The sequence below is a fragment of the Petaurus breviceps genome, unplaced genomic scaffold (genome assembly GCF_028583685.1).
Source record: "Petaurus breviceps papuanus isolate PSGF00001 unplaced genomic scaffold, PetGlider_PUasm1.0 227, whole genome shotgun sequence".
Taxonomy (NCBI): domain Eukaryota; kingdom Metazoa; phylum Chordata; class Mammalia; order Diprotodontia; family Petauridae; genus Petaurus; species Petaurus breviceps.
In genome coordinates this window covers 8,182,035-8,326,213 of record NW_027185896.1, presented here as the reverse complement: position 1 = coordinate 8,326,213, position 144,179 = coordinate 8,182,035, and the positions used below count along the sequence as shown (strand labels likewise).

General features: G+C 43.4%; 2 protein-coding genes and 1 pseudogene across 10 annotated transcripts; 2 read left to right on the top strand and 1 right to left on the bottom strand.

The window, feature by feature from the left end:
- The first annotated feature begins 42,392 nt into the window (after positions 1 to 42,392).
- LOC138166943 (BLOC-1-related complex subunit 5 pseudogene) lies at positions 42,393 to 43,478 on the top strand (annotated as a pseudogene).
- A 10,735-nt stretch (positions 43,479 to 54,213) lies between these two features.
- Positions 54,214 to 70,327, bottom strand: CUNH3orf18 (chromosome unknown C3orf18 homolog). 3 transcript variants are annotated; one of them, XM_069095636.1, is made up of 6 exons: positions 69,828 to 70,327; positions 69,008 to 69,145; positions 61,795 to 62,235; positions 57,564 to 57,589; positions 55,950 to 56,079; positions 54,214 to 54,741 (listed from the first exon to the last, which is right to left on the bottom strand). In XM_069095636.1, the coding sequence occupies exons 3-6, from the start codon at positions 62,026 to 62,028 to the stop codon at positions 54,661 to 54,663; spliced, it is 471 nt and encodes a 156-aa protein (XP_068951737.1). In that variant the 5' UTR covers positions 62,029 to 62,235; positions 69,008 to 69,145; positions 69,828 to 70,327; the 3' UTR covers positions 54,214 to 54,660. The 3 variants fall into 3 exon arrangements, with proteins under 3 accessions (XP_068951737.1, XP_068951736.1, XP_068951738.1); XM_069095635.1 differs by lacking the exon at positions 69,008 to 69,145; XM_069095637.1 differs by lacking the exons at positions 69,008 to 69,145; positions 69,828 to 70,327 and adding an exon at positions 65,354 to 65,664.
- A 2,440-nt stretch (positions 70,328 to 72,767) lies between these two features.
- HEMK1 (HemK methyltransferase family member 1) lies at positions 72,768 to 121,144 on the top strand. Of its 7 annotated transcripts, XM_069095629.1 has the most exons (12): positions 72,768 to 72,987; positions 74,373 to 74,411; positions 75,561 to 75,875; positions 88,699 to 88,790; positions 89,217 to 89,310; positions 107,670 to 107,828; positions 108,785 to 108,849; positions 116,218 to 116,267; positions 117,904 to 118,012; positions 118,349 to 118,444; positions 119,770 to 119,883; positions 120,432 to 121,144. In XM_069095629.1, exons 3-12 carry the CDS (start codon positions 75,639 to 75,641, stop codon positions 120,544 to 120,546), a joined length of 1,131 nt encoding a protein of 376 aa, XP_068951730.1. In that variant the 5' UTR covers positions 72,768 to 72,987; positions 74,373 to 74,411; positions 75,561 to 75,638; the 3' UTR covers positions 120,547 to 121,144. The 7 variants fall into 7 exon arrangements, with proteins under 7 accessions (XP_068951730.1, XP_068951733.1, XP_068951732.1 ...); XM_069095632.1 differs by lacking the exon at positions 74,373 to 74,411 and having other exon boundaries at positions 72,768 to 72,924; XM_069095631.1 differs by lacking the exon at positions 74,373 to 74,411 and having other exon boundaries at positions 75,567 to 75,875.
- The last annotated feature ends 23,035 nt before the right edge of the window (positions 121,145 to 144,179 follow it).

Sequence of the window (144,179 nt, the reverse complement as noted above, 5' to 3'; positions counted from 1 at the left end):
TCTGTGTGATCTTGGACAAGTCAACTCCCCTCTTTAGTCTCAGTTTCCCCTTCTGTAAAGTTAGGTGGAAGGGTTTAGACCAGATGACCCCCAAGGTCCCTTGTAGAATCGTATTATGGAGCATAGACTATCAGAGCTGAAAGGAACCTCAGAACATAAGTGGTCAGTCATGGGAGGAGCCTTAGAACATGGAATATCAGAGTCAAGGGGCTTTAGAATTGGACAGAATGTGGAATGACAAAACTAGAAAAGGCTTTAGAACATAGAACCTAAAATACCAATACTAGAAAGGACTTTAAAGCAGAGAATGTTAGAGAATATGGAAATAGCTTCATCCAATCCCCTCAGTTGACATATGAAGAAACTGAATGTTAGAAAGAAGGGACCTAGCCTGGTCACAAAGGGAGTTAGTGGTCAAGATGGCCCAAACTAGAATCCAGGAATCTGAGGCCAGAGCTCTTTCTACCACATGGCATCACCTTTCCTTGCAGCAGGAATTAGGACATGTTCAGCTTGGAAGTCACAAAGCCTCCTTCCAAGAGTATATTGGGATTGAGAGAGCCCTGCATGATCAAGGTCTTTATGGGGCATGAAGGCTGGGTAAGGGAGGCCAAGGGCCAGGCTGGATTTGGGTAAGTGAAGACTTAGGTCCTGCCCTTGGGGGAGCTTCCAGGAAGGGAGACAAGACACAAAGTGATAAGTGAGAATCCCAGATGTGACAAATATTTAGTGAGAACCACAGAAAACCAGAGGAAGAAAGGGCTGATGTGAGCTGGGAGAATTCAAGAAAAGTTTCTTGGAAGAAGTGGGATTTCAGCTAGGCTTTGACATATGGGCAAGATGTGATTGGCAAAAAGGAAAGGGAGAAAATTCCAAGATGGGAGGGCAAGATGAGCAAATAATGAATAATAACTGACATTTGTAGAACACAAGGTATACAAAATATTTTATATTTGTGTGTCTGGATGTATATATCTCTGTGTGTAGATGTAGATAGATATAGATGTAGATACAGATACAGATATAGATACATATATAGATATAGATAAGAGACACATACATTATCATCAGCCTCATTTTACAGATGGACCATCAGAAGCTCAGGAAGGTACCCTCACCCTTAGGGGTGACTCACCTACTAAATGTAAAGTCATGACTCACTTTGGGCCTAGCACAGTCTCCACTGTGATCTCTGCAGGTGCAGAAGAAGGGCAATGACAGACTTCTCTGGCTTGAGCTAGAGGAAGATGTTTGGGAGGAAGCTGGAGATCTAGACTGAGGCCAGGTTGCAGAGGGCCTTGAAGAGTCTGCACATTATTTGAAAAGAAAAGTACATGAAAAAACGTTTTGTAAATATTGCTGTTAGTCCTTCATTTTGAAGATCATTGACATCATCATGGAGTGATGTCATGACTTGCTCATGAATTGTATTTAAGTGAGGAAGAGTTGCATGAAGGCATCAGCCTCACCCTTTCTTCCAGAGTCATCCAAGTCTGGTGGCAGGACAAAAGTCAGGATGACTGACGATGGTGCAGGATGCAGTGGAGGACCCTGGCATCTTCAGTGTCTGACCAAGCCCTAAGTGCTCCACAGCACCTGCTTCAGTCACCTTCATTGCTATTGGGACAAATTGTTCCCTTCTGCCCATTCCACCCAGAGGAGTCAGCTTTATAAATATAACCACTAGGTGTGGGTGTGGGAAGGTACAGCCAGTTACCTGTTCCTGCTGTGAGCAGACCCTGGTGCGTGCTGGCTGTCAATCTTCCATGGGCTCTTCCCTCCACACTCCAGTCTCTCATGTAAGAATTCATAACCTTGTTTGTGCTGTAGGTCCCTTTTGCAGAATGGTGAAGGATCGTTTCTCTGTCCTTCTCTGAATATTGTTTTTAGATGCATAAAATATAGAGGATTACAAAGGAAACCAATGATCTTGAGATATAGTTATCAAAAAAAATTTTTAAGTTCATAAAATCCAGGTTAAGAACCTTTGCTCTAGGCCTGTTGGCAGTGCCCCCACCTACTGATTGTTGGACTTGCTTTCCTTCATTGGCACTTCACAGTTAGGTCAACAGCATTTAAGAACTTAGCGTATGCCAGGACTGTGCTAAAAACTAGAGAAATAAAGAAAGGTTTAAAAAAACAGCCCCTGCCCTCAAGTGGCTTGCATTCCAATGAGGGATATAATGTGTAATAACTAAATACATACTATACATAGTATTTGTCTATATATATCATATATAGTCTGTATATATGATATATATGTGTGTCTGTAGGAGGGGAAGGAGTGAGGGAAGGAGAGAGAGACAGAGAGACAGAGAGAGAGAGAGAGAGAGAGAGAGAGAGAGAGAGAGAGAGAGAGAGCTACCGAGAATGAAGATGCTGAGAGAGAGAATTGCCAGGGGCCAGAGTTGCTAAGAGAGAGAGAGAACTGCCAGCCAAAGCTGCTGAGAACTAGGAGGCATGACTGTGGTGCCAGTATTTTGTCTGTCTGTTTTGATGTTACTTGTCAGATATGTTTGTTGATAGAGGCCTCAGACTTTGTTGGGCCTAAGTTGATTTCACAGGCAGAAAGTGAATTGAAGAGGATGCTGGCAATGTGTATGAATGTTATGGTTTCTTTGTTAAGTTTTGTCTTCCCAGGAACAGAAACTGCCTTCGGTCAAGATGAAGAAAAGACCTCTCCTTGGGTATTGAATGCTGTAATGATATTGTAACCTAATAGTGACCTAGGGTTGGATGGCCTTTGTGCTTTGCAAATGACCAAATGAATGTGCTTTGTTTATGATTGGAAACTAATTTCCACTTGAGAAGAGAGACTGTGATTGACTAAATGAGTGTATTACCCAGGGGTGGAGACTTTGATTTTATACTTTTTGATTGAATTGAGGAGTTACTAAATAATTTAGTTACACATGGTGAATGCTGCATTTTTATTTTCTGTGAATGCTTTGTCTTAATCTGTCACTGAATAAATGGAGAGTTACTCATAATCCGAACCTTGGAAGTTGCTTGTGCTTGGCATTATAAAAAGGTGGAATTTATGCTAAGTCTTAAAGAAGTCAGGGAAATTAAGAGGGAAATGATGAAAAAGCAAAGTATTCTACGGTAGGAGACAGTCTCTGCAAAGACACAGAGATGTCTGGTGAACTACAATTAGCCCAACATTGCTGGAACATAGATTACATGGAGGAGAGTAAGGTATAAAAAGACCAGAAATATAGCTTTAAATTCCAAACAAAGGAGTTTATGTGTGATTCTGAAAAGTAATAGAGATCACTTAGAGTAAAATAGCTATGAGGTCATGACCTTCTTACATGTACCCTGTCCTGTTGCCAAGATCAATACTGAGATTTGCCTTATACCAAAGGGTGTGTTGAAGTCAGGTCAAACTGGTTCACCAGAGCTGATTATTAAATTTTCAGTGTGAGCATATACACCTTGGAAATTGGCGAATGTTATACAAGGCTTAATTTATTGCATTTCTAGACTTAAGAAAATGGAAATGGAGGATTGGGGAAAATATTAACAACACAAGTTTAAACTTAAAAATGTGCTTACCTCTTCCTTGTTGTTAGAAAGCAAAGCACCAGTGTTCTCTATGTCTGGGGCACTGTGCTAAGTTTTGGGAATAGAAGGACAATCAAAAAAGATAGAAAGTCCCTGCCTTCAAGAAAAGGGAGGTTGAAGAGTCATGGGATATGCCCCAGCAGGGACAAGGTACTGAAGGAGTCTAGGACATCATGGGTTGAATTGGGTTTGGAGTGTACATGGTTGGCATTCTGGATGAATTCATCAATAAGATAAGGAGACTGTAGAGATGTGGATGTTTCCAGTATGAAGGTGGCCTCGGGGCAGAGTTCCATTGTCATGATAATGTTAAGATGATAAACAGGATCTAATGAGATCACCAAATGAGATAGTATAGATTTAAGAAAAGAAGAGGATCCAATAAAGAACACTGGGGACACCCAAGGTTAATAAGTGTAACCGGCATTAACAAAGGAGACTCTTGAGTTTGGAGTTTAGAGAGGAAACCAGGAGAGAAAAATGTTATAAGAGCCTACTGAGGAGAGAGTATCTAGAAAGAAAAAGTGATTGATGGAACGAGGATCGAGCAAAGGCCATTCGATTTGGTAATGAAGAGGTGATTGGTGATTTTGGAGAAGGTAATTTCATTTGAATGATGGCATCAGAAGCCAAATTGCAGAGGGTTTAGAAGAGACTAAAGGGAGAGGAAATGGAAGAACTCAAATGTAAATGGTTTTCTCAAGGAGTTGAACCCCTAAGAGAAGGACAGCAACAAGTGGGGAGAGTAAGATCAAGTGAGAGGGTTTTTTAAGGATATGGGAGACATGGACATGGTTATAAGTAGGATGGAAGGAACCAGTATATGAAGGAAGAATGAAAATGAGAGAGAACTGAGATGATAGTTAGGACAATCTGGTGGAGAAGTTGGGAGGGGATGGGATCAAGGGCACATATAGAAGAATTGGTTTTTGGTAAATTTGATGTAGTCAACCTGAGGTCAACTAGCCACAGGCAGGGGGTTCACGTTGCCCAGTGAATGTAGATGCTACTTCTTCATCCAAGACCTAAGTGAAGGAGGAGATAGTGGGGGAAGATATCTGAATGAAGATGTCTGAATGAGATGACGAGTAAGGGGAAAAGGGTAGCTCTTGGCAAATGGTTTCAATTTTTTCATCAAAGTATGAGTCAAGGACCTTGGCTGACAGGATGAGGGGAAAGAGTACCATGGGAGGCTTGAGGAGAGAGTAGAAGGTATGGAATTGTTGCTTTAAAGAGTGGGATGTCAAGTCAATTAGAGAGAAATACAACATTTGCTTCCCTGCACTAAGGGTCTAGTTGAGACTAGGTAACCTCAGTTTCCCCTTTTGTAAAATGAAAGTGTTGGACTAGATTATCCTATAGTTCTATGACCTTAAGAATATGGTTTTAGATCAATCATGAGACTGTTACCATAGTCCAGGCTTCAGGAATGGAGTGGAAGGGAGGCTATGGGGAGAGGAAAGGAGTAAATGGGTGCCACATGCTGCTGGGCAATGGGACTGTAGTCTTGCAATTCTCCACTTCCTAGGAGTCCATGACCTTTCTACCTGTGACTCTTTTCAACCTGTTGGTCTGTGCATTCTTTTCAAGACAAGGAGTTACTGAAGAAGTTGCAGGCACCATATGTTGCCTCTTCTGAAGCCAGCATTAGGGCAGGCTCGGTCCCCTCCCTGCAAAGCTCCATCCCAAGCCTTCCACTTTCATGGAGCTGGTGGCCACCTCTCCATATGGCCCACAAGTGCCCAGTCGCCTCACCCCAAGCCCCAGTCCCATCATTTATCTCTTCTCCTGGTGCTAAAAAAACAGAGCTTAAGAAAATCGAGCATTATTCTTCCAGCGTCAGGCCTGCCTGCTCACACATGATCTCCAATAATCATCTCTGCAGTAGCAGCTTGTTCTCTGCTATCTGGCTTGTTGGAGATGATATATGAAGGAGAAAGGAGGCTGCTTGATGGTGTTTGTTCCCCGCTTTTCTTAAGCTGTGTTGGTCTTGTTGTGCTGACAGCAGCAAAGTTGCAAGTTGTCTTGATGAGGGAGCTGAGCATGGGATGCCGACACCATCACCGGAGCAGAGGAAAGATGGCCAAGTTTTCTCTGGGGGCCTGGGGGGAGCATCCTGACCAGGTGAGAGGGGAAAAGCCTGACAAGCCCCTCGTGGGAAGCCACAGAGATGAGCAGCTCCATGGCAGAGGCATCAGGTTATTGAATTCAAAGGGGGAGTGACCTTCAGGGTCAGGGGATCAGAGGACCTGAGGACCTGAGTTTTCACAAAGGAAGAAACTGTGGCCCAGAGAAGGGGAAAGGACTGGACCAATGTCAGTAGCCATCTAGTCCAATTCCTATGTGAATACCCTCTGTGATATTCCCAATTAGGGTCAGCTTAGGCAGAATTCTTCAAACAAGCAATTTCTAGTTCTCTGATCCTTCCCAGTATTAGAAATCACTGGCCCTAATCTTCCCTGACTCCCTACCAGGTTTAGTGACAGATAGTATAGTTAGCAAATGCACAATTCTTTCATGGGTTCTGAAAGGCAAAGGCTATAGATTAATAATAATATGTTATAATAATAAATAGTAATATTGATCATAGTAATCACAGCTAGCATTACAGTGTTTTAAACCTGGCAAAGCACTTTATATTTATCCCATTTGATCCTCTCAACAGCCTTGTGAGGTAGCACTCTCATTATTCCCATTTTACAGATAAAACTGAGACTGAGAGGGGTTAAATGGTCTAAGCACATAATAAATGTTTATCAAGTGGTTGAATGACTTGCCCTGGGATACACGAGATCTAGAAATGACTTTAAAGGTCATCTAGGCCAACTCCATCAGTTTACAGAGGAAGAAACTGAGGCCCAGAGAGGCAAAGGGGTTTTCCCCAGGTTGCACAGCCAGTAAGTATCAGAGAGTACAGGTTTGCTCTCTATGTAAATTCTCCTGCTAGCTTTGTACACAGGAAAATTATAGAAGGTCTCAGACTGATTCCTAACTGCAGCCAAGCTGATTGTTAAACCTCACTAGTCATCTCACATATGGTAGTTACTAGAGACTCTAAAAGAGAATGAAGGATGACTAGTCCTGGAGATATAGTTTAGAGTCTCATTGCCACAGGTGGATATCAACTCTGTACATACCTAAAAGAGTACCCTTCCACCCCCAAAGGACTCACTTTGTTTAATGAGGTTCAGGTAGAGTGTTCCCACTCCCCACCTTCTCTGAGGGTATATGACAAAGGACACAGCCCCACTGGGTGATGCTGAGAACTGAATTCCACTGTCACAAAAATCGTATGCTCTGTCTCCTCATCCAGGAGACCCCATCTGCCCTATTCAAGGCATGCAAGGGACATTTATTAAGCTGTGTGCAAAGCACTTTGCTAGAATCTGAGGATACATAGACAAAAAAGGAAACAAATCAGGCCCTTAAGAGCCTACATTTTATTGAGGGAATAAGTAAATACAAGGTCTAGAGTATCCCAAAAGTCTTAGTGTAGTTTTAAAGTTTAACTACATTAAGACTTTTGGGATATTCCGTATCTACAAGGTTTTCTCAAAAGAATGAAAGTCCTAACAACTGGAGTGATCAGAACCTGTCTAGGGTAGGAAGTGGCATATGAATGTGATATGTAGGAAATTAGAGATTCCTAGGCAGAGATGAACAGGAAGTGTGTGTCAGGCATGGGGCACAGCCTGGGCAAAGACAAAGAGATGGGAGATGAAATATCATGTACCAGGGAGAGGTAGCAGACCAGTTTGACTGCAACAGAATAGGTGAAGGGAAATAACATGAATTAAGACTGGACAAGTAGATGAGAGTCAGATTGTGGAGAACTTTAAATGACAGCCTGAAAAGTTTTGTATTTTTTTCTGAGGCAAAATAGAAAGTCACTGAAGATTTTTGCTTACTGAGATGACAGGAAAGGCTTTGACTTTTATCAGGATCAATGCTTTGGTTCAGAAGTGGGGATGGGCAAGGTTGAATCATTTATGCCCTCCTACAGGGTCCCAATGGCATAGCTAGTCAGAATTAGAGTTCAGTCTATCACCAGAGTTATGGCTAAGTATGGGGCAAGTCAGAGGCAAGGCTCAGTTTGGGGCTTCGGTGTGAACTTAGCCTAGAACCTTAGTCTGGGACTCTGAAAAGGGCTGGGGTCAGGGTTCAGTATGTGACAGAAATTAGTTTGTGACTCAGGTCAGGGCTCAATCTGGGACCAGGAAAAACACCAAAATCCATTGGGTTAATTGGAGGCATTTAATAACACACTTGGGAGACAGGACATCAAAATTAGACATCGTGCCTCAGTTTCCTTATCTGTAAGTAAGGGGTTTTGACTAGATGATTTCTAAGATCCCTTTTAGCTAGAAATCTATGGTCCTACTATCCCATAATCCTTTCTGTTGTGGTTCAAATCCTGGTTCTGCTACTTAATACCTGTGCAACCTTGGACAAAGTCCTCTCCTCCCCCACCCGGTTTCCTCACCCACAAAATGAGGGTGTTGGACTAGATGGCCCCTCAGGTCCCTTCCTGTAGCAATGGTTCTATGACCTTGGCCTCATTAGCTCTCTGATCTAACCAGTAACTCAAGAGACAGACTCACAGCTCCACTCTTATTAGAAGCCAGGCTGTGCTTATACTCAACCTCCCCTCTGGGAAATAGGACTGAAGCTGGCACTGACAAGATCCCCAGGGGAGGAAGGAGAAATGCTTGCAGATAGGAGCTCAAGAAAGAGGGGCACCCCATGTCTGAGGAGATGAAAATGCCCCTGGCCCTCCAGAGGGGAAAGATGAAACGTGCCCTCCTCCCTTAGAATGGGAGCTGGGGATCCTGGAGCCCTCTCCCTCCAAGAAAAACCTTCCTTCTTCTCTCTGAGCTGGAGGAAACTTAATGAAAAGGTGATGGAAATAAACACATACTGAATGCTCCAGTAGTTCTGAGTAAACACCTGGGAGCCCAGAGCCAAAGGAGAGATAGGACTTGGGGGAAGGGAGGGGAGGAAGGAAGTGAGGATGGGGAGGGGAGGGAAGGGATGGAGTGGGGGTGGGAAGGGGAAGGGAGAGAGAAGAAGTGAGGATGGGGAGGGGAAGTAAGGGATGAAATGAGGGCAGCGAGGGGAGAGAAGGGAAGAAGTGGGGGTGTGAAAGGGAAGGAAAGGATAAAGTAGAAGTGGGAAGGGATGGAAAAATGGAGAGCACAGGGAAGGGAAGAGAAAATAGGAAGAGAACAGAATGGAAGGAGAAAAGGACAGGATGGAAGAAGGAAAAGGGAACTGGGAAAGGGAAAAGAATCAAAAAAGAGAATAGAAGGAAAGCCATCGGGGAAGGAACTTGAAAGGAAGGAAAATTGGGAAGGAAGATGAAGCCTTCTCCCTTTGCTTCACCCTATTTTGAATTCCTCTGGGGAAAAGAAGTTGCCATTTTTGAGAACAGGCTGGAAACCCAGCTAGGCTGAGCACATGTTCCTCTGGACCCAGAAAGTTGCCTATTCTGGATGGAGAGGACTCTTTGGGAAGAACAGAGGAGGAGTAGAGAGAGAGATCGAAATGCCCTGGGAATTAAGCATACTTCCACTGCCACCCATTACCTCTGGGACCTTGGACACCCTCTCCTCCTGCATCTCTGTAAAAGAGAGAGAGTTGGACTCCACAGTATCTAAGCAACCTTCTGATTCCAGCTTCTATAACTCTGTGACCTTTGCTCTTGGTGCCTTAGGGGCCAGGCCAGTGGATGCACCAGGAGAGAGTAGATTCTTATTGGGCCTTCATGGATTTTGCCAGATCTAGCACCACCCTAGCACCATTCTGAATACCCTCTCTGCTAAGTATTGAGTCCTAGAGTCTTACGCAGGAGAAAACTGTCACAAAAAATGGTTTGCCCAAGGTTGTTCAGAAAGTTAGTGGCAAAGTACAAATTCAGGAGACAGTGTGGTATAGTGAAGAATATTGGTTGTGGAGAAAGAGGACCTGGGTTTAAACCCTACTTCTGATACTTATTACCTGCATGACTTTGGACGAGCCAGTTAAGTTCCCTGAGCCTCAGTTTCCTTATCTGGAAAATGAATGGATTTGATGAGGTAGCCTCTTAGGTCCTTCCAGTTTTAAATCTGTGATCCTAAAAACCAGTAATATTCATTCATTCATTCACTATCTTGGCAGGTTTGATACGCTCAAATAATAGAATAGACTCTGTGAGTGGCATTCCTCATCCCCAGGCAAATGCTGAGAGGGCAAGGGCTCCCCCCAGTGCATCCCCTTGTCTTTCACAATGACTGAGTACAAGAGCTGAAGGGAATAGGGTAAAGGGCAGGAAGTGGAAGATGCTTGGGTTTTTGCTTAAGCCGCTCCAAAGTCAAAGGTTTCCATTTTTATATCTCAAAGAATAACCACATTTCTTTTCTCCTTCCTCGCTGTGGGAGATAGGCCTTGAACCTAGAATCTTGTGAGGCCCAGGATTGTAATCAGAACAGTGGCCTGTTTTGGATGCAGAAGCCTGGATGGGCAATGTCTGAGAGGTCAAAGATTTTGTTTAGTGGTTCTCGATTGTGAAGACTCTTGACAGCGTTTGAATGTCTAAGATTGAAAACCTCAACCTCATCTGCCTGTGGAATCCACGGAAATGGAAAAAAAAAACCTAGTTATAAAATCCCAGTCATTCCCAGCCTCTGAGCTGGGAGGGACCAGAGGGCATCATTTGGTGCAGTGAATACCCACACAGAAATTCTCTTTATGTTATCCCCAGTCAGAGGTTATCCGGCCTTAGCTTAAAGAACTCTGCTGGTAGGGAGAGGAAGAGGAAGAGGAAGAAAGAAGAGGAAGAAGAAGAAGAAGAAGAAGAAGAAGAAGAAGAAGAAGAAGAAGAAGAAGAAGAAGAAGAAGAAGAAGAAGAAGAAGAAGAGAAGAAGACAGGCAGGAGAAAGCCAGAAATTGGAAGGTCTAGGAAGTCTGGTAGCAGGCAGGTTTACCTGGGCAAGTACTGATAGCATTCAACATGAATTTCTGATAGAAGTTACCATTGCAGTTCCTGGTTGGGGGGAACGCAGGGAGAAAGCCCCTCTCTTGCTTCATTCTTGAAATCTTAGGGAGAAGGGGGTGCAGAGTTACTTCACAGCTCACTCTGTCACTCCACAGTAGAGATGGTTTCTCCAAAAAGAATCTCTCTTCCTGGGGTTGACTCATATAGTATCAAAGGGCAGACCTAACCTTTAGACTAGGGCTCAGTCATAAGAGTTCCCTGTTTTCTCTCAGCAAGAGAAATTCTAATGTTCATGGAAAAAAGAAGTATTCCTTTCTAATAAAGATCCTTCTATCCTATCAAGTCAATGGAGGAAAGATTTAGATTGATGAGAGCCTCTCCTGATTACCCCCCACCACCACCACCATCACCATTTTGTGTACGAGGTATCCAATTCAGAGTGGGTAGCTTCCATACTTCCTAACTCATAGGACCATAAACTGTCAGATCTGGTAAAGATCTTGGAGATTATCTATGCCTGGTCCCTCATTTTATAGATGAAGAAACAGGCCAAGGGAGAGAAATTAAGGATCTTCCCATCTAAAGAGTGAAGGGACTTCAGAGTGCCATTAATCCAATCCCCTCATTTTACAGATGAAGAGACAGTTAAGAGACTTGTCCAAAATAACACAAGTATTAACAAAAAAGACTGAACTTGAACCTAGGTCTTCTGACTCCAGAAACAGCATTCTTTCCACTTGACCATGTCTCCACTCTCCTAAGACACTGAGAGATTAACTGGCTTGCCTAGGATCATACCTCCAAGTATATGTCAGAGTGGGGATTTAAACCCATTTCCCTGTTTCTGAGGGCAGTTTTCTATCCAGCACCTCGGCTTGTCTCTGGCCCAAAATCACATAAGTAATAAGAGGTAGAACCAAGATTTGAACCTAGGTCTTCCAATTTCTGATATATACCGTCTTGACTCTCTCCTTGACAAACTGGCTGCATGCTGTGTACAATAACTACATCTCAGGGAAAACTTCCACCATCGTGGCAAACTCCCTCCAACCTCCCTCCAGACTGGCCTCTTGATTTCATCTTTTCCTCTGTACCAACTCAGCTCCATCCAACTTTGGTTTTCCTAGGTTATTGGCAATGCACCAATTGGAGTTGCGGCAGTTCCCTCAACATAAGGCAGTGGTGACGTCCAAGAACAAGCATGTAGGATGCACTGAGCTTCTGTACTTATGGGTCAACTCAGGTCAGAGAGCTGGCTGGAGATGACTACATGGAGAAGTAAGAAGCATCCAGTGATGGACCAAGAGCTGTGACAAGACAATATAGATTGAAGAGTCCAGCTCACTTTAAGAAAGTGCCAGGCGGCACAAAGCTGATGTGCCAGTTCTGGTGCCTTGTGGAGAGAAGGAGCTGGGTAGATTCCAGATGGAAGGAGGTGCTGGATATATAGCTTCCCTGCAAACCCTGAGAGTGCCCTTCACAAACTTCAGTGCTGTGTGTTTGCTGGGACTGCTGAAACTCTTGGGGGTAAGGTGACCTGTGGTGGAAACAGGGCGTACAAGGAAGGGCTTTGGTAAGGGCTCAAATATGAGTCTTTCTTGCATTGGTTACTGCCTTCAGCAACCCTGCTGTACATTTTATGACACTGTTAGCACGAGTACTTGCAGGTGATCTGAGGACATGAATCAGATTCTGAGGTTCCCAGAGGAACTCTGCTTCTGGACACAAACCATAGAAATTATTGTAGAAAGTTTCTCAGTGTTATACCTGTGCCAGAGTTTAGGGAACCAGAGAGGTTGTACAGGGCTTATTCTACAGGAAAGTTTAATGTCTAAGTCAAACCCTCAGTAATTTCATGAGGAGCCTCAGTAACCGCCAAGTCCAGCCCATACCTGAAAAAGGGTCCCTGTTTACAACAATCTAACAAGTGATTGTCTGGCCTCAGCTTGAAGTCCTCCGAGGTAGAGGCCGGACCATTTACTCTGGCACAACTCTCATTGTTCCTTGATAAGAATAAACTGACCTCTGTGACCTCCACCATTGTTTGTCCTTCTGGGGTCAAATAAGATAATCCTAATCAGTCTCCTCTTATTTTGCTCCTTCAGATACTCAAATACAACTATTATGTTCCACCTGAGTCTTCTGTTCTCCAGTCTAAACATTTTTAGTTCTCTCAACTGCTCTTCATGGCATAGACTAGAGGCACATCACCCTTCTGGTTTCCCCTCCTCTGGTCACTCAAGCTCATCTATGGGGCCCAGAAGAGAACATAGTACTCCAGATGTGTTCTGAAAGGGGCAGAGGATGGCAGGACAAAACCTTCATTATTCCTGGAAGCTATGACTCTCCTAACAGTGCCCAAGACTGCAATACTTGCCACATGACAATATTAAAGAGATTGTCCTTATTTCAAACTGAAAGCTGTTCATAACTGAGTCATTGCCCTCCACCTTTTTCAACTAAGAAAAAAAATGGGAATACAATATCAAGAATCAATACAGATTCGCCAGCCCTGGAGTCAGGAGGACCTGATTTCAGTCCAGCCTCAGACACTTCACACACACACACACACACCCACACACACACACAAACTAGCCTTGTAACCTTGGGCAAGTTACTTAACCCCAATTGCCCTCCCAAAGGTAAAAAAAAAGAATCAATACAGATCATCCCCCAAACATCACCAAGTTTACAAAGAAGGTCAATCCATGAACTATGGTCCAGACACTGTCCCAGGGAGCTCTGTCTCAGATGTTCTGAACTGTGGAGGTCACCTTGTTGAAATAGGGACAGGATAATTGGGAAGGTATTATTCATCTACTGGGCCAACTGACCAGGTCTACACTCCTGCAGTCATTCCCTAAATCCAGCCCTCTCCCCCTCAACCTCCTCACTCCTCGGACCCTACCATGCATCAAGAACATTCTTAGTGAGATTCATCAACTCAGACTAATTCTGGGCTCATTGGAACATGCTTTTGAAGAGTTTCTGTTTTGTTAATAATATAATTACCCGTCTCCAGCTCTGATTACATGGGGGGTGATTAGAGTTCCTCCCAACCCTATAATAAAGACCAGTTAGGGGAGAATTTCTTAGCAATCTCCCTGCTTACTGCTGGGGGCTGGGTTCTCACAGGATCTAGGCCAAGGAGATGCTTGGCCTTGGGTAACTTTGAGCCAGGGAACCTTGGAGTTCAGGGATTTGCCCCTACTCCCTGAGGCATCTCCCTCAGTCCAGGAAACAAAGGTTGAACACTGGCAGTTTACCACTCTCTCCCAAGTCCTACCTCTATAGAACAAGGTGATAGCAAGCAATAATAAACTCTCTGGACCTCAGTTTCCCCTTCTTCAAAATCTTAATTGGGTTCTCCTACCTGCCTCAGTAATAGGGCTGGGAGGGGAGACAAGACACCCTGTGTGACATCATCCAGTAACTATAACTCCCTTGAAGTAAAGGACTTCATTCAGAGATGAAGAATTGATTCATCAATGTCTGCCTAATCTAGCTGGGGGACTTGCATGTCCCAGTTCCAAGGGGAGCCTTGGCAAGACTGGGACATTCAGGGACAGAGTTTCTCTCTGGACCCCTCTCTGGGAGGAGAGAGAGATTCCTGAGTGCTTAGCGGAGAGCCTGTCTGAGAAGAGGGGGTAGGGAAAGAAAGGTTCATAGGATCACAGATTCAAAAACAAAAGAGCTCTCCGAGGTCATGTAGTACAATGGTTCTCAAACTTTCTAATTTTCATACTCTTAAAAATTATTGAGGATTCTCCAAAGGGCTTGTTTTAACATGGGTTCTATCTATTGATGTTTACTATTTTAGAAAGGAAAACCTCTTAGTATTAATGTGAAGATAGTTTTGACCTCAGAGACTCCTTGAAAGAGTCATGGGGATCCCCCCAGGGTTCCAGAACACACTTGAGAACTGCTGATCTAGACTATTCCTTCCATTTTACAGATGAGGAAACTGAGGCCTACAGATGAAATACCCAAACTGTCACAGGTGACTTTGTAGAGCCAGAATTCACAGCCCAGTCTTCTGACTCCAAAACCTGCACCCTCCCCCCTGCACCAAATCATCATCTCTAAACAGCTGGGCTCAGGCTAAAATTTTCCCGACTCACAAAGAATCACTATCAAAGAGGGTTCAGGCCTTGCTCACTCTGCTGTACATGGTGTGCAGAATGAGTGATTGACAAATGTTTGCTGAGATATGTAAGGGCCCCAGTTTTCCCATCTGTAAAATGAAAGAGTCAGACTAGATGCTGTCTAAGGGGGCACAGTGGATAGAGTGTAAGGATGTAAATTCAAATATGACTTCAGACACTTACTAGCTGTGTGACCCTGGGCAAGTCATGTAACCCTGCCTCAGTTTCCTCAACTATAAAATGGAAATAATAGCATTTAGCCCAGTGCCTGACACGTAGTGAGTGCTATATAAATGTTAACTTTTTTTTTTTTAATTAAGGTTCCATTGCAGCTCTGAGAATTTAGTTTGAGGCTTATCTGGGACAATACTGTCCCCTGGTGGCTAAGTGAGAGATTACTCCACTTTCCCTCAGTTCCAGTGGTATATCTCATTCAATAAGCAATAAGCACAATTCTATGACAGGCATTGGGCATAAAATGGAAATATTGCATAGTCTCTGCCCTTAAGGAGTGGACAATTTAATGGGGAATGAACAAGTACAAAGACAAACATGATACAAAGGAGAATGAGATAAATTCAAAGAGGAGATCTGGGATAATAGGAGAACTTCGAGGAAGGAAAGTTTTCAGCTAATGGGTGGGGTGGTCAGACAGAGCTTCATGAAAGAGGCAGCATCAGTGTTGGTAACTCAGAGGGTATCTAAGCCCTCACGTGAATAAGAACCTTCAACATCATCCCTAACAAACAGTCTTTGAGTATTCATTTGATGATATCTGACAACAGGGAGCTCACCACCTTCTTAGCCCATTCCATTTTTGGAAAGTTCTAATGGCTAGTGTAATGGAGATATACTGTACATGGATGGAGAGTGTCATCCTTGAAGCATGTGAAGATTTTCTTGAGAGTTAGAGGGAATCTCGGTGACCATGGAGCCCAGCCTATATACAAAATGGCACGATCTTGAGTCCCTTCACCATTCTGGTTTCCTTCTTGGTGTCATCTCCAGCTTATTAGTAAAGCAGTCAAATAGGCATTTAATAAGGGTTTACTATGTGCCAGATACCAAGTGTTGGAAATAGAAAGACAAAAACAGTCCCTGCCTTCAAGAAACTCACATTCTAATGGAAGAAACAGCACATAAATAATGTGGACTGCTAGGTGGCACCATAGTGCACAGAGCAATGGACCTGGAGTCAGGAAGACTCATCCTCCTGAGTTCAAATCTAACATCAGACACTTACTACCTGTGTGATCCTGGGCAAGTCACTTAACCCTTTTTGCCTGAGTTTCCTCATCTGTAAAATTAGAAGGAAATGGCAAACCACTCCTATATCTTTGCCAAGAAAATCCCCAATAGGGTCATGAAGATTGAGACACAACTGAAACTTGTTGAACACACAAGTGAGCACACAAGATAAACAAAGAGGAGAAGGAGGAAAATCTGGAGGGGGCAAGGTGGACAGGAAGAAGGAGGCAAGGACCAGGAAAGGTCTCTTTTCTGCCTATCAATGTCTTTTCTTAAATGTGGTTCCCCCAAACTGAACATAATATTCCAAGTGTGTGCTGACCATTTGTACCCAGCATAGAGTCTAGTCCATAGCATGCTCAATAAATGCTTGTTGCATGCTTCCTTGATTGTTTGACCAAGGCTATTGATTATCGCCAACATAGCCCGTGTATATCTCATTTATATGTAGTTGCTTTCACTTCTTCTCCCCATTAGACAGTGAGCTACTTGAGAGCAGGAACCATCTTTTGCCTTTCTTTGCATTTCCAGAATGTGGCATGGCCCCTGATACATAGCAGGTGCCTAATAAATGCTTATTGGCTAACTCTCCATGAGATTGTCACCATATATTCCTGAAAGCTATGACTATTAACGCAGTCCCCAAGATCTCATTAGCATTTGTGGTTTCCATATCACACTGCCAATTCATATTGAGTTTATGGTCCACTAAAACCATTAGATGTTTTTTCATCCAAACTGCCATCTAACCATATCTCCATCTTGTCCTGGTGAAATTTATTTCTTAAGTGTCGGTGTAAAACTTTATAGTTATCTCTGTTAAATTGTCTCGTATCTTTTGGTCTAGGGTTTCTTTTAACCTTTTGACACCTGTTTGGATCCTGATTCTGATGTCCAGGATGTTGACTCTCTTTTTATGCCTTCATGTCATCTAAATGTTTGATAAAGATACATACCATCTCTGCTTTTATTTAGGGATTGGATAAGGACGAGGATAAGGACGGAGACAGAACCTGTGATTTCATTTTAGGATAGGGAAATCCGAGGTGAGGGAGCCCCCTCTACCAGTATAGGTACATTCTTTGCAACTCATTTAGACATGAAGAGCTGCCGGGAGCACAGGTACTAGACTTCCAAGTTATGTGATACTGTTCCAATCCCTCTTCTGCATGCCAACACTTTAAATATTTGAAACTAGCTATCATGTGATGCCTACGTCTTTCTTCTCCAGGAAAAATATCCCAGGGACCTTCATCACATGTCATAGTATTGACTCCATCCCTCATTCAGATCACCCTTCCCTGGATGTGCCAACATCTTTCCTAAATTGCGGTATCCAGGGTTGAACGAAATTCTCAGAGGAAGTGAGAATTTGTAAGTGACTTTTGCTTTACACAGTCATGTGAAGGAAATTTGGATGGAAATGGAATGCTTGTTCTTTGTGTCTGCAAACATGCTGTTTCAGCAATTCATTCTATTTATTTCTGATGGGCAAGGACTCCTAATTCTGGAGCTTGGTGGAGGTCCCCAGTCTCTCTGATAAATCTTGATTGCTGAGCAATTAAGTGTTGATCTAAAAAAAGAAGCTGTCCCAGTTATAGGAACCCTAGGGCGGGTGTTGTTGTGAAGCGAATGATCCTTTCCCAATTAATTTGTTTTGTAAGGCAGTCATTCATTAAGTAAGCACTCACTATGTAGCAGGTACTGTGTTTCCTTAGAAAAAGTTTTCTTGCTATGATGTTACCTCAAAGGAGAAATTGAAATTCATTCATTCGATACTCATTATGCACTCAACAAACATTTACTGAATACCTACTGTGGGCAAGGCACAGTAGAAGGTACAAAGATGAAGTTCCCTGCCCCTATAGTAGAGGCAGTAATAAGCCAGCTTCAGGTATATAGGTGGCATTTGGAAGAGTTTAGATGTATTCTGATGGTCCCAGGAGGCATGCCTAAATCATAGGGAAAAGTTACAGAGAGCCAACTTTTTTGAAGATATGAAGAGAAAAATCCCAAAAGTCAGAGCATCCCAGAAGTGGGATGGACTGCTTGGCAGGGGATCTGGCTGGAGATCATTAAGCCAAGACACTAGTCAGGAATGTTGTAGAGGGGATGCTTTACTAGGACAGATTAGACTCAATAACCATTGAGGTTCTCTATGACTCTGGAATTCTGTTAATGTGTGATTCTGCAACCAACTATATTAAAAAAAAAAAAAGACCAGGATGTCCCTATGTAAGAGAGCACTGAATTTTGGGTCAGGATCTGTGTGGGAATGCCAGTTTTACCACTTACTACCTGTGTGACCTTAGGTAAATCATTTCCTGTCTTTGGCTAAGTCTCCACATGGGCAAATTGAAAGGTGGAATTAGATAATGTCTTAGGTACCTTTTATCTCTAAGACCCATCTATAATTCTGCAGTAGGTACAAAGAAAGTGCTATAGAAATGGGTCAGATCAGAACAATTTACATAAGAACAACAGCATTGTAAAAATGAAAAACTTTGAAAGATCTAAGAACTCTAATCAACACAATGACAATCCATGATTCCAGGGTACCGATGATGCAATGTACTGCTCACTTCCTGGAAGAGAAATGATGGACTCAAGATAAAGAACGAGACATGAATTTCTGGACATGGCCAGTGTTGGAATTTGTTTTGTTTGGCTAGACATATTTGTTACAAGGATTTCCTCCCCAGTGGGAGTGGGGAGTGATGGTAGGGATAGAAAATAAATGCTTGTTAGTTGGAAAAAAATATTTTTTAAAATGTAGATGGATGCCTTTCCTTCCAAAAACAAGGAAATTGCTACATTAAGGGGGAGAATGGAAAGAACACTGCTAGGTTAGGGGAAAGACCAGGGAGAAAGAGGTTAAGATAAAGGAAAGACATATGAAGAAATTGGCACTTGAGTTGGGCTGTAAAGTGACTAGAAATTAGGTAGAGTTGGGGAAAGAACACTTTAAGTAGAGGTAATGGATCAGCAGTGGTTATATTAGCCCCCAGAACTACTCCCCTTCTCGAACCTTATATTCAGTGTGTTCTTTTAAAATCCTCCAAATGTTTTCACGCTGATGGTTCCAGTTCCATATGGGAGGCTTTGGGTATTTTCCACCTCCCCCTTTACATGACTGACTCAGGAAGCCGCTGTTCTCATCTGTTCTTGCCAGGTCCCAATGTCTTAGCAGAACTGAACCAGGCCACAGAAAGGTTGATGTCTCTTGAATTGACACTCAGCTGCCCATGGTTGACTTTCTTAGCATTATCCCCAGCAGGCATCTCAATCTGGCTGCCAGCACTAGTCCGGGCAACCAGGCAAGCCACTATGAAAAGAGAATTGTACCCAGGCATCCCTTCTCTCCTCCCTGCCCTTCTCTGAAGCAGTCTCAGTTGTGGGTAGCTTTTGGGGTTTTTTTCCTCCCATAGGCAGCACAGATTCCAGGGACATACTGGGGACCAGGTTGATCTTCACATATCCATGCAACTCATTTACCAAGAATTTATTGAGTGCTTACTATTTGTCATGCAGTATGCTGGGCCCTGGAGAGTCAAAGACAAAAATGAAGTAGCCCTTGCCCTCAAGGAGATCACATGATAGTGGGGAAAAAACATGAATCCAAAAGAGTAAACAGCAAATATATGCAAAGTAGATATCAAGTAATATCCTGGGACTAGAACATAGGGAATCAAAAAAAGACTTCTGGTAGGATCAGGTACTTGGGCTGAGGTTTAAAGAAAGTTAGAGATTCTGTGAGGTGGAAATGAGGAAAGTTATCCAAGCCCGGGGGTCAGCCTGTATAAAGTCTTGGAGGTGGAAATGAAATGTCATATACAAAGGGCAGAAAGTGGGCCATTTAGGCTGAAGTAGAGAGTAAAGGACATGCTTTTGACAGATAGTTGCCGTTCTTGAGGACAATTTTCTCTCAACCTAAGTTTGCTTTTTGACACCATTTACTCTTTTTTTCTCACCCTTTGGATTGGTCCCTCTTTGTTGTCTCCCACTTACCTGGAGTCATAAGAATGTAAGATAAACTGAGAGACTATAAGAAGAACCCTGGAACACTGGGAGTCAAGTTGTTCATGTTCCTGCTTCTTCTACATAGTAATTCATTCATTCACTCACTCAATAAACATTTATTGAATACTTGGTATGAGGCCCTAAAAGGGATACTCCTCTCAGAGAAGGACTTGCCTCAACCCAGGGATATCCTGGGGATTCTGGGTGGTGTGCCCCCTGGCAGTACCGCAAGATGCCCAGGAGCCACTTGTCAAATCCATGCCTGTCTGCCTGTGAGTCCAGGCACCTCACTGCGCCAGCCAGGGAGAGACAGTGAGCACAAGACCGCCAGGTTGCCCTGGAATTGAGGCAGGTCATGTTTCTCTGGGAGTGATGTCCCTTTCATGGCCTTACCCTCAGCAAGGCATGGCTAGCCCTGTGCTGGTACCTGAGAGTACAAAGATGAGAAATATTCTCAGATGATTCCATATTCACTAGGAGGATGCAAGATGAACACACATAAGTATGGAATGAGGGAGACTGTGATCTAAGGAGAGTACAGAACTGAACAAATTGCCCTGGGTAATTTGGAGGAGGGAGGAAGAATCCAGTTTCAGCTGGGAAGTTCAAGGAAGGCTTCACAGAGGAGGTGTTCCTTGAACTGAGAGCCCTGAAGGGAGAAAAGGATTCCAATTTAAAGAAATTACAGGGAAGCGCTATTGTTAGGTGACCCTGTGATAAAACAGCTTTGAAAAGGCAGTAGCTGTGCACAGAACTGAACAGAGAGAAACAGAGAAACCAACCAGGTCAGCTTTAGAACTAATGTGCTTTTTAAAAGCATACATGCTTTCAAAAAAGAGCTGTACATCATAGAGATTTGTGATTCTGCAGACAATCCTTTCCATTCTCCTTTGTATATGGAAATGCTAATATTTGCGGGTGCTTTGTCAAGTTCAGAATAGCAACAAATTACAAAATTATTAAAGAAAAAAAGGTGTTAGCTACTGTATTATCTGAGGTGATTGGTGACTCCACTGTATGCAAGCTATGGGATGGGAGTGAGTACACAAGTGTGTGTGGGGTGTGTGGAGGGGGATGTGGGGATGGGTGGGTGCAGATCCAGGATGATTTGAAGGTGTACTTGGAGCTTCCCAGTGTGGTTCCCAGACAGCTCAGTGCAGCCCTTTGAAACTCTATTTCAAGATTGTGAAAATGATTGAGAATTAAGGTGGCTTGTGGACACAAGTGCTCCCAGGTATTGAGGCTGGGTCCTCATGCCAGTCCTGGAAAAATTCTGATATTTGGGGTGCTCTGATGCCCTGGAAAATTCAGGGTATATAATTACTAGAGTTCTGAGCCCCTACACATCTTCACATGTGCAGAGGTAGAGACCCCAAGGTGACATATAGCTTTATGAGAAGCTGAATTTGAAAGCATTTGTGAGGGGATTTATGTCAATCTAAAACCTGAGCACCCTTCCCTAGGAAGAGGAAACTAGGAATAAGCTCAGTTGGTACAATTAAGATAACTAGGACTTCATTAGGTCTCCACAGCTTTGGTCATTATATACTTTTTCAATGTAGTCAATAATCAATCTATTAATAAGCATTTGTTAAGACCTATTTTCCAGGGACTGTGCTAAGCTCTTGGGGACACAAAGAAAAGGCAAAAAGTCTTGTCCTCAAGGAGCTTAAATTTTAATTGTGAATATGCTGTGTGTGTGATATGTAGCAGTAACACAAGGCACAACCAGGGCACCACAAACACCCACTGATAGCCACACATGCCACAATGACAACACGAGGGGAGAAGACCCAAAGACAGTATTCCATGCCCCTCAGCTTCACTGGTCTCTCCCCTATACTCACACCATTGCCTCACCCAATGTACCCAATCAACATTTTCCAATGGACCTTCTCTGTAGCACTAAATAATGATCCCTTTCTGAAGTTATTAAACTACTCACACACCAGAGTTCTACTTCCTACTACTACTACCCAAGACTCTTAAAAACCCTGGTGAAATGCGGTATGATCAATATCTCCCTGCATCAGGTACTCTAGCAGCAAAGGGAAATTCTCCCCTTCATGTCACACCTGTCCTCATTCTCAGTCTCCTGCACCCCAGTCTCTTGATATCAGATGTTTCATCTTGAGGAAAGAACACTGAACCAGGAGTCCTGGTCTGCCACTATGTGGCCTTGAGCATTTAGATATTTCATATCTGGATATCTATTTCTTTATTTGTAAAATGTGTAAAATGAGTTTGGACTACATGATTTCTAAAGTCCCTTTCAACTCTAACATTTTCTGCTTCTAAATCTAAATCATGCCCCCTCTCTGGGCTTTTAAGTTCCATTTCAAAAATAGAGCTATCCATTCCTGCTTTGGCTACTTTATAGGAATTCTGGGAGGATGCAATGAATGAGCTCATGTCCTGTAAGAGTAAATCTATGTAAAAGGCAGCATGGCATAGACATGGCATCATGGATAGAGGTCTGGAAGTGGAGTGAGGAAAACAAGGGTTCAAATCCTCCTCTGTCAAAGACAAGTTGTGTGATGTCGAGCAAGTCAATGGCCCTAGGCAACTTACTAATATTATAAATCAAAAGCAGATACCAAACTGCATTCATAGGGGGTGTTTTCTCACTGGGAATTTCCTGTGTCAATGAAATCATAGATCTTCCCCCCCAAAAAAAACCACATCAGTTAACTTGTGAGAACTCATCATCATCATCATCATCATAATTATTGCTATCATTTGTGAAGACTAATCACCCTCCTTAAGTGGATCTACATCTCATGTAATTTTGTTTTGCTAAAGTTAAGTGATAGCTTAAATATGTATGTCTATACTATGAGCCCCTCAAGGCAGGGACAGGGTCTCAGACACCTCTGTCTCCTCCTCAGTGCCCAGTTCAGGACCTTGAATATAGTAGGTATCCTATAAATATATGTTGAATTGAATTTTGAAATATGAATGCAAAAATAATACTTCAATGCATCAAAGATTTATGAACCAGTAGGTGAGATCAGTGCCTGAACATATCACAACCCATCTGTAACTTAGGAAATATGTTTTGAATTGCCCAAGGCTCAAAAAGACTTGTCCAGGTTCAAATAGCTAGTCAAAGTCAGATGTAGGATTTGAACCTAGGTCTTCCTGATTCCCCAGTCTAATATTCTCCACTATGCTACTCTCCTTCTCCTCTATAATTATGCTAATTTATACAGTGCTTGTAGGTTAACTTAAATGCAGCTTTCTCATAATAACAACCCTGTGAGATAGTTTCAGTATTACTACCCTGATTTTATAGGTGAGAAAACTGAGTCTCAAACAGATAAAGTGTCTCACCTATAATGAAGAAATAATAGAGTTCAGTTCTTGTTATTTTAAAGTGAATTGTCTTTCTATCCTAGCACATTGTGTCTTCTACTTCTCAATAATGATTTGGAATTTGAAAGAAGTTTGAAAAATGGGTAGGAACATATAAACTGGACCCAGAGATGACTGTAGGGCAAAGGCATGGGGGGGAGTGTGAGGGGGGATCATCCTTGCCATAAACACTCCTATTAAGTTCTTTGAAGACAGGGGCTATTTATATAGCTATATCTATTTCTTTGTTATTCATTAATTTCAGTCATGTCTGACTCTTCATGACCCCATTTGGGGTTTTCCTGGCAATGATACTGGAATGGTTTGGCATTACCTTCTCTAGCTTATTTTCCAGATGGGGAAACTGAGGCAATGATTAAAAAGTTTCAGAGACCAGATTTGAACTCAGAAAGATGAATCTCCCTGACTCCAGACCTGGCACTCTAGTCACTGTACCTCTTATCTGTACTATTACTCTAGTCACTGTACCTATTATCTGCCCATCTTTATCTATATCTATGTATCTAGCTATTCAGCACCAAGGACAGGGACCTGAACATGATAGATGTTTATAAAATTGGATTGAGGGAGGGAAGGAAAGTAGTAAGAGGAAATAAAGAGGAGGAGGGAGGAAAAGAGAGAGATAGAGTCAGAGACAGAATGACAGGGGCAGACTGGGGAAATTGGAGAGTAATAGAGGCTAAGAAGAAGGTAAGAGAAGTATTTGTCACTTCATTTCTAGATTAGATGCCATATTCAAGTTTCCTGTGAGAGACTGAGAAAAGTAACATAAGCTTCCTCCTCTCAAGGAGAATTCAGTTGAGAACCCTAGAAGTATGTCAATGAAAAACAATGCAACCCCTCCCAAGATGTCTATAGTAAAAACTAATGTGTGAGTCACCCAGCAATCAATAATGGAGGAATTAGGGGAGGGGAGGGGGAGGAGGGAGGGAAGGTATTCCTGAGGTCAGTATCAGAGAAATATGAAGAAAGGGTGTGTTTATATATTTTTGTCATTTACAGCTCCCCCCTTTAATTTCTCACACTCCTTCCTCTGGAGGATTATATCCCCTCAGACTTTAAAATGTGACCTTGAGATTTTTTATCCAAAAAAAGTGCCTTTCTCTAATTGAAAAGTACAAATTAACTAGTTGGCCAACACAACCTGACTACCTGCATTTTCTGATCATGTGTCCCAAATTTTGGCAATATTTGGATCCGCGAAAGTATATTTTCTCACAAAATGGCTAAAACCTGAGCTGAGTGGAGCTCCCATCAGTAATGGAAGTTGCAAGTGGGAACTGAAATGTGCCAAAAATGAACCTGTCACTCAGTTCTGAAAAGTGTTCTCTCCATTAAACACCAAAATTTTCACCAACTTGATCAATAAAATGTCCATGTGCCTCGCACACACATGATCTCGTGGTCGGTCCACAATTGAAAACACTTGTACAGAAATAAGAAGTTGTTTACTCGATCTGTGCTTTATATAATTTCTTTCTTGGTTTCAGTTTTCTTGTCTGTAAAATGTTTCTGTTTCCTCATCTGTAAAAAGGATTTGAATTAAATAACCTCTGATGTACCTTTCACTTGTTTAAATAAGGCAGTCTAGACCTATTGTAATTGCATGCTGTGTCTTCTTCTCACCTTCCTCTTTATTTTAATTTGGTGTTGATTTTTATCTTAGCTCTAACAAGTCAATAGTCTGACTACACAATGACAGCTGATTTAAGCAAAAGCTCCCACATTGAGTAACCAGTTTCTAGTCTATTTTCTATAGTCACTGAACATGTGTCTCCAGTGTTTTCTGGTGGAGGTAGAGTCAGAACCCTAATGTCTTTAAAGAGATCAGATCTGAGATGAACCAAAGTTACCTGTTGTTATTTCTTTCTCTCATTCTTCTTATTATTATAGGGTCATTGATTTAGAGCTAGAAGGGTCCTTTGGGACCATCTAATCCAACCCTCTCATTTTATAGATGAGGAAATACAGTCAGAGGTGTTAAGTGCCTTGGTCAAGTTAACAGTGGTAACAAGTAACCAAACCAGAATTCAAATCCAGATCCTCTAGTACAAGGTCCAGAGCCCTTTGTCTCTCACTCAGTCTCAGTCTCTCTTATTTTATCTCCATTTCTTTTACTCTCCTCTGTGTCCTCTTTCCATCTGTCTGTCTCTTTCTCTCTCCTCCTCAGAGGATTGTAGAATCTTAGAGTTGAAAGGGACCTTCGCCATCTAACCCAACCCTTTTGCCAAATATAAGTGTCAATGACCTGGAAAAGTTGTCATCCATTCCCCATTTGGAGACCTCAAGTTTGGACAGCTCTGATGGTCAGGAAATTGTTCCTTCTATGGCACCCAAGTTGGCCTCAATGTAATTTCCATCAATTGGTTATAGTCCTGCCCTTGTTCTCATTCTGTCTCATTTTATTGTTCACTCCTAGTCTATTTCAGTATGTTATTCTTTCCACTTCTGTCTCTCATTCTGTTTATTTCTAATTTTATCACTTGTCTTAGCTCCTTCATTCTGTCCTTCATTCATTCAGTCTTGCTCTATAGCTCTCAACATATCTGATGCAATCACTTTCTCTCACCCCAATGCTCTAACTCTTGCTCTGTCTTGTTCTAATGCTCTCTTTCTTATTCCATCATTCTAATGGTCTTTCTCATTTTGCCTTGTTGTAGGGATGCTATTACATAAAAGAGATGTGTTCCAAGTATGTTACAAACTTTAAAGTCCTTTTTAAATGTGTTAGTATTATCATCACCATCATCATTATCACAGAATCTCAGAGTTGGAAGGAACTTCATAATACACCCAGTTACTACCAATACTTGCAAAGAAATCCCACCTGTAACATCTCTGGAAAATGGCTGGTCATCTAATCTTTACTTAAAGAACTTCAATGATTGGGGCAGCCAGGTGGCTCAGTGAGTAAGAGCACCAGCCCCAGAGTCAGGATGACCTGGGGATCGAATCCGGGCTCAGATACTTAGCACCACACCCAGAAATAACTGGCCGTGTAACCTTGAGCAAGTTACTTAACCCCAATTGCTTATAAAAAAAAAAAAAGGAAAAAAAAGAACTTCAATGATGAGGAAAGCAGCCAATTCCACTTCTGGACAGACATGGTGGTTAGGAAGCTTTTTCCTTCTGTCATCTTTTACCATCCTGTTGCTCCTTCTCATTCTATCTCTGTCATTCTGTCCCTCATCTTTATTCAATTTGTTGTCATTCAGTCATTTTTGAGTCATGACCAATTCTTCATGACCCCATTTAGCATAGCTTTTTCTATCATCATCTCCTTGACTCTCTTTCACTTTCTGTCCTTTGTTCTCTCTCCCTTCTCATTCTTTTAAATCTCTTTCATCCTGCTCTATTTTTTTCTTACCCTTCACGCATTTGTTTTGTTTCACTATTTCCTCCTTGTTCTCTTTTTTCTTAGATTAGTCTCTATTTATGCCAGGGAACATACGGTATTTGGATCTCACTGGGCAATGTAAATTATATCCTCTTTCCTTAATATTTAACCAGGATGACTTCTTTCTTGATGCCTTCCCCTAAAAAAATGCAAGCTCTTTGAGAACAGAGACATTTCTGTCTTTGTCTCCCTAGCACCTGGCACAGCACCACTTTATAAGTGTTTTTAAAATCAAATTGAATAATGTTCTCTCCCTGCTGAAGTGATCTTGTATTTAATTATCTTGGTGTATATGTTGTATTCATCTCTTCCTTCCCCTCTTCCTCCTCATTATAAATGCTAACATTTATATAATATTTTAAACTAACTGCTTTACATATGTTATCTCATTTGTTGTTACATATATCACTTCCATATGATGGTAAGCTACTTGAAAGTGGGGACTATTTCCTGTTTTCTTTGTGCCTCCAGAACCTAACAACAGAATCTTATATGTAGTCACTGAATAAATATTTGTTGAATTTGACTCTGAATTCTCAGTTAAACACATGGTTTGGCTTCACAGATTCTGAGCTAGGAGGGGCTTCTGGGGCCATCTAGATTTAGGTTAATAAATATTTATTCACATCAGAATTACAAATAGTACCCTGAGTAATGGATTTTCTAGAAGTTGTTGCCTCTTTGAAAAGTGTTGTCCTTTCTTCGTGAAGATAATAATCAGCAACATAAATTTCAGCTGCAAATCCACAGCAATAAGCTTCAAAGTTGGATGTAACTCAAAAAAATACAGGTAATATTTTCTAACAATGACTTACAGATGCAAATGGATGATAAAGTGCCACTTCACCAAGAATTGTAAACATTTTGCACACCTGCCAGTCCTTTCTTTTGATGACAAATTAACAGATAGAAAATCCCCTATCAGCATTTAGCATTTTGTGCTTCTCTAAAGCACTGTGTTACCACATCTCTTATTAGATTCTCACCGCCTGTAACATAGGCAAGCCAGAATTGCTGTCCCAATTTTACACATGAGGTAACTGAGTCTGGGAGAGTGGAAATCATAGGTTCAACATCACACAGTAAGTCCAGTCAGTGGTTTGAGCCCAGTTCAGGACTTTTCCAACTGTAACCTCTGCCTTGGTTATCCATACTCAGAATTATGTTCCTGGAAAGGGGTTGAGGTTGGGGAAGAGGCAAACTGAGGATTGTTTTGGTTGTTCCACCTTAAACAGAAAAAAAGTCATTGTAGGACCCTCTTATCTGCATTTCTCTCCCAAACTTATCTCCTGATTATTCCTCTCCTGCATTAAGAAACCCTGCTAGAGCAAAACTAACTCCCAACACACACACACATACATAGCAAGCTGGAAAAATGAACTTATAGCTGGGGTGCTGAGTGCCCAAGATGAAGGATGGATGCCCTTAGGGTATATTTCTTCTGTTCTCATTAAAATATAATTTTCTCCAGCCTCAGTCAAACTGAGACCTGGGAAAGACCTTAGCTTAAAAAGGTCAAGGTCCTGACCTATGTCTTGCCACTGGAGTCCAATGACTCTTGAGGCTAATGATCTTGCACAGCTCCGACTCACTTAAATCTGATTCACTTGCAAGTCAAGACAACATCCTCCTGATGTCTTTGGTCCTATTCAAAAAAGAAGGACAACCAAAAAAAAGCACGATTTCCTGCCCCCCCACCCCATTAGAATTGTTGTTATTTCAGTCATGCCTGATTCTTCATGACCCCATTTGGGGTTTTCTTGGCAAAGATACTGGAGTGGTTTTGCAATTTCCTTCCCCAGTCCATGTTATAGATGAAGGAATAAGGCAAACCAGGTTAAGTGACTTGCCCAGGGTCACACAGCTACTAAGTGTCTGAGGCTAGATTTGAACTCAGGAAAATGAGTCTTCCTGATTCCAAGTCATCTAGCCACCTCATTAGAATACAACCTCTTTTAGAGCAGGGGCTGTTTCACTTCTTTGTATCCCTAGCATTCATTACAGTGCCTCACACATAATAAATGCCTGTTGACTGATTGAGGTAGGATTCACACTCAGACCTTCCTGACCCCAAGTCCAATGCTCTGTCCATTCTATTCTCTACTTCTAAGAGGGGAGGGTTTGAGCAGCCCTGAGCCTTTGCTTTCTTCTGCCTCTTTCTACTTACCTCACACTGATTGATTCCCTTCCTAATCTGGATCTAAAGTGTTTGTAGCCAGCTAGCCTCAGGATGGAGCAGCAGCAGCAGACCAGGACTGTAAGATATACTGGGAGAAAGAAAGAATGGCATTTCCTGTCCTGTGGGTATTCCACACAGACCAAGGGTATTCCCTCCCCCCATTCTGCATGCATTGGGGCCAGCACATTCTGCTTCCTTGGGGTAGATGGCCAGACTTTTTAGCTTGAATCTCCAGGATAGCTTAGGGAAAAAGAGAATCATGGATACAAGAGGAGATGGCCTTAAACTGACACAGGTAGTTTTGGAAGAGAACCCGGGAGGGAGACAAGGTCAGACATTGAAACTAGTTATGATAAAGTTGGAGAATTGCTTTAAAGAGTTACTGGAGGGCTGGGAATAGCAATGTGGTGGGAGGGGGCGGGATGTTAGAAAGGATCGTCCTGATCCAAAATCTTGTTAGACATGGAGGATTGACCTACAATACCCAAATAAAGAGTGGACAGCTAGATGGCACAGTAGATAGAATGCCAGACCTGGAGTCAGGAAGGCTCATCTTTCTGAGTTCAAATCTGACTATGTGACTCTACACAGGTCACTTAACCCTATTTGCCTCAGTTTCCTTATCTATAAAATGAGTTGGAGAAGGAGGTGGCAAATCACTCCAATATCTCTGCCAAGAAAACCCTAAAAAGGGTCATGACTGAAAAAGTGACTAACCTAACCTGGAGTTTGAAGCACCAGCAGGTGGTGATGTTAAGCAGACAGGGCTCAGAAGAAGGCTCAGGGCTCCAGATATGAATCTGAGCATTGTAAGCACAGAGGTCATGGTCAAGGTTGTGGGAGTAAGTGAGCTGGCAGAGGGACAGAATGCAGAGAGATGACGAGGGGAAAGACAGTCTCCTCAGTTCTGCTCACCTTTGTCAATGGTCAGATAATGTATGTCCAGAAACACTGGCAATGATAGAGTTAAAATAAATTTTTGAAGATGACCCAATTGGTTATTTAGGAAACTAAAGAACAAGAACCACAGAAATTCAGGTAATAAAGTGTCTTTTGCAAGGTAGCTGAGTAGAAGATTAGACCACCATATTATCTACAAGTCTATATATTACAAACAAAAATCAGCAAACAACAAAAGAAAGGCAGGTCATTTAAAATAGCAATAAAATGCATCAAGTATTGGGCAGTAACTTTCTCACAGACACACAGGGTCTATGAAAAGATAATTTAAATTACTTCAAAGAAATAAACTAAACAATTAGGGAAGCTATCTCCTATACATAGTTGGATAGACCTAGTATAGTAAAAATGTCAATACTTCCCACCATAATTTGTAGTTTTAATGTAATACCAATCAAAACGTCAGTGGGTTATTTTACAGAATAATTTTTAAAGTCATAAGAAAGAACTTTCGTATGGACAGTCAGGCAAGAAATTGAGAGAAATCACAGAAAAAGAACATGGAACTTAGAGTTAGGAGAGACCTGGGTTTGACTCACAACTTTGATGGTCACACTAAATGGCCCACACCCTGGGCAAGTCACTTAAAATCTCTGAACTTTGATATCCACATTTGTAAAATTAAGGAAACACTGGATTATTGTGAAGAAAAGGCTTTACAATCTTTAAAATGCTATAGAAATGTAAGTTGTCATTAATATCAAAAGAAACTATGAAAAAAAATGGTCAAATGGGATTTACTCACCCTGCCAGCTTCTAGAACTCATTATCTTTCCCCTCACCTCCAGTCCTTTTCCAGATTCCCCTATTTCCATTGAGGGCACCAACATCCTTCCTGTCACCCATGTTTTTCCACCTTGGTGTCAACCTTGACCCCTCACCCTATGTCACCTACATTGTGAATCAGTTTCCAAGTCCTGTCATATCAACATCCATATCATCTGTGGAATCTGTCCTTATCACCTATCGCTATTGTAATAGCCTCCTAATTGGGACTGTCTGCCTCTTGTTTCTTCTGTTTCCAATGTCTTCCATAAAGCTGACAAATGGCATTTCTAAAGCACAGCTCCATGAATTCTAGTGGCTCCCTATATATATATATATATACTCTTGGATCAAAGATTGTACAAAGTCCTGTGTCTGGTATTTAAAACCTTTTAAAAGCTGGCCCCAACTTACCTTTCCAGCCTTATCATATCATATTTCCTTCCCCGTATTCTTCGAATTAGCCAAAGTGACCTTCTTACTATTCCTCATAAATGATATCCCATCTTCCACTTCTATGACTTTGTATTGACTTTTCTTGTGCTTGAGATAGACTCCTTCATCTCCCCCCCTTAGAATCTCTACTCTCCTATCTCAACTCAGAAGTTACCTCCTAGGTACAGCCTTTGGAGGTCTCTCCAGCTACCAGTGCCTCTTTCTAAAATGACTTTGTACTTATATTTATATACTTTATATATGGTTATGTGTATGTATATATTACATATATGTACTGTGTATATGTATGTATGTGTGTGTGCTGTGTGCATATTGTGTATATGTATGTAAGCTCCTAAAGGGCAGAAATTGTTTCATTTTTGCCTTTTTGTCAGTGCCTGGCACGGATAACTTCAAAATGCATAAAATAACATTATTTAAAATGCCTGGTACAGAAGAGATGATAGAAAAACAATAACAGTGAATGTGAAGAGGAAGTAGTTTTATCTGATTTTAAAATGTTTTATTTATTTTATTTTTAATTTGTGGGATAAAACAAGCATTTCTATAACATAGTATAATTTTTTAAAATGGTTGCATATAAAGCTAAAAATCTATTATGTACAATTTACTATTCCATCAAAGTTATTATGTAAATTTCTTTTTTTTTCCTTTTTTACATCTTCCCCCCCATGGCTACCATCACACACACATATATGTATATATGTATGCATGTATATACATATACATAAATATAAAATACCATTCTCTACATACTTCTATTTATCAGTTCTTTCTCTGGCTATAGATAGCATCTTCCTTCATATATCCTTTTTAGTTAATTTGATTGTTTATAATAGTCAAAATGACTTATTTGCTCAAAGTCATTCTTAGAGCAACATTGTTGTTACTGTATACAATGTTGTCTTGGTTCTGCCTATTTCACTCTTTATTTCGTGCAAGTCTTTCCATATTTTTCTAAGATCACCACTCATCACTCTCATATAGCACAATTTGTTCTGCCCTTCTCCAATTGACCTATTTGACACCTCTCCCTTCATTTTAGATGAGAAAATGAAAGAGAGGGTAAAGGGACAGCCCAGAAAGATCCAAGTGAGACATTCTCAGAAGGCAGCTAGCACTCACCTGGGGTGCCCTCTGCTTGAGAACAGAAAGGAAGAGAATGGCCATAGACGCTGCAGCCTGGTGGCCTGGCATCATCAGCCATCAACAAGTCTGTCTTTTTCAAACTACTTTGGTTACAAAGAAATAACGGGATTTCTGGAGATTTGAGTTCTAATCCTGACTCTTCTACTCTTAGCTTGACCTTGCACAAGTTCCTCCTCCAATTTGAGCCTCACTTTCTCCTCTGTAAAATGAAAGGGATGAATTAGATTAAACAAACATTCATTAAGACCTGTTGTATTCACTAAATAGGGTATCTCACCCTACAGGAGAGTAGGGGGGAAGGGGATGAGAGGGGGGATGATGGAAGGGAGGGCAGGCTGGGGGGAGGGAAGGTGGAAGCACCCACTTTTGAAAAGGGATGGGATCAAAGTAGGGAATAGAACAAGTGGGAGGTGGGATAGGAGGGAGGGAAATATAGTCAGTCTTTTACAATATATCTACTATGGTACTGTTTTGCATTAGCCACACATGTACAACCTATACTGAACTGCTTATCTTCCCCGTAAGGGTGGGTGACAAGGGAGGAAGGGAATGAATCTGGAATTCAAAGTTTTAAAATCAAATGTTTAAATATATATATATATACATATACACTATTATTAATACTACTTTACATATAATTGGAAAATAAGATATACAGGCACTGGGGCATAGAGATCCACCACGCCCTACTGGAAAAGTCAGAGGTGGTATGGAAGAAGATATGGGAGAGAGAAGATTGGAGCAGGGGATATCCTGTGGGACAGCTATTTTGGGGCTGAGGGTAGGGGGAAAACGGGGAGAAAATTTGTAACTCAAAATCTGGTGGAAATGAATGATGTAAACCAGAAGCTAATAAAGCATTTGGAAAAAAAAAATGAAAAAAAAAAAAAGACCTGTTGTATTTAAAGCCCTAAGGGCCCACTAGGGGCTTAATGAATGCTTATTGGATTGGATGATAGTTGTCTTGAATCCATAGTTCAGGGTTGGAAGTGTGTGTGTGTGTGTGTGTGTGTGTGTGTTAATTGTGTGCAACACATTTGTCCTGGAAGTCTAGGACTTTAGAAAGGAGGGATCGCTTTGAGGAGGAGGCAGGGCAAACAATCTTAAAAGATGTGACCAAGTCCTAAGCTAATGACCTGAAGGAATTCTCACTGGTTTATTTCAGTGAAAGGTGAATATCAGGGAGGGACTTGTTCATCATAATGATCATAAGATCAAGGATTTAGAGCTAAGCAACTGCCTAGTCCTGGGACTCCTTAGTTTTTTTCTATCATAGACCCTTTGGGTTATCTGGAGGTAGGGTGTAGAAGGGATTAAGTATTTATATGGTGCTTCCCAGATGCCAGACACTGACTGTACTAAGCACTTTATAAATAGTATTCACAACAACAGTTCAAGGTAGATGCTATTATTATCCCTATTTTACAGTTGAGGAAACTGAGGCAAAGTTGTCCAGGGACACATAGCTGGTAAGTGTCTGAACTCAAATTTGAACTCAGGTCTTCCTAATTCAAGACCCAACACTCTAACCACTGTGCAGGACATTGCTGCCTCATGTCTAGTGATGGTCACTATGGCAACCCCTCTTCAGAATATTTTAAAATGAATAATGTAAAATACGTAAGATTACAAAGACAACAAGCTGTATTGAAATACAGTTATCAAAAACATTAAAAGCTTCAGGTTTACAGCCCTCCTTGAAATTATGTTCATGAGTCCTTTGGGAGTCTGTGAATCCCAGGTTAAGGATCCTCAATTTCGTATGCCCCTCCTTGCTTCACAGATGAGGGATCCAAGGCTCAATGAAAGGGATCTTGCCTCAGGTGACCTAGTTAGGAAATGTCCAAGCAGAGATTCAAACGTAGGTCCTGGCTCCAAATCCTGCACTTCCCAGGTAACTGCCCTGTAATGATCACAGTAGATGGTGGTTGGTTTATGAGGAACTCCTTGAACGTCCTAGCCTACAAACTTCACAGTTCAATCCAAGGCAACTAATATTAAGTGCATGAGTACTGCTCTCAATGCTGAGGATGCAAAGATAGTTTCAACATAGTTACTGACCTCAAAGAGTTTTTAATTTAATGGAGGTTCTCATGTCCTTAATAAATGCTTAATAATTTAAATTGATTGATATGGCATATTGTCATTCAGCCTTTTTCAGTTGCATTTGATTCTCCATGAGCCCATTTGGAGTTTTCTTGGCAAAGGTATTGGAGTGGTTTGCCATTTCCTTCTCTAGCTCATTTTGCAGATGAGGAAACTGAGGTAAACAGGGTTAAGTGACTTACCCAGGGTCCCACAACTAGTAAGTGTCTGAGACTGGATTTGAGTTCAGAGAGATGAGTCTTCCTGACTCCAGGCCCAGCATTCTATTCACTGCACCACCTAGCTGACTGATATGTCATATCCACATATAGAGTTGATATAAGGAAAGATGTGGTAAGGGTAGACAAGGTGTTCTTGAAAAACTTGAGGAGAAATGCCTTTTAACTGAGGGATCAGAGCCTGCAAACTTTTATAGAGGGATTGACACCTGAGCTGAGCTTTAAAGGAAAAGGATTTTTTTTTCAACAGAAAAAAAAATGAGTGGAAAAGAGGAGACAAAGTAAAGCTCAGCTGTCCCTTGATGACTTTTTCAGTCCCCTCCAACAGTAACAGCCACCCTGAACCAGGCAGGATGACATCATCAGCTCTCTCACAATGGCTGGGTGGGGCAGGGGAAGGTGACTTAACAGAAGGAGTTATTGTAGACAAAGCCTCCAAGAGTGAGGCACCCAGGACCACAGGCATCAAGGACCACAAGACAACAAGAGGCATCAGCACTTGCCCCACGGAAAGGTAGGGATAATCTCCACATCACCATAGTTTCAAGAAGAGATTTTAATGTTCTCCAATTGCGAATCAGACTCTTCCAGTCCTCTGGTCCCAATCCATTTAATTTAACAGATGTTTATTGGATATCCCTCTGTTATTCCACCCTCCAGACCAATGCTTTCCTTCTTGGGCTCAGTCTCCTCTCTCTGGGAGGCTTGCAATAAATCTAGACTTTGGAGATCCCACACTTGATTGGTTCCTGAGTCAGAGCACTGCTCAAAGGACTTTAATAAGTTTTGTAGGGTCTGTCCCTAACTGGGTCATTTAGTTTGGCTTATTCTCTGATCCCTGACCCTGGCCATAGATTGAACCCTGACCAATTCTGGACTCGCCTAAGCCTTCACCTTGGTCCCAGATGGGAAGCCCTCACCTAACCAGGCTGAGTACTGGCCTTCCCTTGTCACATAATAAGACTTAACCTTGGCCCTAGACTGAGAATCCTAATTCTGACCTTAGGACCTTAAAGGCACACCATTCGTCAGGTTTCCATAATTTTACTAACCAAAGCTTAACTGTTTCAGACCTCAGGAAAAAAAATTTCCATCTCTTATGTTCATATTCTATGCTATGGTCTCATTCCACTCCATAATACAGTTATTGCATGCCTGAGGATGCTAGACTGAGTTCCAAGAGGGCAAAGCCCCACATCTAAATGATCTTTGGTGAGATACAAATATCCTATTAAGCTCTCTGCTCTAGTGCTGATGTTTATGAATGGATAGTACTCCTCAAGTGGTAAAGGCTGAAAAAGTGATTGTGAAATGAATGGGTCCTGAGGGCCATTAGGATCTAACTCTGTGCAGTTCATTCTTATAAATGGGAGGGACCAACTCACCAACTCAGAATCCCCCCCACCCCCAACCCCCGCCCATGAAGAGTGATGGTTCAAGCATGCTCTCTCATTCATGGGATGGTGTATGTCTGTCTGTATGTCTGTCTTACACACAATTTGTAGGTTGACCTCAGCCTGGAGCCAACATTGAGGAGTGGGGCTGTAACCAAGCATATTCTAAAGCTGAGGGCAGTGTGTCAGTTACCAATGGAAAAATCATCGGGTCCCAATATTTCTGAGCATCTCAGAAGTCACCACTCTGAAAAAAGAGGGAACCAAGGTAGCAGCAGAAGGCACACCAGCTATGACTCAAGTAATGAACAGCCACAGCCCCAGAGGAAATGCCAGGGGGAAGGATTGTATTCCCAGAAACAAACCGAGGTGCGCACAGATGCAGGCTTGCTCCCAAGGTCCAGCTTCACACTCCACTTCCCCATTGTGGGCTCCAAATGCTTCCCTGGGGCGACAAAGGTCCAGCTGGTTGGGGAAAATAATACGCAGTGCAGTAGTGGAGAAAGCATCAATTAGATTAAGGAATCAGAAGACTTGGTTCAAATCCTACCCTGCTGCTTTCTACTCCCTATATCATGGTAGAGAAGTCATTTTTCCTTAAAGAAAATGACTAAGGGGTGGCCAGGTGGCTCAGTGAGTAAGAGCACCGGCCCCAGCATTGGGATGTCCTGGGATCAAATCCGGGCTCTGATACTTAGCACCACACCCAGAAATAACTGGCCATGTAACCCTGAGCAAGTTACTTAACCCCAATTGCTTAAAAAGAAAAAAGAAAATGACTAGAAAATGAGGGACTATACCAGTTACCCATAAATTCCCTTCTAGTTCTAAAACCTAGTACATAAGAAAGAGAAACATTGGGATAGGAAAGGAGAGACAACTACATCCCACAGGTCTCTAGGAGCGGAATTCTTTAGTTTCCATTGAATTTCACCTAACTTGGACTTGGGAGTTAAATCTCTTATCTTTTCTGCCTCCATCCAGTCCTTCTCTGTCCCTGGTGGATTATGGATCACCCTGAAAGGCAGCAACATAGGCGAAAGAAAGAAGATAAGTGGGATGATTCAGAAGACTTAGCTTCCATCCTAGGCTTTAACACATGTCCTCCATTTTAAAAGAGGACCAAAGGAGGACACTGTAGAGGGGTGGAGATGGGGGTGGGGGGTAGTGGGGATATCTTACTGTACAAGTGAATTGGATTTTAAGTGAGGCAAAGCTGTGCAAAGTCTTCAGTCTCACTCTCTCCAGAGTCAAATTATCTTAGCCATGTGACCCCTTGGAAAGGCATTTTCTCCTTAAGCTTCCCCATGCCTCAATGATCTCATCTGTAAAAAGGAATGATGACCCTTGAATTACTGAACTAGCTTAGAGTGGTTGGGAGAAAAGACATTTTGTTAACCTTAAAATCCTGAAAAAATGGATGTAATTCTTATTCCCTTGATCTCAAACAGGGTCAAGTGAAAAAACAAAGCTCTATTGAAGAAAGCATCAAAGTGTAGTGGGAAGGGTACTGACACTGGGGCTGAAGGGAATGTTGTTCTAGTCCAGGCTCTGCTTCTAATTTGCTGTCTACCAGACAAGTTACTACCCTTTACTGAGCCTCTATCTATAAGAATGTGATCTATATTCTATAATCTATAAGATTATATATCATATATATATAATATGATTATATATAATCTATAAGAACATTCTGGGCATGAGGGGCCAGTTCTGACAGTCTATGAAACCAATGAAGAGTGAAAAAAAAAGTCAAGCGAAGCTGGGATGGTCAAATTTAGATGAATGAATTTAGAATTGAAGGCAGCTCAGTGGATAGAGCACTGAGTCTGAAGTCAGGAAGACCTGAGTTCAAATACATCCTCATATACTCAATGAACCAAGTGACCCTGGACAAGTCACTTAACCTCTTTGCCTAATCCACTGGAGAAGGAAATAGCAAACCATTCTAGTATCTTTGCCATGGAAATCTCAAATGTGGTCACAGAGACAGAACAACAATTTAGAATCGAGAGTAACAACTTAGTGTAACTCTTGTCATACATGAGGAAATTGAAGCTTAAAAGAGGTTGAGTATCTTGACCCAAGGTCATATGCTTATTAAGTAGCAAAGTCAGAATTTGAACCCAGAACTTCTGACTCAAAATCCATTCCTTTTCTTTGCCTAATTGCATCTATAGACTATGTACTAGGCAGCAAGGTGGCATAGTGGATAGAGCACCAGCCCTGGAATCAGGAAGACCTGAGTTACAATACAGCCTCAGATACTTACTAGCTGTGTGACCCTGGGCAAGTCACTTAACTTAGCTTCCTCATCTGTAAAATGAGCTGGAAAAGGAAATGACAAATCACTCTACTGTTTTTGCCAGGTAAACACCAAACAGGGTCACAAAGAGTTGGACAAGACTGAAAACAAACAGGACAGGCCCTTGGATGGGCTAGAGTTTGGATGGGAGAAATATAGGCTCTTTGGATTGTAAATTTAATTCTAGAAGCCATCTAGTCTAATTCTCTTACCTTACAGATGAAGAAACTGAGGCCCAAGGAAATGTAAGTGATTTGCCCAGGGTCACACAGCTAGTAAGCAGCAGAATTAGGATTTGAACACAAGTCCTCCAATACCAAAGCTAGTTTTTTTTCTCCTAATGTGTTATGTTTGGGGGCTGGGAAGGGACAGTCTAAGCATCTTGGAGCTTTAACTTTCCTTGCGAGTGTGCTCATTAACATTTGTCATAGGAGAGACAGACTATAAACACCAGATCGGGGGACCACGCTAAACCCAACCAATCCAATCGATCTGAACGGGAGAAAGTAAGAGCCTTGCCTGCAAAGAGACCTCGACGTCATTACACCCGACGATCAAGGTTGAGGAAAGGCAAGGGGAGCACTTCGGTAAGAGAGAAGAGCACAGGATCATGACCTGATGCAGGGAATTTGAAGGATCTGTAGGCTAGCCCCTTAATTTTGCATAGGAGGAAAATGAGATCCAAGGACATGAAGAGATTCGGACTTTCGACTTAAGGCTCTTTATGCTATTAGCAAGAGGGATGATTTGTCTCTCTCCCCAGGCTGAGATGAGTTACCTGGTGCCAGGAGTTAGAACTCTAGGACCATCTGGTAGAGCCACCATCTTTAACCACCAAGGGTCATTCTGCCTCTCCTGGCCCTTTTTTGGGTCAGTATGTCAAAAGCACTCCACAAATTCTCAGGTAGAGAGCTGTTCTTGGAGAACTATAGCTTTCTGAAGTTCTCCCTTGTTTGGGGGTTTTGGGAGAGGAGAGAGACATGCCCATCATGCATATACAATCACCCTGGTAATGGGCTAAAGCAGAGTGCCCTCTTGTGGCTAAAAATCTCCATGGGATGAGAATAACTAATTCTAACCACCCTCCACGCCACAACACCATTCATTGTGAATGGATTTTGTCCCCTTGCACCCTCTTCTCAGGACTTTTGCATCAGAAGCCTGATCCCTTTATGGGAAAGACAGTAGGAGACCTGAGTCTGAATCCTGCCTTGAGATTTTGATAACTGTGATCCTTGGACAAGTCACTTCTCTTTTGTTGGCTCTGTTTACTCACCTGTAAAAATGAGGGATTTGGATTAGATAATCTCTTAGATTCCTTATCTGTTCTAAACCATATCATAATAGAGTTTCAAGGAACATGGGTGAGAGTGGGGTGCAGAGGGGCCTTCCCAGGCCGTCTGAAACCACAAGCTGCCATGTACTCTAGCTATGAATGATGAGTCTAAGTATGGTACTTTTCATTCAGGCTGAGCTACTGTCCTTTGCCAGAGGAACCAAGTAGGGGGCAAGGCACAGACCAGAAGGATAGCTGATGAGAGATTCCTGATTAGGGGAGAGTGGAGGGGAGCGGGAAGGAACAGTTAACTTATCTCTAAAGACTTAAAGTTCACAACTTTAGGAAACAGGGTAGGAATAAAGTCTTTGCTTCTTTTAGCACAAGAGAAATTCCAAGAAAAGGTCAAAAGGGAGAGGCCGAAAATAGGTGAGTATCTATCTAAAAAGTGGTAGTGGGGGAGGTTCATTGAGGAGGTTGAGGGGGGTGCTCAATGAGAGGGATGAGGGTGGGCCTTTAACCTCCTTTCCCCCGGAAACAGAGACTCAAAATGCTCAGGATTAGAGGTGAGGTAACAAGGGGTTCCACAGTTGCCAAGCCCTGGTGGGAGACAGCCTTTTCCTGGATTGGGCTGAACAGCACTGCCCATATACCTATAAGTTTATCTAGGGATGTAACTTCATTGCAGGGGATTGGGGGGGGATGGCAGAGGAAAAGAACTCCAGCCACTGGAAAATGAGAAATCTCAGAGACAAAGTGAGTCTTGGAAGAATATCTCTTGTTGGTGCCCTGAGGAAAAGACCAGGTGTAGCTATGGAGAAGAGGAGGTTGACTCTAAGACCAAAGTGGTGTCTTTTGGGGGATGGGCCCAGGATGGTGAGCAAGGAGAGGAACTAATAGTAGTTTAGAGATGAATGGAAAGGAGGCTGTAGGGAGAGACACTGGCTGGTGTTACCTATATACACTTATCTTCTTATTAACCACCTCTAATTAAGGGATAGATGGAAAGAGTGGAAAGAACACACGGACTTGGAGTCAGACGACCAGCGAGTTTTGATTAGTAATCTTTATGACTTTGGGACAATCTCTTGAGCTCTCTGAACCTCAATTTTCTCACCTGTAAAATGAGAGGGAGGGTCTTTATGAGATGGCCTTTATGGTCCATTCCTGCTCTAAATCCCTAGAAGATCCTCTGTTCTCTCTATTATCCACCCAAGCCAGCAACAATGAATACTACCGTGTTTCCCCGATAATAAGACCTATCCCGAAAATAAGCCCTATTGAGATCGCTACTGTAGTGAAGGTGATCCCCTGCGCTACACGCTACGTTAAGGTACCCTCTGTATGCACCATCCCCCTCCCCACCCCCCCAGTGAAACACACGCCGCTCTGAGCTGCATCCAATCAGAGCTGCAGCAGTGAGCGCGTCATCCTGTTCTTCCCCAGTGATTTGCTTGCTGGCGCCATTGAGAGCAGTGCCGTGGAGGAGAGCTGAGGCAGGACAACATAAGCCCTCCCCTGAAAATAAGCCCTCTGGTGTTTTTCTTTCCAAAAAAAAATTAATAAGACAGTGTCTTATTATCGGGGAAACACAGTAGCCCTCCATGAGCAAACAGGATCAAAAATGATTGCCATTTATTTGGTTTGAATTAAATTCCCTTTGCAGCTTTGTTTCCCTCCCTTGTCCTGTTGGGTTCAGGCTGATGTACCCCCTGGGTATGTTTGCCTTCTCCATCTCACAGGGTCAGGAATGGAGGGATTGGGAAGATGGAAAGAGTTCTGACTCCCACCTCAGGCTCTTGGTCGGTGCCTCTAAACAAGAAACCAGTCTTCCTCTTTTGCCCCGGCCCCTTCTTCAAGGTCAAGGGGCTCCAGCGCCACTTCCCTGGTGCCTCTGGACCATGCTCATATACCTCTCCTTTCTCTGAGCAACTTCCATTCTTTTTCTTAATTTAAATTTTATTTTTATTTTTAGTTCTACATTCTCTACCTCCCTTCACCACCCATTGAGGAGGCAAGAAATAACGATACCCATTATACACATATAGCCATGCAAAACATTTTCTTATTATAGCTGTGCTCCGAAAAAAAAAGAAAGAAAAGGAAAGAAATATGCTTCAATCTGCGTTCTGAGTCCATCAGTCTTCAATCTTGAGGTGGAAAGCACTTTATATTATAATTCCTTTAGAGCTGTCGTGGATCATTGTATTGACCAGAATTGAGTGTTTCAAAGGCAACTGGGTAGTAGAATGCCTGGTCTGGAGTCAGGAGGGCCTTAGCTCAAATCTTACTTTAGACATTTATTTACTAGCTGTGTGACCCTGGGCAAGTCTCATAACTCTTGTTTGCCTCAGTTTCCTCATCTGTAAAGTAAGCTGGAGAAGGAAATGGCAAATTATTCCAGTATTTCTGCCAAGAAAATTCTAAATGGGATCATGAAGAGTTGGACATGGCTGAAGAACAATTGTTTGATAGTTGATTTTTCTCATAATATTGATGTTAGTGCGTACATTGTTCTTCTGGTTCTAAATTTGCATCAGTTCATATAAAGCGTCCCAGGTTTTTCTGAAACCATCCCCTTCATCATTTCTTATAACAATAGTATTCCATCACAATCATATACCACAACTTGTTCAGTCATTCCCCAGTTGATGGGCATCCCCTCAGTTTCCAATCCTTTGCCAACACAAAAAGAGCTGTTAGGGCTTGTGCCTCGCTTTCGGAAGCCAGGCACCCTTCTCTCCCGCTGCCCTCACCCTGTCTGAGGGCGGGCCCAGCTCCCAGCTTGGCCCGGGGGAAGCTCAGGCCCCGCCGCCCCCGAACATGCCCGCATCCGACCGCTCAGCGTCCGAGGCCACCATGGGGAATGAACAGAGCGCCGAAGCCAAGAGCAGAGCACACGACCTGAGCGCCTCAGTGACTCCTCTTACCAAGCAGAAAGCCAAGATGGATGACATTGTTGTAGTAGCCCAAGGAACCTAGGCCTCGAGGAGTATCAGCAGCGATCCAGATGTCATCAAATTACAGGAGATTCCAACCTTCCAGCCCCTTTTGAAATGACTTTTGAGTGGCCAGACATCTCCCACAAATACCAAATTGGAGAAGCTAGACTCTCAACAAGTTCTCCAACTCTGTCTCCGATAGCAAGATCACCTTCATCAATGTGCAGACGCTGTTTCCTTTGATCAAAACGCTTTGGTCAAACGAATCAAAGAGATGGACCTTACTGTGGAGTGACAGAAAAGGTACTCAAAGTATGCTGAACAGATCCAGCAGGTCAATGAAATATCCTCTATTCTACACCACATACAAATGGGCATTGACCAGACTGTACCTCTGATGGAGAGACTAAACAGCCTGCTTCCTGAGAATGAGAGATTGGAGCCCTTTAGCATGAAACCAGATCTCGAGCCCAAGTCATAGTTGTTTCCAAACCCTTTCCCAGGACTGGCCAATGAGATTTTTCTCCATGAAGCAACAGAAACCAATAATTCCCAGAGAATATTTGGAGCAATTATACCACTATTGGGCAAGAGCTTTTTGTTTGGTTTCCTGTTCTCCATGATGAGAAGAGAAGCAGTCCAGTTAGGAACTCCCCAGTCCAGAGCCATGGGGATTGTTCCTACTTGGTGTGAACCACATTCTTTCATCTCACCAGTCTGAAAGTCTTGAAGGCCAGCATCAACAATGTTGCTAAAACATAAAACCATTTAGTCCTTGTCAACTCTTCAGAGAACTTGGCCCTAAAAATTCTTTGTTGTTGTTATTGTTGTCATTTGAGTTAAGTGTGTGCAGCCTGTTTTCAGATAAGCTGGTCTAGTTAAAACAGGAAGAGAACTGGAGAAGTTCTTTTCATGACTTTAGGTATTTGTCAGTAAATAACTGTTAAAAGGCCCTTTGATTTGTGGGGTTATAAATGAAAAACTTGAATCAAAAAAAAAACCCCAAAAAGACCTGTTATAAATCTTTTTGTACATATGAATGGTTTTCCTCTGTCTTTGATTTGCTCTCCTTAGGATATAGACCTAGTAATAGTATTGTTGGGTCACAGGGTATGCATAATTTTGTAGCCCTTTGGGCATAGTTCCAAATTGTTCTCCAGAATGGTTGGATCAGTTCACAGCTCCATCAACAATGTATTAGTGTCCCAATTTCCCTACATTCCCACCAACATTTGCCATTTTCCTTTTTTGTCATATTAATCAATCTGATAGGTATTGATGGGGGATAGATCCCAATAGGTTCAGCAGGAACTCTGATCTTATCTAAGACCAGAAAATCTGCAATAGCATCTGGAAAGAATTCAAGGTCTCAGGCTTAATTGGAGTGAGAGTTGTAGAAGTTTATTTTTAAACTTTGTAGAAGCAGGCATGAGTCCTTAGGGGACCTGCGAGTGAGAGGGGTACATGCTTTTACTTTTAAAGGGTAGGGCTGCCATTGTCAGGGCTGATCAGATGGAAGGACCTCAATGCATAGATAAAGGTTAGAGCTGACTGAGAGGAACTTGTGACTTTAGTGCATAGTTTAGATGAGATTTGGACCAGACCAGAGGAGACATGAAGAGATTAAGTAAGAACAAAGGAGTCACAAGTTGTTGCCTAGGCAGAGTGTGGATAGGGGGAAGGGGCAGAGTTTGAGGCTGGGAATGGGATTTTACAGATTACAATTTTACAATACAAATTGCAGTAACAATTGTACAAACTGGTTTTACAAATTGATTTAGACCCCAGGTAGCCCATCGGTATGAGGTGTTACCTCAGAGTTGTTTTAATCTGCATTTCTCTAATCAAAAGTGATTCAAAGCATTTTTCCATATGACTATAAAGAACTTTTATTTTTTCTTCTGAAGACTGCCTGTTCCTATCCTTTGACCATTTATCAATTGAAGAATGCAAGTTTCTTCCTTTCTTTTAGCCTATTCTTAAAAGTTAGTGTTGAGAAATTCTTGGTATGGTTTGTATGGTGTATGGTCTGAGGTCACAGATAAAACTAAACAGTTTGCAGACTCTCACTAGTTACCAGGAATCTGTACTCTGGGAGAGAAGGCCTCTCTATGCTTCTGCTCCCCTCATTCCAACAGCAGTTTAGGCCAGGATCAGGTATGTATTAGGCTGGCCTTTGAAATCAGAGAATATGGGTTCAAATCTTGTCTCTGCCACTTTGTGACTTTGGGCAAGTTACTCTATTTGCCTCAGTTTTCTCATCTGTAAAATGAAGGATTTGCAGTAAATGGTCTCTTAAAGTCTTTTCCAGGTTGAAATCTGTGATCCTTATGGCCCATCAATATTTGTTACTAGATCGGACATAGTGGCCAATGCAGTTCAACAATTCTTTCCTAACCCCACGTCCCTCCCAACTCATTTGTGGGGAAACAGAAGCAAGAATTTGGGGACCTAGCTCAAGCCAGGGGAGACTAGGGGAGGAGACAGAAAAAAATAGACACAGATTCTTCTTTCAGGGAACATAGGAGAAAGGTCTTATACTTAGGGAACAAAAAGAAAATAACACAGGACAGTGTAAAAACTGACTTTTATCCAGTGCCAAAAGAGTGAGGGCAACATATTTTGTACTGATGATCCAGGTTGGTGCGGTCCTAAAAGTTGACTCCCTAAATGGTGATTATCTAAAGAATGGATGGATTTTGGGGGTGGCTAGGTGGCACAGTGAGTAGAGCACTGGTCCTGGAGTCAGTAGGACCTGAGTTCGAATCCAGCCTCAGTCACTTAACATTTACTAGCCATGTGACCTCGGGCAAGTCACTTAACCCCAAGTGCCCTGCTTTCCACCCTGCAAAAAGTATACATAAATAAATGAATGAATGAATAAATGAGTGGACAAATGAATAAGTAAATGAATAAATAAGTGAATAAGTGAATGAATGAATGAATAAAAAGGAAGGAAGGAAGAAAGAAAGAAAGAAAGAAGGAAGGAAGGAAGGAAGGAAGGAAGGAAGGAAGGAAGGAAGGAAGGAAGGAAGGAAGGAAGGAAGAAAGAAAAAGAAAGAAAGAAAGAAAAAGAAAGAAAGAAAGAAAGAAAGAAAGAAAGAAAGAAAGAAAGAAAGAAAGAAAGAAAGAAAGAAAGAAAGAAAGAAAGGAAGGAAGGAAGGAAGGAAGGAAGGAAGGAAGGAAGGAAGGAAGGAATGGATGGGTTTTGTATTTAAGTAGGATGAGGGCCGTTTCAGACAGAAGCTCTGTGTGTGTGTGTGTGTGTGTGTGTGTGTGTGTGTGTAAAAAAGTGTAAAAAGACTGAAGAAAAGGATATTTGTATTTCCCACTAGAGTATCCAATTCAACAAATCCTCACCACAAATACCCCTGGCAGAATCAGGCATATTTTTGTCCACTGCAGAAGAGTAAATAAATAAGTAATAAGAGAAAATATTTTTTTCTTAAATCATCCCACCAGATGAGAGAAAAAGAATGGAGGGAGGAGAGGAGCCAAACATCTCTAAGACCAAATCTCCAAGGTTTTATGGATCAAGTTAGGTATTCTCCCAACAAGGACCCCGTCTATGATTCTTGTGTTTTCTAACTCTCTCTTCTCTCTTCTTCCAGGCACACGGAAAGGAGCCGCATAAAGATACACTTCTTGGGGTCTCCTGATTCCCCTGACCTTCCCCCTCCCCACTAGTGAACAAAAAGACTGTGGGGCAAAGGGAAAGTTTGTTTTAACATAATTAAAAAGACCCCAAATCTTTTTCCCTCTTTTTTTTTAATCTGTGCCAACTTTTCTTCTAACAGATTCCTTGAGTTTCTCCCAAGCCAGGACCTTCTCCTCACTGAAAAGTATAGGGTAGAATTGCTTACAGAACCTTACATGGCACTCTTCTAAAATAAAAGGATCCCGAAAAAGAGATTTAGCCAGGTGGCACAGTGGATAGAGCACCAGACCTAGAGTAAGGAAGACCTAAATTCAAATCCAGACTCAGACACTTAAACCTGTTTGCCTCAGTTTCCTCATCTGTACAATCAGTTGGAGAAGGAAATGGAAAGCCACTCTAATATCTTTGCCAAGAAAACTCCAAATGGGGTCACAAAGAGTAAGAAATGACTGAACTGAACAAGAAAAGGAGATTCAGAGAGAGGCTCATTCTACTCATTCTGCCTCTCTGTCAGCCAGACCTCTGACTATCTGACACACAAGACCTGAGGGATGGAGAGTAGAAGGGGAGAAGAGGATACTGAAGTGTCCTTTTTTGGCCATAGACATATACAGGGATGAGAATATCTTAAGGTGATGCATGAAAGCAGGGAGAACAGAGGCCAATCAGAGCCCAGATTAGGGCCTGGGGCTTCTCCTAACTAGAGTAAGTAGGTACAGAGCTGTGACTAGAAATTCTAGTACATGAGGCCAGTTTAGGAATAATCACTATTAATAGCTAACATTTGTGTAACACTTTAAAGTTTGCAAATATAACTATTTGTTGGCTGTGTTACTGTACATATATAATCCCATTTGAACCTCACAAAAAGCCTGGGACATAGGTGTTATTATTATTCCCATTTTACAGAAGAGAAAACTAGGGCTCAGAGGGGTAAAGGGACTTGTCTCCTTGGCCACACACATAATAAATGTCCAGGGTATGATTTGAACTTAGGTCTTCTATACTATCAGGTCTAGCACTATTATCCACCATGCTGTCTAGTTCAGTTGATGGGGCTGGAACTCAGGCAGTTTTCTGCATAGCAAAGACAGTGTCATCATTTGTTGTGAGAATCAGCTCCTACCTGAGAGCCTAGATCATGCCCATGTGTGTGTGAGTGTGGGGCCCATCCATTTTGAGGCTTTCTGAGTTGAAACTCCTGGTACCAGAGCACAGCCTTTGAGAACCAATGGTCTGAGACATTACAGGTGAGTGACTGAGGCAGATTGGAGAAAGAAGGTCTTAGGAGAGGAAGAATTGAAGAAAATTGGAGGTCATAATGTTGGAAGTGTGATAAAGGTTAGGGTGAAGGAAAGATTGAGGCAGGTTATTGAGCTTATTGGGAAGGAAGGAAGGGTGACCTGAGGGTCCATGGATGTTCTGGATAGGATGGAGTGAACGTTAAGGAGAAGGGGTTGCTGAGTGGTCATGACAGAAGGGTTTGAAAGGGGCAATGAGGAGCCAGAACTCTGTCAGTTCCTCCTTCTGATTTGATGTGTAAGAGAAGGAATGACCAACCTTGAAAAGGAAGTAGCCATTTTTATATCTCCCTCATCTAAGGGTGCCTGGCAAATAGGTGATTCATAAATTCTTGTTGCTTATTTGGAAGAGCTGGGGTAGGGAAGGAGGGAGGGAGGGGGAGGGAGAGAAAGAGAGAGAGAGAGAGAGAGAGAGAGAGAGAGAGAGAGAGAGAGAGAGAGAGAGAGAGAGAGAGAGAGAGGAGAGAATGAGGAAGAGGAGAAGAAAAAAGACAAAACTTCCAGTAGAAGAAGAAAAATATGGGATCAGTGGAATAAGTAGAGGGCTTAGCCTTGGCAAGGAGGTGAACCACCTCACTCTCTGGCATTAAAGTAATGAAGGAGCCTATGGAACTGAAGACATAGATACGTTTTGTGGAAGGACGGAGGGAAATAGAAGCTGCTTTACACTGAATGTAAGTGGATGTACTTGTTCTCAGTAAAGTTAGGAGGGAAGATAATTCACTCCAGAGTTGTCAAATTCACATAGAAACTGGGGCCACTAAGCAGCATAATGACTTAGAAAACCACATATTAGCATTATCTATCTTCTATTGCATTTTCATTTATTTTGTTAAATACATTTCCCAATTACATTTTAATCTGCTTCAACTCACTCCAGAGTATTGAACAGCAATGCGGAGGGTCACATGTTTGATGCCTCTGGAATGACTTGAAAGTTGGAGAAAAGAAGTTTAGAATGAATGACTGTGAGGAATATGATAAGAAGTCAATCAGAAATGAAAAAAGGATTGGATGGCTAGATAGCATGAATTTATGATGAATTCATCAGCAAGATTTATTGACTTCCTCTAGCAGCAGCGGCAGCAAGTGGGTATTAAGGTAGCAACCATAGCTGATATGGGATTATAGAAATGCAGAATTTCGATTTGACCTATGATCCATGGTCCCCAAAACACTGTGTTTACACAAACTGAGGCCGATCCTTGGAGCTGACCCCAGAAAGGAATCCCTGGCTCATTGTGTCTTCACTCAGGAGTTCTCTGTGGTAAATCTCAACTGTAGTTTCTTTAGACATAGGTTATATCCAGGTTTCCCCAAATAAAGTAACTGAATCTCCAGCTCCCATACAAGAACTCAAGGTAAAAATATGAGGATTTAGAATAGGAAAATATTTTACCCCACAGAAAACACAAAGGACTCATAAGAGCCCATAAACTTATACAGAAAATATATATAATCAGCCTATAAACATCCCTGTAGGAAGACAACCATAATTTGAGGGTTGCTAAACAAGCAATATTCTTTACTATCAAGCCAGCCAGTGCTCTCTTGATTCACTAAATGTAATACTGGGAGTGGCAAAGCTCATTGCTTCCTCAAGTCACAGGTCCCCTTACTGAACCTGCAGCCAGAGCAGTCATGTTGGTCATCTTCTTCGAATAAGGAAGTACCATTCCAGAATTGCATAGCCCATTGTCTTTTCCGGAAAGGATTCTATTCAGGAACGTTTTCCACTTACACTTAGCCCAAGTTGAAAAACATTTGTTTCTGCAGGAAGTATTGGCAGAAGGTTGGGTCTTTGCTATCTCCTCTTGGGTGGTATAGACCCACATGTGGCTCTCTGCCAGGCACTTTTGCATGGTCTCTTGGTGTTGACCTGTGCTTACAAAATTCTGGATGACAGGTAGTACAGTAGATCTAGAGTGCATGAGTGATGAGATCTAGAGTCAGGAAAAGCTGAGCTCAAATATGACCTCAAACACATACTAGTTGGGGCAGCTGTGTGGTGTAATGAATAGAGCACTGGCCCTGGAGTCAGGAGGACCTGAGTTCAAATCTAGCCTCAGACACTTAACACTTACAAGATGTGTGACCTTGGGCAAGTCACTTAACCCCAATTTTGCTGCCTTCCCCTCTCCAAAAGAAAAAAAATACATACTAGTTGTGTGACCTTGGACAAGTAATTTAACCACTCTGTTTCTCAGTTACCTAATCTGTAAAATTAAGACTATCTGTATTATAAAATAAGGTTGATGTGAACATAAAAATTGTTTTCTCTATATATATATATCATATAATATTTATGTAAATTCCTTATAAATGTCAGATGTTATTTCTATGTGCTCTTCAGATTTGGAAAGCTACATGTTTGGAGCATCACACATTGTTTTGGAATAAATTGATATATGTTAGTTTTGCTGATCAGCTCTCTCTCCCTCCCTTTCATTGTTATAAGAGATAGTTTCCACAGTGGGAGAGGGGGAAAGGGGTATGTTGAGAAATAAAAGCAATGTAAGAACAAAATGTTATCAATAATATATTTTTAAAAATTGCTTTCCAGAATTGTTAGCACAATTTGGAATAATGCCAAGAAAGTGACCTATAGCAATGTTCTCACTGCTAGGAATACACCCCCAAGGAAGTCAGAGATCTCATCTACACCACAACTGCTGACATTTCACAACAACTTCAAGTCTGGTCCTCTTCTGGCTCTGTCCTTGCTGCTCCACTCCACTCCTGTATCTGACCACTGGATTGGTATAGTGTGCCAATACGCTTGTGGGAATGAGCTCCCCAAGTCACCAATAATTGTCTATACCATAGTACCTGGTAACTAAGGCATCACCAGTGGTAGCAGCCAATGCTCAATGGCAGCCAAGTGGCACCTAACTGTTCTCCATCACCCTCAGCTCCCAAATGTGAAGTTAACAAATGAGTCACAAGGTGATTGAAGTCTAGAAGTTCCATGACTGCCAAAGTTTGCACAGCTAAAAAGAGTCACGATTCAAACTCAAGCCCTGTGACTCTATTTTGCCCTTTGCCCAGATCAAATCTAGTTTGGTCCAGTATAGTTCGGAGTGCTACATTTTAGGAAGGACTTGTCCAAATGGGGCATGTCCCAAGGCAGGAGACTGGTATAGTGAGACGCCTGGCTCTGTTGAAGGAACTGCAAGATACTTAGCCTGGGAAAATTAGGTATGGTTGTGGTGGCATAGGTATAGACATAGACTTAGTTATAGGTAGGGGTGGAGGAGGAGGAAGGGATAACATTACAACTTTCCTCAAAGTATTTGTCAGCCTGTTCCTTGGAAAGCCCAGGAGCCTGATGAGGGGATTAATCTTTTTCTGATGGATGTTAAAGAAGCAATGAATTTCATGAGCTACAGAGAAGCAGATTTCAGTTCAACATGGAGGCAAACTTCCTAATAATTGTTGTTATTGAGTCATTTCAGTCATGTCCAACTCTCTGTGACCCCATTTGGGATTTTCTTGGCAGAGATACTGGAGTGGTTTGCCATTTCCCTCTCTAACTCATTTACAGATAAGGAAACTGAGGAAAACAGGGTTAAGTGACTTGCCCAGGATCACACAAGCTAGTAAGTGTCTGAGACCAAATTTGAACTCAGGTTCTCCTGACTCCAGACCAGGTGCCCTATCCATTGCACCAGCTAGCTGCCCTCTGCCCTCCTAACAATTAGAGCTATCTTAAAAATGAAATGGGCTTCCTCATAAGGTAGTGAGTTCTATATTGCTAGAGGTCTTCAAGTTGTTGTTTGTTCTTCATTTTCAAAGAGACCGTGGCATCAGGAAGGTGATCATGACTTGCAAGTGAATTGGATTTAAGTGTGTGTGGGTGGGGAGCTGTGCAAAGTTACCAGTCTCATTTTGTCCTCCAGAATCATCTGGTTCCAGGTGAAATATAAATTAGGACAATTGGAGATGGCCCCTGATGCAGTGGGAGATCATGACCTTTTTAATGTAAGGTCTTTCCCAGGTTTCAGTTTGACTGAGGCAACACCCATTCAGTGATTCAAGTAGAAACTTGTCAGGGAGATTATAGAAGAATTTTCTGTTCAGAGTATTCAATTCCAGATTCAAGACCAATTAGGTGGTCTTTGAGGCCCCTTGCAGCTGCAGGTCTATAATCCTCTAAGGTTCCAGAATGTTCAAGTAATTTGTTGAAGGCCACACAAGTAGCAAAGTGGGGACTCAGACATGGATGCTCTGATCCCAGCATTCTCCCCACTGTGTGCCAATGTGGATGCTCTACCCTGCAAACACACAGGGCTTAACAGGTCCTCACTTCAGTTCATGTAAACATTTTAATTGCATCTTTAATACCTTCACATGGAAACCCTCAGTATTAAATTACACCTTAATGGGAATGCTAAATTATCCACAGACCTTGGAACACACTGAAGGACCAATATATTTATAGTTTCTCAAAGCAGGAATTTATAAATACCATTCCCTTAGCAAAGCCTTCCCAGGCCCTGGAACTCCTGACAGGTAGTATTTATGCTACAGAAAAAGCCGAAAATTCACACCCTCTTCCCCCACCAGATACACACACACACACACACACACACACACACTCTGAATCCGCTATATCTCCTGTTGACTGGAATAAATGTGCAGTTATCATGGGAAATAGGAGAAAGGGCAGAGGTTGGTGGGTGAAGGAGAATTTTAGATACATAATTAATCAACAAGCACTTATTACACATCTATTATGGGTCAGGCACTGTGCTAGAAGCTGAGAATACAAATACAAAAGTTACACAGACCTGCCTTCAAGGAGTTTATATTTTACCTGGTGACAGAAAATTTTTTTTAACTTTAAGGGTGAACGGGGTCCTCATACAAGACTTTGAACCTCTCTAATGAACCTGTCAAGGAATATTGTGCACTAACATGACTAATATGGAGATGTTTTATATGATTGCACATATATGACCTATATCAAATTGCTTATCATCTCAGGAAGGGGAAAGGTGAGGAAGGGAGGGAGAAAATTTGGAACTCAAAAATTCTTTTAAAGTGAATGTTAAAATTGTCTTTATATATGATTGTTGAAAATAAAATACTATTTTTTTTTCAAAAAGTATTGTGCATTATAGTTATTTGTGTTTATGTCTTTTCCCCATCCTGAGGAGGGCAAGGACCCTGTCTTAGATAAAATTTGTATGACTTCCAAGGCCTAGCACAGAGCTTTTCAGGGCAGCAGAAGTTTAATAAATATTTTTCTGAATTGCATTGGTTGAATTCAATTGGGGATCTGCTCCCTGAGTGGAAGATCTGGCTATAATGTGGTCAGCCCAACAAACAGACAAGATGCCTTGCGGGGTTTTTGCCCAAGGCCTCTCTTTTCCCCCTTCTTCCCAGTTCTGGTCAGATGTGGGGCTCCCCATTTCCAGGGTCTGCAGGTACAGGTAAAGCAGTATCTACTGAGAGGTGGGCAGAGAATATGAGGTGGCTATGTCTGCCTTTTGAAAAGTGTCGTTGCTCCATGAAGGGGGAAGGGGAAAGGATCCTCAGAATGTCATCATTGCCTTGTGAGATGAGACCTGAGCTGGCCTCTACTTCCCACTCCATCTCCCACCTCCTCCAGGTGCCTCCTAGCCCAGTTCCTGCACCCATTAAGATGGCAAGAAGTTTGCTCTCTGCTTACTCCCACCCAAGCCAGAGTCGGGAAACTGTCTTAGTTTGGTAGCACCAGAATTATGGGGGAAGTTACTTTAGATGGATTTAGTGTCTACTCTGGGGATTAAAAAAGCAACAAAAGTCTGATCTTCTGGCCTTTACAGACATACAGACAAAGGTGTACGTGTTCATACATTCACACACAAAAATTCACAGGCATATGTGCTTCTACAAATAAACATGTGAGCGCATGCGTACACGCACACACACACACCCCAGGCATTTGCAAAGGTGCAGCTAGATTAGCTGGAGTGGTCAGGATAGCCCCTGATAGAAATCCTCTCTCCCCAAGGCCAATCCTCATCCAGATGCTAACCCAGCCACCATCACCCCTATCTGTTGGATTGGTGGGTGTGCAGGGTAGACAGTCCTGAGTGCTTCTGATTGCTTCATACATCTCTTAGCCCCTCTTTGGTGCCTCAGGGATACAAGTAAGGGTCCCAAGTGTCTCACCCTTCAAAAATATAGCTCTATAGTCCATAGGGTAGTTGATCTATTAAGCAATCCCAGGAGGTCTACTTCCTTATTGAAAATAGGCCTAAGTGGGGGTGGGGAGAGGAGGCCATTCCATGAACCACTGGTTTCCCTCCCCCACTAACTCCAGATCTACCCACTCCCTCACCAGTGACCTTTTCCATGAGGAATGGAAGTAGCTGTACCAAGCATGCAGGGATTCCAGCCATGGGTCAGGACTATAATGAGAGCCTGCCCAGATGCTCCTTCCCTTGCTTTCCCTAAATCTTTCTCTCTCTGCCATTTCTGTCTTTTTCCATCTCTCTCCTTCCCTCTTTTCCATCCCTGCTTCTTCTCTTCTAACTATTCCTCACTTCATCTCTCCTCTATCCCTATGTCTCCCTTTCTTTCTCCTTCCTGTTTTTATCCCTCCCTCTCTTCCCCCTCACCTCTTCTCTTTTATCTTTTGTTGAACAGAGAATACACTGTTTGGGGACAAGATGAGAGTAGGGGACAGAAAGGTTTTGTAGGTATGATGGCTTCACCTTCCCATAGTCCTGCCACACACACACACACACACACACACACACACACACACACACACACAAAAGCCGACCACTAAACTTGGCCCAAGTTTTAGTCTGTTGTGCTCATAGATTCCAACTTCTTTGATCATCAGTTTAAGCCAGGTATTCGCCTGGTGTGATTTGCTTGAAGTCTAGGGATGAAGGGTCAGAGGAGGGGAAAGAGAGAGGGAAGGTGAGGTACAGAGAACCAGTGAACTGTGGAGTTGGCTGATGCCTCCCGCAGAGAGGACCCAGGCACCCCAGGTGCCATTTTTGTGCTATATCATGGGGTCACTGTCTCTCCCCATGCTGGACTGTGATGGCAATTTTATGTCCAATCAGAGCTTTATAAATTCCAGGTCAGGCAGCACTGTGTGCGCTAGAAATAGAAATGACCAGAAGACCTTCAAATCCCATGAGCTGACTAGAGTTAGTACTGGCCATTGAGGGGCATTGTCCTCCTTGCCACCAGCTGCATCCCAAGACTGGGAATGATGCCAGTCAAGCGTTGATGGCGTTGGCCACATCAGTGAAAACCAGCCGGCTGGGTCTCTGCATTGGGCCCTGGTTCGTCAGCAGAATCTGTGAGGAAGTAGCAAGTTGAAGAATGTCACAAAACGAGGGGAAATCCCTTAGAGACCACTCAGGCAAAACCCACCATGTCACAGAAGCGAAAGCTTGAATCCTAGAGAAGGAAAGAGACTTTCCCAAGGCTACACAGTGAGTTCACGATAGAACCTGCTAACAAAGTTGATGGTAGAGTGGATAAACAATATAGCCCATGAATGAAACTAAGTTACTAATTGTAACTAAGAAACAATGAATACAGAGAAGCCGAAGGCTTCTACTAACTGATACAAAGTAAAGTAAACAGAACCAGGCAACATACATGATGATAATGTGAATGGAAAGAAGAGCAACAGCAAAAAATGAGACGCAATGTTGTGAAATTCTAATGACCAAGCTTAGCCCTAACAAAGAGACAAGAGGGTGAATCTCTACTTTCTTAGAAGGGGTGAGGGAATATGGGTATAGAACATTATGTCTTGGTGGATGTTTGGCTAGTTTTCTTGACTTCCTTTTCTCTCTTTTATTCTTTGTGCAGCAGGATAGTTCTCTGGAAGAAGAAGCATGCGCGCTCTCTCTCTTCATATATGTGTGTGTGCATGTATATGTGTGTATGTATGTATATATATGTGTATATATACATATAATCATATTTTTCTATATATAATCTATATCCACATTTATATAATTTTCCTATCTATATATTTTATATCTATAATCATGGTGTGTGCACATATATACACATATACATATATGTACACATGCATGTATATGGATTTTTTTTAGAACCAAGGCTTACGTATGCCTTGCCCTTTTCCCCAGACTGAGTTCCTCTCCTATCACCCCATAAACTCTAATCCAGAGATAGGTACACAGCACGTGTACATAACTGCACAATAAATGAACTCCACGTTACCTTTCCAGTCCTGTCTCCTATTGCCTTCATCCACATCCTCCTGATTCCAGACAAACAGGATTATTCATTGCTCTGGAACATGGCCTGTGCTTTTCATACTCTGTACATTAGACTATGCTGTCACCTATGTCCATAACATTCTCTTTTCCTCTTTTTGCCTGAATTCCAAACTACCCTTTATAATACTTGACAGAGACAGAGAGAGACACACACACAGAGATAGAAAGACAGAGACACACACAAACAGAGATAGAAAGACAGAGACAGAGAGAGACACACACAAACAGAGAAACAGAGAATTCTGCACCTTGTTCTGAGAAGCCTGTGCTGAGGCTGCATCTCTCCCATGCTCCAACAACTCTTGTTCCAGCTCATCTTGCTCCTCCGTGGGGTCAAAGTTATACATGGGCATAAGTTGGTGACGAAGTTTCTCCAGCCTGAAAGCAGAGGGTGGGGTGGAACGTGAAGTCCCCTCTCCTCTGTCCCTTGTCTGCTGCCAGTGAAGGCCTCACTCTGCACACAGTGGGCACTGAATACTTTATTAAGTGGCCTAAGACATAGCCTGGCTAATGAGTATGATGGGGGAGGCAACAGGTGCCAGTAGGGAGAGACAAGTGCAGGCCTTCTTTTCTCAGCCCCCCCCCCAAACACTTTTTTGGTTGTTGGATTTAGAGTTAAGAGGTCTAGCTTAGAATCACCCCTCTGCTTATTAGTTGAGTGACCTTGAGCAAATCACTTCAGCTTTCTAGGCCTGTTTCCAGTTTGAATAAATGACCTCTAAAGTTCCTTCCAGCTCTAAGGACCTATGTACCCATAAACTGATAACCTTCATCTCTCCCTTACTCATTTTTTAGCAAGTTATTTAAAGGGTTGGTAGGGACTTTGAGGGCAGGGCCTCCTATAACATGTTTCATTCACACTTAAGGCCTCCCCATGGGTACTCAGGACCAGGACCCAGAACCTATAGGTACTCTATACTGATTGGCTATAAAATATGCCAGTGACTATATCCCTGATCGAGTCTTATGGGCAGTCCACTCTGCCTTACATGTGAATGGAAGGGAGTATATATGAATCAAAGGAGCAAATATTAATCACAAGTATTTATGTTTGCTTTTGGAATTCATAGACTGTTAGAATTAACAAGGACCTTAGAACACAGAATGTCAGCACCTGAAGAAGATGTGAGCTCAATTCCTAACTCTTATACATTATCCCTAGCAGACTCCTCAAGGTCAGGGAATATATCAATTTTCATCTTTTTTTTTTCTTAATCTCCCAGCTAGAGATTGAACAATGGGAAGATCACTTAATCTCTCTGTGTCTCAGTTTCCTATGTGCAAAATGGGTATAATAATAACTGCACCTGTGAAGAAAGTATCTTTTCAAACTTAAAGGGCTAAGACAAGCGATGTAGTCTAGTAGATAAGAGGGACAACTTCAGATCAGGAAGGCCTGGGTTCAAGTCCTACCAATAACACAGAGGTTGTGTGATCCTAAGCAAATTATTCAACCTCTCTGTACCCAAGACAGTTGTCTAAAGTTATAAATATATCAATATAAATTCCAGAGAAGGTACTAGTCTTCACTGATAGAAGGGAATTTCCTACACCAATGAAGTCACAGATTTGGACCAAAAAAGGTGACAGGGGGAGGGTAGAGAAATGAGGGTTAGTATTGTTCTCCAAAGGATTCTTTGGGGACCTAGGAAAAAGTGTTCTCCCCAGATCTATAACCATGTCCTAGGATCAGGGATCTGATCTCCTCCCAACACCTCAGCCCAAAGTGTGTGTGTGTGTGTGTGTGTGTGTGTGTGTGTGTGTTTCTCCCTTCCCTGCCCACAGTTTTTTCCCCATGTTTCCCCCTCTTTGCTATGCTCCTGATATTGAAAGCCTGGAGAAAAAAAAAACGAGGGGATTACCTCTTCCTTTTCCTGATGTACAGAACCTAGGGGAAAAGGAAAGACAAAGTTATTGCAGGGTGGGTAAACCCTCCCTAAGCAAAAGGAAGGAAAAGGAGGTGCGGTTTTAAGTCAAGCATTTGGTAACATAGGTGTCTAGGGGAGGGCAGGTGACATAGATTGACAGGAAAGAAGAAGCAACATATAGAACCAGAAAACCTGAACAAGGTTTTATTAGCTGTGTGATCGTGTGTAAATGGGAACTTCAGTTTTCACTTCTGTAAAAGGAGGATAATAATACTCTCACTACTGATCTCACAAAGCCATAAGGAAAAGTTCTTTGCAAGCATTAAAGTGTTAAGGCAATGTAAGTTCTTATTATCCCTAGCAGATTTCATGGGGACAGCTAAGTGGTGCCAATAGTGCTTATGTCACCAGACCTGAAGTCAGGAAGATTCATCTTCCCGAGTTCAAATCTTGATCTCAGATACTAGCTGTGTGACCCTGGGCAAGCCACTTAAGCCTGTTGCCACAGTTTCCTCATCTGTAAAATGAGCTGGAGAAGGAAATGACAAACCACTCCAGTATCTTTGCCAAGAAAATGCCGAATGGGGTCATAAAGAGTCAGACACAACTGAACACAAGATGTTAAGCTCCTTGAGGGCAGGGATCTATAATTTTTTTGTTCACCTTTATATGTATCCAGTGGGACTTTCACAAATGTTTGTGGAATTAAATTAATAGGATTTCCATTCCTGGTTTACACAGTGCTCCTACTCCCCACCTTAGTCAGTAGATCACTGGTGATCACATCAGGGGCTAAGCCTTTTCAGGGTCCTTAGCAAAGCTGAGGAAGGGGGTGCCAACTTTGCCCATCTGTAGCACACCAACTTTCACATGCCTGTTTTGTCTACCTGACACCTTCCCCAAACATCATCTTGGGGTGGAGTAGGGAGACTAGAAGCTGTGGAGTATCCCCTAGAATTCATAAAGGTTCCCTTAAAAGGAGGAAATAACTTGGATAAGGTCCCCTTCTTTGAGCGAGACCTGTATCCTCTACCCTACGCCTTCCTCCAGACGGGGGATGGGGGGGTCTCTGAAGGCAAACGCTATTTTTCTTCCAAATCATCAGGGCAGGACTCTGTCTCTGACTCACACCAGGGGCTGAGTACTATAGGGTACTGGTTCTATATCATCTACAAACTAGTTATTCCCTTCGAACTGGGGCCTTGATCTCTCCCTTATTCTTGAGTTCTCTGAAGGCAGACGCTGTCTTCCCTCTTCGTACTGGGAGGCTCCCTGAGGACAGGGGAAGCATGCTCCTCTCAGACCAGGGGCTCCCTGAGGTTGGTGTTAAGGTTCCCCTTCAGGCCAGGGAGACTTTGAAGATACAGGTTGGATGTCACACTCAGATCTGACCACCTGAGGAAAGGGACGTGTACCCCCTTGGACCAAGAGCTTCCTGAAGAAAGAGATTGAGTGACCCGCCCACACCAGGACTCCCTTAGTATAGAGGTCAATTTTCACTCAGAGTGAGGACTCCTTTCTCTTTTCCCGTTGTTAGTGGACAAGCAAGTTCTTACTGTTATGGAAATAATAGAGGGAAAGGGAATTTTTCTGGGACAAAAGTTAGGGTCTGTAAACATAGACCATTTAGGCTCTAGGGGCAGAAGGAAGGGGAAAGTTGGTTGTTTGGTTTGTGAGTTACAAAGGAAATTGACAAATAGGTTTTCAAGGCACCTCCCCTCTTAGAGGGCCAACAAACCAAGGCAACTGAAATTCTTTCAATTCAATTCAGAAAGATGCTCTAAACTGGAGGCATGGAGCTCTGCTTTGGCCCAGGCCCAAATCTCAAAGAATTTATAACCTAAGGGAGAATCACAAAAACAGATACCTGGGAGAGTGAGAAAAATGCCTCTGAGAGGATCACGCAAAGCCTCCCAAGACTTTTCAAGGAAGGAAAGGCCCCTTTCACTTGGTAAGAGGATTGGGAGAGCCAAGAAGGTTGCCTGGAACAGGCAGCACCTAAGGTGGGTGGGAAGGGAGCCTGAGCTAGAGTGAGATAACCATGAAGCAGGGGAATCTCCCAGTCTGATGAGGGCAATAGGCATTGGCGGTGGGGGTGGGGGATGGGGACATCCTGAGAGTCCTTTCCCTGGAAATAAGGACATAAGCATTTATTAAGCACCTGCACCATGGTAAGCCTTTTACAAATATCTCATTTGATACTCACAGCAACCCTAGGACTAGGTACTATCATTATCCCCATTTACAGTTGAGGAAACTGAGGCAGACAGATTAAGTGATTTGCCCAGAGTCATACAAGCTAGTAAAGACAGGTCAGGGGCGACTAGGTGGTGCAGTGAATAGAGAGGGCACCAGCCCTGAAGTCAGGAGGATTTGAGTTCAAATCTGGCCTCAGACACTTAACACCAAAAACTAGCCTGTGACCTTGGGCAAGTCACTTAACCCCAATTGACCTCCAAAAAGAAAAAAAAAAAGACAGTAAGTGCCTGAGGTCATATTTGAACTCAGGTCTTTCTGACTCCAGGCTCAGCACTATCCAATGAGTCACTGAGCTGCCTTGAAGAAGCAGTCAAAGCCAGGGACTAGACTCACTCTCCTGGCAACCAACCTCCCCACTCAAGGCCCTTCATTGACATTTGTCAAGTAATACAGCATAATTTTATATATTTGTGTTTTATCCCCCTACTATACTGGAAACTGTAGGAGGGCAGAAACTATGCTTTGCTGAAGACTTGTTATCTCCCTAGTATCTGACACAGGCCTTCACACTTTGAAAATATCTGTCGAATTGAATTGAAAACCTCCAGGTTAGGAAATGAATGGGAAGGGAAAGACTTTCAGAGCTAGAGGAAATCCTAGACATCAAGACCAACTAATTCATTGCCAGTTTTGAAGTGGAAAACAAAACCCAGAATGAGGGACAGTCTTACCAAAGTCAATGGAGTGAGACCTCCCCTTTTACAGCCCATTAACTGAGAAAGATTTAGGAACATATTTCTAGGAGCCCTATCTATCCCTGGCATGTGACCCCACCAACTTGGAATGCCTTCTGGGTTTGAAAAGGTGGCAACCTTTCTCTGCCAGCAGAAAAACCTTTCTCTGCTAGCTAAGTTCTCCAGCCTTCATTCCAGCTGAGTTTATGCTCCTATTTTTTTCCTTCTCTGATTTGGTTTTGCACTTAGCCTGGGCAAAGCACTTAAATTCTATCCCATAGGTAAGGAAGCTAAAGCTTCCCGGAAAGAGAGTGAAACCCCAGACTTCTGGGATCTTTATCTAGTTCCTCTCTCCATTCAGATGGGAGAGCCTCAATCAGTAGCACGGGCAACACTTATATTAGAGCTGGAAGTATAGCAGTATATCAGAGCTGGAAAGAACCTTAGAGAGAATCTCATCCAAACCACCCATTTTACAGGTAAGGAAACTGTGGCCCAGGAAGATAAAGTGATTTGCCCAAGGTCGATCAGCAAGCTAGTGGGATCAGAGCATAGGATATCTGGCTCCCAGTTTCTGTTTCATCCCAGAAACTAGGTATATTTCTTGGCATTAATACAAAAAACTGAGCAGATACTTGTCATTCTGCCTCAATGTTGAATCACAGGCCAACAAGGTCCTTGCAATTTTAAGGGATTATCATAAGTGCCAACTGAGCTGTCAAAATAAATGATGTGTATAATCAAGGTATCTCTCTGCCTGCTTCAGGGTCATGGAAAGGACACAGGCTCAACCAATCTTGGTGGTTGATGCCCAGCAGGCATTACCCAAGGAAAGAGAGTCTCACCATGGCCTACCAAATAGAACCCTAAGAGATAAGGAGTCCAATCTCTGCCACTAAGGGATGGATGGATGACCTGGAGCCAGTCCTAAAGGTCTGGCCTTCTCCAGGCCTCCATTCCCTCTCCTGTAAAATGAGAGAAATTAGGTTAGGTGATCACAAAGGGCCCTTCCAGCTTTAATATCCCATAATTCCATGATGATTGCTAAGGTCTGGGATACTGTGATTTGGAAGATGACAGGGTCCTATCTACTAATGCCTGTCATGACTTTGCCTCTGACAAAAAATCCCCTTTGGAGTCAGAGAATCTGGGTTCAAATGCTGGATCTTCCATTTACTGTGGGATAGATGTGAAAACACACTGATCACCTCCCACCCCTGCCTCCATTTGTGGGTTTCCTTAAAATGAAGTAAGCCCATGTTGTCCTCCTTTTTCATCCCTTGATCTCTTACCATCGCCATAGCCAAGCCAATCACAGTGATGATTCCAAAGGATAGTAGCATTGTCCCCATGTTGGCCCCACTGCTGGCCACATCTGGAATTTTGGTGCCGTTAAAGCTGGTAGTTTCAGGACTGAGGGTGGCGCTCTCTGAAGCAGCCCCCTCTGTGGTGGCCCTCAGGTCAGGTTCTGGGGTGGGGGGGCTGCTTCGGTACAAGTCCTGAGGGGAAGCTGGACTGTAAGTCATCCCAAGGCTCTGGCCACGTCAGGTCCAGTCCTCCAACAACTGTCCCAAGCTGGACGGTCTTCCAAAGGTTTTAAGCAGATTGGGGTTTCCCCAGGGCTTTCCTGGGAGGGTCTGCCTCTAGCATCATAAGCACAGGCTAGCACAACATCTCCCAATGAAGAAGGAGCCTTGGTTTCTGAGCCCAGAGATGCCAAATGTCCAGAAACGCTGAAGTTGTGGAAAAAAACAAATAGGGTTGGGGGTGGGGGTGGAAGAAAGCTGAAATTTGAAGACAAGTGAAAAATCTATGAAATCCTTATTTTTAGAACATTCTTTACAGGATCTGAGGTCACTCTGTTCACTTAATAACATTAACTAGATTGAACTGAATTTGCAATAAAAGGACCGTGTTTTGTATAGTTGAGGATGTGAAAGCCTATTTTGTCTTTTGTTTTTACTCTCAACATGTGGGAAAATCTTCTCCAAGAGTCGTCTCCATCAGGGCAGGGACGGGACCTTTCAAAGCTCTCAGAGGTTATGTCATGGTGAGTCGAACAAAGGCGCAAATGATTCTTGCACTCATGCCTCTGCTCCAATTTACCTTTCCAGATGCTGAAAAGCCTCTGCTCTATTTCTCCAGCCTCCTTGCATACAATGTTTCTTCATGTAACTTCTAGTCCTGCTAAACGGGACTATTCTCTGCCCCCTCTTCTTATCTGATTCACTCCCAAGTCCTTAGTTTTGCTCGAGCTATTTATTATATTATGCTTGGACTAGACTTCCCGCTTAAAATTATCCCCTCTTTTTGAGGCCAAGATAAAGGGGCACCTTCTCCAGGAAGCCTTCCTCAGACTCTCCCAGATGAAAATAATTGCTTCCTCCTTTAGTTTCTCATAGCACATTGCATGGAATGAATAAATCAAAAAGGATTTATGTTGAGCCAAACACTGAGCTAAGATCCAGAGATTCAGATAGCAAAGCAAGACCATCCCTTCTTTTAGGAGTTCACATTCTAATAGAGACATATCTCTTGCCTTGCTGCTGTATTGGAGTTGTCTGCTTCCTTCTTTTCCCCCTCCTCCTCCCCTCCACCCCACTTTAGAATGTAAGCTCATTGAGGGTAGGACTGGCTTGTATCTTTGTATCCCCACAGTCCAACACAGGAGCTTTGCACATAGTTGGGGTTTAATCAGTGTTTAATGATTTGATGTAATTGAAGTTGAGCTAGAAAGAGTCTGCTCAATTTTAATCTTATGACCAGCCTAGCAAACTGTCACCGGGAAGCTGGCTATCAGGTAAGGAAGCTTTTTAACCACTGGCAACTCATGAAAACCATCTCTTAAGGTGTGAATCAAGCTGCAATATGCATCAGTGAAGGGATTGTCCACACCAGTGAAATTATAGAACCTTGAAGAATTTGGGGGCATCTGGGTGGCCCTGTATAGAGGGCCTGGAAAACTCATCTTCCTGAGTTCAAATTCAGCCTCAGATACTTCCTAGCTGTGTGACCCTGGGAAAGTCATTTCACCCTGTTTGCCTCAGTTTCCTCATCTGTAAAGTGAACTAGGGAAAGAAATGGCAAACCACTCCAATATCTTTGCCAAGATAACCCCAAATGGGGCCACAAAGAGTTGGACATGATTGAATGACAACAGAAGAGCTTGGGGAGAAACCATTTCCCTCATCTCACTGTTTCTTCCTCCAAGACCATTATAAAGGCTAGGTTGATTGGTTTTGCTGAATTGCCTTTCTTTTTTGAGAGAGAGAGAAATTGATTTAATGGAGAATAATAAGCACGTGGGTTTTATTTTTTAATGGATGCCTTTTGTTTTTATATCATATTCATTTCTGAGTATCTCTCTCCCTGCAGAGGGCCATTCATTCCTTGTAACAAAGGCCTCTTTTTTTAAGCTTTGTTCCAAGGAATTGCTCAATGCATAAGGACAGGGGGAGGGATATTAAAAAATGAAGGCAACATAAAAGCTAAAGGTATTATTCAAAATACGATACAATGTGGTTTTTTTTTTTTTTAAGCAATCAGGGTTAAGTAACTTGCTCAAGGTTACACGGCCAGTTATTTCTGGGTGTGGTGCTAAGTATCTGAGCCCGGATTCGAGACCCAGGTCATCCCGACACTGGAGCCTGTGTTCTTACTCGCTGAGCCACCTGGCCGCCCCGGTATAATGTGTTTTTAAAAATCATATCAGGTAAAAAACCAGTGGCCTAGATTCAGCTGCCCAATTCTCTGCCTCTCTCTCAACAGACAAGATTCTGTGGGTTTTGCTGACTAGTTGGCTGTGGGTGAGAGGAAATTTTAAATGCCATCACTCAATAATCACAAAACAAATGAAACTGAATATTACAAAATTATAAAGAATAACCTTGGCCACAAAGAAGAAGTATAAGACTTTCCCCCTTCCTTTGAAAAGATGGTGGTCTGCAGATATAGAACATTACATATAATGTCAGATTTCTTTTTTTATATATTGATCAGTATTGCTGACTTTTTCTCTTTTTTCCATCCTTTTAAAAAATAAAAATTTAAAATAATTCTTAATTTTAAATTATTTAAATTTTTAAAATTCTCTGGGATGGAGAAGGGGAAGATGGACATGGGGAAAATCTAGGCAATGTAAAAACAAAAAATATCAACAAATAAAATCTATTTGAAAATTCCATTCTTCACATTTGAGAGCTAATGAGGTGGAGAGGAATGAGGGAGGGTAGGCATCCCACTACTTTTATCAGAGGGTAACCATCCCACTCCCATTAGGATACAGTATAGGCCTGTGGACAAAACCATCTCCTTTCTTCATTTCTTTGTTTCTGGATTTCTCACAGAGAAATGATACACAAGACACCATCCAGGATCAGCCACATAGTACCAGAATTAGAGTCACAGCTGGATTGGGTCTGAGCACTCAACTAGACCAGCCCCCTTATGTTATATTTAGGAAAATGGAAGCCTAGAAAATAGAAAGTGATTAAGATGAGAAGTCACTGCCCAAGGTTATGCAATGAGATAGTGATGCAGCCAGAACCAGAACCTGGGTCTCCTGGTTCCCAGGGTCTTTTCAATACCCATTACTCTTGTTCTGTAGCCCCAGTGACTTTTTCCCAACACAGGGCTGTCTTTGTAGCAGTCAATAGATTGTCTAAAATGGTTACAGAGGAAAGGAAATGGATTAGAGAGGAGTGAGACTGGAAGGACTATTAGGGTAGGGATTACTTTCACTTTTGTCCTCGTATCCCCATCCCCTACTAAAATGTCTGGCACATAGTAAGAGCATAATAAAGGCTTGATGAATTGAATACAACTCTTATAACATGCTTCTGTTTATGTTACCTTAAGAATGGAGTCGCTACACTGTAAAAAGGTTGGGAAACATTGATATATTCCATAAAGAAAGAAGATCTTGGATTCAGAGGGCTTGTCAGAAAAGAGATTGGATGAAATCTGATCAAATGAGTGTGTCGATAAAAGTCTGCAAAGCAAAGAAAAGGGAGGCATCTAAATGACTAAGGGACAAAAACTATCAGCTCTACATTATTCAAGGTCAGTTAGGTAACCTCAAAATGTGGAGAAGAGGAGACTTATAGGAAGTATTTAAAGAGTATCATACTTCCTCTCATTGGCTCTAGAGGGCCAAACCAGAAGCAATCAGTGGAAGTGGCAGGGAGGCAAGTTTGGGTTTCATGTCGGGAAGGACTTCCTCACTTTAGAGCCAGAGGCTGGGCTGCCTCCAGAGGTAGTTCTGGTCCTTCATTTGAGGTCTCCACATGATGGTTGTCTGATTCCTAAGGGGTATGTTTTAGAAGAGATGGGCATGGTTTGAACTAGATGGTTGCGGAGGTACCACCTCCCAGCTCAGAGATAATATGACTGTGAGGTGCCTTTCTGGGGTCCTGACCCTGACAAGCCTTCTGACCAATGGTTTTGGGAGGCTGAGATCTGACTTCTTCATGTCAACCTTCCTTAGCTCCTCGTTCTGTCCTCTCAGCATCAACCAAGTGAAGATGGTCTGGCACACTCTGCCTTGAACCCACACACTTCACACTGGCCTGCTCAGGTCCAGTGTGGGCCAACAAGGAATAAAAACCATAACAATATCTCTATTTTCTAGCATTAAGAGACTTGTTTGAATCCTGTTTCTTCTGTCCTTTACATTTTACAAATCACTTTCCTCACAACAGCTTTGTGAAGTCAGCAAATCCTAGTATTATTATACCCACTTTACAGGTGAGGAAACTGAGGCTTCAGAGGGGGAGAGACTTGACTAAGGCTGGGAAGCTGTAGGGTGGGAGGGACCTTAAAGGCCTCCACAGTCTGGTGCCAACCTATCTTTCCAGACTTATGTTTTATTACTTACTCCTTTTCACCCACTGTTTTGTTCCAGCTAAACTGGCTTCTTATCTATTTGCTGGATACAGCCTTCCATCTGTGATGGGCTATTAGCCCAACGGGCTATTCTTCAAGCTTAGAATGTTGTCCCTCCTCCTCACTGCCTCCCACAGGCTTGAGCTTCCTTCATGGCTTAGTTCAGCAACCACTTCTTATGTGAATCTCTCCTCCCCCTCCCCCTAGCTGTTAGTGCTGCCTTCCTCCTCAAACTACTTTGTATTTATTTATCTAGGGAGAAATTGTATTCCTGGTAGAATGTAGTCACCTTGAGGACAGGTTGTTTTGGGTCTTTGCCTCCTTCGCATCTAGCATAGTGACTGGTACATAGGAAGGACCTGTGGGTTTTTTGGATTGAAAAGTAAAACTGTGGGTATTTTGGTATGGTGTTTGCCTGTGAGAATGAGTATATGGGAATGGGCACAGGAGACTCACAGGTCTTGTCTAAGTTTTAATGTCTTTTATCTGTGAAATGGGGGTGACAATATCTGCCTTGCCTTGTGAAGATCCAGCTAGATACAATATGTGTGAAAGCATTCTGTATGCTACATACAAGTAGGTGCCTAAAAGATGCTTCTTGTTATCCACCCCTTCACAGCTAGAGGGGGCTCTAGAGAGCATCTCTAATCCATTTTGCAGATGAGGAAACTGACAAGCTATAAAGAAAATGACAAGGTAGTAAATCACCAGAGTCAGGGTTTGAACCCAGCTCCTCTGACTTAAAATACAGTGCTCTTTGAGTATCTGTATGTGCCTATAAGTTTGTGAGAAGTTATTGCTCCTGCTTATGAATGCAGGTATATAAACTGTGAGTGTGTATGCCCCCCCCCATTCAGTGTATGTATGTACCCCCATAGTGTAAGAATGTAATGAATGACAATTTGAAGGCAAGCGTGTGTGTCTGTGTGTGTGCATGTGATCACCACATAAGAAAAACACTGATTCCACCAACATGTTTTTTGGTCAGTTGGAACAAAATGTCCCTCAAAGTCCTGCCTGCAGTGTGACTCTGACCTGCCATCTGTCATACCTGGTTTTATCTGCAGTCCCTGGTACTAGCATGGATGAAGATATTTTCAGCAGTCCCTGACTCCCAAGTTCTGACTCTCCACCTCATGATCCCCTCTGTGACTCTAAATAAGACACCCTTAAGTGAGTCCCTAGACAAGCCAGCCCACCGATGATAGATTGAGACCTCAGCTTAGGGGACCCCTCTCTCCTCACTGTGTCCCTGGACCTTCTTTGCTCTGGAGGGAGGGACTAGAGGTTATGGGAGCCTGTTGCACAAGCTGATTTCCATTCTATAGAAAGAAAAATTTCTTTATCAATTAGAATCGTCCAAAAGTTAGATAGATTGCCCCAGGAGATTCCAGATCACCAGAAGCCTTCAGACTGAGTCTGGGTGAGTGCTTTTCTGGGATGTAGTAGAGACAAGTACCGCCCAGTTAGAGGGTGAACTAGATGCTCTCCAAGGTCCCTTCCAAATCTGATATTCTAAGATTTTGTGAAGGTGCCTCTCCTCTCCTACCTCAGTCCTTATCCCATAAATCACATGAGCCAGCCTCACAGCTCCACCCTCCTGAACTCTAGCCCAGTAGGATTCCCTTAACAATCCTTCTGGGTCTTCCTCCATCTTTCACTCGTACTGCCTTCAGGTCGAAAAGTGGACCAACCTTGGGTCAAGGCCAACTCTTCAGACACAGCTTGCTTAACTTGCTTCCCTCTATACCTCTACTGTTGTTCAGTCATGTCCAACTAACTCTTCATGACTGCATTTGGGATTTTCTTGGCAGAGATACTGGGGTGGTTTACCATTTCCTTTTCCAGTTCATTTTCCAGTTGAGCAAATTGAGATAAACAGGGTGGAGAGACTTGCCCAGGGTCACACAGCAGCTAGTAAGTGCCCAAGGACAGATTTGAACTCAGGAAGATGAATCTTCCTGCCTCTAGGCCCAGCACTCTAACCACTGCACCTCCTAGATGCCCTATTCTCCTACTGCTCTAGCTAAGGGCGTACAGGGAGGAGTGTGGGGAAAGTGGAGATGCCAGTGATCAAGCCAGTGACTTTGATAGGCACATTCACTTCGACAATTCTTTTCTCTCAGAGGGATTTGAGGATTTTAGATCTGGAAGAGATTGCCTTGCCCAACCCACTCATTTTCTAGATGATGAATCTAGATGATGGCCTTGTAGAGGTCATATAGATAAATGGTGGAGATGGGATATTAAGCCAAGATTTCTGATTCCTAATCTAGCACTTGTTGATTTCTACTACGTTTAATCTTTTCTCCTACCCTATTCTTTTTCCTTCCTTCTCTGGTCCTCCCCCTCCCCAATCCTGCCTCCTACCTAGTTCCTGCCATCCCATCTCCCTTTCCTATCCTTTTTGCTGTCCCATCCCCTCTCCTTCCTATTTCTTCTGTCTTCCAATCCCCTCTCTAAACTCACTCCATTCTAGTATTCTGAATGGAACAGCAACATATCTAGGATTAGGGGGTCAGGGGATCTGGGCTCTTGCTGTGCAACCTTGGGCAAATTGCTTTACCTCTCTGGGTCTCATTTTTTTCATCTGTATAAGGTGATTAAGAGTACATACATTACCTACTTCACAGGGGTGATTATGATGTCAGTAAGTTACTGATGTTACTACTGTCCCTTCTCTGGTGAGGCCTCCAAAATGGGGGGGGGGACTAGATAGGTGAGTTCAAAGGTTCCTCACAACTCTAAAATCTGATGATTCTGTAGAATGCAAAATAAAAACACTTAGTGCCTAGCGTTTTGAAGAGCACTGTGTGAGATGTTGAGGGAGATGTATAATTTAGAGAGGACAAATTCTCCACTTCAAGCAGCTTATACAAAAACTAAGACCTGGGTCTGCCATTGACTTATTGTAGGACCAGGGACTAGTCAAGTCACCTGACCAAGTTTCAATGTCTTTCATTTGTAGAATGGGGATGCATATCTGCCTTGCCTTGTTAAGATCCAACTAGTCATAATTCTTGTGAAAGTACTCTGTAAGCTATATACATCCTGTGCCAATCAACATGAGATAATCTATTATCTTATATGTGACAATATGTGAAAACATAGTATTATTCTTCCCTCCCCAGAATCCATCCCATGCCATCCCAGCCTGCCTTCCTGCCTCTCCCTGCCCCTCCAGTTTTCCCCTCCTCTTCCCCAGCCTCCCCTCCTAACCCCTCCCCTGGACCTACACTCAGCCCTGCCACCCTCTCCTCTTGCCTCCCCCTCCTGTGCCACCCACAGCCCTGACAACCTCCCCACCTGCCCCCCTCCCCTGGGTCCGCCCCCTGCCCTCCCAGCCTCTCTCCGATTCTCCTTCTGTGTGCCTGCCCCCTGTCCACCCAGTCTCTCCTTCGGTCTTAAGAGCTTGAATAAAAAGGATGGGATCAGCACTTACTTGGTTTTCGTTTAAGTCACTCTTGCGGATTTCCAGCTGTTGGCTTCGGTCGGCGCAGGACTGCAGAGGTGGTCCAGGAGCTGGGGGATGTGAGAGCCCCCCGCCCCCCGTTCTCCCCCTCCCCGATCGTCTGCCTACCCACCTGCCTGCCCGGCTGCCCGCCCGGCTGCCCTAGCTGCAAAGCCAGGTGCAGAAGAGCCCTGGCTGCCTCTGGGGGCTCCTTAGCGCACGGGGCAGCGAGGGGGCAGCAGGTTAGGCGAGGGTGAGGGCTGCTGCCTTCCTACCGGCGGGCACCGATGAGGCGAGTGACCTCAGCAGACCAGGAGGCGCTGGCTCTGCAGAGGGCAGCCTGGCACTATGCCCCGGCCTGATGGACTTGGCAGCGCCGATGCCAGGGCCTGAGCAGGCTCCAGCGAGGCCCGGGGAGCAGGCGCAGCTGTCAGAGCGTTTGTTTGCATTGTATTTTCCGAAATGCCTGGAGTACCTGGTCCCGCCTCCTCAGCTCGCAGACTTGGGCCCGCCCCTTCTCCTCCTGCCCTGCCTGGGGATTGGTGCTCGGACTGGGCTGGGGCTGAGGATTGGTTCTGTCGCCCGCCACTCTGCCGCTTCTCCTGCCCAGTGTCGTGCTCACCAGGCAGAATCAGCACTGGATTTGTGGCAGGAGGAGCTGGCATTCCCTTATGGAAATGCTGGTGGGGAACCAGCAGGGCATGGGCTGGCATCCACCAAATCACAGAACTCCAGGCCTGAGGGTTGGGGCTAATCTTAGAATCATGGAAGTGAAAGCTGAAAGGGCCCTTAGAGATCCTCTTATCTAGCCTCCTCATCTTACAGATGGGGAGACTGAGGCCCGCGCCCAAGATTTGTTTATGTCCCAATAAGAGACAGAGAAGAGATGCATCCCTCATCCTCGGATTTAAATTCCAGTGCCTCTTTAATCTAACCCCACCCCCACCCCCACTTTACAGAGAAAGAAGCTGACACCCAGAAAGGGGATGGGCAAAATCTCTTTATGCACTTAAGAGCATTAATCCTATTACACGATGGTAAGCGTCCTCTCCAAACCACAGTGAGTCAGTAGAAGAGACGACCTTTGTTAGAACCCCTTCTTGCAGGGCTCATTAGTTCAGTCCCCTCATTTTACAGAGAAGGAAAGTGAAGTCCAGAGAAGGGAAGGGACTTGTCCAAGGTCACTCAGTGAGAGTAAACCACTGGGCAGAACTACCCTAACTACTAGATGAGGCTTCTTCCCACTCCTCTTAACAGCCAGAGCTTGCCCCCTTCCTCTGGAGGGTTGGGGGTAGGGGTCACCTTACTGGGATATTGTGAGGACCCTACTTTGGAAGTGAAATAAGAGCCGCTGGTTCAACCACCATTTGTCACGTCTTATGAGGATGGGGATGCAAAATAAAACCAAAGTAGTCCCCACCCTCAAGGAGGTCACAATTCACCATTTTGACCCCTGGGATTCTCTTGCAAAAATACTAGAGTGGTTTACCATTTCCTTTGCCTGTGGATTAAGGCAAACAGAGATTAAGTGACTTGCCCAGGGTCACACAGCTAGTGAGAGTCTGAGGCCTATTTGAACTCAGGTTTTCCTAACTCCAGGCCCAGAACTTTCTCAGGCTCGAGGCTTCCTCTGATACTCTCTGCTTGTTGTTCAGTTTCAGTCATGTGTCCAACTCTTCAGAACCCCATTTGGGGTTCTTTTTGGTAAAGATGCTGAAGTAGTTTGCCATTTCCTTCTTCAGCTCATTTTACAGATGAGGCAAACAGGGTTAAGTGACTTGCCCAGGGTCACACAGCTATTAACTCTCCGAGGCCAGGTTTGAACTCAGGGAGATGAGTCTTCCTGACTTTAGACTCGGCACTCTGTGCACTATGGAGCCACTTAGCTGCCCCCAATACTCTTACTAATTTGCAAAAAAAAAAGCAGTTATTTTGCTCACCTGTCCAACAGTCTTAAAAGAATAGTAACTATAAAAGAGTAATAGCAGGATAGTGACTTATCCCAGGATCCTCATTGAAAAAAAGCATGGGAAGAATTAGATTCATAATAATAAATTAGGAGAGGGCTCCTTTACCTAGCTGGGCAATTATAATGGGATTAGTGGTTATAGCTAAGAAGTGGTTGAGGCTGGGGGAGGAGCTTAACCGGACTGGAGGCCACCGAAGTTGGAAGGTTCTCAAGATGGATGCCTAAAGACCAAGGAGTTGTGGTCTAGTGGTTTTTAGCTCTGGGAGCTGGACATTATCAGTAAGCCCTATTGAAGGTAGGTAGGTAGCACATTTGGAAGATTTTGGAAGTTCAAATCCAGTCTTAAGACACTAACCATGTGACACTGGACAAATCATTTAACCTCTGCGTGCCTCAGTTTCCCCAACTGTAAAATGGGGATGAGCATAGCTCTTGCCTCCCAGGGTCGTTTTAAGGATCAAATGAGATAATATTTGTAAAGCTTAGTGCCAGGCAAATAGTAGATGCTTAATGTAAACGTGTGTCTTCTTCCCATACCAATGCTGTCGCCCTCCAGGGAGATCTAGACACATGCTTTCTTGGCTTTCGATTTCCCTGTGTGTTCCCAGGGGATGCACCCCAGGTGTTTCAGGGAACGCCCCCAGAGGTCAGCCAAAGGCATTTCTGGATACTATCATTCCAGATATACACAGAAGCAGTGAACTCATAATGTTGATACTGTGATGAGTCTGCACGCTCCCACATAGACCGCGAAATTCCGAGGCGCGCTGAGCTGACTTGGGAGCTAATCAGAGGAAGTAGCCAGAGGCTGGGCAGAGAGATCTCTGCACAATCAACCTGGGTCAAGCTCCTGCTCGAGCACAGACCACGTGGTCTTTACACATCAGAGGGCAGAACCACGTGGGAGGCCCCGCCTCTTTGAGGAGATAGTAACCGGGAAGATTGGATGGGAGAAGAGAGGAGGGCGGGAACTCCAGGCCGCCCAAGCAACGCCTGCTGGAGAGAGGAGGAGAACAGATGCTTTGGGGGTGGAGCTGCTCGCCAAGGCTGCTTCTCGTCACGGAAGGAAGGAAGGACATATAGCCTTGGGGTTGGCCATGGCATGTGGTGGTGCTTAAAGTGAGTACCTACAGCTCTAGGGACCCCAGACCCGCAGCATCGTGCCCAGAGTAGCCTGCCCAGGTAAGCATGGCCTGCGGTTTCGGGGCGTGGGGATGACAGGGAGCCTTTTAGGGAGACCCTAGGTTCATCTGAACCTTCCCTTCCCTGGTGGCCCCTCGGCCTGGTGGCCAAAGCAGTCTGGGACCAGCGTCCAGAGCCTCAAGCCCACAAAGGACGTACCAGCCCCTCATTCTCGTGCTCTGGACTCTGATTGTTAGAATTCAAAATTTAACTTTGGTTCAGAAACGGATCAGACACATCCATAGAATGTGCAAACTGGAGGACTCCTTAGAGGAGGAGTTATTAACTTTTGTGTCCTGAACTCCTTGGGCAATGTACTGAAGCCCAAGGATGCCTTTTCAGAATGTTTCTTAGTGCATAAAATAAAATACCCAGAATTGCAAAGAAAACTAAGAAATAAAAATGTAATTTTTTTTTCTATTCAAGTTCACAGATCCCCTGAAATCTAGCCATGGTCCCTTCTATGAAACCTAGGTTAAGAAACCTCAGCCTGCCTTAAAAGCTCTCCAGATGAGAACAGTGAAATCCAGGGAAATAAATAAAGAGACTTATCCAAGGTTGGTTGCACAGGTAGTAAACTCAGAGGGAGAATTTGAACTCAGATCCTGGACTCCAGAGTCAATTCTCTTAGCTCATAACAGAATAATTTTTTCCTGTGTAGCTCTCTTAAGTTTTAGAAAATACTTTGCTCCCTATAAATCATCCCCATTTTACAGATAAGGAAAAAGATGCAGACACCTTCAGTGACTTGCCCAGTTTGACAGAAAGTGTCAGAGACAGGACTTGAACGGTAGACTCCATTTTTACCAAAATGCATCCAGGTTAACATGACAGGGTGGAGATATGAAGCTGGGCTCTGGAAAATTGAACCAGGATTTTTTAAAAAATTTATTTAGTTATTTTTAGCTTTCAACATTCAGTTCCACAAGCTTTTGAGTTTTAAATTTTCTCCACCTCCCTCCCCTTCCCCCTCCCCAAGATGGTTTTCAATCTGATATAGACTCTACATATATATTCATATTAAACATTTGCACATTAATCATGTTGTAAAGAATTAGAACCAATGGGATGAACCACGAGAAAGAAGAAACAAAACAAAGAGAGAGAACAAATAGTGTTTCAATTTGCGTTCATATTCTGTAGTTCTTTCTCTGGGTGTGGATAGCATTTTCCATCATGAGTCTTTTAGGGTTTAGATCATTGCATTGCTGAGAAGAGCCAAGTCTATCAAAGTTAGTGACTTTAGTTAGCACAATGTGACTTTTACTGTGTACAATGCTCTGTGAACCAGGATTCTTTCTATAGCACCCTGATGCCTTCCTCAGAAAGCCCATGAACTGATGATTATTCTAAAATTCTCTCTCTTCCATGTCTTACCCAACCAGCTCTAGTGCAGGAGAAGACTCAATCCTTTTGCTTGGGAGGCAAGTATATTGAAAAGCTAAACAATAATAAAAGACTTGAGATGTCGTAGAAGCAAGTACCCTAGCATACCCAGGATAGCTGCCAGCACAGGTTCTTTGATCTGTTTTTCTAAAGGAAAGCAACTCAAAAGGAGTTAACAATCTTACTTTAATCAAATATATAATTCACTTAGTTCAGGGGGAAAAGTTAGCACCCTGAACTGCAGAAAATACAAACAGACAAAAAAATAGAGACAGAGAAAACAACAAAGTCAACAGATTAACAGACAGTGTTTCTAGCTGTCTGATCACTACATACATACATATTTAGTTAGTTACCAGAGAGAGAAGCAACAACATTTGGGTTTCCAAAGCCAGGGGGGCTCAGTGGCTACCCAGAGTCTCATCTGGCCAAATCACTCAATATCCCCATAAGTGAGCCCCAAAGCAAAACCTCACCTCAGAGTTTACATAGCCTTCTCCAGGATCAGAGAACATCACAGCCTTAGAGACCCAATGCCTAATTACAAAGTAACAAAAGGTGTGGACCTTCCAGAAAAACAGGCCTTCCCCTAAGCAAGCTTCTCTTGTTGGGCTCCAAGTGAGGCCCATTAAAAGGCAGGGAAGATCTTCAAATTCCCTTACCATTACAGATGTTCCAAGAAGAATAATCTAAACCCTTAGAAACAGAACAGATGTGAAGGACTGGCTATAGATGAAAAGGGTTGGCTATAGTGTTCAAAGGAAGGAGGTAGGGAAGGCTTTCTGAGAGAGGAGAGCTAAGCTGGGCCTTGAAAGATGGACAGGGTTTGGAGAGGAAGGGAGACTTGGTTTCCCTGTCTGTGAAATGGGAGGGTGACAGCACCCAACCCCAACTACATGTTCCATTCGTCCAGCACACCTTTATGTAGCATCTGTTGCAAGAAAGGCATGGTGTGCTATAGGCCGAGGAAGGAAGATTTGTCTGACTGGCTGTGTGGGAAGGGTAGTTTGGGTGCTGGGAGTCTGGATCAGAGATACCTGAAGTAATGAGACCTGGACCACTGTGGTCAGGAGTAAGAGTGGAGATGGGGTCAGGGATGGTTGGGGGGGATGTTCCAGAGGTAGAGATGGCCCCAGATTCTATCTGAAGCTCTTGGGGCAGGGAGTGTCCATCTCTTTCTTCCACAGGCTTAGGTCAACAGAGAATCACGGGCTCCAAGAGATCCTTAAATGTGGCAGTTGCTCCTGATGCTGTTCCCCTAAAACATGTGGCTTTGGCGAGTGAAGCCGTGGGGCCTTGGACTGAGAGGGCTGAAATGGAAGGGAAGATTCCACTCCCCTCTTGATTTGCTGCCACTGAGACCAGTCAGTGACTGCAGGACCCCATCAATGACAGTGACAGCCTTGGTCGACCACTGGGCACAGCTCTTTGAGGAGAGAGGAGTGCCCGAAGCCCGAGAGTCCAGCGAGTACATCGTGGCTCATGTGCTTGGAGCCAAAACAGTTAAGTTTGCTTCTAAATAAAAGGCAGAGATCCTGAGAATCCCCTGACCCCCCCAGGGACAGAGTGGGAGGGAGAGAGGTAAACATTGGGAGCTGTCTCCTGAGCAGAATCTGTCTCTCTCCTCAACAGGGTTGTATTCTTGCTGGGAGAATATAAACTCCTCAAAAGCAGGGACCACAACAAGAATCTATCAGATGCCTCCGCTGTTCTAGACATGGGGATGGCTCCTCGAGGGCAGATTCTGTTCTTATTTGTGATATGATCAATTATACTGATGGTTTTCCTAATATTAAACCATCCTTGCATTCCTGGAATAAATCCTACCTGATCAAAGTGTATTATTCTTGTGATAAGTTTCTGTAGTCTTTTTGCTAATATTTTATTTAAAATTTTTGCACCTATATTCATGAGGGAAATTGGTCTATAATTTTCTTTTTCTGTTTTATCTCTTCCTGATTTAGGTATCAGTACCATGTTTGTGTCATAAAAACAATTTGGTAGGACTCCTTCACAATTTTTTCCAAATAGTTCATAGAATATTGGAATCAATTGTTCTTTAAATGGTTGATAGAATTCACTAGTAAATCTGTCTGACCCTGGAGATTTTTTCCTAGGGAGTTCACTGATGATTTCAATTTCTTTTTCTGAGATGGGGCTATTTAAGTAATTTACTTCCTCTTCAGTTAATCTGGGCAACTTATATTTTTGTAAATATTCATCCATTTCACTAAGATTGTCAAATTTATGTGCATATAATTTGGCAAAATAGTTCCTAATTATTGTTTTAATTTCCTCTTCATTGGAGGTAGATTTACCCTTTTCATTTTTGATACTCATAATTTGGTTTCCTTCTTTTTTTTATCATATTGACTAAGGGTCTATCAATTTTATTGTTTTTTTCATAAAATGAGCTCTTAGTTTTATTTATTAATTCAATAGCTTTCTTAATTTCAATTTTATTAGTCTCTCCTTTAGTTTTCATTATTTCTAATTTAGTATTTAATTGAAGATTTTCAGTTTGTTCTTTTTATAGCTTTTTCAATTGCATGCCCAATTCATTGACCTCCCTTTTCTCTAATTTATTCATGTATGCACTCAGGGATATAAAACTTCCCCTAAGAACCACCTTTGCTGTATTTTCACAAATTTTGGTATGTTGTCTCATTATTGTCATTCTCTTGAATGAAGTTACTGACTGTTTCTATAATTTCTTGTTTGACCCACTCATTCTTTAGGATTAAATTGTTTAGTTTCCAATTAGTTTTTAGTCTATCTTTCCATGGCCCTTTATTGCATATGATTTTTATTGCATCATGATCTGAGAATGATGCTTTTAATATTTCTGCCTTTCTGCACTGAATTGTGAGGCTTTTATGGTCGATTTTTGTGTATGATCCATGTACTGCTGAGAAGAAGGTTATATTGCTTTCTATCCCCATTCAGTTTTCTCCAGAGATCTATCATTTATCTATCACCCTCTCTAAAATTCTATTCACCTCCTTAACTTCTTTCTTGTTTATTTTGAGGTTGGATTTATCAAATTCAGAGAGGGGGAGATTAAGGTTCCCCACTAGTATAGTTTTGCTGTCTGTTTCTTCCTCTAATTCCCTTACCTTCTCTAGGAATCTGGATGCTATACCACTTGGTACATATATGTTAAGTAATGATATTGCTTCATTCTTGATGATGCCTTTTAGTGGGATATAGTTTCCTTCCTTACCTCTTTTAATTAGACCAATTTTTGCTTTTGCTTTATCTGAGATAAGGATTGCTACCCCTGCTTTTTTTACTTTAGCTGAGGCATGATATATTTTACTCCAGCCTTTTACCTTTACCCTGTGTGTATCCCTCTGTTTCAGATGTGTTTCTTATAAACAGCATATTGTAGGGTTATGGTTTTTCAATCCATTCTACTATCTGCCTTCATTTTATGGGAGAGTTCATCCCATTCATGTTCATAGTTATTACTTTCTGTCTCTTTCCCTCCATCTTATTCCCTCCCCTGTTTATGCTTTTATTTTTCTCCCCTTCTCCCTTCCCCTCCTTAAGAGGCTTTTTCCTTTTGACCACCGCCTCCCTCAGTATTCCCTTCTTATCAGCCCCCCTCCCTTTTCCTCCCCTTCCCCCTTACTGCTTTCCTCCCTTCTAACCACACCCCCTTTCTTAGCCCTTCCCCGATCCTACTGCCTGTAGGATATGATAGATTTTTATACTTAATGTAGTATGTTATTTCTTCTAACCAAGATTGACAAGAACAGATTTCATACAAAGCTCCTCTCCTTCCCCTTTTCCCTCTATTATGATACTTTTTTTGTCTCTTCTTGATAGAGTCCTATACTTAACTGGTTGTGTTATTCCCTCCTTGTACCAGAACCGATGAGGGAAAAGCTCATATAATGCTCATCTCCCTCCCTTCTTTCCCTCTACTATATTGTTTTCATGCCTCTTTGTGTGGCATAATTTACCCTTTTCTGCTTCGTTCTTTCCTTTTCTTCCATTGCAATCCCTTTGTAGCCCTTAATAATGTTTTTTTTTTAATTGTCATTTTGTGTAATTTATACCCATGCCCTCTACTTGTCTATAAACAGTTTGCTCTTATTAAATAACAGGGTGTGTGTGTGTGTGTGTTTTCCTTGTTTATCTTTCTATGTCTCTCTTGCATCTCGTAATTGGAGGTTGAATTTTCCATTGAGCTCTGGCTTTTTCATCAGGAAGGTCTGGAAATCCGTTATATTGTTGAATGACCATCTCCTTGCCTGGAAGAATATGTTCAGTCTTGCTGGGTAGGTGATCCTTGGTTGTAACCCAAGCTTTTTTGCCTTGTGAAAAATTGTACTCTACTTCCTCCTATCTTTCAGGGTAGAGGCTGCCAGATCCTGTGCAATCCTCACTGTGGTTCTGTAAGATTTGAATTGTTTCTTTCTGGATGCTTGTAGTATTTTCTCCTTTACCTGGTAGTTCTGGAGTTTGGCCACAACATTTCTCGGACTTTTCAATTTGGGATCTCTTTCAGGAGGTGACTAGTGGATTCTCTCAATTTCTGTTTTACCCTCTGGTTCTAGTATCTCAGGGCAGTTTTCCTTGATGAACTCTTGTAAGATGTTGTCCAAGCTCATTTTTTCATCATGATTTTCTGGTAGGCCTATGATTCTCAGATTATCTCTCCTGGATCTGTTTTCCAGGTCAGTTATTTTTCCATTGAGATATTTTTACCTCTTTTTCTAATTTTTCATTCTTGATGTTTTGTTTGTCTGATTCTTGGTTCCTCATAGAGTTATTTGCTTCAATTTGGTTGATTCTAGTTTTTAGCGAATTATTTTCCTCAGTTTTTGGAGCTCCTTTTCCGTATGACACATTTTTCTTTTTTAGAAGCTGTTTTCTTCATTGTAATGTTTTTCTAATTTTGCAATTTTGATTTTAAAAGAATTTTTCATTTTATCTTCTATCTCTCTAATTTGGTTTTCAAAGTTCCTTTTGAGCTCATCTAAGAATGCTTTCTGTGCTTGAGACCAGTTCCCTGTTGAGGCTTCGGCTGTGGGTGTAGAGTCAACACTGTCTCCCACTGAATTTGGTTCCTCCCACTCACAGTAGTAGGACTCCAGAGACTTTTTCTTTGCAGTCTGCTTTTTACCCATTTTGAGGCTGGACCCCAGCCATGCCCTTCCTCTAGGGTTCCCAAGCCTTTAATGTTTAAAGTTTTGCCCTGGGGCAATAATTACTATGTTTTCAGGGTCAGAGGGGAAGATTGGAGTAGCTGGGGTTTACTCTGCCATCCTGGTCCCTGGAAGTCCAGATAAGGGCTTTTTAAATTTCTAGGCTGTGTATTGGTAGTCCCAGGAGTAGCTGCTGCCCCTGCCAGGGGCCCTGCATTTGACTCTTAACCTGCTCCGTCCAGTCCCAGCCCTGCGGTAATAGGTCTGGCAGTGGCCCTTATGGTTGGTGGGTCAACTTGCTGCCACATTGATCAGGCCTTGTCTGAGTCTCTGCACCGCCTGGGGTCTGGGGTCATCTTCTGGGCCTCTGCACTGCCCGGGGTCATTTCTCTGTTCTCATTTTTGTCTTTGAAACCCCAGCACTCAGTATAGTGCCTGCCTAACGCGTAGTAAGTACTTAATGAATGCTTGTTGACTAGAGCTTTTGTACTGACTAGCAAAAAGGGAAATCTTTTCTCTCTCCCAGGGCCTCAGTTTCCCCAGCTGTAACATGAAAATGAAAGGGTTGGCCAGGATGATTTTTGAGGTCCCTTCTAGTCCCAAGTTCCTATGGGCCCACAGTGTAGCTGGCATCCTGCTAACCACCATGAGATGTAGGAAGATTGTATGACATGTTCTTGTCCACAAAGAACTTACAGATTAGTTTGGAGTTTAGGGGAGAATCATCTCACAGTTGATCTAAGGCCTGACCTAAGTCTGGACTCATTTTGTGCAAAGTGTCTTCACAAGGCTCACTCATTAGGAAAAACTACTGATGTTAGCTGGGAGGGTTACAGAATATTAGAGCAAGAAGGGGCCTTTGAGATCATAGGATCAAAGATTTAAAGCTGGAAGAGTCTTAGGGAATGATTGATATGTCTGGTGGGGACTTAGGGTAGATGGTAAGTCAAATATGACCCAAATACCTCTGGTGTCATCTTGCTAAATTTTGTTTTGTAGATGGGGATTAAATTAAGTTTTTCAGATGGGGAAGGACAGCTAAGGGGGTGCATTAGGTAGAGTGCCAGGCCTAAATCAGGAAGACTCATGTTCCTGAGTACAAATCCATTTGTGTGACCCTAGGCAAGTCACTTAACCCTGTTTGCCTCATTTGTAAAATGAGCTGGAGAACAAGGCATTTAGAGGTTAAGTGACTTGCCTGGGGTCATACAACTAGTATTTGCAGCAGGCAACATTTAAAGTCAAATCCTCCTGACTTGAAGTCTAGCCCCCTATCCACTATACTATACTGCCTTTTAATCTGCACCCCACCCCCATCTCTGGTTTTACCGAGGAGTAAACTGAGACCCAGAGAAGAAAGAGAGTTATTCAGCCTCCCAAATGTAGCAAGTAGCAGAGACTCTTAATGAACTCATTATGGAAGTATATGAATTCCGGGCCAGGTCAGCCCCATAGCCCCTCCAGCTCAGAATTCTGGCTCTGCTAGGGATGGTTCAGTTCTTGGCCTTTTTTGAATCATGAGCCTCTTGGGTAGTCAAGTGAAGCCAGTGGACCCCTCTTCTCAGAATCAGGTTTTCAAATCTGTAAAATAAAATACATACAATTTCAAAGGAAACCAATTATATTGAAATGTGATTATCAAAGTATGGTTTGCTTTTTTTAAAGACGGGTTAACAGACCCTAAGTTAAGAACTCTTGGTTGGAGGAAGCCATGATCAGTTTCCTCAAGGGTTTAGGAATAAATCCCAGACTCCTTCATCTTCCTACTGATAGCCTGTTGTCAACTGGCCAGGAATTTAATTCAACAAACATTTTTTACTTTCCCTGAACTTATTTATAGTTTTAGCTTTTATTATTTAGCATTGTGGACCTTGTAAGCTGCTAGAGATTTGAATGGTCATCTAGTCCAAAGCAGGAATTCTGTCTGCAATGCCCCCTATCCTCTGCCTAGCAGAAAAGTCTTCCCTATCCTCTGCTAACATCTGTTTGCCTGTGAGTGCTATCCACTCCTCTAGGTCTGTTCTCTAGGGTTGCATGGAATAAATCTGCTCCTATATTCAGTTAAATTCAAGCAACATTTATTAAGTTAGGCAGCATTTATTAGGTTAGTACAGTAGACAGAGCACTAGGCTTGGGTCAGGAAGTTGTTATTGAGTCATTTCAGCCTTGTCTGACTCTTCATGACCCCATTTGGAGTTTTCTTGGCAAAGACACTAGAGTGGTTTGCCATTTCCTTCTATGGCTTTTTTTTTCTAGGAAGATGACTTTATTTTAAAAATCCATGTCTTCCAAAAAAAAACCCCAACATACCAATGGATCTTCCCTTTTCTCACTACATTCTCTCTTATTTCCAGGAATGCATCTATCATCATCATCATCATTCTGTAGTCAAGATTTGCATATTCTTCCTTTCCTTATTTTTATCCTGAACTTTAATTCTGTATCTCCAGCTGCTTTCTTGACACCTCCACCTGGATATTCTACAAGTATCACAAATGTAACTGGTCAAAATAGAAATATATATATTTTTAATTTATTTTTAGTTTTCAACATTTGCTTTTACAAGATTTTGAGTTCTAAATTTCCCCCCTCCCTTAATCCCCTCCCCAAGATGTCATGCAATCTAATATAGGCTGTACATATATGATCATATTAAACATATTTCCACATTAGTCATGTTGTGAAAGAAGAATCAGAATAAAAGGAGAAAGCCATCAGAAAAAAAATAGTCTGCTTCGATCTGCATTCAGACTCCAAAGTTCTTTCTCTGGATGTGGATAGCATTTAGAATCCTGAGTCCCTTGGAATTGTCATTGTGTTGCTCGGAAGAGTTAAATCTAACAGTCGGTCATTACCCAGTGTTGACGTTACTGTGCACAGTGTTCTGCTTCTTCTACAGCTCATTTTTACAGATGAGGAAACTGAGGCAAACAGGGTTAAATGACTTGCCCTGAGTCACACAGCTAGTAGGTGTCTGAAGCCAGACCTGAGTTCAAATTCAGCCACAGTTATTAACAAGCTGTGTGTCCCTAGGCAAGTCACTTAACCTCTCTCTAACTTAGTTTCCTCAATTGTGAAATGAGGATTATAAGAGCACCTACTTCTCAGGGTTGCTGTGAGGCTCTTGTGAGATAATATTTGTAAAACGCTTAGCACAGTGCCTGACGCACAGTAGGTACCATATAAATGCTTATTCCCATCCTTCATTCTGTACACAGTGCTCTTAGAGCACTATGTTAGGCTCCAGAGAAGATGCTAAATTTAGATTAGGGACATTATTCCCATCCCCATTAGGTACACACTGTATTGAGAGTGCTGTGTTAGGCAGCACAAGAGCTGCTAAGTTTAGATAAAGGACAGTCCCTGCCCTAATGGCTGCCACGGTCTCATAGGAGGATGAGACACCAACATAGATAACTGTATTACAGAGTAAGACAGGGCACTACGTGATGTGCTGACGTGGGGGTAGGAGGAATAGTTATCAACAGAGGAGTCAGGAGCAGCTCTCTGGAGGAGGAGGTGGTAGCTGAGTTGGGCTTTAACAGAAAGATAAGCATTGAACAGGCAGAAAGCAGAAGGGATAGTAACTCAGGTGTAGGGAACAGCACGGGCAAAGGTGAGGAAGCAGGAAAATCCAGGGTATATAAGAGGAAATAAGGAACAGTTCAGTTTAGCTGGAGTTAAGAAATAAGGATGTGAAGGAAGAGTGGCCCCATGGTATAGAGGATCTAATAGTCCTCAAATATTGGAAGGCTGTGATCAGGGCCCACCCAAATCTCCTCAGCTCCTTTAAACACCACATCCCTCACTAGAGAGTTCCTTTGGGGGCAGAGGCTTTTTAAAATTTGGTCTTTGTACCCTCAGTCTGTTGGATAATATCCATAAATTTGCAACCCACTTTATAAAATTATCCTTCCTTTCTCTGGTCTTCCATTGATCTCTTTGAAGCTTTATGATTAAGACCCTAGGTTTTCATCTATGGAGTTGGTGGGAAAAGCCCTTGTTCCTGCACTCGCTTCCTTAGGAAGATGTATTTAATGCATTCCTAGGCCTGTCTGTCTAGATTAGAAGATTTTTCTTTCTAGTGTGTCCTCCAGGGGCCTCTCTCTCTCTCTCTCTTTCTTTGTGTCTTCTCTCTCTCTGTGTCTCTGCTATCTCTATCTCTGTGTCTCTGTCTCCATTGTCTCTGTTTCTCTGTCTCTCTTTTTCTGTCACCTCTGTCTCTGCCATCCCTGTCTCTCTGTCTCTCCCTGTGTGTCTCTGTTTCTCATCTCTGTTTGTCTCCATCTCTCCCCATTAGCTTTCATTGCCCTTCTCTCAACCTTCCCCAGCTGTGCTGCCTTTCTCAGCCATGTAATGCTTTCTGGCAAAAACCCCTCTGCTGGACAGTTTAAATCAGTTGATTTAAAACAGTTCCCTCAGTTCATTAGCAACTAATGACCCTGGTGGCTCCGAAGGAGATGGAATTTAAGCACCTGTTCCGCTCAGTGCACTTTGCCCATCCGTTGGGGATACTGAGAGAAGACACCATCCACCACCCTATGTTAGCTCCCTGTGAGGCAATGGCAGGTAGAGCTGGGCTGAGGTGGGCTCTGCCCCACCAGAACTTGTGCCTGTTGGGCCCCTTCCCCTCCAACCTTCCTCCCGGCTCCTTCCTGTCCTGTGGCTTCTCATGCTGCTCAGATAAGCAGGGAGCCACTCATAATCCTTCCCATAAAATTAGAGCCACTGGACTTTGCTGTCGGCCCGACTGACCCACACCATTGCCATCTGACCTGCCAGTGCCCTCTAAGGACCACTGGGCTTTGTCATCTGCTCTGTAGCTGACCCCTCCTTTGTGTGTGACCCCTCCTTAGTTAATTCATTAGCTCCAGCCCCTGATCTTTATTCTGTGTGTGTATATTTCTGTTTCAAGTATCTTGTAAACAATATATAGTTGGGTTCTGCTTTCTAATCTAGTCTGCCATGTACTGCTGTTTTATAGGTGAATTCATCCCATTCACATTCACCTTCATGACTACTGTTTTCCCCTCCATCTTATCGTCCTCTGTTTATCTTTCTCTCTCTCTTTATGCTGGCCCATTTCTAAAGTCTCTTTTGCTTCTGGCCATTGCCTCCCTTAATCCACTCTCTGTTTTATCATCCCTCCCATCCCCTGTCCCTTGCTCCCCCAATTATAACATGAGTAAGGATGGCCTCACTTTTCTAATTGTACTCTCAGCTCTTAGCATGGTGATTGGCATGTAGTAGACATTAGATAAACACTTCTTCATTCATTGTGGGGGAAATAAGAGAGATATACAGGTTATTCAGTTTTCATAGTATTATGTATCTCTGAAGGACCTGACAGGCCACGTAGCTCAACCCCACCACTCCATTTTACAGAGAAGAATCAGGGGCCAAGGAGGTTAAGAGATGAGCTAGATGATAAGAGTGGGGGACCTAGATTCATTAAATCTTGTGTTTGAGTCCTGCCTAAGACCTGTACTGACTGTATGACCTTCACAATTATCCCTTTTGGCTTCAGTTTCCTAAACTTCAAAATGAAAAGAAAAAAAATATAGACGTATAATGGGGATAATAATAACTTCTACCTCCCAGGGTTGTTGTGAGGATAAAATGAGATAATATTTATAATAAGGTACTTTGTGGATTTTTTTAGGGTGGGAAGGCAAGGCAATTAGGGCAAGTGACTTCCCCAAGGTCACACAGCTAGTGTGTCAAGTGTCTGAGGCTGGATTTGAACTCAGATCCTCCTGACTCCAGGGCCAGTGCTCTATTCACTGTGCCACCAAGCTGCCCTGGAACTTTTCAAATCTTAAAGTGCTACATAAGCAGTAGCTATTCTTATTATTGTTCAGGGTTACTCAGGTAGGAGGTGACAGAGGGGAGATCTGAACCCAGGACTTCTGAATGCAGAGGTCTTTGTGCCATACCAGATAACCATAACCTGCATTGTGTACTAAAGGGGTTTTAACCATCTGTGTGTGTGTGTGTTTGTGTATGTCCCAAGCTCTTTGGGGACTGGCTCTGGGTAAGCCTATAGACCCCATGGACCCCTTCCTAGACTATGGTTTGTTGCCTACATTCATAATTAAAAGAAATGCTATAAATCACTTAGTGGTTAGTGAAAATAATTTTTTTTTCCCATCTAAGTTCACAGCCCCCTGAAATCTACCCACAAACCCCAGGTGAAGAGCCCCTGGTTAAATAAAATGCTGGGTATAATAGACGTGGAGTCAGGAGAAGTCTGTCTTTGGATCAGAGAATCATAGAGCTGATCCTGGACCCAAATGAGAAATTATTTGTGAAGTGCCTGGCACTTATCAGGCATTTATTCAATACTTCTTCATAGAGGAAGGGTGGTCTTTGAGTTGAGTGTTAAGGGATGGGTAGGGATTCTCCACACAAAGGGGCACCTTCCAGGAATAAGAAACTGAAGCAGGAAAGTGCCAGATGTGTTGGCTCCTACAAAGTAGGAGAGTGATGTGAGCTGAGGCTAGAGAACAGTGTGGTACACTGATAAGAGCACCCAACTTTGAGTTGGGGGATATGAGTTCAAATCCTGTCTTGTTTAGCTTCTCAGGATTAGAAGGGATTGGACTAGAGGACTTCTAAGGTCTCTTCCAGCTTTGAGCTAAAGGTCACACCAGGTTGTAGAGAGCATTGAATGCCAGGGTGAGGTATTATTATACTTAGTAGACTATAAAGAATCATTGAAGATGTTTTTAAATTAATTTTTTATTGTAAACTTTAACCATTGACAAAAAAAATAAACATCAAGTATAGAAAAATTATACATAACCCTGGAGGGTGAATCAATCAGACTGTTAACTGGTTGGGTGTGAGAAGGGAGGAAAAGAATCCCAAAGTTTCAACCCCACAGGGCTGGGTTGATGGCTGGCCACAGATTCTTTGGCACAAAAAGACACTGGAGGGCCTGAGACACCCAAGAATTACAGAGCCTCAGAGTTGGATGATAAATGTATGCTTTTTTCCTGGTCATTGGAAAAAAAATGAACAAGGACAGATCACTAGGATTTTCTGTTAAAGTCCTCATGTCAAGGTGAAATTGATTTGATGTTAATTGACCCCTACTGGACTTTAATGGCTTCTCTTCATGGCTGGCCATGCAGCGATTTCCAGATCTACCTAATCACACTGACGTCCAGCCCACCCTCTCTATCCTACTGTCGAGCACAGCATGGGAGACTATCAGATGCTGGGCCAGAATCTAGGTCAGTGGGCTCTGTGGCACTCCCCATACCTACCAGCTTAGTAACCTTGTCAGAAAGGGAAATGAGGTTAGTCGGGCATGACCTCCTTGTTCTTGATGGAGCCGTGCTGACTCTCCTAAGCTCCCCCGCTAAGCAGTGGAGCCTAGAAGATGTATCTGGTCTATGGTAGGTGACCTTGGATGGGTGACAGAGCCTACTTGGATCCTATATCCATAGAGGGTGGCTAATCATCCTTCCTTCTTCATCCCTCCCTCGAAGGACTTTGATCAACCAATAAGAGGCCAGGATTACCCAACCAGTGCCAGGTTTGGTAATCACAACCCAGCCACCCTTGGGCAAAACCCTCTTGCCCTCCGCATTCAAATGCCCTTCTTCCTAGGTACTAATTGCAGTGGCCAGTACTTACTATGTACCAGGTACTGTGTTAAACACTGGGAATGAAAATATAAACAATGTCCCAGTGTCCTTGGGCAGTCTGGTGAAGCCTATGAACCCCTTCTCAGAATGATGTTTTTAAAAGCATAAAATTCACAGGATTTCAGAGGTAACCAATTATATTGAAACATTTATCACTTTTTTAAAGTTCATGGACCCCAGGCAGGTTCTGGACTTTCCATCAAGGTGGAGTGTTGGGCTAATAGGTTAAATCCAAAATCTATACAGGAAAAATTTAGATAAATTCATGGATCTGTTTTATAAGAACTTTAAAAAAGAAACTTTATTTTTAGAATTCATTTAAGAAAAATTGAGTTCTGCTCTTCTTCCCACTTCTCCCTCACCCACTGAGAAAGCAATACTGTATCAGTTATACATGTGGAATGCAAAATATATTTCCACATTTCTAACAATTTAATAAAGGAAGTTAGTCCTGCCCTTCCCTCTTACTTTTCCAGTTTTGCCTGTCAGAATTCCCCTCCCTTTCCAGACCCATATCAGTTGCCGCCTCCTCCAGGAAGCCTTTCCTGCTTCCCCGTGATCTTCTCTTACCCCCAAAGCATTTCCTCTGGGACCTCTTGCACCAATAGCAACAGTCTGCCTTTTAGTACAGTCATTTGTGTGTGTGTGTCTTAGACTGTAAGCCCCTTGAGGCTAGGGACTATGACTTAGACTGTAGTCCCACAGCACCAGCCCAGGGCCCTGCACATGGGAGGAGTGATGGGCCCCTTCCACCTCTCGGGCGCTCATAGAATTAAGAACCAAAAATATTCTTTAAGATTATCTAGTTGAAACCCTTCTTTTTCCAGAAGAAGATGCCCAAAAAGGGGGAAGGAATTGCCCATAGGTAGTCAATGACAGATCCAGGGTTTCAAAATCACAGTCTTTGACCCCAAATATCCAGTGGTCTTTTCCCTGCCCAGTGAAGCAGCTTCTTGAGACATTCATTGAATGTCTCAGCCCCCATGTTTGGAATACTAGGGCTAGACCATGTAGAGGGGGTGGATGACCGTGGATGACCTGGTCTTGGTTCCATCCCTTAGGAGGGCTTAGATATGTGATGGAGTGGGGAGAGAGGGGATGTTAGCAATAAAGGAATCCATCCTTCTCCCACTCAGGTTGTTGCTGAAGAAAAGGAGAGGGTCAGGACTCTTTACCTGGGTGGCTGGAGGCTGGGAACCATGAGAACTGGGAGGTGCTCAGCCCTACTCTGTTTCCCTCCTCTTTTTTCTTCCCTCCCCCTCTTGTTCTACTGGCAAGACCCATGCTCAGGCACCAGTCTCCCCTGCCTGCCCAGAGGTGAGTTTCTGGATCCTGGAAGGCTGGCGTAGGCCACGTAGTTCAACCCCTTTATTTTACAGATGAAGAAAGAGTAAGGACTCGCTAAGGATCACACAGAGCTGAAATCTGGACCCCAGCCCACTGGAGGGGATGGGCGTGTGTGTGGGTCGGGGGCACAGAGCTCCCAGCTTGGCTCACAGTGGTTTGGTGATTAGTTTCAGAGCCTGCTGGCCAGCCAGAGATGCACCTCCATCACTGATCTTCAGCAGAAGCAGATTGGAGAGCTGTGCGCTCGGAGGCTTCAGAGGTGGGGTACAGCCAGAGTCAGGCCCAGCACCTGCCCCTCTCCTTCCTGAGGCTTACATCCCTCTTTCTCTCTTCCTCCCTCCCAGTGTCTCTGGTCCTTTTCCCCTTGTCACCTGTTTCCTCCGTCTTTTCTTCTCTCCTAGCCTGGTTAAGAGGGCCAGGGGAGTTGATAGAATAAAGTCCCAAAGGAGTCCCTGGTCTTGACCATACCTTGAGGGAGCCTTTGGTTTGAATTGAGGAACTGTTTTGGGAGGGAGACAGACACAAGCCTGCCCAAAACGTCCATTACTTCCCTGGTACTGCTCCCCTTTGGGGTTGGTAGCTGCATGGGTGTGCCTATATCTCCTGCCAGGTCATTGACTTCTGGGGATCTGTAGTTTGGGATGGGGTGGGCCAGCCCAGGTCTTTAGTATGTTCTCTTTTACAGGATGCCCGTGCAGTATGTCATTGGTGAATGGGATTTCCAGGGCCTCACCCTCAAGATGGCACCTCCAGTCTTCATTCCACGGCCTGAAACTGAGGTAGGAAAGCTATCTTTGGCAATGAGACCAGCTCTTCTTAGTGAGGTGGGGATGGGGAGGTTGTTGTGGATGACCATTATTGTTTGCCTTGGAGAATATACTTGTTGATTTATTCACTCATTCTGTGAGTATGTGTGCATGGTCTGCTCTGTGCAAAGCCATGACTTGGGTTAGGTGTTAAAGGGGATGTAAAGCTGAATAATGCATGGTTCCTACCCTCAGGATGCCCACAGTCTAGTAGGAGAGACATATATTGCCCATGTCATTGGTACTTCCTAGGAACCTGTGCCAAGTGATAATGTTATAGCTTCTGTTTATAGAGAAGGAAACAAGCATTTACTAAACGCCTACTATATGCCATGTGCTAAGCACTGCATAGATATACTCACAAGATTTACTAAGTACCTTCTGATGATGGCCCTGTGAGGTGAGGAATGCAAGGGTTATCCAGTAAACTGTAAACTGAGGCACAGAGATCAAGCAGCTTACCCCACAGTCAGGCAGCTGGGAAGTGTCGGAGCTGGGCTGCCAGCCCAGGTCTTCTGACCTCAAATCCTGTGTCCTTTCCACTGGGCCACATTGCCCTTGAAGGTAGAAAGTAAGTAATTCAGGAATTTAGGGGCAGGAAAGCTCACTGAAGACTGGGGCTGTCAGCAAAGCCTTTTTTTCCTCAAGAGTAAGCACCACAAGTTCCAGTTTGTTGTCCTGTTGTTTTCAGTCGTGTCCACCTCCCTGTGACCCCATCTGGGCTCTTCTTGACAAAGATACCGGAGTGGTTGGCCATTTCCTTCTCCAGCTCATTTTGCAGATGAAGAAACTGAGGCAAACAGGGTTAAGTGGCTTGCCCAAGGTCACATAGCTAGTCAGTGTCTGAGGCCAGATTTGAACTCAGGAAGATGAGTCTTTCTGACTCCCAGGCCAGGGCTCTGTGCACTATGGCCCCACCTAGCTGCCCCAAGTTCCTTTAACTAATCCTTATATACCCTAGATTCTAGAGCAGGCATCATTCTTATCTGTGTTCTTTATTTCCCTGTTAATTCCAGCACAGGCTTTTGTCTTATACCTGAGGCAGCTAGGTGATTCCATAGTGTATAGAACTCTGGGCCTAGAGTCAGCAAAACCTGAGTTCAAATCCATCTTCAGGTACTTACTAGCTGTGTGATCTTGGGCAAGTCACTTAAACTCTGTCTGCCTCAGTTTCCTCAACTGTAAAATGGGGATAATAATAGCACCTACCTCGAAGGGTGGTTGTGAGGATCAAAAACACTTAGCAAGATGCTTATTCCCTTCCCCTTCTCATACTTCCTTGTGTGCTCAGCGACTTGGTGTTCTGCACATAGTAAGTATTCAGTAAATATTTGTCTCGAAAGGACAATGATGATAAAATCGCACTACATTTAATTCAGTTCAGCAAACATTGACCAACTTCCTGCTATGTATGAGGAACACAAGTTAAAAAGGAAGAGATCCTGCCCTCTGGGAGGCTGTAATTTGCTGGGGATAGGGGGAGAGGTTCAATGATTCCACAGGTAAGTCAACAAAATTACATAGAAAATAATTTCAAGAACAGGGAACATTAACCACGGGGACGTTCAGAGTCAACATTAACCACTGTGAGTTTCATAGTTAACATGTACCACTAGAGGCAACCCTAACCACTGGGAGGTTCAGGAAAGGTCTCCTATAGGAGTGCCTAAAAGCACTTACACGGGGCCTTCAGGGAGCAGGAATTCCAAGAGACAAGGAGGAGGAAGAATAATGTCAGACATGCTTCTCCTATATAAAAATATGGAGGGCAGGGATGGAATGTCATGAGCAGTAACTGGAAGGCCAGTTTGACTGGAACAAAGAGTACTTGAAGGGAAATGGTAGGAAATAAAATTAGTCTGGGCCTAGATTGTGGGGAGTTTTACAAACCAGGCGGCGAAGTCAAGTATTTTATCCTAGAGGTAATGGGGAGCCATTGAAGATTCTAAAGAAGGGGGAATGACGTGGTCAGATCTGTGTTATAGGACTGTCAACATTAGGCAGCTGTGTGGAAAAGAATTGGAGAGGGGGGAAACTGGAAGAAAAGAGATCAGTTAGGAGACTGAGAGGTGACAAGAGTGGATCAAGGTTATAATTGATGGCACTTGAGTGCCTGAGTTAGGTTTTTTAAATGGGTAGGAATACAGTAGGTGAATAGGGAAGATATTGTAGAGTGTCTAGGGGCAGGGCATGTTCAAGGTACAGAGAGCTGTCCATTTGGGTAGGATACAATATTGGGAAAGGAGTGATAACTGTTGAGGGGGGCAATGGTGCCATGTTGTATAGGACCTTGAATACAAACGGGATTGCACCTTACTCGGAGGCAGACAACAAGTAGCCATGGAAGGGTTTTGTACAAAGGAATGACATGACTGATCTGTGTATAAGGAAGATAATTCTGGCCAAATGAATAATGGAAGGATGGGGGAAGAGCAGTGGGTGAGCAGGCAGGGTGGAGGCAGGAAGCCCTGATAGTTGTAATAATCCAAGCAGAGGATTTTAGGGCCCATATTTTTTTATTTAGTATTTTATTTTTCCCCAGTTACATGCAAAAACAATTTTTACCATTTGTTTTTAAAACTCTTGAGTTACAAATTCTCTCTCTTTTTCCCCCTGTAATCCCCAATTGAAAAAGCAAGCAATTCAATGTAGGTTGTACATGTGTAGTCATGCAAAACATTTCTGTATTAGTCATGTTGTGAAAGAAAACATAGACCAAAAAAACCCCACCCCCTCAAGAAAAATAAAGAAAGTTTAAAAGGTCAGTCTCTATTCAGACACCATCAGTCCTTTCTCTGGGGATGGATAGCATTTTTCATCATGAGTCCTTTAGAGTTGTCTTAGAATAGCAAAGTCATTCACAGCTGATCATCTCGCAATATTGCTGTTACTTTGTACAAATACTTTCACTTTGCATCAGTCATGTAAGTCCTTCCAGGTTTTTCTGAGGGCATCCTGCTCATCATTTCTTATATCACAATAGCATTCCACCAGAATCATATGCCACAATTTGTTCAGCCACTCCCCAATTGATGGGCATCCCCTCAATTTCCAATTCTTTGCCACCAGAAAAGAGCTGCTATAAATATTTTTGTATCTACAGGTCCTTTTCCTTTTTGTTTTTTATCTCTTGGGATACAGACCTAGTAGTGGCACTTCTAGGTCAAAGGGACCTTTGACAGTTTTATAGCCCTTTGGGCAGAGTTCCAAATTGCCTTATATACTGGTTGGATCAGTTCATAACTCTACCAACAGTGCATTATTGTCTCATTTTCCCCCAGGTCTCCTCCAGCATTTGTCATTATCCTTTTCTGTCCTATTAGCCAATCTAATAGGTATGAGGTAGTACCTCAGAATTGTTTTGATTTGCATTTCTCCAATCACTAGTAAGAGCATTTATTTTAATATGACTATAGATAGTTCTAATTACTTCATCTGAAAACTGTTCATAACTCTTGATTATTTATCATTTGGGGGATGGCTCTCATTTTTAGGAATTTGACTCAGTTCTCTATATGTTTGAGAAATGAGGCATTTATTAGAGAAACTTGCTTCAGATTATTTTCACAATTACTATTATTAACTGTATTTTTTTTAGGGCCTCTATTGGAGTAGTATCAATGGAAGTAGAGCCATGTGATGTGGTGGAATGGGTACCTGCTTCAGAGCTGGCTAGACCAGTTCAAATTCTGACTTAGCCATGTGCCACTTATATGACATTGATCAAACCATTTATTTCATGGACTTCTGTTTCCTAATCTGTAAAGTGAGGGGTATGAACTAGGTGACCTTTCAACTTTTAATCTATAATCCTACAATATGCTTCTGATCCTAGGTTTATGTATCGGGAACCGTGTACCTTAGGGATCATCTTATTCATTTTATGATTGGAGAAATTGAGGCCTAAGTTAAGTGACTTGTCCAAGGTCATACAGGTAGCAAATATCGGAGGTAGGATCTGAACCCAGGTGCTTGGAAAAAGAGGCAAGATTGGAGAAATGTCAGGGTGGAGATGATGACTGTAGATGAGAAGTGAAGGGGCATGAGGATGATGCCAAGGTTTTGAACATCTGGACCAATGTCCTACAATTCTGTGATTTGAATTTGAGGCTACTTTCTCAATGTCTACCGTGGAGAATGGAGTGACCTTACGCAACCTGAACCAGTGTCTGGGAAATCTGGGTTGGTAATGACAGTGTGCTACCAGCAGAGGGCACTCTGCCCCCATCCATTCTGCTGCCAAATTCTCTGTGAGGGATGAACGTTTCTACTTTTAGGAATTATTTTTCTTTGGTTTACTTATTAAACCCTTAATAAAAGAGGGGAGGAACTGAAAACAGTAGGAGAGGTCTGGATTATCAGAAGGGAGAAAAGTCACCCCCCCCTCCCAGGACTACAATGGGGCAGGGCCTCTCTCCACTCCTGGGCACAGATATAAGCAATTAAAGTACTTCCCTATATGTTATCATTGGGGAACCTCATGACAGTCCTGGGGAGAACATTAGTAACCTTAGCTCTGATCTCATTAGCAGTTCCAAGTTTCTGAAGTGGGTCCCCAGAACAACTCTAGGAAGACAGGACACACCCCCATTTTACAGATTAGGAAACTGATGCTCTGGGACTTGCCCAAAGACCAAGAAGGCACCAGAGCCAGAATTAAAGCTCCTCTTCTCCGGTTTCACTGTGCCCTCTTTTTGCCTATGGGTAGATGACATAAAGCCAACCACCTTCCACTGAGGCCATCCCCAGTCACAGATGGACCAGCTAAAGTGAGGCAACCCTGGTTATCCTGACGTGACCAGGAAGTCTGATGCATAGAGGTGGCCCCAGTCCCCCATGGCTGAGGAAGGGGTGTTGAGAAACCAGCTCCAGGGAAGGGGGCGTGATGTCATGGAAAGAGTGCTGAGCTTTGGGTCCCATCTTGGCTGCTTGCTCCTGGTGTGGCCTTGGGCAGGTCATCTGACTTCTGTGAGTTTATTTTTTCACCTGTAAAGTGAGGGCATTGGACTAGAGGATTCTGAGGTCTCTGTCTTATGAATCATGCCCTCTTCCCATATTCTCCTATTGTTCAGGTCTACTGGGGAAATTTTGTGTAAATTATCTTTTGGCTTCATTTTGTGACTCTGGGGAAGCCTCTTTATGACCCCCAGCTCTAGTCTCCCTTGGGGTAAGGCAAGCCCAGGAAATCATTGACAACAGACATCCCAACATCCCAGTGAGTTCAGCTTTGACCATTGTGTTTGAGTCTTGGCTTTGCTATTTGCTCACTTTTTCCTCCTGGGCCTTGGCTTCCTATCTGTGATCCTCTGAACTCCACAGCCTGCTGCGGAAGGATCTTGCTCCTCTGAGGTCTCTTGGTAACCCAGCCTTTCTTCTTGATTGGCAGGTAGCAGAGGAAGAAGAGGCCAAGGCAGGGCAGGGCAGTCCCCAGAACATTAGCTTCTAGGAATGTGTGTTTCTGGAAAAAGCCTCACACACCAACATTCCCTGAAAGATGGGCAAGGCACAGAAAAGTACAGAACAGCAAAACTCGGGTCTTCCCCATCCTTTCTTAATCCTTATCTCTTCTTCTTCCTCCTCAAGGATTATAGAAAGTTAGCCAAGGGGCCCTTGAAGGTCATTTAGCCCTGTCTTTCTTATTTCACAAATGGGGAACCTAAGGCTAACAGAGGAAAAGACTTCTCTAAGTTCACACAGGCAGAAAGACCCAAACCCAGGTTCAGATCACACTACCATAGATTTGTAGCTTATAAGGGAGCTTAGAGAGCACTGATTCCAGCCTCTTCTTTTTATAGATGAGGCACAGAGATGTTAAGTGACTTGGTCAAAGTCACACAGCTAGTGTCTATGACAGAATCTGAACCCAGAACTTCCTGATCCAAGTCCAGTGCCCTATCCACAATATCATGCTGTCTGGAACTCCTAGCTTGGTTTGCTGATTCTGTACTACATTGAACTTTCCTTCTTATTCAAAGATGGAGAAGTGGTAGAATTTCCCACTTCGTTTGGGGTCTTTTAGCACAGAGCCCCAACTCTCTCACATGTATTGGGGGAAAGCCTAAAACCAAATGGGGCTGGGGAGTGGAGGGATTCTCCCTCTTAATTCCCTGTCTCTTCCTTCGATTTGGTTGCTATAGAAACTTGAAACATGGGAGGAAGAGTTACCCACCGAGGTATAATTGTTCGCTATGCTTAAAATGTTTCCAATGGCTCATTATTTCCCCCCATAATAGAGATAAGGAACTTGAGGCCCAGAATGGGACAGAGCCAGGACTAGTCCATCTTTCCATATTCTTCATCTCATTTGATCCTCAAAAGAGCCCTGGGAAGGAGGCATTATTTTTCTTAATTTGACAGATGAGGAAACTGAGGCCAGAGAAGGGGAGGTCACTTGCCCAAGGCTTCTTCCTTAGTTGTCTGGAGGCTCTGTGATGAGATAAGTTGGTGGTAGAACAAGGACTACAAGCCAGGCTATAATAGCAGGGATGGTTTGGGGTCATCAGGGATTGGTAATGAGGGCACCTTTCTTCTCCCATGGTGAGCAGAGTGAGGCGCCTTCCTCCAAACCACAAGAGACTTTTTCTGTCTGGCTTCCTCCTGCCCCCCCTCCCCCCTCCACCATCATTACTGTACTCTGAGGAACTGAATTCCTCTGGATCATGTGGGACCAGATCCTAGCCTGGGAGAAGGCTGAAAGGCTTGAAAAACCCTGGATTTGGGATTATAGGTCTTGGGTTCAAAGCCCCACTCTGCTCCTGACTGCTACAGTCAAACTGCAACCCAGTCCCTTTCCTGAGGCAGACCTCAGTTTCCTCCTTTGTAAAGTGAGGGAGGGAGACTAGATGACTCCTAATTCCCCTTTCCATCATCAAGGGAGCCAACCCCAAGGTGAGTTGAATGATTTCTCTTTTGCTCTGGTCGTGGCTTCCCGCTCAGCTACTGTATACCAGCTATTTCCCGAATGCATCTAGGCTAGCCCGGCAGAACCATGTGTGCGTGTAGCCAGTGGGTGGAGATGCGGGTGGGGATCGGGGTGGGGGTAGGGGCATGAAAGGCTGTGGTTTGGAGGCTGGAAGGCAGTGTACTAGCTTTCACTTACAGCCACAGTTCTGAGAAATGGAGAGATACCAGGGCCCGTGAGAAGCCCATGTGCTGCTGGGGGTGGGGAAGGGAGACCAAAGCAGCAGCATCTCAGCAGAGGGATGATGGGAGGGGCAGAGGACGCCCAGAGCTGATATCAGATACCTAGAATCAGAGAGGACGTGGGCTGTGGTGGGAAACAGGAGGGTGGAATGTTTGCACATGTATACTTTTTACCCTGGGGAGGGTGGGGGTGGGGGTGGGGGGAAGGGGGAAATAGCACTCATGATCAACCTGGACAATGAAAAAAAGATGGGGGGGGGGTGTTTGTGCTTGTGTGTGTGTGTGTGTGGTGTCCCAGCTAAGAGTCGTCTGGCTGGACAGAGTAGAAGGAGAGATGAGGCAGGAAGAAGATTGTCAGAGATGTCCCTACACCATGCTGTTTCTCTACTGAACTGTTTTCTTTTCTTTCTTTTCTTTTTCTTTTTTTTTTTTTTGGAGGAGGGAAGGCAGGGCAATTGGGGTTAAGTGACTTGCCTAAGGTCACAGGGCTATTAAGTGTTAAGTGTCTGAGACTAGATTTGAACTCGGGTCCTACTGATTCCAGGGTTGGTGCTCTATTCACTGTACCACTTAGCTGCCCCTGAGCTGTTTTCTAATGGGTCCCCTGGGTGACTCTCACTGGAGAAACAATTTACCTAGCATCGAGAATCTAGATGGGGTCAGAGTTCATAGGATTTAGCACTGGAAGGGACCTCACAGATTCTACTTCAACCCCCTTTGTTGTACAGAGAAAGGAAACTGAGGCCCACAAAGAAGATAGGACTTGCCCAGGGTCACAGACAGGTGGTTACAGAGCTGGGATTTGAACTCAGACCTTCTGGCCACAAGTCCAGAATTCTTTCCACTCTACCATAGGGAGCCTCATTTCTGCTGTCACTGAAGGGCATGCTTCCATGCTTTGAGCCCCATTTCCCCATATGTAAAGTGAGGTGCTTAGGAGAGATCTTTAAGGACACTCCCAGCTCTAAATAATATTGACATAATAATACTGATGGCACAGTGGACAGTTAGGCAGTACAATGGATAGAGTGCCAGGTCTGGAGTCAAGAAGACTCCTCTTCCTGAGTTCAAATCTAACCTTAGACACTTACTAGTTGTGTGATTCTGGGCAAGTCACTTAACCGTCTGCCTCAGTTTCCTCATTTGTAAAATGAGCCAGAGAAGGAAATGGCAAACCACTCTGGTATCTCTGTCGAGAAAACCCCAAATGGGGTCACAAAGGAGTCGGAAACCACTGAACAAAAAAATGATACAATCATAACATGTTAATATTGGGTTTTATTCATTCAACAAGCATTTACTAAGTTCCTTTTTTGGTTTTTTTTTGGGGGGGGATTTTTTGTGTTTTTGGAGGGGGGAAGGCAGGGCAATCGGGGTTGTGACTTGCCCAAGGTTAGACAGCTAGTTAAGTGTCTGAGATCATATTTGAACTCAGGTCCTCCTGACTTCAGGGTCGGTGCTCTATTCACTCTGCCACATAGCCGCCCCAGTTTACTAAGTTCCTACCAGGTGATAGGCACTGGGTTAGACAAATACTAACTAGGGCCTGCCCTCCTGGAGCTTCCATTCTCCTGGGGCAGTAAGGTTACAGGCCTTCCCTGGAGTCCTCTTCATTACGGCAAGGCCTGGTCATTTTGATCTTGGCGCCCCCAGTGCCTTGCACATTATTCAGCCCTCTATACCTTATCTCCAGAGGGGCAACCACCAGAGGGTGGTGTTTGGCCATGGGAACTCTCACCTGACTTTAGAAGGGGCTGTGATTCTCCTCCGCTCAGGCAATCCTTCTGACCAAGCAGTCACAATCCTCCCGCAGTATTAATGAAGGAGAAGCCAGTATTTGGGTTTGTTTTTACCCAGGAACTTCATGAATATTCTCTCACACCATCCGGGTGAGGCAGGGGGGTTCGAGTGTATGTGGAGAGATGCTCAGAGGCAAAAGGGACCTCTCAGGGTATCTGGTCTGACTCTACTGCTTGAAAAGCCCTCAGGACCGGAAGCTCAGTGCCTCTCCTGGCCACTGAGGCCAGTCCTTTGGGGCAGTGTTTCCCTACTATGTGCATCCCATGGCTCCTTGTTCTGAACTCAGGGGCCAAGCAAGATGAATTGTATCCGTCTTTTTCATAGTGTCCCCTTCAGATCCCTGGCTTCACTCACCCTCTTTAGAGTGCCACAGAGGGTTTGTCTTTCAGGTCAGGGAGGAGTTTGGACACAAATGGGTTATTTTTTTCTTGCCCTCACTAAAACTCCTTTCTTCTCTGTATTCCTTGAGAAATAATACCAGTGTTTACGGTCCAAGGAAAGTGACTTAATTATAACAGGACCAAAAACGCACTGTAGTAGATTTAGAACCCAAAGGAGGGGCTCAGAGGCCATCAAATCCAACCCTTTCATTTTATAGGTCATCTCATTAGAGCTGGAAGGCATCTTAAAGGTGGTCTCAGAAGCATCTGATTGGGATGTAGATAGAGCACTGAGCCTGGAGGCAGAAAGACCTGAGTTCAAATCCAGCCTCAGACTCTTGCCAGCTGTGAGACCCTGGACAAATCACTTAACTTCTATCTGCCTCAGTTTCCTCATCTGTAAAATGTAGATTAAAAACAGTGTTGATATAAAGATCAAATGAGATGATATTTGTAAAAAGTGCATAGCATAATGCCTGCTGCATAAGGGGTGCTGTACACATGCTTACCTTCTCCCCCCACGATATCAAATCCAACCCCCTTCATTTTATAGGCGAGAAAATTGAGGCACAGAGAAATCATTTGCCAAGGGTCACACAACTTGTGAATGTCAGAGTCAGGATTTGAATTCAGGTCTTTCAAATTCCAACTCTGGTATCCTGTCTGCTTCTCAGAGCTGAGACTCTACACCAGGTCCCCTTACTTCCCAGTTCAGTGATCAGATAAAACATATTCTTCTGCTGAGGCCTCAGTTTCCTTATTTTATCTGTTTTTAAATTGTATTTTTTTAATTAGTATCTATTTCAGGTCTTTTGTTTCTTATTACTTCTCATTCCCAAGATGTCCCATCTCTGCCCACTTCCCTGCCCCCCTCCCCATCTTGACAGACCTATCCCTTAAGAGGAGGGAAAAGCAGGTCAGCAGAATAAAAAAGACAGCCAAGCCCCACAGTTTGGGTAGTGTTCCACACTCCTAGTCAGTCACCAGCCTCTGCAGAGAAAGGCAGGAGGTGCATTCCATTATCTCTTTTTAGGTCAGTCATTGATTTTCTCTATGACCTTGGGCAGATCTTGGCCTCTTGGGACCTCTATTTCATCGTCAGTAATATCAGTGGGCCACTAGTTGGCACCACAGTGCATAGAGATCGGGGTCTAGAGTCAGAAAGACTCATCTTGAGTTCAAATTAGGTCTCAGACACTTACTAGCTGTGTGACCTTGGGCAAGTCACTTAATCCTGTTTATCTCAGTTTCCTCATCTGGAAAATGAAAAGGAAATGGCAAACCACTCCAATATCTTTGCCAAAAAAAAAGCCCAAATGGGGTCACAGAGAGTTAGATACTACTGAAATGACTCAACAACCACAGAGATCAGGGGGCTGACCTCAAAAGTTCTCTTCCATCTCGAATGGTCTGTGAATCTATTCAAGGAGGGGGGAATGACTTCTACCTGGAGAGATCAGTAAAGGTTGTCACTTCAGCTGGGTTTTGAAGGACGGGAAGAATTCCAGTAAGGAACAACTTGGAGGGAGATGTGTATTCTGGATATGGCGGGGGCGTGTCCTGTGTAAATCCCTATGAATGGGGGACGTCTAGAGAAGATCAGAGAACCCGGTGATAGCTAGAACACCAGGTGTTTGAGGAGGAATTCTGGGAAATAAGCTTGGGATAGGATGTTGGAGCCTTGAATGACAAGCTGAGGAGTTTGCATTTTGCCATAGTCAGTGGGGAGCCGCTAGATTTCTGGGGAGCAGGGGAGTGACATGAGCAGGTTCTAAACTGGGAAGATTACTCCGACAGCCTGTGCAGGATGAATGCATTTCAGGGAAGAGAATAGAGGTAATGAGGAGGGTCTTCACAATATCCCAGGTAACAGATGAAGAGGGCTGGTGATGGTGGAATCCAAGAGGAGGGACATGGGAGAGAGATTTCAGAGGCTTTGGGCATCTCTCATTAATTACAGTGTTTCAAGGGATTAAAACTCAGGCAGGAGAAGTCACTTATTTTAGGAGCAGTGATGAAATGTTTACTTGGGAAAAATAGGTTTGTGGGTTCTGCGGGAATCTGAGAGCCATGCTTTGGGCATTCTGGGACCCCTGCCATGTTTAGGCTTCATATTCTTGGGTTCAGGGGCACCCATGACCCAGCCCTTCACCCCATGGCCCTGGTGTCTAAGGAGAAATCTGCCCCTGCCCATTATGTGAAACACAGCCACCTGTCTGTAAGCTTGAGCACAGCCACTTAGGAAGTCCAGTGGCTGGATGTGGAAACCTGGCATCCTGAGCTTACCAGGAGTCCACTGGCCTGTGTCTCCCTGGGCCTCTCTTCTCCATCCCAGAGGCTGGCGGGCTCAGCCCAGAGTTCTCAGAGGGCAAGTTGAGAACAAAGGGGAAGGGGAGATGATGGCTCCCCTCCAAAACAACCTCACTCTCCCCACTCCAAGGTCACACGCTTTTGTTTTCACCATAATAGCTGGTTGCCGTGGAAACACGGTGTGGCCAACAGATGGAAGAGAGGCAGCTGCCCCAGAAGAGCAAATATCCTGTTTTTGCATCCAGTGCCCCTGTGCTGTACCCCTGACAAAGAGATAAAGGCTGGGCCGCGGGGTGGGGGGGGCATCCCCCGCATCCCCCACCCCTGTTTCTGAAGTGAAAGTTGGTGAAAGTTTCCCACAAAGTGTGGGTTGCCTTCAGACCCTCGAGAAGGGGGAAAGTAGTCACCCAGCCTTTGGCAGTGCTTGTACTCAGGCTGCACCCCCCACCCTGGGACCAAGACTGACACTTCCCCCCTACATCCTGGAGCTCCTAACCACACGTATACTGATATGACAAATACATAGCCCTTTGCACCAGCCCCTCCACAGACATGCACATTTCCCCGTCTGCCATTCAGGAGGAGAATGAACAAATATCGCTCGCTCTAGTTCATAACTGTAATATAATAATAATTATTATAACTATGTCTCCATCTCCATTCCCTTAAGGCTTGCAAAGTGCTTTCCTCACTGGTAAGCCTGAGATAGAGGTAATAGCCCAAGTATACCCATTCTGCAGAAGATAAAAGTCTCAAATGTGAAGTGGCAGCAAAGTAATGCAGTAGAAAGGGTGGTGGATGTGGGGTCAGGGGACCTGAGTTTAAATCCTGCCTCTGCCACTTACTTAGCTGTGTGACCTTGGCAAGTTACTTGGCCTCCGGGTTTCTTCACCTGTACAATAAGGGAGTTTTGATTCAAGGGTCTCTGAGGGCCTTGCGAATTCTAAGTTGATGATACTATAAAGGGATTCCCCCCACCAGCCCCCCGCCAAGTCATATAGCTAGGAAGTGTGGGAGATGGTGTTTGAGTTTCAGTACAGTGTTCTGTGTCTCACACCCCCACTGTCTCTGGGGGTGGGGGTATCATTAACCACTAAACAGAATGAGAGAATACAATAAAATCATAACTATACAGACCCTACCCTTGTGGAACTAAGTGACAAATACTTTCCCCCATCTTGATGCCTTTGCTCACCCCGTTTTCCTCTGGCTTGACTTCGAGGCAGGACAGTACAGTGGAAAGAGCTTGGTATTTAGAGGGCCAAGGTTCAGGTGCCACCTGTCCCTGCTGATGTGACTGTGGGTCAGTCACCTCATCTCTTTTGGCCTCAGCACCTCATCTATAAAAGGAAGGGGTCTGAGGACCAGAACTTTAAGGGCCCTTGCAGGTCTAAATCCCTGACCCCGGTAGTGCTGGATTTGTCCTTTCCAGATGTGTGTTTAAATGCCAGCCTTACTACTCAGGCTTTGTGTGACCTTGGACACTTAACATCTTGGCACCTTGGTTTTCTCCTCTCAACAGGAAGAGGTGGCACCAGCTGCTGTCTGAGCTGTATTTCATGTTTAGAGTCATGTAAGATACTTCTCCACTTCTTAACTCATGCTTAATAATCTTGATGAGACCTTCTTTTTTCTCCCCATGATTCCTGATTCCCAGGACTAATTTCTTCCTCCTCCAAAGTCCTATAATGGCACTTTTTTTTTTTTGCTTTTTGGAGGGCAGTTGGGGTTAAGTGACTTGCCCAAAGTCACACGGCTAGTTTTTGTGTTAAGTGTCTGAGGTCAGATTTGAACTCAGGTCCTCCTGACTCCAGGGCCGGCGCCACCTAGCCACCCCATATAATGGCACTTTCTTAGGCTCTTGTCATAATCTCTTGAGTTTTAGGGTGAGTACATCCCATCCTATCTCTCTCACTAGGCTATGAGCTTGGCAAAGGCTGAGCCCCTATTCCTTTGATTATTGGTCATCTCCACTCATGACAAGTTCAATGGAAACGTGGATGAAAATAAATTGATTGGAGTCCCCAAGCATCATTGTCATATCTCAGAGCCTGTCAAGTCCTGGCTGGCCACTTCTTTGAGCCAAGGCACCCTCTATGTCCAAGATGGAATTGGTGAGAGTCAGTGACTACCCTAAAGGAAGATCAGATTTGCCATAAGACCATTGCTTATGCAGGAATTGGTGTGGCATGTGCCCTTGGCATCAGGAGCTTGCCCTTGGTGACGTCACAGGAGACAAACTAAAGGAAAAGAGATGGACGCTCCAATAGGACAGGTTTTTCCTAAGTACACCAAAGGTGGTCTAAAGTGAGCATAGAGGGGCGGCTAGGTGTCACAGTGAATAAAGCACTGGCCCTGGAGTCAGGAGGACCTGAGTTCAAATCCTGCCTCAGACACTTGACACACTTACTAACCGTGTGACTTTGGGCAAGTCACTTAACTCCAATTGCCCTCCAAAAAGCAAAAGAATAAAAATAAAGTGAGCATAGACCTGTGGTTTAAAGGTGCCAATGGGGTGATTAAGCTGAAGGGCTACACCCTTTGGGTCTTTGGGTGGTCTGTGGTAGATATGGCAGAAAGCATAATGGAGAATCTAAGGAGGGTGCAGCCAGTTTCTACCTTGAGTCAGGATCTCTTTTGAATAAAGGATGATTTCTTCTTCAGTGTCCCATGTGTCTTGGGGGCAGAATGGCATTTCATATTTCAGAGCACTGGGCTCAGAGTCAATAAGATATGAGTTCAAGTCTGGCCCTGTCAGACATTTACTAGCTGTGAGACCCTGGGCAAATCACTTAACCTCTGTTTGCCTCAATGATCTCATCTATAAAGTGAAAAGGTTGGACGAGATGGTTTCTGAGGTACCTTCCAGCTGTAAATCTATCTGCCATCCTATGATAAGTACACTATATATGTTCCACATCAGGGAAGATCATGGAATCCTGCATAAAGGAGGTATTGTCTGACGTGGGCTTTAAAGGATTAGTGGAAAGAGGGAAGGAAGAATTGGCAAAGGAATTGAGCAAAGGTATGGATGGAAAAGTACAGGACAAATTTAGATGACAGAGTGGTCCAGTTTGTCTGGAATATTGAATTCCTAGAGGAGAGTCATGCTAGGTATCAGATTTAGAAGGCTCTTGAACACCAACCAGAAAAATTTGAATTCCACCCAATAGGAATTGGAATCCACCATAAATCCACCATAATAGGAAGCCTTTAAAAGTGTTTGAATAATGGAGCAATTCAATGAGATCTGTGCAGGAGGAAGATTCTTGGTCAGAAGGACAGAGCAATGGTGGGAAGGCTGACAGGGAGATGTGTGAATATTCGTGGACATGCGCCCATACCTTGGGGGATTCCTTCCCTAGTCATGCCCTATGGGGATGATTGGAATAGCAATAATCCATCATAATTACCATTTCCATCATGCTTTAAGGCTTGCAAAGGGATGTACCTGTTAACTTCCTGTGATCCTTTCAACAACCCAGTGTGGTAGCTGCTACAATTATTTCCATTTTACAAAAGAGGAAACTGAGACCCATTTAGTGTCTGAGATAAGATTTGAACTCATCTTCCTGATTCCAAGTACAACACTCTTACTACACCATTTTGTATTCTGCAAATATCCATAACAGAGTCGGTATGTGTGCAGTGCAAAGAGAAGGCCCTGGGCTACAAGCCTTAGTTTCCTTGTCTGTAAAATGGGATGGCATAATTTCTGCCCTGCCCTCTCCCTGGGTATTGTGAGAATCAAAGGAGAGGATGGGCAGGACAGAGCTTAGTAAGCAGAAAGCCCAGGCCCACGCAGACCGAGGGATTGTTACCTTCTGTCGTCCTCTCTAACCTGTAACCTTGCCATAGTTCACACTCCCTTTAACAGCCCCAGTTATAAAGCTACCTGGCTTCCTAATACAATCAGCGTCCCCAACCTGGTAAACATCTTGTTGCATGAGGTTTTTGTTGTTATCGGTGACCCCTTCCCCTTTTCCCCTTGACTTCCCTGCCTGTGGCTTCTCTGCATTTCTGAGGCTGCAAGATTGAAATCCAGGTTGGGGGGATGGGGGTGGGTGAGTTTCATGCACATGACCACAGTGGGTACCAAGGGCTTCCCTGGAAGTATCAGTTCTCAGAAACTAGGAGGCCGAGACCACAATGCTGGCTCATCAGGGCCCCACTACCCTGCTGAGCATGCACCCCGCCCGCCAGCAGCTTCAAGAATGGAGACCAAACAACGGATGCTACTCTCTGCATACTTCTCCCTTTTTCTTCCTTACCCCCTAGTCTTAGTGATATTCCCACAGACTCTAGAGCCTTTAGAGGTCATATAACCCATTCCCCTCAATTTTTTTTTCTTTTTGGTAGGGGAAAAGTAAGGCAATTGGGGTTGACTTGCCCAAGGTCACACAATTAGTTAAGTGTCAAAAGCTGGATTTGAACTTAGGTCCTCCTGACTCCAGGACCAGTGCTCTATTCACTACACCACCTAGCCACTCCCAATCCTCCTCAATTCAATGGAAGAGAATTGAGGTCCCAGACTAGGGAAATACCATCCAATTGCTAAGTAACAAACTTGGGATTTGTCCCTGGATTTTCTGACTGTAAATATGGTGTGCTTTCCTCATCACTACATTTCACTTCCTTTCAGTTAGTCATCAATAGCAATAATCTATTCTATGTCCCTGCATTCTTTTTTGGGGGGTGGGGGGGTGGGAGGTATTCGGGGTTAAGTGACTTGCCCAGGGTCACACAGCTAGTACCTGTCTGAGGCTAGATTTGAATTTGGATCCTCCTGATTCCAGAGCTGGAGCTCTCTCCACTGCACCACTTAGCTGCCCCTCTGTCCCTACATTCTTAAGTATACTAAAAATTCCTTTGCTAGGCAACTTGGCGAGGACTTCACCTTGGAGAGCACTAAACACCTAGTCAGAAGACTTAAGGGTTGAACTTTCCTGCCAGTTAACACTCTATGGAATCTTAAACAAATTCCTTTCACCTCCATAGACCTTCATATCTCTCTCTGTAACGTGAGGAGGGTGGCTCAAAGGATCTCAGCGGTCTCTTTCACTGCTGACATTCTCTGTTCCAAGGTCCCTATCAGCCATCCTCTTAAGATGATGACTACAGCATGTAGGGAGCAAAGCACTTTCGGGAGTTTGGGAGACATAGGGAGACCAGCTGGAACATAGTCGCAGGATCTGTTTATTCTCGTCATCAATATGTGGCAATCTAAGCCTTTCCAGCCCCTCTCTTGTGGCAGAAGACTGGACTTTTTAGTGACATGACTTTGGTTGGCACCCCAGGGGAATCTGGGGGCATACATGTAGCCACCACAGGCCTCCCCAGGAAGTGCGGTTTAAAAGGCTCCGTCCCCGGTTGACACAGAAAAATGACCCCCAATACCCCAGATGAAAGTAAGCTGGCAGCTGCAGATGATTGCACCGGGTATTGGGCGGGGTGCCACTGCCCACAGGGCCTCAGGGTTGCCTGTATTCCAACTACCACCTGCTTAGGGTGTCCTCGTTTTGCTTAGTGTACTGGTACCACGTCACCCCCTGGTGTTGCTACTATGACTTTTTCTCTCTCACCAGTTGGGGAACTCCACAGGTGAAGGTGGGCAGGTGGGGAGTGGGAGTAGGGATGGGTTAGGAGAGCTGTGAGTAGAGAGAAGGGGTCAGATATAAGAGATATTATAGAGGGAGAAATAAGGAGATTCAGTTATTGATTGGACATTTGGCAGAAGGGAGAATGAGGAGTCAAGAAAGGAGAACCTGCTGTTACTGGGGGAAGCATGGCTAGACAGTAGTGAATCTGAAAAAGATCTGGTGGTTTTAGTGGACCACAAGCTCAATATGTATGATATGACTGCCAAGAAAGCTAATGTTGTGGTATGTGATTGTGATGAAATACCACTGTGCTATACGAAGTGATGGGCTTGATTATCTTAGAAAAACATGGATAGACTTGCATGAAATAATGAAAAGCAAAACCAGCAGAGCCAAGAGAATGTGCTATACAGCAACAGCAATATTGTTTTAAGAACTACTTTGAGCAAAAAGTAATTTTGACTATGATAAATATCCAAATTAACTACAAAGGACATATGAAGAAAGATGCTATCTGTATCCAGGGAACTGATCAATAGAAGTATGTATAGAGTGATCTTGCACATATATACATATTTGTGTGTGTGTTCAATGGTAGCCATCCGGGGGGGGGGGGAATCTACATGATAACTTTATTATATATTTAAAAGGCATAGCAAATCATATATCATAGATTTGCAGTTTCACATGTAATCATCTTTTTATTATATTATAGGAATGCTTATTTTATTCTATGAATTTTTTTTTTTGCTTTTTGGAGGGCAATTGGGGTAAATTGACTAGCCCAAGGTCACATGGCTAGTGTGTGTGTGTGTGTGTGTGTGTGTGTGTGTGTTAAGTGTCTGAGGCTGGATTTGAACTCAGGTCCTCCTGACTCCAGGGCTGGTGCTCTATTCACTGTGCCACCTAACCGCCCCTATGAATTAATTTTTAAAAATGCTAATATAATATTAAGTTACATTGAGTCCCATGGTATCTAGATTCATGACATACTGCTCTATTTGGACCACTTCTAGAGGGGATATTATCCAGTATCCCATCCCCCTTGTCCACTATCTTTCTTTCAGGAGCTAATTTATCTTTCTTGTTCTCCTTGTAGGAACTGGTCAACTTAGTACTTCATGAGGAATCCCAGAGGTGCCAAGAATCTAGAGGAAATAACATCCTAGACCATCAGCCCCACTTGGGCCCACTCATCCTGGACATGTGCTGTGGCTCTGGGGCGATTGCCCTTAGCCTCCTAAGCAGACTGACCCAGGTGAGCCTTCCCAGTCTCACCTCTAGACCCAGAGTCGTGTGGCCCATCAGGTTCACCTTGTTTGTCTTGAGCCCATGGACGAGACAGGGCCAGGTCACACTGTGGTTTTCTATAATGAGCTGGCACTGTCTCTCATCTGGTCACCCCCTGAACTTTAGAACTCACTGCCCTTCTTCATTCTGACCCTTTCTTCAGAAGCCCCACGATCTCAAGTTTTTGATCTATGAAATAAGGAAATATCAGCTTCTGCCAAGAAAATTAGTCAGGTTTCTCACTTGCTTGTGTTTCTAAAATGTGTGTGTGTGTGTGTTATATATACACATACATGTATGATAAATGTGTGCCTGCATATATATATATATATATATACACACACACACACAGGCACACACATATGTTTGTAATTATATATATAAATAGGTGCTCTTTCCTTTATTTACATGTAACTAATTTCCCAATGAGTCATTTTCTACTGACCCCTACCGACCCCTCGTGCCTCAATAAACCCCTCCCTTGCAACAAATAAGTACGGTCAAACCAATATAAAACAAATGAACACATCAGTTGGGTCTAAAAGTATATGCCTCATTCTGCACCTGTAGTCCACCACCTGCAGAGACCTGCTTCACCATCAGTCCTCAAAAGCCATTATTTCTCATTGTATTATCTCTAGATAATTCTTGGAAAACTAATAGAATTTCAGAGTTTCAAAAAGTCTCTCTAGATCACCTAGTCCAACCCCTACCCAAGGCTGAATTCCTTTTATACCATCCCTGAGGGTGGTCCTTTGAAGCTGGGGAACTGCCCTTTCAGAGCAGTCCATTATACTTTGCAACTGGGAGCTTTTATAAGTAGTGTCATTATTGGGTCATTTCTGCATACAGTGAGCCAGAATCTGCTGCCTTCTAGGACTGAGCAGGACAAGCCTAATCTAATGTCTGTCCTTCTGTTCCCAGAGCCATGCGGTTGCGGTGGACAAAGGGGAAGAGGCCATACAGCTCACCAGAGAGAATGCTCAGAGGTGCTGGGGGCAGGACACGGTCTGGGGATCAAGAGCAGAGGGTTAGAGACACCACAGCCAGGCATTTAGGATCCTTAGAGAGGTGAAGAGGTCTGAGCCTCATCAGAATGGGGCGGGAATCCTGGAGAGGCCCCGTGGGCATTTTCTCTCTAGTGTCCCTGGCAGGGCCCATCCAGCTGCCCGGGATGTTCTTTTGCTACACTCTTCCTCACGCTCTGCTAAGTAGTGACAACTCTTTCTCTTCTGTGAATAAATCCTAAAAAACACACAAGGGGAAGAGGAAGTGGACGGTAGAACTGGGAATCGAGACATGGTACCAATAATGGGAGGAAAAGGGAGGCAGAGTACCTGGTATTGGGCATGCACAATCTTTGAGCCTGGAGAGCCTAGCAAGCTCAGGGGCCAGAAACATCAAGTCTCAGTCTAGGGTTTAGAGATTAGCAGACTTCAGCAATTAATTTAAAAAAAAAACCTAGCCGTGGGCCCAAGAGAAGGATCCCCGAGATTGGTTCCAGCAAGCCTGGGGCCCAGGGCTAGCTCCTTCACAGGCCTCCTGACAGAAGTGACAAGCATTGAACAGTCAATGGCATATCCTTCAGAGCATCATAGATTTAGAGTTGGAAGAGACTTTATAGGCTTAGTCCAATCTTCTTATTTTATGGGTAAGGAAACTGAGGCCCAGAGAGAGAGCTTAAGTGATTTGCCAAGGGTCACACAGAGAGTAGCAGAAACAGAATTTCTACCACCCAGGTCCTCAGACTGCAGATGCTCAAACTACAGCATCCTTTTCTGCTGTACCATACTGCTTTGCCTAAGGTATTGCTTGATAGGATGCTGTGGCCAGTACTGAGTTCCTAGAGCTCACCAGGCTAGTGAGCTCTAATTATTATTGCAGCAGCAACATAGCAGTGAGTCGGAAGAGCTGTATTCAAATCTTACCTCTACTACCTAGTGCATGACTTGGTCAGATTAATTTCCCTGAGCTCAGTCAACTGCCTAAGACTTATCTACTAAGATTTATCTAAACTGAGGGGTTATAATCTATGCCAGCTATCTTTGTTTGCTTAGAAGTTCCCCCATTCTAATGAAATCACAGATGCCTTTGTATAATTGTGTTGTCATTATTGTGAAAACTGCCTACTAAGCTTGGTAATAACCCTCGACCTTTAGTCCTACACTCTGACTCACGTCTAGTTTGGGACACCCCATTTTCGGAAGGACAGATATCTACAACTAAATAAGTCATTGACCCAGATACACAGGAAATGGACAAAAGTAGAGACATTTTCTACATTTGTGTAGGTCTCTGGATAATAATCTTGCATGCTACGGTTTAAGCAAAGTGCTTGTTTCTTAGAGAATTTTGACCAATTCAAAATAGTTAATCATATATAGTAAAGTGACCAGAAGAACACAGAAACTTCCTGGGTCTGCAATTTTGCTCTCCTTGCCAGGCAGAAAGACTGACAGTCAGGGGCAACACTGGCTTGGAGAGTATAGACTTTGCAAAACAGGAAGGAAGTTGCCACAAGATTATAAGCATTATCATATCACAAAGCAGGTTGAAGGGAAAGGAGGAAAATAAGCAGGGAGCTTGGTGTGTGACCCAGCAAAGCCAGATCATCATAATGGCATTGTGGATGTCACTGAAAAGATCTCAACAAACTTACATGAAGTAGAACAGGTTGGTGTAGCAGACACTGGTTTTGAAACCAGGAGATCCAGATTTGGCTACTTATTAACTCAATTTATAATTCCTCAAATTATTTCTCCTTTATATCTCAGTTTCCTTATCTGTAAAAGGAAGGTGGACAAGATTAACTCTAAGGTTCCTTCTAGAGCTAAATCCTATAATCCTATACATCAAAGATTCTTAACCTGGGGTCCATAAACTTTAAAAAAATATATGAATTTTGATAGCTTGTAAATAATTGATTTTCTTTGTAATACTACGAATTTATTTTGTGCTTAACAACATTATTCTGAGAAGATGCCCATAGTATCACCAGACTTCCATCAAAATCTATGACAAACAAAAAAGATCAGCAATCTCTGGTAGAAACGAAATCTGCAGGTCTTTCAGTAGCTATCCATTCTCCTCAGTAACAATAGTGAAGCCACTGCATTTGGAAATTACCACCTTGGGATTCAGTGGTACCAGGAGGAAAAAGTGGTGGTAGAACTTAATAGGAAGTTTGAAATACTGGATCTGAGCAACTATGTGCATAAAAAAAGTTTCTGTAGGAAGTGCCAATGGTTTTTGAAGGCTTTCTGGGAATAATTCTAAAGATACGTCAAAATGGGGAAGCCAAAAGAATAGAAGAGTCACAGAAGGTCATCAAAGGGACAACTGAGAGGGGGGAACATTAGCAGTTACAAAACCATGCGCCTACTTTCTCATCGTTGAAATGTCTTTGGGAGATTTGCATTGAAGGTGTCTTTGATAAAAATAGGAGAAAGGTCAAGGAGGGACTCTTGCCAATCACCATCTTCAGAGTCACAGTTGCTGAGAGCTGTGAGAGTGCATGGTGCATACTTTTTGTAGATCACATAGATCATTTGACTGAGCAAAAGGCAACCTTAAAAACTCCCAGACAGTTTCCCACTTGCTTGGAGAATTCCATGATAGACATTAAACCGTAAATTCCTTTTTGCTTTTGTCAGAATTTAGGACAGTGCTTAGTATGTAGTAAGAGCTTAATATTTGTTTCCTTAGGGAATGGCCACTTTCCCCATTTTTATTTGACAGGCTTCTGAAAATACTAGCAATACTAATAAGACAAGAGAAAGAAATTTTTAAAAACCTTAAGATAGATAAGGAAGAGATACAACTATCCTTCTTTGTTGAGGACATTGTGGTTTAGTTAGGAAATCCTAGAGAATCAGCAGAGATACTAATTGAAGCAATAGTTTCAACAGAGTCTCAGGCTACAAAATATACCCTCAAAAATCAACAGCATTTTTATATAATATTAACAAAAACCAAGAGGCAACAGTAGAAAGGGAATTCCAAATTACTTTAAGATGCATAAAAACAACTGGAGATCAAACTATCAAAACAAACAGACTTGTATAGATTCTGTTGCAACATATTCCTTAAAGAAATAAAGAACAACTTAATTCGTGGTGGCCAGGTAGCACAGCGAGTAAGAGCACCGGCCCCAGTGTCGGGATGACCTGGGGATCGAATCCCAGGCTCAAATACTTAGCACCACACCCAGAAATAACTGGCTGGCCGTGTAACCTTAAGCAAGTTACTTAACCCCAATTGCTTAAAAATAAATAAATAAATATAAAAAAATAAAAAAAAAAAAGAACAGCTTAATTAGCTAGAGGCATATTGAGTGCTCATGGCTAGGCTATGACAATATTTTTAAAATTACAATACTACCAAAATTATTTTGTAGTTTTAATACTATACTAATCTAATTATTGAAAGAATACTTTGCAGAACTCAATAAAATTCATTTGGAAAAATAAAAAGTCTAGAATATCAAGGGAAATAACGAAAAGAGGTAGGGATAAAGTGGAGAGAGCACTTTGAGACCTCAAACTAAAAGCAGCAGTCATTAACTGGTATTGGTTAACAAATAAAGAGGCGTATCAGTATAACAGATTGAACAGGAAAGAATCAGAAACAATGGAACTCAACTTACTATTCAATAAACTGGAAAACACAAGTTACTTAGAAAAGAACCCTCTCTTTGATAAAACTGCTGGGAAACCTAGAAAGCAGTCTGCAAAAATTAGACTTAGACAAACACTTTATACCATATTCCATAATATATTCCAAATGGATATAATAACCTTAATATTAAAGATCATGCTATTAAAAAAAAAAACCTCACAACTAGAAGAGTAGGTCATATACCTTTTGCAACTATGGATAGAAGATATTTTCTTAACCAAACAAGGTATAGAGACAATTACAAAGGACAAAATAGATAGATTTGACTACAGGAAATTGAAAAGCTTTTGCACAAATAAAATTAATGCAACTAAGATAAGAAAGAAAATGGCTGAATAAGGAAAAAATCTTTGTATCAAATTTCTTTGATAAGAGTTTGGTATTCAAGATATATAAATAATAGATAGAGCTAAAAGCCATTCCACAATAGATAATTTGTCGAAGGTTTTGAACAAACAGTTCTCAAAAGAAGAATTGCAAACTACTAACCATAGGAAAGAATATTTTGGAGCAGCTAGGTGGCACAGTGAATAGAGCACCAGCCCTGGAGTAAGGAAGACCTGAGTTCAAATCCAGTCTCAGGCACTTAACATGTACTAGCCGTGTGACCTTGGGCAAGTCACTTAACCCCAACTGTCCTGCTTTTCTCCCTCCAAAAAAAAAAAAAGGTTCCAAAACACTAATAAAAGAAATGCAAATCAAAACAACCCTGAATTTTCACCTTATACTCTGAAAATTAGCAAAGATGACAAATGATGGGAATAATCAGTGTTGGAGGGGTTGTGGGTTGATAGGCATACTAGGGAATTCTTGAGGGAACTGTGAATCAGGACAGCCATTTTGGAAAACAATTTGAAATTATGCAAATAAAATGACTAAAATATCCATACCTTTTAACCATTGAGCAGGAAGGAGGTGGGCATTCCCTAAAGAAGCAAATTCCACTACAAACTTTGTGCCCCAAGGAAGCCATGATAAAAAGAAAATCCATGTACACCCAAATGTATATAGCAGTACTTTCTGTCATAGCAAAGAATTGAAAACAAGAAAGATGCCCATCGATTGCAAAATGGGTAAACAAATTGAGGAACATGAATGTAATGGAATATTATTATATGCTTAGAAATGACAAATATGACTACAGAGAAATATGGAAAGACTTACATGAACTGATGCAACGTGTTTGTTTTTTTGTTTTGTTTTGTTTTTAGGAGGGCAATTGGGGTTAAGTAACTTGCCCAAGGTCACACAGCTAGTTTTTATGTTAAGTGTCTGAGGTCAGATTTTAACTCAGGTCATCCTGACTCCAGGGCTGGTGCTCTACTCACTGCGCCACCTAGCCACCCCCAAACTGAAGCAATGTGAAGTAAGCAGAGCCAAGAAAACAATATACACAGTGACCACAATAGTATATGAAAAAAACAACCAACCAACAAACAAAAATGGATATAAATTTGCAAAGAACAAACATAGCTCCAAAGAAGAGATATGAAAAGACATTCTAACCCTTTGACAAGGAGAGAAGTTCACTAGTGTGGTACATTATACACATCTTCAGACTTTTTTGATGTGCAGATAAGTTACACTGATTCTTTTCTTATTCTTTTCCCCTTTTTTGCCTCTTTGTCCTATATTATTTTGTTATATGGGATGATTCTCTGAGAAAGGAAAGGTGAAAGATACTAGTGGGAAATCATGGCAATGTAAAACAACAAAAGACATCAATAAAACTTATTTAAATATTTACTTACTTGTTTGACTGACAAATACTATTCCAGATATAATTTGTTCAGTATTTTGCTAAGTTTTATAATATACTTATCAAAGTTGTTGGCCAGTATTTTGAGGAATGTTCTATACGAAGTCCAAAATGAAGGTGGATTTCCTATTAATGTTGTGTTAGTTCCACTGTTTGCTGTTTACAGAACTAGATGCATCCAGAGCACTTCAGGGTCTCCTCAGTGAAATTTACAACCTCTAAGTAGAAATTAGCCCATCACACAGAAGAAACCAAATGGATGAAAAATTAACCTTGCCAAGATTATGACATGCAACTGAATGGGCAGACCATTGGGTTGGACTACCCATGCACATATTTGGAAAAGCACTGTAAATGGGCAATAATCCAGTCCCAGAAGCAAATTGGAGGAAGAAAGCAGGCTGCATTGCATTTGGAAAATTGTACATACCTTTAGTATTCCCAAGCTCCCTGCTACTGAAATCCATCTTTTTTTTTTTTAAGGCCTCTATCTTCCCAGTGATACTGTATGGTTTTGAATCATGATGAAGCATTGTGATCCTAGAATTAAAATTGTAGGTGACCAAAGTTTCAACTCAAAGTTAGAAAGAAAAAGCTTCCCAACAATCAGCTATCATAAAGTGGAAGTGCCTCCCTCATAAGGGAGTGAATCCCCTCTCCCTGAAAGACTTTAAGCAAAGTCTCAATATCTGCTTGGCAGGTATGTGATAGAGGGGGTTCCTGTTCAGGTAGAAGATGGACAAAATGACCTGAGATTCTGTAGTTTGGATCTCATTGTTGAACTACTGCTTCTCACCATATCCTGACTCAATCTAAGCCCCTTCCATCTTTGTTTGCTGATGAGCCACCCCTGACTATACCCAGACATTGAGCCTCCCTTCTCTTGCCTCTCTGGACTTTGGTTGATTTCTGACTATTTTGGCCAGTGGTTCTGACAAGTCCCTGGCTCTGCCCCACTGGCACTATCGACAAGACCCTACCTCTGTCTACTCATGACCAGGGTTTTTTCCCTTCCACTCAGAGGGCATAAGGTCTCTTGACTAGATAGGACAGGATAGGTATGCATGAGAAGCAGCCTAGTATCATGGGGAGTCCCCTGACCTAGAAGTCAAAAGACCTGGATCCTAGGCTTGTTTCTGCTACTGGTTCACTGTGTGACCTTGGGCCTCAGTTTCTTCTTCTGTAAAATGAAGAAGTTGGACTTAATGGTCTTCAAAGTCCCTCCTAGCTCCAACATTTTATGGTTCTCATCTGTATCCTAGGATTTAAGCACAATCTTAATATATATGGAAATTATATATATATTATATAATATATATATTATATCCATTAATATATATATGGATGCAAATGCTAAAAAATGACTTTTTGTGCCTTGGTAGATTTGAGCATGGGAAGTACATTCTTGTCCCCTCTCTGATACATCCTGAAACTTTGGAGGTGGATTAAGCTGACCTTGGGTGGACCCTTCCAACCAGGTGTCAATCAAGCTGTCACATGACATACAAGCTCTGCAAAGCTGTAGGTATTGGGGTGTAAAACCGTCTCTGTCCAGGTGGTACAGTGGATAGAATATCAAACACTGAGTCAGGTAGACCTGGTGTCAGATCCTCTCAGACACCAGACAAAAATCACTTAATCTCGGTCTCAGTTTCCTCATCTGTAAAATTAGGGAAGTAATACCTGCCTTTGCAGGATCATTGTTTGAAAATCAAATGTGGTAACAGGTAAATTGCTTTGCAAACTTTAGAGTACTTCGCAAATGCTCACTAGCATTTTTACTTCTATATGGACACGTCACCTACCTACCCATATATACATATGTTGGGGATTTCTCTGTTCTCTGCCCTCTGTCAGTCCAGGAGTACAGACGATGGGGAACACATGCCTCACTCTGTCATTTTCCTCTTTGTCCCCACAGGCTCTGCTTGGAAAATAGGATCCAGATCGTCCACCATGATATCACCTCTGGTACGTTCCTCTGGACCTTTTCCTCTTCTTTCCACACTTTGTCCTCAGGAATCTGGCAGATACAGTCAGCTATTGCTTCTCCTCACTGGGACCTCTCCCTAATTGACTGGCTAAATATTGGGACTCTTGCTTTCAGGTTCTTAATTACCTTGATGACTCCTCTTAATCACTTCATTTATGGTCACACATCCTTGAAGCTCAGTTTAGATGAGGCCTTCCCTGGTCTCATCCTTTTCTGCATACATATAAGCTCTTTGAGGGTAGGTATCATTTTATTGGTGTCCTTGTATCTCCCAGCACCTAGCATAGTACTTCACATACCATAGGAGCTTAATACATGTTTGTTAAAACAAGACTTTTATTTACCCTAGTCAAAACAACTGTTTTTCCTCCCCCTTCCCCCACCAATTTCCCATACTAGAACCTCATAACTAGCTCAGGTTTCTCTTGGTTTCATTGATTTCACCAGAGGAGTCATACTACTGATGCCTAGTGTAAAGCAAGGAAGCAGAGAAGAGCTGAGTTGAACTTAGAAGGGGTAAAGGAAATAACTGTGGGACTTCTCCCCAGCTAGACCTTCATAGTATAGTTTCATTACTGTAAATGTCAGATGCAAACTTATTTGGATGCAAATGCTAAAATCCCTCTCTTACACATAATTTTTGCATTATAAACAATGCTGCCCTTCCCCTCACTGGCATGAAAACTCAAGAGTTGACTCTAGCTCTTTAGGACATTCAAAAAAAGACTATTCTTTGTATAGTTCCTGGGAAATGAGTGATCTGGGAAAACAGTGTTTGTGGGCTGGTAAATCTTGGTTACTTATTTGCAAGGCTGACTTATGAAGTCCCACAGCATGGATTCCAATCTTGGTTTAGCAGCCAAGTACCTATGTGACTTTGGGCATGTCACTTGGCCTCTCTGGGCCTCAGCCTCCTCAGGGCTGGACTAAATGATGTTCAGGATCCCTTCTAGCCTTCAAACCTATGATTTGGCAGCCCTCTGCTCCATGCTGCACTATGCATCCTGTAAGATGGGATCTGATCCTCCTGGATCTTGCATCTAAAAAGACAAGTCTAATCAAGAAACAGGCAATGGAGGTAGGAGGGAGTTGATGATCTAGGTAGTAGCTGTCTCCTCCACAATTCACAGGATGAGAGGCGGTGTGCCATAACAGAAAGAGTCCTGCACTTGAAGTCAGAAAGACCTATTTCTGAAACCTGCCTGAGATGCTTCCTAGCTGTGTGACTCTGGTCAAGCCACCCTTTCCTAGCCTCAATTTCCTTACCTGGAAACTGAGGATAATTGCATCTAATAGTTTTGTTGCAAGGATCAAGTGAGATTATATGTGAAAACTTCTTATGCAAAGACACTGTATTGGTGTCAGCTGTTATAGGATTGTGGATTTAGAGAAGGAAGAGTCTTAAGCAACCATTTAGTCTAAACCATTTCCAGGTCCATTTAGAAAGACATAGGAAGTGAGTGGCTGAGCTGGGACTTGAATGCCCAGCTTCTGATTCCAAGTCCAGTGCTGTCTCTTTTCTCCCTTGCCTCTCTGTCTGTGGCTCCTCACCCTGAGGGTCACAGGTTGGGTGCTGCCCAGCCTGGGACAGAGGAGTCCTCCTTCTTGATACAGGAGTGAACAGGGAACAGCTGCTTCCATGGGGGCCAGTGGACTTCGTGGTCAGCAACCCCCCATACATCTTCCATCGTGACATGGGACAGCTGGCTCCAGAAATCCTCAGGTACATGTATTTTCCCATCCTTGGAAGAGGGGCCCGTGTGACAGGAGACAGAGAGGGAGGAAGGGAGAAGCATGCTAGATTTTTTGGAGTTGGGGGAGGGGGTGTTGTCTGATGAACCTGAGGGATTCTTTGAGGAGGCATGTTCTTTGCCTTACTTGGGGGTTCTTCTGAGTCTATTGCCTCAGTCCTTTAGCCCTAGGCTACATGATTATTTTAGCATGTGTGTTAGCACATCACAGTCATAAAGCCTGGCTGAGAGTGGATTGGGGAATGGCCTGGCCATGACCCTTCAAGCCCAGGCCACAGGAAGCCGCCTTCTCCTTGTTCTTGCTCCAGCTATGAAGATACTGACAGTTTGGATGGAGGAGAGGATGGCATGAGGGTGATCAGAGAGATCCTGTCCCAGGCACCCATGCTGCTGAAAGACTCGGGGTATGAGGAGAGGGAGGAGCAGGGTGGGACCTGGTAGGAGTTTTCTGGGGTGAGGCTCTCACTGTTCCCCCATCCTTTATCTCATGAGTCATCTCCCCATTGGGGAGATTCTGCCCAAGCCTAAGGCCAATCAGTTCCACCTATGATGACAGCTTTTCTCCAATGCCTACAGATGTTCTGTGCCACCCTTAATCGTGACCTGAGGTAACAAAACATAGGATGGAAAAACCCCAAGCTGGTAGTCAGCTCTGCTACTGACTTCCCTATATGATCTTAGTTAAAATAATTCCTCTAGAGAGCATAGAATTTTAAGGCTGGGGTGGGGAGGTCATAAGAATTTCCTTAGGCCTCAGTTTTCCGATCTGTAAAATGAGGGAGTTAGATGAAATGGCCCGTAAGACCCTTTAAAAACTTTATAACATTTCTATTTTTAAAATGTTGAGTTCCAAATCCTCTCCCTCCCATTTCTCCTACTACTCATTGAGAAGGCAAGTGATATGTTATCAATTATACATGCAAAAGCATACAAAACATTTCCATCTTAGCCATGTCACAAAGAGAAAAGCAAGAAAACTAAAATGGAAAAAGGATGCATCAATCCGTACTCAAAACATATCAGTTCTTTCCCTGGAGCTGGATAACATTTTTCATCACGAGTCCTTGGGAATTCTCTTGGACTGTCGGATTGATCAGAGTAATGTATTCTTTCTCAGTTCATCATGAGACTTTTCAAGAGACTTAGCAATAATGACAGCTCACATTTATTTAACATTAATTAAACTTTAGAGTGCACAAAACGTGCTACATACATTATTATCTCATTTGATTCTAACAACCCACTGAGGAAGGGGATATCATCCCCATTTCACAGGAGAGAAAACTGAGGTTCACATGTCCTTCACATTGTCATTCTTTAAATATGGGCCAAGTCAGTTTCACTGGGCACCATGAACTTCCTCCTTGAAAGAAAACTTCCTTTAACAAAAGTACTGAGTTTATTCTAAAGACAGCCAGACTCTCACCAGGCTTGGTGTGGGCAAAAAGCTGGAGTGTCCCCAGCCAGAAAAAAAGCCGATTGGTGTTTCCGATATTTCCTTAGCACTTTAAGGTTTACAAAGAATGTCCCTGTTATGGGAAGGAATGCAGGTATTATGTATCCCCATTTTACAGAGGGTAAAAACTGAGGCACAGGCCCAGAGTCATGTAGGAAGTAAAAGGAAGATCCAGAACTTTAATTCATATCCTCATGACTCAGGGCTTGGTGCCTGTATCAATATATTCCACTGCCTTCTAACCAGACTTCTTGTTTCTTTCCCTCTCCACAGAAGCATCTTCCTAGAAGTTGACCCTCGGCATCCAGAGCTGGTTGAAAATTGGTTACAAAGCCGGCCTGACCTGGATCTCTTCATCTCGGCCACACATGTTGACTTCTGTGGAAAGTAAGGCTTTTCATCCCCGTGGCTCCCTCTCTCTCTATCCCTTCTGCTCTTTCCTAGCCAGGCCCTATGAACACCCTCAGTAAATATCACCTTGACAGTCCTTATATGACCTTTGTGCTTTTGACCTGGCTGCTGGGCCTGGGGATGGGCTGCACTGAGTTCTTCCCACTCTCAGCCACTCAGTCTTGGGGCTAAAGGCAGACATCTGTGAGTCCACCAATGACCATCATCAAGGCTCCATCCTCAAGGCTCCATCCTCAAGCCAGGGTCAGAGGTCATTCTATGACCAAGAATGAGTTTTCCTCTATTCAAAGCTAACTGAGCCCTCTGAGGAACAACTCCCCAACTGTTTGGTTCCTGTTAACTTGGATTTTCTTGGCAACCCAGGACTGATTTGAGCTCTGATTCTCTCAGTCTTTGTCTGTCTGGGCAGTCCACCTCTCCTGGGAGCCCCAGGAATCAGTGGATTCAGGCAGAGAGCTTTCAGGGCTATCTTGCTTTTCATGATGACTCCTAGTACCTGCCTTATTTCTTCCCATCTCTTTTAGGCCTCGGTTCCTACATATTCAAAAGTCAAGAGGTGCTGGCAGTAGGTGTACCCAGAAAGTACCAAACCTCCAGCTCATGGGAGCTTCCAGCAAATCCAATTTTTTAGGGCACTGATAATGCAGCAAGAGGCAAGATCATCCTCCCAGGATTAGGGGGCCCAGACTCCAGAGTGTGGGGCTCTCCATGGTGAGGAGTGGGGGTAGGGGAGGTCTGTGGTGATCTTTTTCCACCTAGCCTCTTGCTACGAAGATGCTCAGGACCCCTGTCCTATGCCTATTTACTGGCAGTGGTGGGGGGGTGATTGTTCATCTGCACAGAAATGTTCCTTATAGACCAAAAGGAGAACCTAGCACCTCCTCTTCCTACCCCCACCCACACCCCTGCACCATCAACAACTACTCCTAACCAATCAATATGGAAAAAAAAAACACTATTGTCCTGACCAGAAACAGGGATAGACAAAAATGACCTCCATTGGTCCTTTCTAAAGGGTACTGGATTTGGAGCTAGGAGACCTAGATTCAAATCTGTGACCAATTTTGCCACTACTAGCTATAAGATATGATCCTCAGTTTCCTCTTCTGTTGAAATGGGAATAATAATATTTGCATTCCCTTCACAAGGTTATTAAAATCAAATAAGACAATGTACAAAGCATGTTTTGTAAACTCGGGTCTAATTAATGTTAAATAAATGTAAGCTGCCATTATTACTATGTCTCTTGAAAAGTCGATCTTTTTGTGAGTATGTCAGTTAAGGGGATGGTGTGGGAGGATTAGTCAGTCAACAAGCATTTACTAAGCCCCAACTTTGTGGTAAGGGCTGGTGACTAATAGGTCAAGACTCCCCAAAGTTTCTGTTCTCAACTGAACCTTGTATTTAGCTAAAAGGGTGGGCCAGGCCAAGTGGCACACTGCCTTTATTCTCTTGTTCCCCCAAAGCCAGTTGCTGGCTTTTACAAAATATTAACTTAGTCTCACCTTGTTTTTTACCCATCATCTGTTTGTACTACTAGAGATTTTGGTGAAGCTAGAAACCAGAAGTGAATCTAAATCTGAGTGCCATTAGCTACCGAAGCCCTCAGCTTCTCAGACAACATTTGCTTTTCTGTGATTATTTGCCAGAGAAGAGAATAATCCTGAAGATTCTGCTTTCTCTGCTCCCTAAAGGGGCAGGCCTTTTATGCTTTGGGCAAAGCTCATGCAAGGACTGAGTTGGCAGTCTCCCTCCATTCCAGAAGCTAGGTGGTTCAGTGGTTAGAGCTTAGAGTTAGACTTAGAAAGATCTGAATTCAAATCTAGCCTCAGACACTTACTAGCTGTGTGATGTCCAGGGGGATGGGAGGTGGGGGCACTAAAATTAAAGCAGTAATTCTGGCTCTGATATCCATGGGCAATAAAAATAGTCGTTAGGGGATGAGTGCTGGGCCTGTAGTCAGGGAGACCGGAATTCAAATCTAGCTTCAGACATTTACTAGCTATGTGACCCTGGGCAAGTGACTTAACCTCCCAGTGTTCTAGGCTACACTGAGAGTTAAGTTGTGGATAAGGTACCATTTATACCATTAGAAGGGAGTTCCTACATGGATGAAATGACAGATAACATAATAATAGCAAGCATTTATATAGTGTTTTAAGGTTTGTAAAGTACTCTATAAATATCACCTCACTTTTGATCTACAAAAGGTTCCCTTTAAAAAAAAAGAAAGAAAAAAGAGGCCTTTACATTTGACAAAGCATTTTCCCATTCATTCTCATTTGAACAGCAGTCCTGGGAAGGGGAGGGGGTAGTGATTAATATCCCCATATTACAACTGAAGTAACTAAAGCCGGGAGATAGGAAATGACTTGCTCAAGGTTACATGGACAGTCAGTGACAGAGCCTGGGGGATCCTGATTGTGGGGAGGCCAGTGCTCTCAGCCTCATCCCAGATTGTTTCAATAGCTCAGGCATTTTCATGCCCCCTGTTGAACCTGGTTCCAGAAGGCCCTTGGTTGGTGCTGCACTTTTGAGAGCCTGCCACATATATCACATATATAGCACATATATAGTGCTATCAAAATGGAAGCCTTGGGGAGCTCAGGGCATTCTAGGACAACTCGGGGAATGGTGGCTTTGGCCTGCAAAGGGCCAGGGCATGGGGAACCTATCTCTTTTCCTCCATATGTGGGAATGATTTTTTTCACACAATGAAAAATGTTGAACCCTCATAATTCAATTCAGCATGCTCATTTTATTCAGGAGTGTACTGTGCCCAAGGCCTTGCACCGGCACTAGCAACAAAGATGAAATAAGGAACCCGATTTCAAGGAGATTACAGTCTCCGGGGGGATTATGGCACACCAGGGAGAGTTAAGGCCATACTAAGGAGAGGTGTGGGCCAGGCATTGAAGTCTGGGAGGAGAAATGGCATTTAGCATTTATGTGGATGGAGCCCAGGACCTGGAGTCAGGAAGACCTGAATTCAAATCCTGCCTCACATACTTAAATAGCCTTATTACCCTGAGCAAGTCACTTGACCTTCTGCCTGCCTCAATTTCCTCATCTGCGAAATGAGGAATAGTAACCTCACAGGGCTTGTTGTGGGGTTCAAAAGAGATAATATCCACACTTTATGCTTTGCAAACTTTAAAGCATACTAAAAATTAGTTATTATTACTATGATTTCATCTGCTGGGTCATGGAGGAAATCACACTGGAACTGATTCTGGAAGGATGGAAGGAATTTCAGCAGAGGGATATGGGGAGAGCCAGGGGCAGGTGAGTCACTATTGGGATGTGAGCTTCTTGAGACCAAGAACTGTATTTGTGTTCCTAGTACAGGGCTTGACACCTAGTAACTATTTTTAAATGGTTTTCATTCATTTGTTCATTTGTTTGTTTATTCATTCATGGAAGACATTGTGAAGAAGGCACAGAGTTAGGCAAAGATGGGGTGATACCAGAGAAGTGAACACAGTCCAGTCTATCTAGGCTGACTATGAAGGGAAGAACTCTGGACACTTAGCAGAAATGCCCAAACCCGGCAATGAGGGGCCACCTAAGGGAGCTAGGACGTCTCTGCCCCATGTAGTTTTGAGAGGATGGACTCTAAAGGGCCCAGCTTTGCCATGGTTCAGAAGCAGGCTGGCAGCAGGAGCCAACGGGAGAGATGAATGGATAGGGCCGCAGACAGCTGGAGATACAACAATCCCTTTTGTGAGCCTTGGGTTTCCTCGTCTGCCAGGCTGATCGATTCCAGCAGGACCAAGGCTCCAAGCCTCAGAGCGCCTCCATTTTCCCTTCACATTTGGGTAGTTTGTTATTTAGTGCTATAAAAAGTTCTCTCTGTCCAGGGAAGACCAGGGCCTGGGGCATAGGAGGTAAGCAACAGTAAATGTGGCAGGCCATGGTCTTCCAAGGACATTTCATTTCCCAGTACTGTCAGCCTCTTTTGCTCCCTAGACACTGCCCATACTCTCCCAAACCTCTCAGCTGAGAGTTGGAAGGACATTGCAATGACGATTTGAACCTGCATCTTCTGACTCTTAAGTCCAAGGTTACTTTTTTTCCTCCTCTATATATCGCCTCAATTATACAGTTAAATCTATGAATATTCCCTTTGGTATTTATTCCCCTGCAACTCCAAGCTTGGGAAACATCTGCGGTGCTGACGGATCCTGACAAGGCACCAGCAGAGGGTGCTGTAGCCTCATCCTTGGCCTTGGACGGCTGCCATGCATCGCCTGGGATTCTGAGAACAGCCCCAAAGACTGACCACAAAGCAAACCAGGGACCTCTAAAAAACGTCCCCGATTCTGGGCTTGGGAAGGGCCTTGGCTGTTAGGGCCTGGTCACCCAGAAGCCCAGGACCATATGCATGCTGTGTTGATCAACTCCCTGTCCTTCCCCAGGAGGTACCGACCTTGGGTCCTGGCTAATGAGCCCTAAGGCACCGATTGCTGCCCCTCCTGGAGAGGTGAGGAGACATAATCTACAAGTCAGAACCAAAGAGAAGCAACTAAGTCAGGGTGCACACCTCCTCATCCTCAGCACCTCCCCACCCCCACCAGAACTTTTTTTAAACTTGTTCAGTCATATCCAATTCTTCACAACGTCATTGGGGGTTTTCTTGGTAAAGATATAAGAGTGGTTTGCCATTTCCTCCTCCAGTTTGTTTTACAGATGAGGAAACTGAGGCACACAGGGTTGTGTGACCTGCCCAGGGTCACACAGGCCAGGCTTGGCACTCTTTCCCTCTAGCTGGCCTATTTTATTTTTGGCCCCATCTTGCTCCTACCAGATGATCCCTGTGGTTTTATTGCTTCTGCCCTGAGAAAAGGGGATTCAATAAAAATAGATGTACAAGGGTTTTATAGGTTCTAAAACACAATACAAATTGTAAATGAAAGAGACTGTTGGAACCACAGACTCTGGGTCTGCTCCAAGGACAGGGAGCTCTGGGTGTGGGGGTTGGGGGATGGGCAGGAGTTGGGGGGAGGGGGAAGAGAATGAGAGCTTTGAGGCCCTGGCTTCCCAGTATGTACACACTGAGGACAGTCTGCTACCCCCACTCCCAGCCCCTCCACGATGGGATTTTTAGCTCAGCAGCCCAGTTCAACCTCAAACCATTTAAGGAATCATATAAGGTTAGGAAGACCCAGAGCAGAACTGATTTTGGGGCAGATCTCATGTCTGGTCTTGTGATAGGCACAGCCCTGGGCCAGGGAGGGGTTCTGAACCTTGGGATGCTTTGGGGGGAACAGGGGTGGAGGCCCAAGGAACAGTGGCAGACAGAGCTGTTGGGTGCTGGGGACAAGGCCAAGTTTAGGGAGAATGTGACTCTAGTCTACTCTTCTGGTTTCATCTAGAAATAATGGGTTGGTACTTGGGCTTCCCAAAGTAGTGGAAGGGCCCTGGGACCTAGAGTCAGGAGAACAGAACCAGCTGTGATCACCTGGGCAAGTTACTTCCATCTGAGCCTCAGTTTCCTCAAAATAATAGCCCTCATACTGCCTGCCTCACAGGTTGTTGTGAAGAAAATGTGGGCCATTATAATTCAGGCTCCTTAATGTCCTCATTTGCCAGATTAGAATAATCTCTCCCCTCTTTCTTCCTCACCCTTCTCTCTCTTTTCTCTCTCTCCTTTTCTTTTCCTTCATTCTTTCCTCCTCTCCTTTCTCCCTTTCTTTCCTTTCTCCTTCCTTCTTTTGCTTCTCTATCTTGACTAGACGTGAAGTACAGTGACCCCCTCACTGTCCCAATCTCACTGCTGACCATTACAAGCTTTGACCTGCTCTGTTTCTGAACTGGACCCGTTTTCTCCTCCTTAGTTCCTTTTTATAGGTGGCTACTTTGGGGCGGAGGGGGGGCACAGAATGACTTCAGACTCAAGCTATGACTCTCTCCACTTCCCACCACCCCCCTCACAACTATACAGGTGATCGAGACAGCCATAACCTGCTCAATGCTGCTGTCAAGTAGGCACTCTGGGAACAGGCAGAAGAAGCGCTGGACCCTTCACCCCACTATAGGTAGGTAGAGAATGAAGACACCCTTTCCTGGAGTGTGACTCTAGAAGCATGGGTTGATAAGAAAGCAGCCTTTGTGGATGCTGGTAAAATTCTTCTGTGCTATCTACCACCAAGTCAGTAAGGGCTCTCTGGCCCCGTCCAAGCCTAAGGCATTGTAACAGCAAGCACCCTAGCATTCTCAGGATGGCCTGCCTGCACAGATTTTTTTGATCTGCTTTTCTAGGAAAGACTGCTCAAAGAGGGATTAACAATCCTACTTTTAATTACATTCACTAGTTCAGGGGAAAGGTCAGCACCCTGAGCTTCAGAGAATATAACAGAGAAAATACAAGCAGAGAAATTAGCATGAAGACCTACAAACAGGACTCTGACTACCTGAATCAAAGCAATATTGCTATATACTTTACACACACCACTAGATGGAGAGAGCCTTTACATCTCAGCAGTCCGGGATCTGAACATGGAACTACTCAGAGTCTCGACCAGGAAATCAAACAGTCCTTCTCATATGCAAACCCCCAAAGCAAATGATCAACTCAGAGTATATATACATTTCTCAGAGCCAGAAGGCACCACAACCCTCCTGACTCAGTGCCTAATTAGGTTAGTACCAAAAGGTGTGAAAGCCTTCCTACAAGCAAACTTCCCCCTAAGCAAGCTTCTCTTTAAGCAAGTTCCTCCCCCAATGGGCGCTATGCCATTTGAGATGTATCACAGCTGGGCACATAGGCCTATTAATGGGTGGGGAAGATCTTATTTCATTAACATTACAGGCATCCCCTAAATAAGGGCTAAGGAAGGAAAGGCTTGGGAGTCAAGATCTCTGAGGGTCTTTTGGTACCCTTTCTGCAGGTTATTATAGGTAGGGTCAAATGGAAACTCTTGGAATTGCCTGACTCATCCCATGTAGTTAACACCAAACAATAGATGGTGGGGAAAGGCAAAAAAAAAAAAATCTTCCTTCTCTAATGATAGAGATGAAAGAAGTTGGAGTATTTTATTATACCAACTCCCAAACCTATGTGACCCATGAAGAAAGTGGATGTGATGAGGGGTCAAGGGGTTAGGGAGTCCAGGAACACCAATAACCAGAGTGCCTGGAAAGCAGTCTGGAATGAATTCTCAGACTCAAGCATTCTCTAAGTCAAAGTAGCAAAGATTTATTGTTACACTTTATAGGGAGCAAGAATTCTTAGGAAACCTGCACCCTTAGAGGGCTACAATTAAAGTTTTTGTAGGAAAATCTATAGTAGAAGCTGTGCCAAATATGCTAACTAGGTGAGTCAGGGTGGGATTAGGGAGGAGTTAAGGAGTGGTCAGTTCTTAAAGGAACATGGACTTTTAATATCTACCACGCAGGTGTATTGCCCAGAATTCACTGGGAAATAGCCCAAGTTGGGGCCTACATGGAGGTGTGGTTTTAGGCATCATTAAGTCAGCTGGTGGTCAAGACTGACTGAGAAAACTCAGGTGGTCCCCATCAATGTCTTGTTAGACAAGATAGATGTTGCGAATAAACTTATATTCCAAGCTAATGAGAGATTCAGGATGTATATAATGAGCTAGGGAGTATACATATGACTGAGTCTAGGACATACATGATAGATATGACCCAGTACACAGCTGCTTCAGCCAGTGCACAGTTGGGTCAAACTGCTAAATTCTATAAGTGCAGCTGGCCACTGTATCAGGAGGAGAGATATGTATTTTGTTAGGGCATGCTGCCCTTGAGCTAGAGAGAAACTGCCTGAGACTGTGTTTTGAGGCTAGGGAGAAATGTGATTTTGGAACTGGATGTGATTTTACAAACTGTGATTCAAGCACAGGCACCCAAGCACCCCATCAGATGGCACCTTACAGCTTTACAGAGGGCTGAACATAGTTGTCAGATCACTACAACTGTTCTTGACCACTCTTTCCCCAATGATGGTGTAGACTAGGTCACCATGGCCCAGGGTGAGTGGTATGAGATAGTTAATATCACTAATATTTTTTTCTCTTTTTCTACTTTTGAGATTGGTTGCTTTTGCCTAGGAGGGAGTCTAGTATATATTCAACGTCTTTCACCAGGGGTACTTGAACTCTTCCCTCATTCTGCTGCATCCTGGTAGGCAAAAGAACTGAAAGAGCCTTCCTCCCCTTGAGAGAATGGAGATGGGACAGAAAAGAGTGTCATGTACTCTAAGTCCTATATGGTAGCCCTGGGGCTGGCTAAGGGGAGAGAACAGGCCTGGACAATCAAAGACTCCTCTTTGGGGGCAGTATCAGTGGAGGAGCTTAGCCAATGCCTCCCTCTTCGTAAAAGTGCGGAGGCAGTTGGGTGGGACAGTGCATAGAATGCTGGGCTTGGAGTCAAGAATGACTGAGGTCAAATCTGGCCTCAAATACTTCTTGACTATGTGACTTTGGGCAAGTCAATTAACCTCTGTTTGCTTCAGTTTCCTTAAGTGCAAAATGGGTATAATAATAGTGCCTATCTTCCAGGGTTGTTATGAGAATCAAATGAGATAATATTTGCAAAGTGCCTAGCACATAGTAGGTATTTAATAAATGCTTCCTTTCCTCCTTTCTTTTTTCTTTCCTCCTATCCTTCCTTCCTTTCATTCTTCCTTCCTTCCCTTTCTGTTCCTTTCCTTCCTTCTACCTGGAACATTATGTGACCTATAAATTAAACAACAAGGTTGGAACCATTATAAGAACAGCAGAGCAGGGGCGGCCAGGTAGCACAGTGAGTAAGAGCACTGTCCCCAGTGTTGGGATGACCTGGGATCGAATCCAGGCTCAGATACTTAGCACCACACCCAGAAATAACTGGCTGTGTAATCTTAAGCAAGTTACTTAACCCCAATTGCTTGAAAAAAAAATAAAAAGAACATCAGAGCTTGGGCAGAGGGTTCACTGCCAATCTGAAAATGGAGGTGGCAATGCCATATTGTGCTGGGTGCAGGACCATATGATCCTCCTGAGGACAAGTCAGCTATTCCTGCCCAGTTGGGTTCTTTGAACCAATCAGAATACCTACCCAACCCAAATGGTCCTCGAACAGTCCCCAACTAGCAAAATAACTGTCTTGTCCCCCATCTCAGGGCAAGAGACTTGCCTTTGCTAATCACTAGTTACATCATCATGCTCCTAATAGCCCAGATCAGATAACTAACCTCCCTGAAATCATGTCTGTAATGAATCAATGCCACTCTCAGAAGGAGACACATTTTCTGGTCCAGTGATTTCTTGGATCCAGCCTCCAGAAAGGCTTACCTGAGAAGAATGGAATAATTATCTGATATAGTTCAAGGTGAGCTTTTTCAGAATCTTTATTCCTTTCTCAGCACAAAATCACCTGTGCCTGGAGGTCCTTGCCTCCCTCAGAGGATTTTATGAGCCAGAAATGGCACAGGTTTCTTTCATTTGGCAAGCTTCCCTTCCTTTTGAGATAGTTTGGACAATAACTTTCCAGAAAGGGCTTGGGAAGCCCGAGGAGCGGTATTAAGAGGTTAAGAGGTATCTTGCTTTCTAACATCATGGAAAAGTGAAACTGTTATTGCCTTGCTATGGCAAATGTGTATTTACTTGGAAGAAAAGAAGTCCTTTAGATGACTGGGCAGTAGTACTGAGTCCCAGTATGAAGGTGAGGAGAAGCCTTCTCTAGCCCCTTTGGAAGAAGGGGGCAGCCCCTTTGCAGAAGCTTTTAAGGGGGTCTGATGTGGCTCCCAAAGAGAGGGAGGCTTGGCTCAGGAAGTCCAGGAATTCTGAGTAAAGTGGCAGTGCCTCATTATCTATTTAAATCATGGAACAGGTTGTATTCAAGAGGCTTATGACCTCTTAACCACTTTAATACAGATGACCCTTATGTTCAGTGAGGAGTAGGTGACGATGACAAAGGTGTCATCATCTATGATGTGGTTCTGATGTTCCCGGGGCTGCTCCCACTCATTGTCACCGCCTTAATCAGGAGAACAGCTGTGTTCCTCAAAGATCAGCCACCACTTACCACATTGACCAGATCAATGAAATATAAGACTTGATGCTTCCAAAAGGAGTTGGAAAAATGTCAGATTTCTGGTCTTCATTCTCTTTGTTCATGACTTTTGACCACTCCTTCAAGGGACTGTCAAACTTTTTTGTTGTGTATCTTATTTCGTATTTGCCATCTTTTCAGTGGTATTTTTCCTTTCCTTTTTTTCCTCCTGGTGCTGTCTGTGCCAGACTCCTGAAATACTTGAGATTAAGATTGTTTTGTGACAACCCTAAGGCTCTTTAAGGAGTGTGGACCAGCTTCTAGAAGATCACAAGAACTTTACTACCAAGGGCTGTAGTGTGGCAGAAGCAATATCCTAAACCTTAAGCTAGTTTTTCCCTGAAAGGTGAAGAAGCTGTCCTCAAGTCTTGATAGTCCCATTGGGCTAAGGACAATCTGTGTCTCCCTTGATGCAGCTTCCTGGAAGCCTCTGGCTGTATTGATGTGGCTTCCTGGCCAATAAAAAGCATGAAAAGGCCCACCCATGTGGGATTAGGGCCTCTTAGACTTGGCAGATGTCTCAAGACCATGGCAGCCACCACACCCTGCCTTGCTGACCAAAAGCTTTTTCATGTGGAGATGAAGAGAATCATGTCTTCCCAAGCTAAGTGCTAATATAGCCCTGGTGACTCCTTTCTATGCTATGGCTAAGCCAGGTCCTTTTGTTAACTATGGGATAACCTATTAGTGCTTCATTCTGTTCCCAAATCAAACCTGAATTAAGAGGGTACTGGCCCAAATCAGTCCCACCCCTTACAGCACAGTTATTCTAGAGATGAGAAAATGATCCTTGTCCTCCAAGACTTAAATGGTTTCTATTTAAAGATGGAATTACATTTGCCTGATTGGCCCTAGAAAGTCGAACTAGGAACCATGGGTAGAAATTACAGGGAGACAGATTTTGGATCAATATCATAAAAGACTTTCTAATAGCAGTGCCCACTCTGGACTCTCTCCAGCACTAGCAGGTTAGATTTCTAAAATATCTTTTAATGATCCACATTCTAGAGATGAATTGGAGATTCTAATATGGTGGCTCACAAGCCCCCATCTGGTGGGTTGCCTTTGTCCCATATCAGTCAGTCACCATCTCCCCAGTGTCAATTAACCAATTAATAATTAACTTTTACAAAGGGATATTTATTAATATGGTATAGCAAAGACTGAAGTATAACATCCCCCTACACTGGCAGGTACATTCTCCCCTCTGTCCTCCCTGGGAGAAGGAAACTCAAATTTAACCTGGATGCTACAAAATATTCCACCACCAAGTTCACTTGTGCATGTGGCATAACTGATGGATAAGTGGCCCCTATACTCACAGGATGTGGTGTTTTAGTTCCTGGGTTAATTCACTGCTGGGCTGGGTATATCAGGTCATTCTTTACCCTACTTGGCTATTGTTGGTCTTCTTGTAGAGAGGACTTTTGATGACTTTTCTGGTCTTTGGAAGCTCACAAGGCAATACCTGGTCCATTCCATCTCTAATACTCATTAATTTAATAATTGGGAAAAAATCCAAATAAACAAATTAATTCCTTTTCAGTCACATGGAAAATACGTGGGAGAGAGGACCCGATACCCCTTCCGTCCTTGGAGGCATAAAATACTTCTTGGTTCACTTATCACCAGGGAAGACAGAGAATTCATCCATTCAAAGAGGCTTTTGTCAAGTTGTAGTAAACCAACAGGAAACAGTCAAAGGATACCTGCACCTGCTCTGAAACAGAAAGTCGAAGGACTCCGCCATCAGTCATTTCCAGAATTGATTCACTATGCCTCCACTCAGAAGCTTCAATGTCCTAAGGAATGGACCCTCATTGACCAGTCCCTCCTCTTACCAGTCTGTCCCCAACTCCCTACCCTAATAACTAAAACTGTCCCAAAGCAAAATGTGCTGCCTTGTTTGGTGGTGAATTCTCTAGCCCTAGATGTGTTCAGGCAGAGGTTGTATAACCAACCACCTCAAGTTATAGGGTGCTGCAGAAGGGACTCATGAGTGGGGAGGGGTGTTGGGCTAAGCCACCTGTAAGCATTTTTTTAAACCCTCATTTTCTACCTTCCTTGGATCCTGACATGCTTGGAAGGGGAACAGTGCTTGCTAAGGTTTGTACTTTCTGATGGTGAGTCATCGAAAATTACCCCAAGCCTGAAAGGGATTAGTCTGGGTCTTAACAGTCCAATAGGTATGCATCTCAAAACAAGCCTCGACCCAAGTGCTGACTTGGGCAGCCAATGTTCGTTGAGAAAAGAATTCCCCTCCCAGCCAGTGGCCCTTCCTATAATATATGGAAAGAAGCTGAACCAAACCTGCTCCAGCCTGAGAAGCATCTTTGCATTTGCTTCCCTTCTCCATCTCTACCCTCTTGGCTTCCCCTCCTTCCTTATTGCTTCATAACTGCCTCCAGTTTCTACCCCTATAGTGATATAGTAGAAAGAGAATATTAGATTTGGAGCCAGAAAACCTTGGTGTAAATCTTGGTCCTGTCTAGGTCTCACTTTCCTCCTCTGTAAGATAATTTCTAAGGACCCTTCCAGATCTAAATTCTATGATCCATCACCGTGCTGTGGCAAGACAAGACCATGGGTCTGAGAACTGGAAAGAACCTCAGATGTCCTCTAATTCCATTCCCTTATTTCACATGTGGGGAAACTGAGGCACGGAGAGAAGTGACTTGCCCTAGGTCATGCAGGTATTAACTGAAAGAGGTAGAATTTGAACCCAGGTCCTCTGACTTCAAATCCTAGAAGCCTTTCCATAGTGTACATGTTACTTTCCTAAAAATTACATCTAACAATCCACAGAAATAAAAACCAAACTCCTTCGCTTGATATTCAAGGCCTCCCTTCAGCTTGTCACAACCTTTCTTCCTAGGTGATCTTCCACACTTCTCCTCTAAAGTTGCCTTTGTTTCTATCACTCAAGGTTCTTCATTGTTCCCACATATAATAGACTCCTTCTTTCCCCTATATCCCAATTCAGGTCATTTCCATGCCTGGAAAATCCTTTCCACCCCCTCTCCAATCTTACCCTTCCTTCAAGACCCAACTTAAGTGGCACCACCTGAAGGAAGCATTCCCAGGCTACACTTTGACAACACTGATCACAAACTTAAAATCTGGGCCAACTGGGTTAGCACTTTTTATCGTTTGACAGTTTCCCATGTGATCATTTTGTTTCTTCCCCTGTATTTTTGGTCAGTTATCAAGCACCTCTCTGGCATCAGGTGGTGTCATGCTAAGACCTAGGGAGGCAAGAAAGGGAAAAATAGGATCCCTGCCATCAGCGAGTTATTATTCTAATGGGGGAGATTAAACATGTAAATAAGTAGACACGGACTAGATACATACAGAGTAAATTGGAGGTAGTCTCATAGGAAAGCCATTAGTAGCTGTAAGATCTAGGAAAGGGGTGCTGAAGAAGGTGGGATTTGAGCTAAATCCCAGACGAAGTCAAGGAAAGAATGTACCAGGTAGAGATGAGGGAGACATAGCCAGGGCAAAGGCACAGATGGAAGGTCATCTGTGTGGAGCCATAGGCAGGTCAGTGTACCTGGATTCTAGAGTGAAGGGAGGGGAGGGAGGCAGTGAAAAATGAAAAGAACTAGAACCCGAGGTGGTGCCTTCAGTGGTCTCTTAGACAACTGGGGAATGGTTGTACAATTGTGGCACTGTAATGGACACTGAGATAAAACAGGACAGCTAGGCCAATTATAATTTGATAGGAGTGTTTATTAACCAGCCGGGACTGCCTCTCAGACTGAAAGACAGCCTCAAGCTTTCTGTAGACATAATTTTATGGACAATGTGATTGCTGGCAACAGAATATGTTTCTAAGGGGTTAGCATTGTTTCCATTGAAGCGGAGCTTTCTCAGTATTATTCTTATTGAAGCAAAACATTCTCAGTATTATTCTTATTGAAACAAAGCCTTAGTATTATTTCTACTGAAGCGAAACAGACCTGAATCCATGGGAATCTGTGGCATGTTTTTAGCAACACAGGTGAAACATTTCTTTACTATTGGAGCCTATTAGGTGGTTTCCAAGGACCTCAGTAGGAGTCCCCTGTAGCAGGTTTAAGGGAGCTCTAGTGTATAATTTCTTGTGGGCACTTCACTCCCCCCTTTTTACTGGTTCATAGTTGTATCTCTGACTCATCTGAGTCCAGGGGAACCTATATAGGGACATAGGCAGTGGGAAGGGCAAACAGCTTAACAGCTTGAATCCTTTGTCTAACATAGGTAGTTAGGCAGTTAATAAGGCAGGGGGTCAATAGCAATCCCAATGACAACAAAGCAAATAGTCCTATAAGGGAAGTTACAAGTGATGTGAGCCAGGGGGACCAGTGAAAAAAAAGAGATTGATACCAAGACATAGATTGTTGATGATGACCCTCTCTGTCAGCCAAACGTTGATGTACAGTAGCCAGAGATTCCCAGAGCACCCCGGAGTAGCTGACATAAAAACAGCAGGTTTCTCCAAGGGCCATACAAAGGCCACCTTGCTTGAGAAACAGGAGGTCTAAACCTTAGAGGTTTTGGAGAACCACTTCAGCCAGGGAATCTAGGGCGGTCTCCAAGTAGGAGATTTGGCTCTCCAGGTCTTGGATATCTGTGTAGACTTGGGAGGTGAGGGCTTCAAAATGACTATTTTCTTGTACGAGGGCCATGGTTCCCACTGCTGCTGAACTTGCTATGCCTAGATCAACTAAGATAGGGACTAAAATGGGGACAGTGCTTTTATAGCAGGCTTGTAGCCCAAAATGTTCACGAGCCCCTTCTCCTGTATCTGTGGAAAGACATGAACTAAAATGCAGAATTCGGGGGAGTTACCAGCAAGGAGGCATTCTTGTACACAAGCAGTTAAGCCTAAGGTACAGGCAAACCAAGCATTTTTAGGGGCTAAGAAAACATTTGGTGAAAATTCCTGTTTGGGAAAATACTCGACCACCAAAGCACAGAGGGTTTTTTTTTTTATAAGGTGACTGCTGGAGGGCATAGCTCCTAGATTTAATACACCAGGCTTGTCCCTGTACATCTCCTAACGTAAGCTTGGGGGAGCCAAGGTTACAGTGGGCAGGGAGATCGGTGCCGGTGAGTGTGGGCTTCCAATACTGAATTTCATGATCAGTCAAACCCTTTGACAAATTTAAATCTAGCCCAACAAAATAAGGAGGGGCAGGGTTCAAGCAAAACCAGCAGTCAGAAGTTAGGCTGGGGTCCAAGGAATTTAGGAAAGAGGAAACAGTATCAAGAACATGAAAAGTATAAGAGTGGGCATGTAGCCTGGGGTTTGCCAAAGTAATTCCTGAACCTGCAGGAGTTATGGTAGAGTGTGGGTTAAGGGGCCCATTAGGAGTTTGATCAACTTCCAGAGGTGGGCACTTCAGCACAACTGCCATCCCTCCATCCTCACCTCTGAGTTTGAAGGGGGTGGGGGTCCTAGAGAGGTGGTCTGATGAAAATTGATGCCCATTTAAATTAGATTTTAAGTTTTATGAAGATTTTCCTCATAATAACCAAGGTTATTAATTACATTTTACAGAGGAGGAAACAATGGCCTGGAGAGGTCAATTTGCCTAAAACTGGGGTTTGAACCCAGGCTTCCTCATGCCATGTTCAGGGTTCATTCCACTATCCTTGATTGATTGCTTTCCTAATCCTTTTTACCACTTTGGTCACGACCTGTGAACTCCAGGTGAAGAAATGCCTTCCTCCCAAGCACATTGGCAACTACTCTATGATTTGTGATGTTGAAAGTTGCCTGGGGGAAGTGAGAAGTTAAGGAATGTATCCAGACAATATGTGTCACAAAGGTGATGTGTGAACCCACTGATATTGAACCTGACTCTGCCTGACCCTCTGTCCTGCTGGGCCCTGATTCTTGTCAAGTTCACTTTCCACCGTAGCCATCACCTTGCCATCTACCCTGCAGCTGCACCATCCAGACACTAACACCCTCTACCCCTATTCTATCTCTTCCTCTGGGGACCTCTAATCAAACCAAAACTGCTAATACTTCCAAAAAGGACATGCTGAGTAATTCCCCTAACACTCACCGCTGTGACTTTCCAGACCAAAACACTCCTCCCTAAACACCATACTCCTTTATGTGTTGTCTTCCTCCATTGAAATATAAGCTCCTTGTAGGCAGGGGTTGTCTTACCTAGTGTTTGGTACATAGCAATCCATCCTTCCTCATTCTGAGCTGCCCCCAGAGCTCCCTGGTTGAGGTAGGTCCCTGGGTTGCTCCTTACCATAGTGTGAGTACTTTCAGATTCCTCTGTGTGGGCTACTCCAGCACCTTCTGTAAAAAAGGGAGGAACTGCATTCCTGGACACACCTGATCTGAACCCTCCCCTAGAGCCTGGGCGAGAAAAGCTTCAGAACCAGAATATCCTTGATTGAACCAAAGCTTCCCACTGGGGTGGAGCTGGCTTCCTCTAGCAGCTACACCAAAGGGAAGTATCACTTTTCTATCAAAACAAGAGGAAATTTCAGAGAAGGAGGAGGTGAAGGGACAGGGAGGGCTCTGAGCAATCATGGGGTCATAGATCTAGAATAGAACCAAATCTTAGAGACCACTGAGTCTCGGAGTTCTTCACCTATTTTGGGTAGTGGACCCCATAGGCCCCTTCTCAAATCAGGTTTTTAAAAGGCATAAAATAAAATATATAGGATTACAAAATAAATCAGTGGTTAATGAAAATAAAGATGTAATTTCTTTTTCATATTCAAGTTCATGGACCCCTGAAATCTGTCTGAAGACACCTTGGGCATTGATGGGTGGTGGTCCTTGGACCAGGTCAGGAACTTCTGGGCTAGCCCAACCTCTCAATTTATAGATGAGGAAACTGAGACCTAGAGGAAGGAAGGCTCTCACTCACAAAGTGTTGGAGCTAGGATTCCAACCCAGGTCTTCTAACTGCTATTCAGTGCTCTTTCTACTTTATCGTGAGATCCTAAAGGATTGAATACCACTGAAGTGGGGGAAGGGAGAGGAAGGAGCTGAGACCCTAGGGCCCTGGGGATGACCTAGACTCGTGGAGCAACCCTGAATTTGAGACTTCCACAAAGAATCTTCGGCTGGGACTGGGCCCTTTGCCTTCATAAAGTACAATTGCTTGGCAGTGACCTTTGTGACACATATTGTCTGGATAAATTCCTTAACTTCTCACTCTCCACCCCCCCTAGGCAACTCTCAGTGTCTTCTACCTCTATATGAGCTAGACCTCCCTTTATATATTCTATAACACTATTGCTTTTCTTTCCCTAGACTACTATGGAAGATTTTCCTTCCATACCACTCATCCAGGCCAAGTACCTCTAGCCTAGAGAGATTGTAAAGATTTGGGACTCTTGCATCAAGTACATAAAGAAAATTTGGGGGCAGCTAGTGGCACAGTGAATAGAGCACCGGCCCTGGAGTCAGGAGGACCTGATTTCAAATCCGGCCTCAGACACTAAACACAAAAACTAGCCGTGTGACCTTGGGCAAGTCACTTAACCCCAACTGCCCTCCAAAAAGAGCAAAAAAAAAAAAAAAGAAAATTTGGGGGTTTTAAAATTGGAAGGAGCCTTAGGGATCATTGGTGGAGAACCTGAGGCTTCATGGCCACATGAGGTCCTCTAGGTCCTCAAGTGCAGCCCTTTGACTGAATCAAAACTTCATAAAATAAATCCCCTTAATTAAAAGGATTTGTTCTGTAAAACTTGGGCTCATTCAAAAGGCTGCACCTAAGGACCTAGAAGACCCCATGTGACCTTGAGGTCGCAGGTTCACCATACCCGATAATCCAATGTCTTAATTTTTTTTTTTTTTTGCTTTTTGGAAGGCAGTTGGGGTTAAGTGACTTGACCAAGGTCACACATCTAGTTTTTGTGTTTAGTGTCTGAGGCTGGATTTGAACTCAGGTCCTCCTGACTCCAGGGCTGGTGCTCTATTCACTGTGCCACCTAGCTTCCCCCCAATGTCTTAATTTTACAGATGAGAAAATAATAATAATGGACAATACACACACATACATATACTTGTACACGTACATGTATACACATATACGTATACATACAAAGAGCTGGCTTGTTATAGATCTGGCCTGAAAGCCAGGAAAACTTGAATTCAAGCCCTGACTGGTACATAATGGCTATGTAAGCCTGGGCAAGTCAGTCTCATTGTTTTGGGCAATTTAAAATTATAAATTGTAGAAAGGGTGTGATTCTGCTTTGGCGAAGGGAGTTTGCTCATCCCCAGAGTCCTATATAGCAATGAAATCACAAATCCTCTTCTTGATGACTTTGCACTCAATACTCCCTCTCCATGCTTTTTAAACGACCGGTCCAGCATATCTGAAATGTCAAAGGCTGAGGAGAGACCTTAGAGACTGTATAGAAAGCAGAGGTTCTTAACCTAGCCTCCATGGATTAAAAAAAATTTTTTTTACCAATTATATTTCAATATACTTGGTTTTCTTTGTAATCCTATGTATTTTATTTTTATTTTGAATATTATAAAATAACATTCTATAAAGATGGCTTTATCAGACTGTCAAAGGGGTCCATGATGCAAAAATAAAAAAAGATTAAGAACCTTTGGTCTATTACAATCTCCTCATTTTACAGATGGGAAAAATGAGGCCCAGAAGAAATTTTTTCAAGGTGACCTAGTTACGTAGAGGCATAGCCAAGCCCAGAATGGAGGGATCTTTTCTTTCTAGTCCTCTACTTTTGCATAATCTTGGTGTTTTCTAAAAGTTATTTTTATATGTGTTCACCACCTAAGCCTTCAAACCCAGAACAGACCAGGCCATTAACAATAAGGCTCTCCCATCCTCACCACAACTTCTGGCTTCTTTCAGCTCATCTCACATTCTTTAGGAGGTCTTTCCTGGTCCTCACAGTGGCTAATGCAACTTTCAGATTATCTCCTGTCTACTCTATATAGCTCTCATGTGTACTGTGTGTGTGTGTGTGTGTGTGTGTGTGTGTGTGTGTGTGTGTGTGTGTGTGTGTGCGCTATCTTGACCTTCAGAATGTAAGGTTCAGGGATTGCTTTTGTCTTTGTATTCCCAGTGTTTAGCACAGGGCCAGGCTCCTAGAAAGGGATTAATTAATCTGCCTCTCATCTCACATCTAGGGAGAGTGTATGTTAGCAGCCTTGATTCCCAGGGAGAGCTCCTACTGGCAGTCTTTGCACCTGGAACTTTGACTCAGATCAGCAACAGAAGCTCTCCTGTCACAGGGGGAATCAAGGGACCCTCAAAACATCTCATGTCTGAAAGACCCAGCCAGGAGATCATGCCCCATGCAGAAGAAACTGCAGAGTTCTGCTGGAGTCAGAGAAGCTGCCCAAGCCTGTACCTAATCAATCTATTCTTAGGAAGTTAGGCTGAGTCACAAACCCTGGTGCCCAACTGTGTCCAATATTGGGTCAGTCATTGCCATTCCTTATGTCTACACTAGGAAAACTTTAATCCATGTGACAGTTCATTTACTCCCAACCCCACCCCCTGAACACTGCCCAGCTCAGCCCATCCCTGCCCCTGTCCAGAGTCAGATTGTCTGATGGGGCCTTAGCACATAGCACATGGACTGCCAGAGCCAGGGAGGTGCTTAAAATATAGAACACAAAATGCCAAAGCTGAAAGAGGCCCTAGAGATCATCTAGTCCAACCCCCTTATTGTAGAAATGGGGAAACTGAGGCCCAGAAAGCAAGTTTTCAAGGCGATATATCCATCTAGGGGCATAGGTAAGCCTAGAACCCAGGAACCCTGCCTTTCTAGTACTGTACTCCTGGTTAATCTCTGTCCTTACACACACACACACACACACACACACACACACACACACAATTAAAATGTGTCCACCCCCTAAACTTCATCTTGTCCCACCCCATCCTCCCTACCTTCCAGCCATTTTTATGACACCAATACCTCCCAGGCAACCTCTATATTACAGGACAGGAGCAGTTCTCTAATGTTAAGGCACTGGTTATTTTGCCTCCTCCCCCCCAAAAAAGACACAAGAACCCTCCTCTCCAGGTATTTTGGCTTATGGGCTGCCCAGAATTTGAATCTTCCAAAGGTTCAAAGAGTTTCCCCTGCAAAGCCAAGCCCTCCAAACTCCCACAGGAGTACCCTCTCTGATGCCCTAAGAACCAGGGGTAAGATTGTCTATAGTATCTATAGAGTTCAGAAGGCTGTGCTTCGTTTTGTAACACCACCCCCTCCCCTTTCAGGGCTGTAGCCTGAAGGCTGGGGCCAGGCAGCTGTTTCTGAGAAGCTTAGCTGAGGGCAGCTATAAATGCACCTGATCCATGTAATTTGAAGGCAGGCAAAGGACAGGCTGTACTTGGCAGGCTGGAGAAGGCAGACATAGGTTTCCTGTAGTCCTAGAGAGGAGCTGACCAAAACCGCCTCCCCTGCCCCCACAAGCTGAGTGCTGTGGCTCCCAAGGCCTCAAAGCCCTTGCCTGTCAGCCTGCCAGCTCCACCTGACTCTGCAGATTGGCAATATCCTCTTGCCACTTCCTTCTCAGTAATATCTTTTGCCTCCATGGCCTCAATTTAAAACATGTAGTTCAACTCAACAAACACTGCTTAATGACCTGCTAAGTACAATTTGTTGTATCGATGAGTTTGGGGTGAGGGTAGGGAGTGGGGGGTGGATCAAAGGAGATTGGCTTAATGAGTTCCTCTACTGAGTTTAGGAAGGAGGAGACTATTTTGGAGGCACCTAAGGAGTACTAATTCACAAGCACACCCTGCTGAGGGGACAAGGAGGATTCCTGATCTTGTCCTCGGAGCTGCCCAATAAAGGAGAAGGTTTCTTTTCCTTTCAATCTTGTTTGATTTATTCCTTTTGAAAAGACCAACCATTTCGTGTTAGGGCAGGCCTGGCCCTTCAAGGAAGGAAGCCTGTCCCTGAACACTGGTCTCTCCCCCAGAATCTTGGAGCAAAGACACATATGGGAGCTGAATGTACTTGCCTTCAGTCCAAAGGGAGAGATGCTAAGAGAAGACTTTCCTAGACAAGAAATGGCAGTAGCCAGGGCACTAATAGATTGCCACATGCCTAGAGGCATGAGGTAGAAGCAAGCACATGCCTGCCTACTCCCCAAGAAGGGACCTTAATCTTTGTAGAGGAAGGGAGATTTTGAGTTCCAACATAGTGTGATTCCAGAATTCTGCCTTCTGGTCAAAATAGATTTCCTAGGCATTGCCTCCCTTGGGGGTTGTCTCATGGGGTAACACCAAGCTTAAGAGTTTATAAGTTGAAGGATTTAAGCATCAGACCATCTAAAGAAGGAAGAAGAGTGCTTATATAGTTTCTGAGAAATATTAACCTCTTAGAGAAAGAAGATCACCCACATGACCTTGGAGACTGGTGGAACAGTAAAGGGGACCTGTGACTTAGGGGAGCAAGGGACTTGGGATCTTGATACTCAAATCTAATAGGAAGAAAATTGCTTGCTCAGTTGTCCCTAAAGTAGGTTTACTTTCCAAGGTGTGGTACAAACTATACGTCTAAGGTGGACTGTGTCATTGTTTGTCCTTGGCTCTTGAAGAGGACCAAGACATCAGGGAGGCTACATCACAATGTGCAAGTAAATCAGATTAAGTGAAGCAACAATGTTACCAGCCTCACTTTCTCCTATGGTGAACTGTGTAGGATTCTTGGGAAATAGGGAGTCACTGAAATATCAAAGTACTGACTTGATGGAAAACCCAAATTCAGTGTCCTTACTGAGCAAAAAATTACAAGTTTATTGGAGCCCTTTATATATTTCGATATCTATTTATAAGCCGCATTTTCTGTGAGGTGAAATAAAGGCTATCTCATACTCAATATGAACCTAGAATAGTCCTTTGAGAGCTTGTGTGAAAGCTGGAGTTCCCTTTTACCCACATATGGAGAATATACCTAATCTATTTTTAGAGATTTTCCTGGAGTAATTCCAGGTGGAGGCAATGAGCCAAAGAGAGAAAAAAAAAATGGCCCTTCTATGGCATCAGCCCCCAGGGTCAGACCCAGTCAGTTTGAAAGTGGAGAATAAGACCCAGTCTCTGCCAGAGAAAAGGTAAGAATTCTAAGAAGCTGGGAAAAAAAATCCATTTAATGATTAGAAAATAAAGTGCCCAAAACAAGTCAAAGGGATGTGAAAAATTCAAGGAACCAGGGAAGGCTTCATGGAAGAAGTGGTACCTAGGCAGAGTCTTGAGATAAGGGTAGGATTTCAATAGGCAAAGACATTGGGGAAGAAGGAAGGAGTGGAGGTCCCCTCTAGGCCCAGTGCAGAAAGAGGGAACAGTGAGACCTGGAAGTTTCTAGAAATCCAGTGGAATGTGGTTGATTCCATTTCTACAGTGTCTGTCAAAATTGTCCCCTCATCTCATACTACCATGTACACAGACACCTCTCTCTCCTCTCCACTCCATCCATTATACTGCCAAAGTAATGGGATTTTTACTCTTAGATCTATCTTATCACTTGTCACTCCACTATTCAAACAGCATCAGTGGCTTCCTTCTGTTTCCTGGATATAGCTCAGACCTTTCTGCCTGGTATTCGAGGTCCTCAAAAATCTGGTGCCTGTCTTATCTCACATTTCTCTATTTACTCTGAGTTCAAGCCAAGCTGCATGGCCATCTGCCCCTTGAATTTACCCTGGGCTTTCCTCCTGCCATGTCTTTGCTCACATCAGGTAATACAGTGCCTGGAATGTAGTAGGTACTGAAAAAAAAAAAGTCTATTGGCTATTCACCCCTCTGTTGTTCAACCTCCATTCTTGAAGAGGATCAATCACATTAGGAGGGTGATATCTTGACTTTTGAGTGAACTGGATTTAAGTGAGGCAAGGCCGTGTAAAGTCATCAGCCTCACTTCCTCCTCCAGGAGTCTAGTGGCAAAACAAAAGTCAAGATGACTGACCATGGCCCAGCATCCATCCTATAAAGCCCAGTTCACATATCAGCTCTACCAGGAAGCCTATCTTCAGCCCCTCATATTGTAATGAGCTTCCCTCTCTAACCTCCCCTAATACTTCATATCTCTCTGATGTACATTTGCAATATTGTAATCTAACATTCATAGAATCCACATTTTTCTTCAGACTCAAGTATCACCTTCTACAGGAAGCATTTCCAGATCCCCTCAGCTGTTAGTGCTTTCCCTTCCTAACTGGTTTGTCTTTGGTCACATTGGGCAACTAAGTGGCACAGTGGATAGAACTCTGGTTCTGGAGTCAGGAAGACCTGAGTTCAGATTTTACCTCGGATACTTACTAGCTGTATGACCCTAAGCAAGTCACTTAACCCTATTTGTCTTAGTTTCCTCATCTGTAAAATGAAGTGGAGAAGAAAATGGCAAACCAATCCAGTATCTTTGCCAAGACAACCCCAAATGGGGCCACAAAAAGTAGAATATGACTGAACAACAACAACAAACCATTTTTATTAGTGACTTGGATAAAGACATAGATTTTGTGCTAATCAAATTTACAGATGACATAAAATTGGGAGAAAAGCACACTGGACAACAAAATCCGGCTCCAAGAGATTGTATCAGACTCAGTCAGCTTTGTGAAGAATTAAATAAGATGAAATTCGGCGGAGATAAATGTCAAGTCTTGGCTGTAAGGAATCAGTATCACAAATATGAGTGGGGGGAAGCATGGTCAGATAGCAGTTGTTCTAAACAGCATCTGTGCATTTTAGTGGCCTGCGAACTCAGTGAGTCAGCAATGCGACAGTAGCAGCCAGGAAAGAGAATGCAATCTTGGGCTGCATCACGGGAGCTGGAGCTTCCAGGAACAGGGAGGTGGCCAGCACACTGTGCTCTGCCCTCCTGAGACCTCATCTAATGTACTGTCTTCAGTTCTGAGCATCCCAGTTTAAGAGGGGGATCAATAAGCATGTGCAGGGGAGGACAACCAGCATATTAAAGGGCCTCTGGTCCATGTCATATGAGGATAAGTTGAAGGAATTGGGTATTTTTAGCCTGGAGAAGAAAATTCAGGAGGTGGGAGAGACATGACAGCTTTTTTCAAGTATCTAAAGGGCTTTTGGGTGGAAGAAGGAGCAGATTTATTCTATTGGGGGTCCCAAAGGGGGGAACCACAAAGAGTAGGCAGGAGTAGCAGAGAGAACAATTGAGGCCACCCCCAAATTGTAATGAGCTGTCATGAGAGGTAATGGGCTCCTCATCCATCTGGGGAGGGC

Coding starts and splice junctions, on each gene's coding strand:
- CUNH3orf18 (XM_069095636.1), bottom strand. CDS start 62,028: ATGACTTACAGTCCAGCTTCCCCTCAGGACTTGTACCGAAGCAGCCCC. Junction 56,080..57,563: donor TACATCAGGAAAAGGAAGAG/GTAATCCCCTCG, acceptor CTCTGCTTTCAG/GCTGGAGAAACTTCGTCACC. Junction 54,742..55,949: donor CACAGGCTTCTCAGAACAAG/GTGCAGAATTCT, acceptor ACTTCCTCACAG/ATTCTGCTGACGAACCAGGG.
- HEMK1 (XM_069095632.1), top strand. CDS start 75,639: ATGTGGCTTTGGCGAGTGAAGCCGTGGGGCCTTGGACTGAGAGGGCTG. Junction 75,876..88,698: donor ATGTGCTTGGAGCCAAAACA/GTTAAGTTTGCT, acceptor TTTGGTGATTAG/TTTCAGAGCCTGCTGGCCAG. Junction 116,268..117,903: donor CCACCATGATATCACCTCTG/GTACGTTCCTCT, acceptor TTCTTGATACAG/GAGTGAACAGGGAACAGCTG.